This window comes from Dendropsophus ebraccatus, chromosome 3 (assembly GCF_027789765.1).
Source record: "Dendropsophus ebraccatus isolate aDenEbr1 chromosome 3, aDenEbr1.pat, whole genome shotgun sequence".
Lineage (NCBI taxonomy): Eukaryota > Metazoa > Chordata > Amphibia > Anura > Hylidae > Dendropsophus > Dendropsophus ebraccatus.
The window spans coordinates 93,290,614-93,412,509 of NC_091456.1; the positions used below are offsets into that span (position 1 = coordinate 93,290,614).

Sequence of the window (121,896 nt, forward strand, 5' to 3'; positions counted from 1 at the left end):
AAAGGTGAGTGGGGTTTATTTTTTTTATTTGGAACAGGCACTAGGGGTTAACTAGGCTGCCAGGGACATGACTGGGGGGGGGTTAACTAGGCTACCAGGGACATGACTGGGGGGTTAACTAGGCTACCAGGGACATAACTGGGGAGGTTAACTAGGCTACCAGGGACATGACTGGGGGGGTAACTAGGCTACCAGGGACATGACTGGGGGGGTTAACTAGGCTACCAGGAACATGACTGGGGGTTAAATAGGCTACCAGGAACATGACTGGGGGGGTTAACTAGGCTACCAGGGACATGACTGGGGGGGTTAACTAGGCCTACAAGAGGCATCACTGGGGGGATTACTAAACTACAAGGGGCATGACTTAGGGGGTTAACTAGACTACAAGGGGCATCACTGGGGGTTAACTACAATAGCAGGGGCCCCGGGTGCTGCAAACCCGCGCTGCTAACTGCTGCGCACAGTATGCGGCCTTCGAATGATTTTATTAATGCCCCACTGGCCCTCGACATGAAATAAAATTCCCCACCCCTGCTTTAAACTAACAGACTCCACAGTACACCAATCACGTTCCTGATGTGAAAACTGACTACTTTAACATTACCCAAAGTTAAGGTAGTCAGTTTTTAAATCAGTCACATAATCAGTCACAAGTTTTTTTATGTTAAACATATTTATTTTTTACTTTAAACATAAGATTTTTTTTCTCACATTTTTATGTACTATCTATAATTATGAATTAATATTTTGTGCTGATTGGGCGTTCAAGTCAAGAATTTTGCTGTGGATGTTGAAGGGAACCTGACACATTAAAATGTAGTTCAGTCTGAAGGTAGCATGAAATGAGCTCAGAAGATTGAAATACAGTTTTGTGGGAAAAGTTTTATTATGACTTTATCAATATACACTCACCGTTCACTTTATTAGGTACACCATGCTAGTAACGGGTTGGACCCCCTTTTGCCTTCAGAACTGCCTCAATTCTTCGTGGCATAGATACAACAAGGTGCTGGAAGCATTCCTAAGAGATTTTGGTCCATATTGACATGATGGCATCACACAGTTGCCGCAGATTTGTCGGCTGCACATCCATGATGCGAATCTCCCGTTCCACCACATCCCAAAGATGCTCTATTGGATTGAGATCTGGTGACTGTGGAGGCCATTTGAGTACAGTGAACTCATTGTCATGTTCAAGAAATCAGTCTGAGATGATTCTAGCTTTATGACATGGCGCATTATCCTGCTGAAAGTAGCCATCAGATGTTGGGTACATTGTGGTCATAAAGGGATGGACATGGTCAGCAACAATACTCAGGTAGGCTGTGGCGTTGCAACGATGCTCAATTGGTACCAAGGGGCCCAAAGAGTGCCAAGAAAATATTCCCCACACCATGACACCACCACCACCAGCCTGAACCGTTGATACAAGGCAGGATGGATGCATGCTTTCATGTTGTTGACACCAAATTCTGACCCTACCATCCAAATGTCGCAGCAGAAATCGAGACTCATCAGACCAGGCAACATTTTTCCAATCTTCTACTGTCCAATTTCGATGAGCTTGTGCAAATTGTAGCCTCAGTTTCCTGTTCTTAGCTGAAAGGAGTGGCACCCGGTGTGGTCTTCTGCTGCTGTAGCCCATCTGCCTCAACGTTGGACGTACTGTGCGTTCAGAGATGCTTTTATGCCTACCTTGGTTGTAACGGTTGGCTATTTGAGTCACTGTTGCCTTTCTATCAGCTCGAACCAGTCTGCCCATTCTCTTCTGACCTCTGGCATCAACAAGGCATTTCTGCCCACAGAACTGCCACTCACTGGATGTTTTTTCTTTTTCGGACCATTCTCTGTAAACCCTAGAGATGGTTGTGTGTGAAAATCCCAGTAGATCAGCAGTTTCTGCAATACTCAGACCAGCCCTTCTGGCACCAACAACCATGCCACATTCAAAGGCAGTCAAATCACCTTTCTTCCCCATACTGATGCTCGGTTTGAACTGCAGGAGATTGTCTTGACCATGTCTACATGCCTAAATGCACTGAGTTGCCGCCATGTGATTGGCTGATTAGAAATTAAGTGGTAACGTGCAGTTGGACAGGTGTACCTAATAAAGTGGCCGGTGAGTGTATATCTCTGGTTATTCATGTGGGTGGTCCTACACAGTGATTGACAGCTCTAACTGACATTGAATAAATGACCTTGTAACTTTTCTCACAAAAGTATATAATAATCTGCTCAGGTTTTACTACTCTATATGATATCTGCAGATTGGAGCGCATTTTCAATCCTAAAGGTTCCCTTTAAGGATTTTGGCCTTGATGTCAAGGGCAATTTTTATTTTTGCGATTCCATTTTTTTCTCCTTGCCTTCTAAAAGCCATAGCACTTTTATTTTTCCATTTGCAGGGCCATGTAAGTGCTTGATGTTTTCAGGAACAAGTGTACTTGTTCTACCATAAAATACATGATGGAATTCAAAAAATATTATTTATGCAGTGAAAATCAGGAAAATTTGCACTTTACAGTAAAACTGACAATTCTATACTCGTCAGTATATGCGTCAGTCTGAATACCACAATACTCATGTTTACATAGCTTTTCTAATGTTTTACTATTTTTCTAACAGTAAAACTTTTTTATTTTTTTTATATATATAATGTAATGACAATCAGCAATCTTTTCATTTACACTGTTCACTGTGCGAGAATAATATTGTTATATTTTAATAGATCTGGCAATTGCTCATGCTACGATATCACATATGTTTATTTATTCATTTATTTTTATAAAATGGGAAAGGGGGTTATTGGGGGAGAGGCGTTGGCATATTTTTATAAAGTTTTATTATTTTTTTTATTTTTTACACTTTTTGAGTCCCTCTAGGGGACTATTTCATGCAATCATTAGATTGCATATACTGTTCATTGTTTAGCCATAGCTTAGCATTAATCAGTATTATCAGCACTCTCACCAATAGCAATACAAATAGTGTCTTGGCACTACCCCTGAGAAACCGGACCGTCTGAACACTGCCTGAAGACTTATATGACAAAGATGCCCGTCCACATGTCTGTGTTTATATATCTCCATTAATGTGAAATAAACGTGGTATCTGCTTTTAAGAAGATATATATGGTGAGTGCCTGATCCCATCATCATCTTTTTAACCCCTTAGCGTCCCATGACGTACCTGGTACGTCATGGTGCCGCGGGGGGTGTTCAGAGCGGGGTCCCGCCGGGACCCCGCTCTGAACGGCACCGATCCCGGCTGCAATCTGCAGCCGGGCAGTGCCTCTATTAGCCGTCGCGGGTCCCCGTTGCCGCGTCGGCTAATTAAGCACTTCAATGCAGCTGTCAAACCTGACAGCTGCATTGAAGTGCTTTGTACTGCACGTCCCTGGTGTCTAGTGGCACAGATCTCCCCCCCCGCAATGCGATCGCGGGGGGGGAGATCTGTTCTTCTGGCCGGCCCGGGTCTCAGCGTCGGAATGCCGCTGATCCAAGCTCGGCAATAAATTGCTATGGCCTGCAGCAGGCCATAGCAATCTATCACCGATTACAATGATCTTCGCTGTGTATATACACAGCATTGATCTCTAAAAAATCCCCTCCCCTAATAAAAGTCCAAATCCCCCCCCATTTCCCATTTTATAAATATAAATTAATAAATAAACAAATAAATAAACATATTTGGTATCGCCGCGCACGTAATCGCCCAAACTATTAATTAATTACATGATGGATCACACCTCCATCATGGCATTTAAAGGGTTAATGACAGGCTTCATCGCAATCCCTGCTGCCCGTCATTGACAATGAAGGGCCGACTGTTGATACCAGCCGGTCCTCACTCGCTATGAAGCAAGCGCAGCTCCTGAGCTTGCTTCATAGTTAGATTGAAAATAATGGCATACAAGTACGGCATGGGTAGTTCAGGCACAGGTGCCCATGCCATAACCGTATGCCATGGGTCGTCTATTCTAAAGGTTAAAAGTAAGCATTCCCTTGGAGAAGTGCAGCACAGGAGAGGTCCTAAAGACTAGAGTGAGGGGATGTAATGAGTATGTGTCATATGTCATCAGTAGTAGGTAGGGGGATAGATAAAGATAAAAGTGCTACATATACTGTAAAACAAATGCTGAACCTCTGCTTTTAGTATCAATAAATATGCACATTTATGAGGTAAGGCGGATAATAATTGACATTGGGAACACCTAAAACAATTGTTACTGTGAGTTCCTTAAATGTGCCTTAGAGCAACTTTGACAAGTCGTAGGTCTGTGTGTGCAGGCTGGCATTTTTATGCCTGAAGTGGTACAATGCAGAATGATTAAAGAGCAGTGACAGTTTTAAAAGTGGCATTGTGAATTGAGGTAGACAGATGAAGACATGCAGGGAGGAGATAATGGAGTATGAATAGTGCTAGCAGCAGTAAACCATGACATCTCTATATGCTGCCAGTTTCAATGTGTACCTTTCTATATTGAAGGGAAGGTTGAGGATGTGATAATGATGGTGCACATAAAAGTTGCTTTCAAGTAGGCCCAAAGCCTACATTAGCCAATACAAAATAGTGTCTAATGGAAAAATAAACCTTATTATCTAAAATCTTTAATAAATTATCTGTGATTACCGTAGTTATTGGAGATTCTCTTAGACATAAAGCTCTTACTGTAGAGCAACAAGAGATATGGCTTGTGAGTAACAATTTTCAATATACACATTCTTGTGTGATTTTGAACTTTGCCTTCCCTGGCATACAGTTGGCATCCATTTACTGGATTGTTATTTTGTTCTACAGACAGATCCTATGTATGTGTACTATATAATTACAATTGTTTGGATCCATCTGTCATTGACTTTAAAGTCTATGAAGCTAAAGTGTCAGAATTAAAGAAAGGCCGGGGAGTCGATCACACTCCTGCAACGCTCTGTCCCTGGCTCTATCTTCATATTGCAGTGGGTCTTAGCGGTGCGACAAGCCATGTTCAATAACTTCAATGCCTGATGACATGTCAAAAGTTATTTAAAATGTCAGTGACTCTTTAACTATAAAAAATATATATGTCTTTTTATGTATTTGTTTGGTTATTTATATTTAAACATAAAACTTTTTGCAGTTCTGAAAAAACCTACACTTTTTCATCCTCTGAAAATCTCATGAAATGTAAAAGGACACACTAAACCTGCCATAAGCCAAGAAGAACTTAATGTAAACTGGTCTTAATCCTAGATTGTATTTTTAGCTTTATAGACAAGTGTGATCCTACCAACAAAATGGTTATCTAGTGCCCTCATGTGCTTATGTATAGAACAGCAACCCTTTTTTTAAATATTAAAGAGAATGTATTATCTCTATGTTTTATAATTAAAACCATATAGTTATAAATCTTCTTTTGTCTTGATTTTATGAATGATGCATTTTTAAATGTTATTTTCTGTACATAATCATGGGGCAACCATATTATCAGAGCTGTTGTTAACAGTATTTATAGGTCTGCTTTTTGTTAAACCATTTTATTGACATCAGTGATAACTGAACAACAGTACTAATCTAATAGCCAAGGCAATACTGAAATAACAAACCATGTAAGCACACACACAGAAAGTGAGGTGATTTTTAAAGTGTAAGAAAATAGCATACATCTTTCAACAAGCATTAAATGGTAGGGATACAATTAAAATATACGTTTATAAATATAATCTAAAGAGAACTCACATTTTCAAGGGTTGAGAACAAACCGACATGCGGTAATGCAATCTACAAGTCTACACAACTGTGAAAAGGGTCCAAGAACTCTCATCGCACTAAAGAGGCGGGGAGAAGAAAGTACTATGGAAAGGTTTAAATTTAATGCAAAACCCTTCTGCAACCCTCTCACAAGGAGGTCAGACAGGGTAAAGAAAACTGCCACATCGTCTTTAAATCCACAGGTCTACTAAAATCAATTAGTATAGAGAATAACAGAGATAATGTACATCAATGGATAAGAGCAATGAATCTTTGCTCCGTAAATTGACACCAAGTAAATCAAATCTGATCAAAATTGTTGGACCATCTATGTTTCTCTATGGACTATTTCCCCCAATCCATTCTGAGATGAAAGGGGTGGAAGATGTACCCATCAGAGTATGCATATTGCAACTCCTATGCTTTAACACTGGGGCATGCCCCCCAGATATGCAGCATGGAGTGCAGGGCAATAGTATCAAGGTATAATAATCTGTAATAACGTGTCATTCAATCTTAGAGGACAAAGAAAGGCCATGATAAAGGAAGAATACACTCCTCGACATTGAAATTGTAATGCCAAGAAGGACAAGCTTATTGCTAAATGAACAAAATGCATTTCATCTGCCACCAAAACAAAAAGAAGAATTTGAAAGCACAAATGTGTCAAAGAAACATTTAGACTCTCAGTCATGGACAGATTAACTTTGAAGTTGCTAAGATCACCAAACATTTCAAACTACTTTAGCACCAATGGCATAGTGCTAATGGGAGAAGAAATATATAGAAACAAGTCATCGCCATAAAGCGCAAGCTTGTGGTGATCCCGCCCAACAGACACACTCTGTACATTAAAATTTGTCCAAAGTGCAATCTCCAGGTGTTCTATAGTAAGGTTATGTTCACACAATGTAAGTTTTGTATAAATTGCAGCTATTGTTGCTGATTTGCAGCAACAGCTGTGATTTATACAAAACTTACCTTGTACTGCAGTTAATGGGATCCCGGTCAGAGCATATACACATAGTATATGTCAGTTTTATGCGGCCACACATTGAATACCGGCCACACATCCCTGACGGGTCACAGTGGAGAGTGCGGCTCCTGACGCACTCTTCATTTTGTTCAATGGTGAATTGGAATGCAGGCGCAAACAGATGTTTATCCTGGGTGGTGTCTGTGAACCTGGCCTAGCAATGTATAATAAGGGAAACAAGAAGCAACCCTGTTGAGTTTTATTATGAATAAGAAAAGATTTAGATAAAAGTCTGTTACAGATCTCTTTAAAGTGGCCACATGGAATACAGGGACCTGTAGTCTGGAGATGGCCCATTAAGTTCTAAAGGAGAGTGTTCTGGGGATGCTCTGTGAAGAGATCGCCAAAAAAAGGGGGGGGGGGGGGGGGAGCTGTAACCACCACCTATTGTGAACATTATTTTTATGGCAATATGGTATGGTAATAAGCCATTGTCTGCTAATAAACCAGGAGAATTAAGTGAAAATAGATATTGATACTAAGCTTAATGCTACAACGTGCGTTTCGGCAACACGCCTTTCTCAAGAAAAGCATGTTCCCCGAATGCGAGTCGGGGCACACCACACTGAGCTTTGTGTGAACCAGCACCTTAGGCAAGGTCATACCAATAGGGAATATAGTTGTTACTGCATATGACATATGTCTTATATTAGGGATGGTCCGAACCTGCCGAGGTTCGGGTTCGTATGAACCCGAACGCTCGGCAGAAGATTACCGCTGTCTGCCCGCTCCGTGGAGCGGGCAGATACAGCGGGAGGAATGCCTGGAAAACTGGGATACAGCCTATGGCTATGGCTGTATCCCAGTTTTCCAGGCGCTCCTCCCGCTGGATCCGCCCTCTCCACGGAGCGGGCAGACAGCGGGAATCATTACCGAGGGTTCGGGTTCATACGAACCCGAACCGAACTCGGTTCGGACCATCCCTATCTTATATATGTTATGTACACTCCCATTACTTATATAGTGGATTCGGATTACAACTATAAGCACTTTAACCACCTACTATCTGTATATTGACTTTTTTAAATGTCTTGACTTTTGGGTCATTATTAGTGCTTGTAATAAAGTTATGCCTTTATTGCCTATGTGTTTGCAAGCAGCAGTTCTGACTCACTTATTGTTCTTATTATATGGAATTTTTACTCATGACTAATAAAGATTGATTTTATTATATGTCGGATACAGCTTGTTTCTTTATAGGTAATTTCAAGCCTAATAAAAATTACTTTTCAAAGTATACTGCTACAAAAAAACTTGTTGTTGTTGTGAAATGTTGTTTTTGAATAACAATATAGGTTGATGCATAGTTGTTTAAATAAAATATGGTAAAAACAAAACCATACAAGAAAAAAAACTTTCTATCTCCAAAGTCAACCTATATCATGAATAAGAGATGTAAATGCACTAGATAGTTAGTAATGGCAGCATCCCACACCATTTTATGTGCTGTGGTGCATCACCTACGATCACTGCATCATTGATCGTAGGTGATCGTAGGTGATGCACCACAGCACATAAAATGGTGTGGGATGCTGCCATTACTAACTATCTAGTGCATTTACATCTCTTATTCATGATATAGGTTGACTCATAATAGGTTGACTCTTGCTCTTGCCGTTTGTATATTTAAAAAATATACAGTGGCATAAAATGCACCCACATACAAACAACAAATGTGTTCTCAAAAACTGAATTTTCAAAAATCTAAACCTACTGAATCAGTCTGAATAACAATAGTAGGCTAGTAGGTAGTGTTTCTCCTGTACAGAAGGTACAGCAGTTAGCTTTCTACCTTTCTACATGTTCAGCATCTCACATTTTTAGGCAGGGTAGTTTATTATTCCTAGAAATATTCCTAGAGAGGTTTAGGGTTTCATACCATTGTGCCACAGAGTTAAAGTTTCACTGTCGTTAAAATCTTTTTTGCAGAAATCAATAGTCCAGGCGATTTTAAGAAACTTTGTCATTGGGTTTATTAGCCAAATCTGCCATTATCTGCATGTAAAAAGCCTTTTCCAAGGTCCCCCCTCCTCTCCTTTCTGTCATCCACTCCTCAGAATCAGGAAATCTCGACTGTTTTTTCATCTCTTTCATCAGTCGGATCCTGTCTGGTCTATGAAGAGGGGAGAGGGGAGGGAGAAGGAGTGAGATTAGCGGCAGCTGAGAGCCGAGAACAAAGGATTGCTCAGAGAGGAAGCTATTCAGAGCCCTAATTAGTGGTCAGATAGCTCTATGGTGATGTCATAGGAGAGAGCCGAGATGTGAGTGTAAGGGTACTATTACACCAACAGATCTGACGAAAGATTATCTGCCAAAGATTTGAAGCCAAACCCAGGAACGGACTATAAACAGAGAACAGGTCATAAAGGAAAGACTGGATTTCTCCTCTTTTCAAATCCACTCCTGGGTTTGGCTTCAAATCTTTGGCAGATAATCTGTCGTCAGATCTGTTGGTGTAATAGTACCCTAAGGGCCCTATTCCACCGGACGATTATCGTTCAAATTATCGTTAAATCGTTCGAATCTAAACGATAATCGTTTGGTTGAAATGCAGTTGACAATTAAACGACCGAACGAGAAATCGTTGATCGCTTTATAAGACCTGGACCTATTTTTATCGTTGCTCGTTCGCTAAATGTTCGCAAATCGTTCGCATTGAATAAGACGTCGTTCGGTCGTTTGCAGTAGATACGAACGCAATAGCGAAGAAATAGCTAAGAAAAAACAATCGCAAATATGAACATAAGTAACGATTATCGTTCCATGGAAATGAGTGAACGTTTTCAGGTCTTTTGCAATAGTGCTCTTTTGAGATCGTTAATCGTTAACGATTATGCGAACGGTAATCGTCCGGTGGAACAGGGCCCTTAATTAACTCTTTGTTGTCCTGTTTTTGCTGCCTTTACTTTCTCTCTCCATAGGAAAACCATGAAGACAGGGGGGAGAGCTTCAAACTGCTTTTTCATGATAAAATTGCATTTTTCAGCTAATAAACCCAATTACAAAGTTTCTTAAAATCACAGGGACTATTGATTTCTGCAATAAAAATTTTAACGACAGTGACACTTTAAATAAAACAGGGAACCTGTCATCACCTAGCTGCTTGAGGTCATCAGGTTGGTCCCCAGTGACTACTGCCTGCTCCCCCAGCCCTGATTGATATATCTTTAGCTGTTTTGGTACAGAGAGAGACCTATCGATCAAAATGAGTGGGGTAGACAGAAACTACCGCCCAACCAGCTTATGGCTCATGCTGCAGCAATGTGATGCCAGCTTCCCTTTAGGCCATGTTTGCAGTTTTTGTCACTTTTTTTGCCAAAACCAGCAGTGGAATTCACAAAGAAAAACTATAATGCACCTTTTTTTATATTTATCCTCACTTCTAGTTTAAGAAGCATCCTACTTGGAGGGTGTCCTGAGGAAGCAAACCAACGCGAAACGTCGTTGAGGGGTATATGGTGGTAGATACACAGCAGCAGTAATGGGTGAGTGCTCAGGATTATATGAATTTATTGTGAGGTTAGTTAGCCGGTACTATTAGTCCCAGTGTGGACGACGGTGAGATTACTTACACTAGCCTTTATATAGGGAGTTTTGATGAACATGTTGCACTACCCTAGATGTTATAAAAATTAAAAAATCTACATATTTATCTGTGTGCTTATATATTGCCATCTGCTGGTCTTTTCTATTATTGCAAATCGTTTTTTGTATGTTGTAATTTTATAATAAAGTATGTGTTTTTAAAATTGTTAACTAGCCTCAATATGGTAAATAATGTTCTACAAAATAAGAAAACCGTCAAACAGTGACTCACAGGTGACGTCTTCTTTGATCTGAGGAGTCACTTTCCCTTTTCCTCTCCATCCGCCATGATGATTTCTTCCAGCTATTTTCATCTCTTCAGAACCTGCAAGACAAACAATTTAGGCTCTGCACATTTATAGCAACTTCCTTTCCTTTCTCCTTCCTGTAGGCTCCCAAAGTAACTGCGCTGTTTGGTGTTATGTGCAGTAAAGCGAGTAGGAATGTGGGATGCCCCCTGTATGTAGGATCCCCCGCTGTGGCCCCTGTATGTAGGATTCCCTGCTGTGCCCCCATGAGCTAATAATGCCGCCAGAGGTGCCCCCATATACTAATAATGTCCCCAGAGGTGCCCCCATGAGCTAATAATGCCCCCAGAGGTGCCCCATATACTAATAATGCCTCCAGAGGTGCCCCCATATACTAATAATGCCCCCAGAGGTGGCCCCCATGAACTAATACTGCCCCGTAGAGGTGCCCCCATATACTAATAATGCCCCCAGAGGTGCCCCCCATAAGCTAATAATGCCCCCAGAGGTGCCCCCATGAGCTAATAATGCCCCCAGAGGTGCCCCCATGAGCTAATAATGCCCCCAGAGGTGCCCCCATATACTAATAATGCCCCCAGTGGTGCCCCCATATACTAATAATGCCCTCAGAGGTGCCCCCCCTATGAACTAATAATGCCCCCAGAGGTGCCCCCATATACTAACAATGCCCCCAGAGGTGCCCGCATGAGCTAATAATGCCCCCAGAGGTGCCCCCATGAACTAATAATGCCCCCAGAGGTGCCCCCATATACTAATAATGCCCCTGAGGTGCTCCCCATAAGCTAGTAATGCCCCCAGAGGTGCCCCCATATACTAATAATGCCCCCAGAGGTGCCCCCCATGAACTAATAATGCCCCCAGAGGTGCCCCCATATACTAATAATGCCCCCAGAGGTGCCCCCATGAGCTAATAATGCCCCCAGAGGTGCCCCCATGAACTAATAATGCCCCCAGAGGTGCCCCCATATACTAATAATGCCCCCCATGAACTAATAATGCCCCCTGCTCTGCCCCTAAAAAAACAAACATCCTACTCACCTAATCCGCGCTGTGGCTGCAGGCAGCAGCTCTCCTCCTCCTCTTCTGGCTCCATCTTGTGAGCCGCGGGGACGGGACCTCCGGCAGGCGTGATGATGTCACATCATCACGCCTGCCGGAGAGGTCACGTCCCAGCCTCCCATAGCCTGCAGGTATGAAGTGTCGGCAGCCTATGGGAGGGAATGTAGGAGCAGGATGCTGACACTTCCTGCTCCTACATTACGCTCGCTTTAATGTTCCACCCGCTCACGGGCGGAACATCAAAGTGATCTGTGCATCCCGAGAAGCTGCGCGGCCGCAGCTTCTCGGGATGCTTAAAATGACAGTGCACACTTCCCACCGGCATCCCGCGGCACCCTTGGCGGGTTCTCCCGGCACACCAGTGTGCCGCGGCACCCCGGTTGGGAAATGCTGCTCCAGACCAAGGCCTCAAATTAAATTAAAAACTCAAACGCTATTTCAGACCTCAAAATTCATTAACCCATTCTCAAATGCCCCATGTAAATTAATGGTCTAGGAAGGATAAGAGACGTATGGAGAGGGCTCAGGGGCTAAGCCCACTCCATACACAGTGGCCGCAATCCTGCTGGTGTTAGTAATCTAACCATTTAAAAGCTGTGGACAATAACATCTGCAGCCAGAGATTTACTTACTGTCCGTAGATGCTGAAGTGTCTCTGCTAAAAGAGTCTGGTTCACCCAGCAGAACACCAATCTAACTGATCCATGCAATGCTAAAGCATTACACAGAGGGGCTTGTATGGATGATGCACATGGGGGCCTATACTATATGGGGGATGCTGCACAGCAGGAAGGCCTATACTATATAAGGTATGCTACACAGAGGGGCCTATTCTATATGGGGGATGCTAGACAGAGGGACCTACATATATGAGGGATGTTACACATAGAGACCTATTGTAAATGGCGTGCTGTACATAAGGAAAGCTATTTTATATGGGGGATGATACATAGAGTCTATAGTATGTAGGGAGGCTGCACATGGAGAAGGCTATACTATATGGGGATGTTGCATATGAGGGGTATACTATATAGGGGGAGCTGCACAGCAGGGGGCTTTACTGTATGGGAATGCTGCACATGGGGAGCTTATACAATATATAGGGATGCTTCACATGGGGGCCTAAACTATATAGGGGCTGCTGCACAGGGTGCTTATACTATATAGAGCAATGCTTTTTAATTCCAGTATTATATAGTATTTCAAAGGGGATATAATTATACTCAGTGCATCAGGTATTATCACAGGCAATGAGGACTGGAATTGAGAAGCACTGATATAGAGACTGCTGTATGGGGGGGCTGTACTATATGGGTGCTGCTGCACAGGGGGCCTATACAATATGGGGACTGCAGAGCAGGGGGGCTAAACTATATGGGGACTGCACTGAGGGGCCAACACTATATAGTGACCTTACTACTATATAGGGACACAGAGAATACTTAACTATTATGTGGAGGCACAGGGGGGCCTTAAAACTATATGGGGGCACAGGGGACATAACTATTATATGTGCTGGAGCAAAGAGCCTAAAATGTTCCTTTGGCAGATTCTGGAGAAAGGATTTATAACCAGGAAAGAGTAAAAGGAAAAGTAAACAACTCTGATCAGAAAAGATACCCCCCTGTGAGTTACTGGATGTACCTGCATTTTCTTATAGGGTCTGTAGTGGTAGTGAGGTCAGTGCCACAGTGACGCTGATCCTGGCTCTGCATTGAATTACTATGGGCACCAGTGCAGATAACATAGATCAAGGCAGTATGTATGTACTGCATTGGTCTATATTAACAATCAATGTAATGTATCTAAAAGTCCCTTAGTGGGAGTTCAAATTATCCAATCCCATAATAAAAGTTTAAATCACCCCACTTTTCCCATTTTATAAATAAGAATGAATAAAAAAAATAAACATATTTGGTATGGCCATGTGCGGAATCACCCTATCTATTAAATTATGGCATTGCTGATCTCATATGGTAAATGCTGTTTACCAAAAGTGCAAAAAAAATGCCAAAGGGCTTTTGGTCACATAAAACCCAGAAAAATTGTAATAAAGGGTGATCAAAAAGTTACATATATGCAAGCAAGCTATCGATAGAAAGAACAGATCATGACTCTCCTGTGCGAAATCCGCTGCGGATACCTTCCCATTCCCGGGAGACCCCGAAGCAAGCAAGGGCGGGGACCCAGTAAGGTATGTACCCAGGCTGCGGGGGGTTAAGGGTGATGACTGTGACATACTCGCAGCGGGATGACAAGGATCCCGCTACGAATATATATATATATATATATATATAGATATATATGAGAAAAGCTTGAGAAGAGCTCATACTGATTGAGCTGAAACGTCGCACTTTGTATATGGGTAAAAAAACCTTCACTTTTTGCATCTTCTATTGGAGTGCCACAGCATATATATATATATATATATATATATATATATATATATATATTAGTGGGGTTAATAGTGTAATAGTGTTAAAGGGGTTATCCAGTGCTACAAAAACATGGCCACTTTTCCCTTATTGTTGTCTCCAGTTTGGGTGGGGTTTTAAAACTCAGTTCCATTAAAGTAAATGGAGCTTAAAGGAGAAGTCCGGCGAAAATTATTTTTTTATATGTTATTACTTATGGAAAGTTATACAATTTTCTAATGTACATTAATTATGGGAAATGCTCATATACTGCTATTTCCCTTAATTTAGTGTATCAGGAAGTGTTAGAATTATCTCTAAAGCAGTGACGTCACGACCAACGGTGTAATTCCTATGGAGTGTCCAGCAGGGGGCGCTCTATATATAGAAGTCAATGAGTACCATTGACTTCTATATATAGTGCGCCCCTGCTGGACACTCCATAGGAATTACAGTGTATGTAATGTAATGTAATGCACTGTACTGTTGTGACTTTATGAATACATTTATGGAATACTTTGGGGAGCAAGTGTCCTTGCTCCCCAAAGTATCCCATAAATGTATTCAATGAATACATTTGCAGGGCACCGAGCAGGGAGGGAGAGAGGTGCCATCAACTTCCCCCCCCCCCCCTTGCTCGGTGCTGGGAACATATACAAAGCACTACTCCCCCATTATCTGCAGATAATGGGGGAGTAGTACGTTTTGCTATCCCTATCACCGCCCGCGCCGCCGCCGCTCACACAGGGGCTGCTATTCATGCCCCCCGCCGCTCCTAACTACCCGCCCGCTCGCTCGCCCGCCCCGTTCCTGGCCGCCGCTCTCTGCTCATGCCGGCCGCGTCAGCCCACCCCCATCCCGGCCGGGGACACCAGGAAGCGCCGTGCTCCCGGCCGGGATGGGGGTGGGCTGACGCGGCCGGCATGAGCAGAGAGCGGCGGCCAGGAACGGGGCGGGCGAGCGAGCGGGCGGGTAGTTAGGAGCGGCGTGGGCGGCGGGGAATCAGCGGCTCGATGAATAGCAGCCCCTGTGTGAGCGGCGGCGGCGCGGGCGGTGATAGGGATAGCACAGGTACTACTCCCCCATTATCTGCAGATAATGGGGGAGTAGTACTGTGTATATGTGCCCAGCACCGAGCAGGGAGGGGGGAGGTAGATGGCACCTCTCTCCCTCCCTGCTCGGTGCCCAGCAAATGTATTCATTGAATACATTTATGGGATACTTTATACCAAAAGTATTCCATAAATGTATTCATAAAGTCACAACAGTACAGTGCATTACATTACATACACTGTAATTCCTATGGAGTGTCCAGCAGGGGCGCACTATATATAGAAGTCAATGGTACTCATTGACTTCTATATATAGAGCGCCCCCTGCTGGACACTCCATAGGAATTACACCGTTGGTCGTGACGTCACTGCTTCAGAGATAATTCTAACACTTCCTGATACACTAAATTAAGGGAAATAGCAGTATATGAGCATTTCCCATAATTAATGTACATTAGAAAATTGTATAACTTTCCATAAGTAATAACATATAAAAAAATAATTTTCGCCGGACTTCTCCTTTAATTGCAAACCACACCTGAACTGGAGGCAACAGTAGCGGGAAAAGTGGCCATGTTTTTGTAGTGCTGGATAACCCCTTTAAGGACATTGTTAGGTGCAGAATGTTAGATGGGGAAAAGTCTGTTAGAAATAGCTAGTTAGGTTTTGTGTAAGGGAAAGTCTTAGTGTTAAGTTTAGATTTTAGGGCTAGCGTAGGATAAAAAAAAAATATATAAATATAGTTATATTTTACAGAAAAATGTCTGAGCGCCGCTACACGGCTGAGAAGGCTTACAACATGATGCTCTGCTCAGATACTGAAAGCGCCATCGAGGCAGAAGAATTTTTAATCTCATTTTCTGCCGCCAGCAGTAAGAGCAGGGGGAACATCACAGCAGTCAAGACCCTCTGTCTACATGTTGCGGTGACTAGATTCCCATGGAATCTTATGCTCCACAGATTCCAAATTTTAGTGCCAACTGTGGAATCCATCTAGATGTCACTGGCTTTGCTGAAATCAATTTTTAAATTATTCTTCAATGACTTGCTGCTAAATCTGATGACTGTACAGACTAATCTGTACATCGTACAAATGAATCAAAACAACTCTACCTCATACTATGCAAAACCTAACATCTGGCATCCCATAGATGAGTCTTAGATGCTAACATTTTAAGGGCTAATCCTAAGGTCTTACTGGTCCTTGCAGTGACCCTAACTATGACAGACTATTTAAAATCCGCCCACTTAAAAATTTCCTGAACCAAAAATTTGCAGACGCGTATACAACAGAGCAACACCTTTCGGTGGATGAATCCCTTGTCAAAGGATGTTTCAGCTTTCGCCAGTACGTACCTAGCAAGGGAGTCCGCTTTGGAATAAAGATCTATAAATTATGTGAAAGCGAGACTGGCTACACTCATAAATTTCGTATATATGAGGAATAAGACAGCCAGATTGTCCCCCCAGAATGTCCCCCCTCCATAAACATTGCAGGGAAAATAGTCTGGGAGCTTTTACATTCCCTTTTTGATAAGGCCTACCATCTATACATTGATAATTACTACAAAAGTGTACCATTTTTCAAATGTCTTGCTGAGAAAAAAAAAAACATGGCCTGTGGGGATAAAGCAGGGGTCTCTGCAGTGGAGGATTACTCTGTGTAAAATTCCATGATAAAAAAGACGTCCTGCTTCTTTCCTCCATTCACCCTGCCACCTGCGCCTAAGGCCCTGTACGTAGGACAACTTCCACTTCCACTGTCCTTAAACCCACCTGCATCTTGGATTACAATAAATATATGGGTGGTATGGACCCTATAGTGCTGTTAGAAAGTCACACATTTGGTACAAAAAGTCAACAGGTGGTCCTATATAATTCCTTTCTCCTGTTCAAAAAGGCTGGCAACCAAAGAAGTTATCTCGATTTTCAAGAAACAATAATAAAATCTTTTTTGTTTCCAGGTAAAGCCCAGGCTGGGGGGATTAGGAGGTCAGCATCAACTACTCATGCAAATTGCATAATCCCAGGCCAGAATTTTCTCTGTGAAGTGGCCCCTATTCCAAAAAAAAAGAGACCCCTGAAGATATGTTGTGTGTGTTATAAAAATAGGAGACGGAGGGAAACTAGTTACCAGTGTGAGACGGCCCAGATAAACCCAGACTTTGTGTGACTGAATGCTTTACGTTGTTCCACACATCCCTTCAATATAAATTTTTTTAAAAACTTTTTTTTCCTTTTTATGCCTTTATCACCTTTTATCATTTTAACAATATATAGAATCTCATTATTCATCAGGTACCCCCCCCAATAGCTAAAATCTTACTATACCCCTCAATGAATACTATGACGCAATACCTCACAAACATTCAAAATTTAATTCTCATTGTCATACATCTATATCTTGTGAAGTAAACCCCAATATATAACATCTTACTATACCCCTCAATGAATCACCTTACAAATCATAATCCTTCACTGTGTTTTTTTTATTTGATATTAACATAAAATATATAAAATCTTCAGTAACTATGACTAGGTCTTGCCAAATGAAGCAGACATATCTTTTATAGTACTGTCTGGTGACAATTTTATTTTGTATTTGGAGGGTACCTAATTCATGAGCTGTTCCTTAATAATACCCTGTGGACAGACAGAATCTTGGGGATTAGTGATCCTTTGTTGCTCATATACAGCAGCTACTTTTGGACACTGCTCCATAGTATGGGTTGCAAAGAAACGGTTATTTTGCGCACATTTAGGCCCCTACCTTGCCGGGCAGGGCCTATATGTTGTGCCAACGTAACTTGGCATATCTGTCCCTTATAAAAGGATTGATTCTGCTAAAGAGACTTGTACAATCAGACCTTTTAATAAACTGACATATAGCCCTAATGCTGCTCTTTCATCCTGTGAACTTGTTTGCAACATTGTTGCTTAACCCTCCATGGCTACAGACTGATACATTTGTTGCTCTGCAGTTCAGTCAGCACCACATAGTTATATGTACTGGCAGATATTATATAACAACTTTCTGGGAAATACAAATTTTCAAAAACATTTTTTGTCTCACACCAAAAGAGCATATGTATTGTGTTAGACAGCTGTGAAGAAAAAAATACCAAGACAAATTTTTTGGGGAAAAAAAAACAAAAAAGTCTATATGTATTGTTAACCCAATAGAGGAATACCTTTTAGCGGTCACTTCTTCTGGCAGCTTAAATCGTTTGCAGACATGAAGTGGGGCCTACAACGATTTCAGCCATTATTGACATCCGGAAAGGGTGCCCCTTTTCTTTCCGGCCCCACCAAGAGGCCACGCAACCAGTTATGGCCTAAGTGGGGATACGTTTGATAAAAGACAAACAGCATGGTAAAGGTTGGGGTGTCCCACAAATGAAGCATTCCTTAAAAAAAAAAAAATAATAAAAACAAATTTAGATTTTTTATTCTGGCTTTGCACAAATCCCAATGTCCTACAGTAAGGGCTCAAAGTGCTCACTGATGGCCTAAATGCATACTTTAAGGGGTGCAGTTTTCAATATCGGGTCACTTATGGGGGTGGGGTATTGTTTTGACAGTTTATTCCTTTGCAAAAATGGAATGGTACCCAAAATGATGTGCTGAAAGACAGATGGTGCTCCTTTCCTTCCCACCATCTATGGAAGAAAAATGCTTGTTTCTTGGTGACCTCCAAGTGGTTGAATTTAGGTTTCCAGTGTGCTCCTGTCACACACACACCCTCTTCTCCCCCCTCCCCCCCCCCCCCCCCCGCATAGTTATTGGCTATAAAAATACGCCGGGAGAGGTGGAAGGTGAAACAAATTTTTATTGCGTTTTTTGGCCGGATACTTGATCGAAAACAAGTACAGTGGTACTTTGGTTTAAGAGTAACTTGGTTTAAGAGCATTTTGGTTTAAGAGTTCACAGTTTTTCGAAATTATGACTTGGTTTAAGAGCATTGCTTTGGCTTAAGAGCTCCCTGTGCTGGGTGGGAGCGCGAATGGGGGAGGGGCATGACCTGCATAGCATGGTCTACAGCAGCGCTTCTCAAACTTTTTCTACTTGAGCCTCACCCAAAAGACTGACGCAATGCCTGGGCCTCACCAGACTGACCAAGAAGGTGCCTGGGCCTCACTATCTGTGGTGAAAGTCCATTTAAAAGCTGAAAAGAATGCTAGGGCCGTCTTTCTAAGCTATGTACACTAATAAATTAAGTACAAAATAAATTATTATTGTTGCTAAAATGGTGATTTTTGCAAACAGCAAAAGGACTGTGCAAATTATAGTTACTTTGTATAAACTGGCTCCCCAGCTAGGCCTCACCAACAACTAGGGGGCGCCTCACTGGTGAGGCCCGCCTCACAGTTTGAGAAGCACTGGTCTACAGCACTGTATTCTAACCCAGGAAGTCTCCCTCACCTTCCAAATCATGGCAGATCCACTTCAGGCTGGGGCTTACATCAGGGGATAGGACTTTGGAGGTAATCTCTCCATAGCTGTAACATATCTCACTCCGGACAGAGAGTGCTGCATGTATGAGCCCACATCTGCCCTGCTCATTCCTTCATGCTCCCTGCAGTCTCTGTCCGCCGTTGTGTTTCCCATCCTCTCCATTACAGTACAGTAACTTATAATATCACATATTCTGCTGTTTCTGAATGTTTTTTCATCTGTTTTACATGTTATGAAGAATAATAAATCATTATTTTGGGCGTGTGGAACCAATTGTCTGCATTTCTATAATTTCTTCTGGTAAAATTTGCTTTGGTTTAAGAGTGATTTGGATTACAAGCATGGTCCCAGAAAGAATTATGCTCATAATCCAAGACACCACTGTATTTTGAATAGTATAGTATTCGATTAAATAGCTACTTGATCAAGTACTACTCGCTCATCTCTAGCCACCACCTGCAGAATCTCTCCTTTATAGGGGTTGTCCTGCTACTTGCCTATCATGGCTACCAGTTTATTCCATTTGCACAAGAGCAGGAGAAATTGATTTGCAATCAGTGTTGCTTCATAACTGGACAGGTTGATTTCTCAGAAGTGTTGTTAGCACTGGATAGTGGCAAGGGAAGTAAGACAGATACACACAGACTGTGAGCTCTGGCTGTTCCTGCCCACTTTCCCTGCCTACTTGCATGGACGGCCCTAGGCGGCTGAGGACAACCCCGAAGGCGGTCCCTGCTCTGTAACAAGTGAAAACACAAAACAAGGACATACAAACAAACACAATAATTCGGGGTCAACAGTCCAGGTCGGCAATGGTGGGCAGCAAAGGTACAAAATCGTCAGGAAAAGGAAGGGTCAAAAGTTCAGCAGAAAGGTCAAGGCAGGCGGCAGATAGAGAAGTCAAAGAACGAGCAAAAAGGTCAGGAGAACTACAAGTCACAGCAAGAATATGCTTAACCTAGCAGGAACATTAATAGCCAGCGTCTTTCTGCTGGGCTTACCTACTATTTATGGAGGATCAGGAACTCAGCAGCTGACTGGATCAAAAAAGTAGTGGGACTGTGGTTGAAGCGCTATAATACATCTTATAGCGTATATTTATTCACAATTACATATACGTGTATACATTAAACACAAACAAATATGTACAAACTAGGTGATTATGATTATTTACAAGTGTTCGGGATGAGGGATGGGTCACCCCTGTTGTCCCCTGCCTATTGCTGGGGTGGGACCCCCTGGTTTAGGCGTCCCCAAACGTCAGGAGGGACTAACCCTATACTCGGGTTGTAGTTGTCTGTCCCATCACTGATGTCAATGGTTTTGGGTATATTTAGATCAATACATGACGTAAACAATGGCAGGTATGGAGATAGGTTGTCAATAATTATTATGAAATCCCTTCCGTTTTCCAACGCGTTTCACTTGTTCTGTAGCGACAAGTTCCTCAGGGAATAGGAAGTAGCAGAAGCCCACACACATGAACGAGCCTTCCTCAGCACGGACCACACTCTATCAGACGGCATCGCTCTCAGCACCAGTGAGACTACCGACCGGCTTCAGTGCACGCCCCGCAGCACATCAATCTGCACAGGGAAACATTGTGATACATTGATATCCTGGAATGGGCCTATCAAGCATCTAAGGAACCTATACCAGGCCACAAGGAAGGGACAATTGATCTCTATACTAGAGTAGACCGGACATCACTTTGGACCAATCAATACCCTAGGGGTCATCTCCCAGATTTGTTACCTGACGGACTTTGGAGTGTCTAGGGTCTTCCCCTCATATCTCTATTGGGGTACCCCCCCACACATACACATAATGATGTGACTGACATCATAATGTGAACATCAGCTTCCTTTGGATAAGACTATCATCCTAATCAAGGCATATCCCAAACATTTACCAACACCCTTCCTATTCCCTGAGGAACTTGTCGCTACAGAACAAGGGAAACGCGTTGGAAAACGGAAGAAGGGATTTCATAATAATTATTGACAACCTATCTCTATACCTGCCATTGTTTACATCATGTATTGATCTAAATATACCCAAGACCATTGACATCAGTGACGGGACAGACAACTACAAGCCGAGTATAGGGTTAGTCCCTACTGACGTTTGGGGACGCCTTAACCAGGGGACCCACCCCAACAATAGGCAGGGCGCAACAGGGGTGACCCATCCCTCATCCCGAACACTTGTAAATAATCATAATCACCTAGTTTGTACATATTTGTTTGTGTTTAATGTATACACGTATATGTAATTGTGAATAAATATACGCTATAAGATGTATTATAGCGCTTCAACCACAGTCCCACTACTTTTTTGATTCTGTGTAGAAGCTTAGGACTGTGGGAACTCAAGACCCATAAAATCCACAGGTTCCTCGACCCAACCATAGGATTTTCAGCAGCTGACTGGACCTGCCCCTGATACTCAACACAGCTCACCTGCACAGCAGCAGGTTAACCCTCAAGCTGCCAAGGCATAGCAAGCAAGACAGGTCGGGCTGAACAAACCTAAAATAAACCTGTGTTCAGACAGGGTTCTGGAACTGCACCAACTCAGAGCCTTCTTGGCCGCACAGCCCGAACTGAGGAGAGCCAGTGCACAGTTCTAACAATTGGGATTGACTTGGAGTTACATTGCGTCGCCTTTATTTATTTTGTGTAGTTCACAGCACACTGCAGACTGTAAAATAATATACTTAATAAATAAATGATTAAAAAAACTGCTTTTCACAAGTGTCCAGAGGTGATGAAATCCTACCAAATCATTTGCTCCATAGTCAGAAAGTGTTCTGTCCCCAAAAGTTTTCTGTATTCTAACTGAGGGTGCCTTTACACGTACCGTATCGCTGCGTATTTATGGCTGCATGTTTTGTGCGATTTTTACATGCGAGTTTTGATTTTCACATGAAAATCATGTGAAAATCAAAACTCACATGTAAAAATCACACCAAAAACGCAGCGATAAATACGCACAGTTAAATACGCAGCAATGCGGTACGTGTGAAGCTACCCTTAGCTGTATGTATGAACGCACTCTGCCCAAATACCTGTGCTGATCTAACTAGACATTGTCCCTTTTTCTGTCCTCATTGTCTGCACATGTGGATTGGGCATAGATGTTATTTATGGCATAGTCAGAATCAATCTTACAATAAGGTAATTTCGGCACTAATTTTTATAAATAAGCTGAAGAAAGCCTCAGATTTTTCCTCTTTTAAATCCATTCCTGGCTTTGGCTTTAAATCTTTGGCAGATAATCTGTCAGATAATCTTTCTGTGTAAATGGACCCTAATGCTAAGTTTACACGGAGCAATAAATGGCCTGATCGGACGATTAACGATTTTGAAGTAACGATTTTTTTTTTATAACGATCAGCGTTTAGATGGAACGATATATCATACAGAAAATTTGTTTTGCGATCGTTTTGCGATCGCTTAAGCCTATCTCACACATAGGTAAAATCAGTAAACGACTGTTTACACGGAACGATCGGCGAATTTGTTGCGAACGACGAACGACGATTTAAGAACATGTTAAAAGATCAAAATGAATGATTTATCGATCGTTTGCCGCGTTTACACGTACGATTATCATTCGAATTCAATCGTTATCGCGAAAATTCGCCCGATAATCGTTCCATGTAAACGTAGCATAAGACTCTTCTTGTAGCCTGTGATTGATGGATATTATGATTAAGGCAGACTGAGTTCAGCAGCAATTATCATTAGTATTATTAGTATAGAATCCTTCTGGGCATCATTACAAGTAATGAAGTAAGAAGGCCCAGTAGCATTGTGAAGAGATTAGTGCATGTCATAAGCAACAGTGTACTAGCTGGTCCTAATTTTTGTTCATCATTAATAAGCGACACAGTAAGGGCAATAAATGAAACATAATTTTGTGAGTGTGCAAGTGACCACATGTACTATGCAAATTGTGCTAATTCCACTTAATAAATAAAAAAAATTAGGTAAAGGCTTTATTGAAAATCTAGTGTACAAGTTATTTGTGCTTGTAGTTTAGTTTCAAGTTAAACATTTTCAGCTCATGGTATTCTCCTGCTGTAACATCCGCACACGGTAAGACTTCTGCACCATCCTCCAGCCGTATGTTAAGGTGACTGAGGTGCACCCAGCTATGATTCTGTGCTTTTTTAGATTTCTTGTTCTACGCTGAACACAGCTCTATTACCTCTGCTCTGGTAATTGGTTCTTCACCACACCCATCTCTTCCCCTGCTAAGTTCCATCTGGTCCTCAAACAGTAAACCTCAATTCTTCTTATGTTATTGACATGCTTTCTTACCCCTCTCACATCTTCTGCTCCTTCTGTGATTGCTGGGATGCCAAGGTCCTTTACCCTCAGTTTATGTTAGAGGGGGCAATACATGGTATTAAGAACGTGGTATGTAAACTTTTGATCAGGGTCATTTGGATGGGTTTTTTTTTCGTTATGTTTTAAAAAATAGTTTGACAATAAATGGCTTCACTCAACCACTAACTATGAATGGAAAAAAAGTTTTTGTGTTATCATTCATGTTCTCTAAAAAGAGGACAAGAAAGCAAAAATCCTACTGTAATTAAGTGTCAAAGGAATTGTTTGTGCAACACTCTGGCACAACTCAACACTCCTTCCTCCTCCCTCTTCTTCATGAATAATCAATGCTGCACGACCTCCTGCTTGCTCAGCTGTCAGCCAAAGTCTCTGATTGCAGATCAGTTCTCTATAGACAGTTTTTGTCTGAACGAAACACTCAGATATAGTTGAATCTCTGAACCCAAATGTTTTGGACCTGTGGTCTAGGGGTAACTCACCTGTCTAGAGACCTGACAGCAGTTCATTCTCTGGTTCAAATCCCCCGATGGAAATTTTTTTCTCATTATTGTATCATTTTTAAGGCTAAATTTACACTCAGTATTTTTGCTCAGTATTTTGCAACCAAAACCAGGAGTGGATTAAAAAAAAATAAAGAAAAAGGCTATGTTCACACACTATTGAAAGTTTGTGGGTGGTTGCCATTTAATGCCAAATAACATCCATTATTTCAAAACAACGACGGTTGTTTTAAAATACTGGCAATTATTTGCCATTAAATGATGGGCATCCACTCAATTTCGACGGGGACTTGAACCAAAGAATGACCTCCTGGCAGGTCTAAAGACAGGTGAGTTACCCCTAGACCACAGCTCTTAGACATTTGGGCTTAGAGATTCAAATATATCTGAGTGTTTCTTTCAGACATAAACTGCCTACAGAGGACTGATCTGCAATCAGACACTAGCTGACAGCTGAGCGAGCAGGAGGCCAGGCAGCATTGATTATTCATGAAGAGGAGGGAGAAGGGAGGAGGAAGTAGTGTTGAGGTGTGCCAAAGTGTGGCACAAACAACTCCTCTTTGACACTTCATTACAGTAGGACAAATGCACTGCACGGACAAATTACCAAAAGCCACCATGCTCACTAAGAGACTGCCAGCTACAGAAAACCGTCAGCACCTTAGGTAGAGACCAGGAGCTGACAGATTGCCTTTAAATGCCATATTTTCCTCAAATTGTGCCAGGGAAAGATTAGCTAATGTACACACCACAGGCGTACCCATCGTGGTACCGCTCTATTGCGTGTACCAGACATCATTAAAGACATTATTTTCCAGTATAAATAATAGAGCACTGCCACCTAAGTCCACTAAGTTCTCACTATTGTCTCTTTTAACCCCTTTAACCGGCATATTTTCGTTTTTGCACTTTCGTTTTTTCCTCCTCGTGTTTAAAACACCAAATCGCTTGCATTTTTTTAACCTACAGACCCACATGAGCCCTTATTTATTGCACCACTAATTGTACTTTGCAATGGCAAACTTAATTTTTCCATACAATATGCTGTGAAACCAGAAAAAAATTATTTGTGCATGTTTACGCCATTCGTTCTATAGTAAAACTGACATGTTATATATGTTCCTCAAGTCAGTACGATTACAACGATATGAAATTTATATAACTTTTATTTTATCTGACTGCTTTTAAAAAATTAAAACCTTTAAAAAGAAAAACTAAATTTGTTTAAAATTGCTCTATTCCCATGTTTATAATGCATTTATCCTTTGGTCTATGGGGCTGATTAAGGTGTAATTTTTTGCGCCATACTCTGTTCTTTCTATCGGTACCTTGACTGCATATATGTGACTTTTTGATCACTTTTTATTACATTTTTTCTGGATTTGAAGTGACAAAAAATGCGTAATTTTGCACATTGATGGGTTTTTGCGCCGTTTACCGTGCGAGATCAGAAATTTGATCATTTTATAGTTCGGGCGATTACGCACTCGGCCATACCAAATATGTTTTGTTTTTTTTTTATTAACTGGGAAAAGGGGGGAAATTTTTTTATTAGTAAAAACACTTTTTTTTTTACTTTATACTTTAACTTTTAGTCCCCCTGGGGGACTTTTAGTATTACTGTTATGGATGCACCTCAAGAGTGTTGTCATATTGACTGTCTCCTCAAAATTACAAGTTATAAGGTTATAGTGCGCACTGAGAATCAAACACCCTGACACATTTATGGTTAAGGTGGATCCCCTTTATTCAAAGATGGCAGCCAGTTTATATACCCTGGGGGCATGTGTTCTTCTACTAAGGCTTGTGTCAGTACTTCATTGGCTGAGGTACAAATGGAGTTAGTTACTTAGCACTAATGTTTACTAGCGTAAGCTGTAAGGAATGTAAATATCTCTACTTGTTTAGAAGGTCAGCGCCATATTGTAATGGCTGCACTAAATATACAAAATATCACATGCTTAACAGTCCCCCTTTTGGAGCCATTATGAAACTCAGATGACCTTTATTGCTAGGTCAAAAGATCACTGCAGTTTACTTACTAGAGCAATGATTGATTAGATCATTGATGTATTACTCTGGTCTGCAGCAGACCAGATAGATGGATTGCCGAGCCGGGATCAGCGTCAGTGCTCAGTAGAAGTTATCTCCCCTCCACGATTGCATTGTGGGGGGCAGATCCCCCCACTAGACACCAGGGAAAGGGTGATTTAATACATTTAAATGCTGCTGCCAGTTTTTTTACATTTAAATGTATAATTAGCGGGTGCGGTGATCAAACCGTGCCCGCTAATAGCCACAGTGGCGGGCTACAGATAGCACCCAGGATCGCGGCGGTTCAGGTCACCGCACGACTCCTCTCTGAACCCCCCCCCCCCCCTCCGGCATCAGCACGTACAGTTACATTCTGATGCGGGAAGAATTTAACATAGATTTTATAACATAGATTTTATAACCTGCTGATCCCATTAAATATTCTTATACAATATTTGATTAACCGCTCTTGTCTCCAGTTTGGGTGCAGGTTTTGCAACTCAGTAACATTGAAATCAAAGGAGCTTAATTGCAAACCAAACCTGTACTGGAGACAAGATTGGGGCGGTCTCTGGGAGAAAGTGACCATGCTTTTCTAATGCTGGATAACCCCTTTAATTTGGCACAATTCATTACACCCTTCTTAGGCTGGTATCACACACACCATTTTTTTTATGTCACAGCAGTTGTTGTTTTTTGTAGCCAAAATTGGATTCAGCAGGAGAAGAATTATAAATTCTTCCTTTAGGCTATGTTCACATGCTGTCTTATTTAGTAAAATATTGTCTGTTATTTGATATTCAAAATAACGGCCATTATTTTAAGCTTTCACTGATTTTCATTTAAATCTATGGAAATAACGACTGTTAGTTCATACACTCAATACAATAACGGCCATTGTTCACAGCTGCCATGAAATTAAGGTTCAGGAGATTTATTGCTGGCTGTTATTTAATAAACAGCGGCTGTTATTTTAGGTTTTTCGCACATACATTTTTTTGACTGTCCTTTCAACAGAATTCAATAAATCCTTAAAAGTAGCCACTTCTAAAAGGGTGTTGAAAGTGGCCATCATTCAACCTAAACTTGAATAATGTACCTAGGCCCATCTTTGCAATGATAGCCATCAATAGTATGTTAAATAACGGCCGGTATTTAATATTTTGAGTAGAAAATCGTGGTGTAAACATAGCCTTATATATAGCCTCTATTTTTGGCTCAAGATCTTGGCTGATTTTTCACGATATGGAAAAGATAGATACTTGTCTATAATGTTTAGTTTTAGGGCACAAGTTAAATACTGTAAAATGGCTGAAAAAAAATCTTTATAGGTTTAAAGGATTTAACCAATGCTATTTGCTCCAGACTAAATTGTCCAAAAGTTATGTAAAGTGCTGCGGAATCAGTTGCCACTACATAAATAAAAAAATATTATTATTAATATTATTATTATTACTACTACTATTACTGCAATGGGTACACTCTACAAGCTTTTAAATAGGCCCGCCCTTATAAGTAGTTTGCCTTCTATAGATGCCTGCAGCCTAGAGATTTTAACGCCTAGGATGTGCTAGAAGACCTGTGAAGGTGCTTGTCCTAGAGTTTCCTGTCACCCTTGAGAAAGCTGTGGATCCCCATGCGCTTTGACCAGCCAGAAACAGGTGCTGCAAATTCGCTGGTTATGCAAAACTCTGCAGTTAAATTAGGGCTGTGTTCATACATGTTGGAGTTTCATTGCAGTACTGCAGCGTATTCACAAAAATGATGCAGTAACACAATTAAATGATGCTAGACGGCACGGAGGATCAGAGCCGATACTGCTAATCCCACCTGCACAAAAAAGGAGGCATAAACAGTATATCTCATGTAAGATAAAATCGGATAAGGTGCTTATTGTGGGGCTCAACTTCAAATATAAAAGATGCTTGATCATAATATGTATGTGGAGATGAAAAGAAAAAAAAAATTAAATTAGATTTGAAAAGTTTATTACCTTATTCAAATATCAGTGTTACAGGTAGAGAATACAGAATGCTGTGTGGTGTTACAGGTAGAGAATACAGTATGCTGTGTGGTGTTACAGGTAGAGAATACAATGTGCTGTGTGGTGTTACGGAAAGAGAATACAACATGCTGTGTGGTGTTACAGGTAGAGAATACAGCGTGCTGTGTGGTGTTACAGGTAGAGAATACAATGTGCTGTGTGGTGTTACGGAAAGAGAATACAACATGCTGTGTGGTGTTACAGGTAGAGAATACAGTGTGCTGTGTGGTGTTACAGGTAGAGAATACAGCGTGCTGTGTGGTGTTACAGGTAGAGAATACAGTGTGCTGTGTGGTGTTACAGGTAGAGAATACAGTGTGCTGTGTGGTGTTACAGGTAGAGAATACAGTGTGCTGTGTGGTGTTACAGGTAGAGAATACAGTGTGCTGTGTGGTGTTACAGGTAAAGAATACAGCATGCTGTGTGGTGTTACAGGTAGAGAATACAGTGTGCTGTGTGGTGTTACAGGTAGTAACAGTGCGCTGTCTGGTGTTACAGGTAGAGAATACAGTGTGCTGTGTGGTGTTACAGGTAGAGAATACAGCGTGCTGTGTGGTGTTACAGGTAGTAACAGTGTGCTGTGTGGTGTTACAGGTAGAGAATACAGCGTGCTGTGTGGTGTTACAGGTAGTAACAGTGTGCTGTGTGGTGTTACAGGTAGAGAATACAGTGTGCTGTGTGGTGTTACAGGTAGAGAATACAGCGTGCTGTGTGGTGTTACAGGTAGTAACAGTGCGCTGTGTGGTGTTACAAGTAGAGAATACAGCGTGCTGTGTGGTGTTACATGTAGTAACAGCGTGCTGTGTGGTCTTACAGGTAGAGAATACAGCGTGCTGTGTGGTGTTACAGGTAGAGAATACAGCGTGCTGTGTGGTGTTACAGGTAGAGAATACAGTGCACTGTGTGGTGTTACAGGTAGAGAATACAGCGTGCTGTGTGGTGTTACAGGTAGAGAATACAACGGGCTGTGTGGTGTTAGTTAGAGAATACAGCGTGCTGTGTGGTGTTACAGGTAGATAATACAGTGTGCTGTGTGGTGTTACGGGTAGAGAATACAGCGTGCTGTGTGGTGTTACAGGTAGAGAATACAGCGTGCTGTGTGGTGTTACAGGTAGAGAATACAGCGTGCTGTGTGGTGTTACAGGTAGAGAATACAGTGCACTGTGTGGTGTTACAGGTAGAGAATACAGCGTGCTGTGTGGTGTTACATGTAGAGAATACAACGTGCTGTGTGGTGTTACAGGTAGTAACAGTGCGCTGTCTGGTGTTACAAGTAGAGAATACAGCGAGCCGTGTGGTGTTACAGGTAGATAATACAGTGTGCTGTGTGGTGTTACAGGTAGAGAATACAGTGCACTGTGTGGTGTTACAGGTAGAGAATACAGCGTGCTGTGTGGTGTTACAGGTAGAGAATACAACGTGCTGTGTGGTGTTACAGGTAGAGAATACAGTGCACTGTGTGGTGTTACAGGTAGAGAATACAGCGTGCTGTGTGGTGTTACATGTAGAGAATACAACGTGCTGTGTGGTGTTACAGGTAGTAACAGTGCGCTGTCTGGTGTTACAAGTAGAGAATACAGCGTGCCGTGTGGTGTTACAGGTAGATAATACAGTGTGCTGTGTGGTGTTACAGGTAGAGAATACAGTGCACTGTGTGGTGTTACAGGTAGAGAATACAGCGTGCTGTGTGGTGTTACAGGTAGAGAATACAACGGGCTGTGTGGTGTTAGTTAGAGAATACAGCGTGCTGTGTGGTGTTACGGGTAGAGAATACAGCGTGCTGTGTGGTGTTACAGGTAGAGAATACAGCGTGCTGTGTGGTGTTACAGGTAGAGAATACAGCGTGCTGTGTGGTGTTACAGGTAGAGAATACAGTGCACTGTGTGGTGTTACAGGTAGAGAATACAGCGTGCTGTGTGGTGTTACATGTAGAGAATACAACGTGCTGTGTGGTGTTACAGGTAGTAACAGTGCGCTGTCTGGTGTTACAAGTAGAGAATACAGCGAGCCGTGTGGTGTTACAGGTAGATAATACAGTGTGCTGTGTGGTGTTACAGGTAGAGAATACAGTGCACTGTGTGGTGTTACAGGTAGAGAATACAGCGTGCTGTGTGGTGTTACAGGTAGAGAATACAACGTGCTGTGTGGTGTTACAGGTAGAGAATACAGCGTGCTGTGTGGTGTTACAGGTAGTAACCGTGTGCTGTGTGGTGTTACAGGTAGAGAATACAGTGTGCTGTGTGGTGTTACAGGTAGAGAATACAGCGTGCTTTGTGGTGTTACAGGTAGTAACAGTGCGCTGTGTGGTGTTACAAGTAGAGAATACAGCGTGCTGTGTGGTGTTGCAGGTAGTAACAGCGTGCTGTGTGGTGTTACAGGTAGAGAATACAGTGTGCTGTACTGTGTTACAGGTAGAGGATACAGCATACTGTGTGGTGTTACAGGTAGAGAATGCAGTGCACTGTGTGGTGTTACAGGTAGAGAATACAGCCTGCTGTGTGGTGTTACAGGTAGAGAATACAACGTGCTGTGTGGTGTTACAGTTAGAGAATACAGCATGCTGTGTGGTGTTACAGGTAGAGAATACCGTGTGCTGTGTGGTGTTACAGGTAGAGAATACAGCGTGCTGTGTGGTGTTACAGGTAGTAATAGTGTGCTGTGTGGTGTTACAGGTAGAGAATACAGCGTGCTGTGTGGTGTTACAGGTAGTAACAGCGTGCTGTGTGGTGTTACAGGTAGAGAATACAGTGTGCTGTGTGGTGTTACAGGTAGAGATTACAGCATGCTGTGTGGTGTTACAGGTAGAGAATACAGTGCACTGTGTGGTGTTACAGGTAGTGAATACAGCTTGCTGTGTGGTGTTACAAGTAGAGTATACAACGTGCTGTGTGGTGTTACAGTTAGAGAATACAGCGTGCTGTGTGGTGTTACGGGTAGAGAATACAGCGTGCTGTGTGGTGTTACAGGTAGAGAATACAGTGTGCTGTGTGGTGTTACAGGTAGAGAATACAGTGTGTTGTGTGGTGTTACAGGTAGAGAATACAATGTGCTGTGTGGTGTTACAGGTGGAAAATACAGCATGCTGTGTGGTGTTACAGGTAGAGAATACAGCATGCTGTGTGGTGTTACAGGTAGAGAATACAGCGTGCTGTGAGGGGTTACAGGTAGAGAGTACAGTGTGCTGTGTTGTGTTACAGGTAGAGAATACAATGTGCTGTGTGGTGTTACAGGTAGAGAATACAATGTGCTGTGTGGTGTTACAGGTGGAGAATACAGCATGCTGTGTGGTGTTACAGGTAGAGAATACAGTACACTGTGTGGTGTTACAGGTAGAGAATACAGCGTGCTGTGTGGTGTTACAGGTAGAGAATACAATGTGCTGTGTGGTGTTACAGGTGGAAAATACAGCATGCTGTGTGGTGTTACAGGTAGAGAATACAGCATGCTGTGTGGTGTTACAGGTAGAGAATACAGCGTGCTGTGTGGTGTTACAGGTAGAGAATACAGTGTGCTGTGTGGTGTTACAGGTAGAGAATATAACGTGCTGTGTGGTGTTACAGGTAGTAACTGTGTGCTGTGTGGGTGGGAACACAATGAAATGATAAAGTACTGCAAATAATTTAGTAACACAATGAAACTGCAATGTGTGAACAAAGCCTAGATGTTCTGCAACAGCTTTGGGCGGGGAATAGGCAGGGAGCATTGCATTCTGGAACCTGTAGTACTGTGTACAACTGCTCAACCAGGAAGTACAGAAACACAATACAGAATGAAAAACCCCAAATCAAATGGATTTTTTTGTAGTTTCAAAACTGGGATAGATAGGTAAGTAAAGCTATATGCTTCTGACGAAGTTTCATTTTTCCCCCTCTACCTAGATTTACCCTTTAAAGTTGAATTGTGCATATGACTCCCTTCAGTACACCTCAAAATGAATATTTACCACACACCAGCATAGTCAAAAACCTAATACCACTTGACCGTGTGTACAGCAGCAGCTGAGCTGAGAGTGGAGGGAAGCAGGGCCGACAAAACTTGTTCAATGCTGCCCTAGCCAAAGAAGGTAAATAACCCCCCAGCCTCACTCCAAAAAATATATAAATATATATCCATAAAAAATACATATACAGTGATACCTTGGTTTAAGAGTAACTTGGATTAAGAGTGTTTTGCAAGAAGAGTTCACAGTTTTTAAAAATTGTAAATTGGTTTAAGAGCATTGCTTTGGTTTAAGAGCTCCCTGTACTTGGGAGGAGGGGCATGGCCTGCATAGCGGGGTCTACAGCTCTGTATTCTGACCCAGGAAGTCTCCCTCAGCTTCCAAATCATAGCAGATCCACTTCAAGCTGGGGCTTACCTTAGGGGACAGAACTGTGGAGGCTAATCTCTACATAGCTGTAACCCCTCTCTCCCCAGAGAATGCTGCTATACTGTGCCCACATATGTCCTGCTCATTCCTTCATACTCCCTGCAGTCTCTGTCAGCCCTTGTGTTTCCTCTCCATTACTGCTATACTGTGCCTGCACTTATACTTTGCTATAAACACTGCTGCTATAATGTGCCTGTACTTACACTCAGCTATACACACTGTTGCTATAATATGCCTGGACACTCAGCTGTACACACTGCTGCTATAATCTGCCTGCACTCACACTCAGCCATTCACACTGCTGTATAGAGAAGTTTGTCACTGTCCTCCTACACAGCTCTATGATTTCTCTAGTCTGTTGTACTACACTACTGCATTATGGGGATCTGCAGTTCCATCTTGTATCTACAAACTGCTGCTGTGTTATCAGGTTTATACAGTTACTATACAATATACTCCACATTCTGATTGCTATACTGTACAGTAACTTATAATATCACATATTCAGCTGTTTCTAAATGTTTGTTTAATTTGTTTTACATGTTATTCAATATAAAAAAAAATCATTATTTTTTGGGGGTTGGGGGCGTGGGACCAATTGTCTGCATTTTAGTGATTTCTTATGGGAAGTTTAGCTTTGGTTTAAGAGTGATTTGGATTACAAGCACAGTCCCAGGACGAATTATGCTCATAATCCAAGGCACCACTGTTTACACATTTTTCAACAAATTTAATACGGGTGCAGCGTGCCAGGGTGTGGAAGAGAGTGAGGGGATGAGGAGAGGATGATGGTGGTTGTAGTTTTAGGCTTGTAGGTGGTTATGTCTGTCCTGTGTGTAGCCCTGAGCTCCTGAGTGAGGGTGTACACTGAGAGCTGCAGAGGGAGAGTGTGCTGTACCTGCAAGGTGGCTGGGTCTTGTGGTGCACCGCAGCATTAAGCACAGACTTGCCTTGGTCTCAGGTGGGCGCGAGGGCTTCCACAGGTACAGGTTACTCTCTGGCGCTTCCCTGTATTCTCCCTCTCTTTTGTAGGGGGGCTGCACCTGTGTGTAAGGACCCTATTACACCAACAGATTATAATATAGATAATATGGCCCTTGATGATGGTGTGGTGCAAGTAGACAAGGAGGGAGACAGGATAACAATAACTCCTTTACTGATAACCTTGCAGGCTCTTGTACAGTCCAGTTGCTTACATATAGCTTTGAATGGGTTACTGTGCTTTGTGGAGAGACTGGTGGTGTGTGGAGTTGTGATCTGTCTCAGACCTTGGTCAGTCACTACGTGTGGGACGCTGGTGGGCACTGTCATCACGTGGACCTCTTCCCCAATAGTGTTTGAGTCTTTTCCCTCCCTGTCAGCTAGGGAGCTTTCTGCTTAGTATCTAGGCCAAATTATTCCAAGTATCTATTAGAATTATTCTAGGTCCTTGTTGAACCTCCCCTTTGAATCCCAGAAAGATGTGGTACAGAGGCCTAAGTTATCGCTGCTACCCAGTATACACAAATCCTTTTGTTTAGGGTTCCTGTCCTTAGGATTACCACTGCCTAGATGTGCTGGCCCTTTCCTGAGGGTGCACCTGACAAACTTTCCCTCAAGTCTCTCTTTAATGGTACTTTTACACGGGACGATTGATCGTTCGTTTTTGCACGATAACGGTCGAATTAGAACGATAATCGTACGTGTAAACAAAGCGAACGATCAAACGACCAGCAAAAAATCATTCATTTTGATCTTTCAACATGTTCTTAAATCATCGTTGATCGTTCGCAAAAAATTCGCAAATCGTTCCGTGTAAACATTCTTTCAGCGATTTCACCTATGTGTGAGATAGGCTTAAACGATCGCAAAACGATCGCATAGCGAATTTTCCGTACGATGTATCGTTCCGTCTAAACGCTGATCGTTATAAAAAAAACATTGTTCATTCAAAATCGTTAATCGTGCGATCGGGCGAATTATCGCACCGTGTAAAAGTACCATTAGTCTCACCTCCAGCTGTTCTCTTGCTGTTCTGCTTATAATAACCTTTCTCCATGTTCCCCTCTTCCAGGAGCTTTCCTCTCTTTACTCTGTGTGTTCTTCTCTCCTCAACAGTTACTCAACTTATCTCAGCTATACATTGCACCTGCAAACCTTTTATAGGAAGCCTATTAGCATACTCGGCCCACTTTCTAGTAAGTTCTAGGGGCTTCCTACACTATCTAGAGCAGTTCCCACTAAGGACAGTAGGTGTCGCTGTTTCCTAACAGTTTGTGTGGTGTGTTGTGTAAAGCATGTAACCCATTCTCTGCCTGCCAGTTACACTGGTACAGAGAAATAGATAAGATAGTTTACATTGAATGAAACATGTTACCTTATGGAACATACAAAATACCACTTGTGAACGGGTGCCATCCTAAGCCCAGCCGCAGGAATTCCGCTCTGGTATACTACATGGTACAATGTTTTTTTCCTGTAACTTAAAGGACAATTGCCATGAAAAACTTTTTCCCAGTAATTGAAGCACATTACAAAGTTATATAACTCTGTAATATGCTTCAATCACCTATCTGCCTCCCTTCCCTGTCTTTTCCCCCTCCACCCCCCACCAGGAAGTGTCCTGACTCACACAGACCTGATTACTGTCGTCACCGTCACCAAGCTCTTCTCTCAGCTCCTTCTCCGTTTACACTAGCCTCCCCCCTCCCCTGCCTTGTCAGGTGACTCAGCTTGCTCAGCTCACATTGGCTGAACAACTGCAAGCCATCACTTGTCACATCTCACTTGCTTATCTTCCCTCAGACTGACTCCGGCACTTAGGCAGCTCCCCCCTCCCCTCATCCCCTCTCTCCTGCTGCCGTGGACTCAGTGAAGGAGTCATGTCACTAGAGAAGATAAGCTGAGCAAGCAGAGTCACCTGACAAGGAGGGGAGGGGGAGGCTGCTGTAACAGGACCTAGAGCAGCCCTCCTGCTGATGACTCATCCTCACAAGAAGGAGCTGCCTGGTGACGGTGACGACAGTAATCAGGTCTGTGTGAGTCAGGACACTTCCTGGTGGGGGGTGGAGGGGGGAAAAGACAGGGAAGGGAGGCAGATAGGTGATTGAAGCATATTACAGAGTTATATAACTTTGTAATGTGCTTCAATTACTGGGAAAAAGTTTTTCATGACACTTGTCCTTTAACTAGTGCAAACAAGAGGTATTTTTTTCAACAATTGACAATAGAAACTTTTCAAGGCTGCCAATAATTTGGTTACAAGGCAATCACATTACTATACATTACAAGGTAGTTTTTCTTGCCTTAATGGATGTAAACTGGTCAATTGCATCATTAAAGTCTATTTGTTTTGCTGTTTCATATTCAATGGATATAGTACAAACAATGGCCTGGATCACCGGTTGCGGGGGTGGATAAGTGCTGCAAATGTATTGTTGATGTGTGCTTGAGAAAGGCTACACTCTATTGAGGAGCTGAAACGTGTTTCTATTTACAATACATACTTTTAGGTATACTTTCTGGCATGGAAGTGGAGTTCCTATAATCGGGATGTTGTCTGAAAGGTAGCTGGTTTTCAAGTCATCTGCGCTGCCTGTTCAAAGGGAGATGTTCATCCGCTGGCATGATCCAGGCCAGTGTTTGTACTATATGTGTTGCACCTAGCCCTAGATTTAGGGGTAATGCACATGTCCACAGAAACACATCCGTGCACTGATGGTGTACTGCTGAGTGGATCTCGAAGCTCCCAGCATCATGATTAATTATGATGTTGGGAGCTCCAATACTGTTTGAAAGTTCACACTAGTGTACTGACACAGCCGTGCAGCTGTGTCAGTACACTAGCACAAATTTTCCTACAGTAATGGAGCCTCCAACGTCATAACTAAAGAAGAACTCCAGGTAGATGTTAAAAAATGGACCTTCTGCTGAAGAAAATAGCATTTGTTCCGTGCACCCTTTCTTTCGCCCTCTCTATATTTCTCTCTCTTAATCATTAGATGTTTCTCCTCTCCGCTTTCCTAATCTTTCCTTTCCTTTCCTACAATATCTTCTCAGTAGTCTGTAGTACACAATAGCAGCAGCAGCACCAGCAGCGTTTTGATAATCACGAGCTGTGTGCACTGCAGCCAGTAACAACTTCCTTCCTCTCTCTGTGCAGAGTGCGTGGTGCGGTCATGTGACCGCTCCTCTTAAAGCAATACCGACGTCACACAGGGGGTGGGCTAGTGCAAGATCCCTGCTGATTGGATGTGTTCCAGGCATCATGAGAAATCGCTTTTTCCACCCGGAACACTTCCTGCTTTCTAGAATGGCGGCTACCATTTTAGAAAGCAAGAAAAAAAAATCGGAGCGGATTTCTAAAAATCCAAATCCAATCGGACTCGGATTTTTGGAAAAATCCGAACCGGATCCCATACCGGCCAAACCGGTTCGCTCATCCCTATTGAGTGTGCAGTTGGCCAGCATACCTCTCAACACTGTTTTTGGGGCTCTAAAATACTACACCAGAAAGAGCCCTGTGTTTAGTTTGTGTTGTTGCAGAATTGACATCTAGCAGCATGGCAGCTGCTTGGAAATGAAAACTTTCCACTTTTGCAAAGAATTCATATAGATCCAAATTTTTTCAGTATGTTAGTGAAAGATCCTTTGCCATTCTCTGCCGCTTGTTACAACTGGAGTCATAGATCTGCTGTGCTACATGACATAAACCGCAACAGGGAGCCGAGGCTAAGGGCCTCACCAGTGCCCGCCGCGGCAGGAGGGACTTGCTGCAGCAGGTGACCCCCAGGTCACTATCCTTGGCTTGGCTTGCTAACGGTAGCAGGAGAGGTGCAGCTGGAGACACGTAGGCAGGCAGGGACACAGCAGGACTTATGGCTGGAACCACAGGCAGCAGGAACCATGGGCAGGAATCGCAGGCAGGAATGACGGGCAACGTTTCCAAAAAAAAGTCTGCATCTTCGGATTTGCAGATGCTGCATGTACACCTGCCTGGTTAAGACTATAGTGGAGATTTATCAAAGGGTGTAAAATATACACTGCTGTAAACTGCCCACAGCAACCAATCACAGCTCAGCTTACAGCTCTAGTCAAATGGAAGCTGAGCTGTTATTGGCTGTTGTGAACAGTTTACACTACCCTTTATTTTACACCCTTTGATAAATCTGGGCCTATGTGTTGCACATTGAACAAAGCACACAAATTCATTGTATTGCTAAATTCTGGCCTGCACTCCATTTTATTTTCCTGCCATGTTGGCCGCATTATCATAGCCTTGCCCTCTAGCATCATTTAGATTAATGGCATCTGTAGAACTTTTTTCCAAAATTTTCGAAGCCAGACAATGGGGGAAATTTATCAAAGGGTGTAAAATTTAGACTGGGGCAAACTGCCCACAGCAACCAATCACAGCTAAGCTTCCAGCTCTGGTGAAAGGAAAGAGGAGCTGTGATTGGTTGCTGTGGGCAGTTTGCACCAGTCTAATTTTTACACCCTTTGATAAATCTCCCTCACTGTCTTTTCTTTTGTATGAATGAAATCAGTAAAGGCCCTATTGCACAAAGCAATTATTGTCCATATTTGGCTGTTTTTTGGCCATTACGTCTAATAATCACTTTGTGTAATATAAAACAACGATGTAGGTTGATTCTTGTGTTAAAAGGCTAACGACTAGGATAGCAACGATCTGCTGTCGTTGCTCCGTGCAACAGAAGTGGTGGCAGCAGACCGCCGCTATCTCTTATGGGCTTCCCTGACAATCTAAAGATCATCCCGGCAGCCCCTCTCCCTTCCTGTGGCCCCCCTGCACTTACCCGCTCGCTCTTGGTGTGTGGCAGCGCTGGCAGTGAGCAGGGAATGAGGAGCATGCGAGCGCTGACCTGACGGGTCGGCAATCACTTGCTCCTGCTGATCACCTTACTTTTCCATCCACAGCTGACACATAGCGTATGATGTCAAGCATTTGATCTTGATGGGATATATCAGATGTGCATTCAAGTAGCAAAGAAAAATACTTTGCTTCTTTTATCTTGTGGCTATGTTCACACATCGTAAGGTTCATATTAATCATGGCCGTTGTCGCCGATTTGAAACAACGCCAAGATTTATACAAACATGACATTGTGCTCCCCACGTAGTATACACTCCCTCTGGGATCTTTAGCAGCGCAGAGAGAAACTAACATGTCAGTTTTCTGCGGCTGCTGTTCATTGAATAACGGACGCAGAAAACCCTGTCAGTGCACACAGTGAAGAGTGTGGCTCCAGCAGCACGCTCCATTGTGAGCAGCAGGGAATTCGGATGTGGGCGCGCAGGGATGCACCCGCATCTGAATTCAGCGGCGCTAAAGATCATCAGGCCGTTATGGATCATCCAACCGTAATGTGTGAACATAGCCTCTAAATTATTTCTGAGTGAACTTTACTTCCCGCCGTAACATCCTTTTTTTTAACGTACACAAAAACTAAGCTGACCTTATTTTGTGTATGTTACAAAAAAAACAGATGTGTTTTGAATCCTTATTTTTTTATAATGGAAGTCAATGGAAAAACAGATCAAAACAGATGCACACACATGCATCAATTTTTCATCCGTTTTTGCAACCCAGTATGAACCTAGTCTTAACAAACCTTCAGCTGTGCAACAAGAGTAGGTGAAAGCGCAAACAGCAACCTTCAGCCCATAGTGTGACACCTGACAGAGATACCTTGCAATAGTTGGAATACAGAGGTAGTGGCACGCCTGTTCTGGGACACTACAACACCACGTAGTCTTATATGATGGTTTGTGTTTGTTTGTTTAATGTACTTTGTCTGAGGATTGAAACGTACTGTGGTGGTATACTAACAAACTGGATAAACTAATGGTGCGTTTACACACAGAGATTCATCTGACAGATTTTTGAAGCCAACGCCAGGAATGGATTTGAAAAGAGGAGAAATCTCAGTCTTTCCTTTATGACCAGTTCTCTGTTTATAGTCTGTTCCTGGCTTTGAATTCAAAGATCAGTCAGATAAATTTTTCTGTCTAAACACACCATTACTCAATATTGAGTAATGGTCTTTGCTGACGATTGTTATGTTCTGTAATTAACTTTATTTAATGCAATAAAACCTTATGACCAAAGAGCAAATCTAAAACTTGTTTGAGTGCAGTTGATGATAACTTCTATTGGATCCACATTTTTCAACTTGTACCACTATAGAGGGAGTGCGCAACCATAATCACTCTGCTGACTCAGTAGTAAGTAGAATGCTGAGCCTCGTGTTCAGCTGCTCTTCATTTGCCCCTTTGCTCTGACAGAAACAATACCAGTATGCAGCGGGGTACAAAGAAAACACAAACTGTGCAACAGCTCACTGAGCAGCTGAGATCAGCGTCGCTCAAAGCCTAAGGCTTTATCCACATGTTCAGTAATGTACGGATCCGTATTTCCGTATCCAATTTAGTGCACATTGATGTCTATTGGGCTATTCACACTATCAGTAGATTACAAAGATGCAAACCAATGCTGAAAAAAAGGACATGTCCTAGTCCAGATATTTTTTTACGGATGCTCTCATAGTAATCCATGGGATTGCAAACTGTTTGGCATCCGTATTTCCGTGAAAAAATACGGAAGACTCAAAGGTCATAAGGTTGTGTTTCTAAGCAACCACAGCCAGGAAGAAGGGACTGCAGAAGCACATGTACTTGCAAACAGAAAGAGAATTAACTAATTAATTGCCAGTAAAGCAAATTAGAAATGGCTGACAAGCAATTATGTGACTTATTTTAGGGGTTGGGCATACTGGTGCTAGTTTTTTTACCCTACTCAACTTTATTAACCAGTATTGTGCAGTCAGTAAAAAAAAAACAAAAAACGGATTTACGGTAATATGGATTCAATACGGATGCAATACGGATGCCCAATCCGTAATTTTTAGGGACTAGAAAAAATTACTGAACGTGTGAATAAGGCCTAAGTAGCAAAAAAGTATTTTCTAATGCAAATTGCACCTCTTCTTCTAGACCACTAGATGGTGCTCTAGGCCATCGTGTACACCTGCCTATGCTTTATCAGGGAAGCACAGGTAAGGGAAGAGGACAGTTTGTTAGTGTGTGGGTTGTCTGAGAGATGGGAGTTTCCCGAATATTACAAGAGATGTCAGTATGTTCGTTGTGCCTAGAAATATTATTGCCCTGCCCTGTAAGGCAGTCTGTAATACATTTCAATAGGAAAAACAATATTTGTATATGATTTTGTTGTGGTGCACAAAAGCGTGGTGAGCAGGACTTTTCTATACCACAAAACATTGTATGCAAATGTATAGGAGACAAAACATAGCCAAAAGTGCCATACTTTTGACTATATTTGCTCAATTCAAGTCTAAAGGGACACTGTGGGGAAAAATTCTAAACATATTGTATTGGATAAGTGTGAACCAACCCTAATAGTAATTGAGAACCATTTATTTTAGGAGACCTAATGACCATAGCAAGTGTATGCTTGACACATCTAAGGGTGCATTTACACAGAAAGATTTATCTGACAGATTTTGGAAGCCAAAGCCAGGAATGGATTTGAAAAGAGGAGAAATCACAGTCTTTCTTTTATGACCTGATCCCTGTTTATAGTCTGTTCCTGGTTTTGGCTTCAAAGATCTGTCAGATAAATCTGTCTGTGTAAATGCACCATAACAAATTTTTATCAGGTTACTGGAGCATCAATTCAGTGATTGAGCTAGAAAAGCACTCGAATAGGAAGAAAGAAGCACAGAACACACTGGAGCCCCTATGAGAGTCAGCAGACCATGGTTACTTTCGGGCTTAGAACAGATCATAAGGCTATATGAATTCACCTCCATAATTGTTTCTTTTTTCTTCTGTGGTGTCTTCTTCCTGACCTGGGGCATCAGTGCTTTAATAAATGGTAATTTGGTTAATGCAGTTTTAACTATACTCCCTGCTTCACAAAAGTCCTTGCCTTACTGCTAGAAGTACTAAGAGCTGCCTGGAGCAGAGAGAAACACAGGAATAGGGACAGGTGAATATGCTGGGCACAGTGGCGTAGCTATAGGGGTTGCAGCGGCCGCCATGGCGACCGAGCCAGTAGCTAGAGTGGCCCCTCTCGCCACTCTACAGTTCTCCCGAATCAGCTGTGATAATGGCAGCTGGTTCTGAAGACCTGCAATGAGCAGACCTGTAAACTTCTCTCCTCTTTAGAGAAAGAGATTGTACAGTGTCCCCACTAATTATAGGGGACAGTGGTACAAAACATGAGGGGACACAGTGGCACAATACATCAGGAGGATTCAGTGGCACAGTACACGAGGGGGACAGTGACAGTTCATTGGGACACAGTAGAACATTAGGGTGTGTCACCTTAGAGTAACTGGATATAGCTTTTTTTTGGCCTCTGTCTGTAACTGGTTGGGCACTTTGGAGATGTGTCTGCTTTTGATGAGCCTTCTGCACATTTTGGCAAGTAAGGGCTAAGGCTTAGAAAAAAAATTATCTGATGAGGAGCACAAACTCTTTTTAAATATATAAAATATATAGTCTGACTTGGGTAAAAAGATCGCATAAACCTTCACCTAGCCTTGCCTGAATTTGATATGTGGCCATTTGAAGTAGTCAGGGACTAATTTGATGCATTCACATAAGTTGGACTGATCACTACTGCTTTAGGTGATTATTATTATTTTATGCCATGATTATTTTCAGGTTTAAGGAATAAAAAAGTCAGAAACGTCTTATAAATGAAATGTTTACTTTGATGTATACTGCCATCAAACAACCTCCATGGTCATATCAGAAGGAAAAGGACAAGGCAGTCATAAATAAGAGCCACAGAAAATACATTATCAACATTATTTATATAACTTTACATATTCTTTATGTGATTTCAACAATTTCTACAAGTAGTCTTTTTTTCTCCACTGGGCCTGACATGAGATGGAATTTACACCAATACTATTTTTCTGCCACAGATTGTTTTTGGCAATAAAGACATAACCGTTTGTCTACATCCCCAGATATTTTATAGGTGGACTATATTATAATTTCTCTATTTCTTTATTCTTAACTTTTACCAGCTCTCAGCAAGTGAGGAACTGTGCCCTCCTACACAGACCTTTGACCGGCAAGGTTCTTTAAAAGGCAACATACCACAATTCTACAATAATGGTCAATCGGATGTGTTACCCACAAGGGACCTTGGACAACCACTATTCGTCCTGCATATTATTATGGCTGAATAGGAGGTAAAGTGGTGAAGGACCTCTTTTAAAAAGCTGTAGTATCTAAAGTTCCTGAATTGACAGAAACAATATTCTCCCTGGACGCCATCTTCACTGCAAACCAAAGTCTAAACTTTGGCCATTAGGTTGCAGACCACCGACCAGACGTCTTCTCCAAACGTAGACTGTATGTCGCTGTTTGGGCAATAAGCAGAAAGTCTCTTCTGTTCTTCAATAAGGTCAGCTACGAGTTTTCCTCTTCACTCAGTCACAGCCTCTTCTGCACTTGTGCTCTGCAACTCTGGCTCCCATAAGAAGAACTCATGAAGCAAAGTATTAACAGTCTCTGGACACTCAAGCATGACCATATGACTGCCTTCTTCTATGATTTTTAGAAAACTGACTAGAAGGATCTGGAGGTATAAATAAAAAAGTTATTGTAACAACAAAAACACTTTTTTAGTCAAATGTGTTATTCATCACTGACATTGTATATATAATTTTATCTACTGTACAATACATTTCAGTAAATTGAATTAGGCTGATAAAGTTTTATTTTGAGCTTTAGGGTTTGTTCACATTAAGTAAAAAATCCCATTGGCACACTGAGGCAGGTAGAATTCTGCGACGGAGCCCCAGCTGCAGAATCCTGCATGCCTCTGTGTGTCAATGGGATGTTGCGCACGCCTCGACTCTCTGCTCAAAAAATTAACATGTCAATTCTTTGAGTGGAGAGCCGCAGAGGTGCGTGCGGCATCCCATTGACACACTGAGGCAGGCAGGATTCTGCGGCAGGGGCTCCGTAGTATACACTCCGGCTGGGATCCCTAGCCGCACCGCAAGAAACTGACAGTTCACACAATGGAGTGAGTGGCTCCAGCCGTACACTCCATTGTGAGTAGCGGGGAATTTAGTGGCACTGCAGTACCGGCCAGGATGATCTTCTCAGACACCGGCCGGGTCACAGAACAGTCGGTGTCTTACAAAGTGTGAACATGGCTCAAAGGTGTAATTCAGCAAAAAAAAAAAAATCTATGAAATTAACTGGTGCCAGAAAGTGCCAGAGATTTGTACTGGAGACAATAATAATAATAATAATAATAATACTGTAATATTTATTTATTTAGCCTCAACAGATTCCGCAGCACAGAGATAAGTATTGGAAGACTTGAGATTTTCTAATAGAAGTAAAATGCAAATCTCTGGCATTTTCTGGCACCAGTTGATTTGAAAGAATATTATTTATTTATTTATTTATTTAGTTATTTGCTGAACTACCTCTTTTAATAACATGTTAACTTTAACTTAATTGCATTGATAACATATATAAACATTTTTAACACATATGCAAAATAAACCTACAATCACACTGCATGGGTTTCAATGATGTAGGAGAGGGAGTCCTCTTCCTATGTCTACTCCTTATATGCTGCAGTTGCAGTTGAATGGCCAGGTTCATAGTTATGTCTAATCTCCTCCCATTACAGCTTGGCTGTCAATCATCACAGGGCTCAAGAGGTGATAATGCAGGCACAGCTTTTGAGCCAGTGGGATCACTGACAGGGCACTATTATAACACAAACAATTGCTGGATGGGTTATTAGAGCTCTTCTCTAGGAATCAGCTGTCAGCTGCACAATGATTTATAAGCAGGTGAAAAGAATTGACAAACAAGCCTGCTCGCTCTTTTATTGGCTGATCACTGGCCCTGAGGGTCCATTTACACAGAAAGATTATCTGACAGATTTTGGCTTCAAATCTTTGGCAGATAATCTGTCAGATAATCTTTCCGTGTAAATGGACCCTGATATGGTGCACTTATGCTATGTTTACACGGAACAATTATGGTGCGAATTTGCATGATAACGATCGAATTCGAACGATAATCGTACGTGTAAATGCAGCGAACAATCAAACGACGAGCGAGAAATCGTTCATTTTAATCTTTGAACATGTTCTTAAATCGTCGTCCATAGTTCGCAAAAAATTCGCAGATTGTTCCGTGTAAACAGTCGTTCACCGATTTTACCTATGTGCGAGATAGGCTTAAGCGATTGCAAAACTATCGCAAAAGGAATTTTCCGTACGATATACCGTTCCGTCTAAACGCTGATCGTTATAAAAAAAAATTGTTACTTCGAAATCGTTAATCGTATGATTGGGCGAATTAACATTCCGTGTAAACGTAACATTACATGGAACCATTATCGTTTGAATTTTCACAATAATGATAGCATTTCAGCGATAATTAGCTCGTGTGAACTCAGCAAACGATCAAGCGATGAGTGAGAAATCGTTCATTTTGATCTTTCAACATGTTGTCAAATCGCCATTGGACGTTCGTTAAAAATTGGCAGATTGCTTCGTGTAAACAATCTTTCACAGATTCACAGAATAAAACAATGTGTAGTGGGGCAGCACACTGATTGGCACTAGAAGCCCCCAGGCCGCGGGCTGCGGGGGGTTAAGGGGGCTGACCTTTCCATACTCGCAGCAAGATGACAGCTCCGCTGCAAGTATGGATTCCCACTGAAGTGACAGTTTAGGTATCCGCAGTGGAATATCGCTGTCAACTCGCAGCGTGAAATCAGCTGTGGATACGGTATGTGTGAACCCAAATACACTGTGAGCATGCAGGACCATAGGGCATAACTGTACCTTTCAGGCGATACGTGTGAACACAGCCTGAAAGGTAAAGTACTCCAAGTTATATCCACTAGATATCCCTATATTTGCGAGAAATGAACTGAAGCAGAACTATGCTCTTCAAGCCCATTTTGTCCCACTAATAAATGTTATTATTTCTGTTACATCACATAAATATCTTTAAATGGAAGAATTTCAAAAACATTTCTCTGTCTACAGCTGTTACATACTTGTTATGGCACCGCCAGTATTCTTCAATCTGTGTTATTTTGTTCATACATGCTCACTTAGGGTGGGTTCATACTGAGGAATTCTCGTGGATAATGTCCGCAGAATTCCACTGTCTGTCCGTGTGCATGGCCGCGCGCCTTTCCGCCGGCTCCATGGGCCAGCATATTCCGCTATCCGCCGAAAGAAGTGACATGTCACTTCTTTCGGCGGATATGCAGGAAATGCATATAAATTGCTTTTTTCCCAGCACTTACTGCTGCATCAAGTCTTCACTTCCTGGATAACATGGTGATGTCACGACCCGACTCCCAGAGCTGTGCGGGCTGTGGCTGCTTGAGAGGATGATGGCAGGGGGACACTGAGGGACACATCACGCTGAGTATCCCCCTGCCATCATCCTCTCCAGCAGCCACAGCCCGCGCAGCTCTGGGAGTTGGGTCGTGACATTACCATCTTATCCAGGAAGTGAAGACTTGATGCAGTAGTAAGTGCAGGGAAAAAGCTATTCATAAGCATTTCTCATAATAAGTGTATATTGGTAATTTGTTTCAGTACAGAAGATGAAAGGAGGGCACTCACCATAAAACGTGACTTTTATTGTAGCTTCATTAAAATCAATCCATTGTATTCAGGCGACTAAGACGCCAGCACCATTCGGTGAACCTACCTGACAGCCGTTTCGCGTGCGTCAGCAAGCTTTTCCAGACCGGTCTGGAGAAGCGTGCTAACGCACCCGAAGCACTAGAAGCATTTAGTAGGATATTCTTGGAGAAAACCTAAAGAACAGCAAGGGGTGTCATAACAGCGGCGATATCTAAACACAGGAACCTTTCGTTTTTTGACTAAATCAAACAGCAAATGAGAATTTATATTTTAAATGATGAATAAAAATAATTTGGTCAACACTTGTCATTTAGAAACTTTTAGCCATTTCCAATTCATCCATTATTGATAGATGGATAAAATCATACTTGACAGGTCCTTAAAGTGAAATATTTATTGGTTTCAGTATACTGTACTTTCATATTGGCAGAATAATTGAAATATAAGGGATACTAAAAAAAAACGCTCTAACGGTCTTTTGATATAAGATCTGATCTGACAGCTATGTAAACTTAGAGGTGAGTAAACTTAGACCAGACTAGACACACAAGGTTCTGCTGTAGCTACATATGGGCAAGAAAGAAATAACGTCATATAATACAAACATACAGGTATAGAAAGTTTGAATATATTCACCTCTGCCATCCTTTGGTCTTCATCGAGTGGAACAAACTTATCATGCATGCCGTGCACCAGCAAGACAGGGACAGTTAATTCTGCATGGTAAACTTCATCTCCCTCTGGCCAGTACTGGCCACTCATCATGGCTCGTAGTACAAAGGATGAAACATTGAAGGCATTACCCTCTCGTAAGAGCTGTTTCTCTTTGGCACCTTGTCGAGCAAAGCCAGCCCTATTATGACAGAGAGAGAGAACTGGTTACATAAAAGAATTCACATACAGTTACCCAATCATGTCATTATTTATTTATTATATGTTGTACATTTCTTTATTTATAATCATTTTCACATTATTTTCCAAAAATGACATTTTCTAAAAACAATATAATGATAACCCTCACTTACTGTATATGGCTGGGTTCACACTACGTATATTTCAGTCAGTATTGTGGTCCTCATATTGCACCAAAACCAGGAGTGGATTAAAAAACACAGAAAGCAGTGGCGGAACTACCGCCATAGCAACCGTAGCGGTTGCTATTGGGCCCGCCGCATCAAGGGGCCCGGGCCCGGCCAGCTAGTTGTTTGTGTCCTCTCTCGTGCAGACAGTTTCTTCCTGGTTAGGCTACCCAGGGAGAAACTGTCTGCACTCTGCATCTGAACTCCGTGCCCGTGCGCTCCCCCTCCCCTTCTCTCCCTCCCTGTCACTGTGAGGAGAGGACTGCCTATCAATCACTCTTGTGACCGCAAGCATTGTTTTGCTTGCGGTCACAAGAGTCTGGCTCCGTCTTCTCCCGGCTGCTGTGCGGCTGCCGGGGGTGTCGCGTCTTATCCCCGGCAGCCGCGCATCCCAGAGCTCCCTGCGCGCCTTGGGCCCTGACTTCCGGTTCCGGCGCGCAGGGAGCTTAGGGATGCGCGCGCTGCCGGGGATAAGACGCGACACCCCCGGCAGCCGCGCAGCAGCCGAGGACAGACCGAACGAGTGAGGATCAACGTGGGAGCGCGTTGTCAGGTGAGTTAAAGGGGTTGTCCAGCGAAAAAATGTTTTCTTTCAAATCAGCTGGTATCAGAAAGTTAAATAGATTTGTAATTTACTTCTATTTAAAAATCTCAAGTCTTCCCATACTTATAAGCTACTATATATCCTGCAGGAAGTGTTGTTTGTTTACATTCAGAAACAGTGCTCTCTACTGACATCTCTGGCGGAGTCAGGAACTGTCCTGAGCAGGAGAGGTTTTCTATGGGGACTTGCTGCTGCGCTGGACAGTTCCTGACTCCGCCAGAGATGTCAGTAGAGAGCACTGTTTCTGAATGTAAACAAACAACACTTCCTGCAGGATATATAGTAGCTTATAAGTATGGAAAGACTTGAGATTTTTAAATAGAAGTAAATTACAAATCTATTTAACTTTCTGAAACCAGTTGATTTGAAAGAAAAAAAAATTTCACTGGACAACCCCTTTAAGTTTTGTTTTTGTTTTTTATCAGCCTGCACGTGGGGTGGGGGGGAAAGAGGGGGCTATCTATGAGGGTGGGGGGAAAGAGGGGGGCATCTATGAGGGTGGGGGGAAAGAGGGGGGTATCTATGAGGGTGGGGGGGAAGAGGGGCCATCTATGAGGGTGGGGGGAAAGAGGGGCCATCTATGAGGGTGGGGGGGAAAGAGGAGGCCATCTATAGGGGGGGGGGAATGAGGGGGGCATCTATGAGGGTGGGGGGAAAGAGGGGGGCATCTATGAGGGTGGGGGGGAAAGAGGGGCCATCTATGAGGGTGGGGGGGAAGAGGGGCCATCTATGAGGGTGGGGGGGAAAGAGGGGGCCATCTATGAGGGTGGGGGGAAAGAGGGGGGCATCTATGAGGGTGGGGGGGGAAGAGGGGCCATCTATGAGGGTGGGGGGAAAGAGGGGCCATCTATGAGGGTGGGGGGGAAAGAGGGGAGCATCTATGAGGGTGGGGGGGAAGAGGGGAGCATCTATGAGGGTGGGGGGAAGAGGGGGGCATCTATGAGGGTGGGGGGAAAGAGGGGAGCATCTATGAGGGTGGGGGGAAGAGGGGGCATCTATAAGGGTGGGGGGAAAGAGGGGAGCATCTATGAGGGTGGGGGGAAAGAGGGGGCCATCTATGAGGGTGCCTTTTCCATATGAGACATATTACTTCATTGTAATATGGATTAAGACCACCATGTGAAACGCTGGTCCCTAGAAACACCACTGCAGCTTTGGTGATGCCTTTCCACCACCTTGCCTTTTTCCCAAAAAATATGTGTGTAAAACTAAATCTAAAACTAAAATATCCCTACCAATTGCTGAAAACTGAAATCATATCCCCCCCCTGGAGTCCCAAGCAGGGTCAGGTATGGGAGGGAGGAGTAAGAAGGTGCTACGGCTGCAGGTCAGAAGCTCAGGAAAGCCTGTATATGTTCTATATAATAAATTGTTCTACATAATAAAAGCATTTTTTTACTTTATGAACGCTTATTACATTTAGCTTACTTGAGAAAGCTCCACGCAAGGCATGGAGAAAGACAGTGCAACACACAAGTAGGCATGTTGAAGATGGAGCAGAGACTAGGTTCAAGAGCTGTGGGACCACCACCATTAATCATGACAACCTTGTGGACCAAATCAGGAAACTCATGGGCCAAAAAAGTGCAAAATGAGACTCTGCAGATGGACAAAAAAAAACAATTGGAAACATAAATGTTAAAGCATTACAGGTATTGCTACATCAAAGTGGCTGAACGCTATAAAACACATATTAATCACTTACCATCAGTGGCATAAGATAAATGTATGATAGATACACTGTCATAAAATAACAGTGTAGTAATACAATGCAATGGTAGCAAGCTGATGCATAACCTGTTCAACAGACCCGTGCAATAACATGTGTATACTGGCAGTAAATCTAATGACTGTTTTACATCTTTCATGTTTGTTTTCTTTTTTTTCATGATACATACTCATCGGCCTCTTATCTATGATTCATTCTCATTACTCTATGTGAGTAAAACAACAAACCATAGTACAGCATTACAAATGTGAATCATGAGATTATTCCATTCTAACTGTAAAATACAAAGTAGTTTTTAATGGCCAGTAGTAGCACTAATGCTATCTGTATGGCTGTCCATTGTGAAGTGATATTTTCTGGTATTTTACACATTAATTAATCTGGTATTAATACACATTATGCTTTTTGCACAGAAATAGAGTCTGCCATTAGCTAATCCAAAATGCAGATTACATAGCTTTCCTTAGGTGTTTAGCACAGTCCTTCCACCCTGCCAACTCTCATCCCCCAGCACTCTTGCCAGTTCTATGCCCAAAGCTGTTGCAGGACATCTCATTTATCTTATTTCATCCACTACATTTTATTGCAGACTATTGCACATCAGTGAGGTTGCAGCACCTAGAACAATAAATCCCCGCCTGAACTGGACTACCACCTAGACATCTGTTTTCACCAATTGAAATCACTTTGTCGATCTCTGCCCACGCCCTGGGGGCGATGCAGCTCCATTGATTATAATGGAGCCGCATCACGGGGGGGGGGAAGCCTCCAGTGCTTCATCCCCAGCCAGTGCTTGTTTATAGACAGGCGCTGTGCACGGGAATCAGGCGGCAGTTTTTTAAAAAAAAAGGCCGTAGCACCAACATCTCTATGACGGCGCCAATCCACTCATGTAAAAAAGAGATGTACTGATGGAACATTCCCTTTAAGTTACAGAGACAAACTGCCTACAAATTGTCCTTAGCCTAGTTATCAGAGTTGTGCTTGATCCAGTAGTGACGACCGGACCCATAAATCAGGGTGCCCAAGACCCCCCCCCCCCCCCTCATCTTTTTAAACGTGGCAATTCTTCCAGAGACAGTACCACTCTTGTCTCCAGTTCAGGTGTGATTTGCAATTAAGCTCCATTTACTTCAATAGAACTGAGTTACAAAACCCCAACCAAACTAGAAACAAGAGTGGTGTTGTTTCTGGAAGAAAGTGGCCCTGTTTTTGAAACTTTTTAAAGTTGACTGCTTATGCCTGACATGCTAAAATTCAGCTCCAGTGCTCACCAGTATATAAAGGTTTATGCAGAAGCACTGACAGGGACAGAGGTGTCACACAGGTTAAAGGTCAGCCAAGTAAAGTCATAAAACAAAAAGCTGCATTGTGTATTAACCCTTTTCTCTTAATTTGATATTTGCCTATGCTGTTCATCAACAAGGGTTAAAAGATATCATTTTTAACTATTGAATATATTGATTGGTTTGACCAATGATAGCTATGGCAAGGGCAAAATTAGTATTACAGCTCCTGGACCTTCAGCTCCAGGCCTGCACAGGCACATAAGCACAAGCATTCACTTTGGGGCCTGTGAACCTTTAGCTATGTCCCTGAGCAGGCAGCAGGGTCACTGGGAGTAATGCAGAAAGTGTCACTGCTGATCTTTTTTACTGCACCTTTTATGCCACTTCTTAGCAGTTATATAACTAAAGACAGAATATGCAGAAATGGTAAAAATGTTTCTTCCTGACCTGTGGCTGCATGATTTTCCATGAAAAGGCTTAGAAAACTGATGTCAAAATAAATGATCTGCCTAAACTGCATTAAATCCATTAGGTTTTATACTTAAATAATCTGCTATATATGTGTTACAAACTACATGAAAATAAAAAATCTTTGTATATGCAGTATATTTCACAAATCAGAAAAAGTTAGTATGCTAACTTACCCATATGAATGCCCCACCAAGATATTTCTTTTCTTGCCATATCGCTTAAACATACATCTCATGTCCTCAGCAAGGGCATAAAAGGTATAAGCTGCCCCTATCTGTGGTGCTGTACTTGAGCCATGTCCCACCAAATCTGGTGCTACAACTTCGTACCCAAGTTTTGAGAAAAAATCCAGTTGTTCTTTCCAAATGTCAAGAGAACCTCCAACACCATGAATGAAGAATAGGACCACATCCGAATTTGTTCCTTTGCAGCTAGTAACACGTCTCTGGCAGTCAACCTGTAAAACTTTCTTTGGCTTACGTTTTCTGCGCTTCCCGGTTGGTAAATCGCTTTCCTTTGCTCCAGCACTTTCATTACCAGTGCTGGTATAATCTGAAAGCTCCACTTCCAATGTACCAGCTGGTTCCGTATTCCCATTGCGACAGTGCAAGATCTCAGAACGAAGGGTGGCACCAAGATTTTCTATCACAAGCTGCCCATTACGATAGACAGTTATTCGACGCTTGCAATGAATTAGTCCCCGGCCTGAATCCTTTACATCCTCAAATTCTTCCTCCTCCACACCTCCAGATCGAGAAGGCAAAATGTGTCGCACTCTTAAAATACGGCCCGGCTTCACCTCCAAAAAATCAAAGCCATCACTGGTTTCTGAAATATCTGCAGGACCCACAGAATTTGGGGTTTTGCCTGTTAGGCAGTACATTATCCGTTCTGCAATACTGGTCAACATGGTGTCTCCTGCAATGAAAAAAAAATAATAATCAGGTATTAGCAGTGAATTCCCATAACTATTACTATACAGTATATTGAATTGCAAGGCAGAAAATAATAGATTCCCTGATACGAATTATTAGGCATGGTGGCTCAGTAGTTAGTGCTGTTGACTTACAACGCTAGCATCCTGTTGTTGCCTTGCTGTGTGGTACATACAGTGTACCACAAAAAGAGTGGGGGGGGGGCACCCTAACTGAAACCAATGTAGCCAAAAATTCAAAATATGTTGACTATTGAGTATAATCTAAAGTCTTTTACCAATATTCCAAATGAAAAGACAAAGGGACATTAAAAGGTCTAATGTACAGCCAGCTACAGATTTCTGTTCCCAGTCGTTTTTTAAATGGGCGATCAGAAGAGTAAAACAGTTGTTCAGAACAGATCCAATATTTAATACTTCTGAACAATTATTAGTTTAGCCTATTTCAAGAACAAACAGCACTGTTCATAGACATTTTGAACTGATTTTGTGCCTTGTCAACACATTAGATTTTGCAAATCTGGACATTACATACCTGTCTAGGCATCTTTATTGAGAATGAAACCGCATACAGTGTTATTTTCACAGTAATCTTCAATGACACTGTTTGTTACTAGGTGAAACTTAAGGTGTCATTTTTAACCACCCCCACAATACACAATGTTCTGTCTGTACTCATTTGCAATTTAAATCCATCTAGAATCAGACTACTGTTCTGGCACATACAATCATTTTATTTCCAGTGTCTCATAATCCAAGAAATATCTCCTGGAACATGTGTTCTATTTATCAGCTACATGTAACTCATGGAAACACTTCAACATTTCTGGACTAACTAATCACCTCTGTGACATTCCCCTTGTCATTTAGGATCTGTTCACACGGAGTAAAACTGGCGAATTCTGCCAGCCTCATACACTCATACTGGTAGTCTATTCTATGGGAGGCTCGCGTGCCTCCTCTCTCCGCGCTGAAAAACTGACATGACCATTCTTCAGTGCAGAGAGAGGAGGCAGGCGAGTCTCCCATAGACTACCAGTAGGCTAAGGACGCTGGTGGGATTCCCACTGCGGAATTCCGCCAGTTTTACTCCGTGTGAATGGAGCCTTAAGCTATCAAGAAAATAATGAATGTGTTTGCTTTATGATGTTGTTTAAAGGTGAAAATATTAAGAAATTCACCTGGCAAACTCCATTAGCGTCATACAAAACAAGGTATGGCAGATGAATACATTTCCATGGCCAAGTAATGCTCATGATGTCAGGAGGATGACTGTTATAGATTTCTTACTGTCTCTAGATGCCCCAAGTCAGTGACTTTAGAGGAAATGAAACTGAACCAGAAAACTTAGAGGACATTTACTAATGAGTCTGTGTTCAACTATTCTAATGAGGATTGGTGTATATTTTGGTCCAATATTTTAGGACTGGTTTATTAAAATCTTGTACTGCCTTAGTGAATCTATCTAAGTAAAAAGTCGTAAAAAAAACTCCTGCACCTGTTTGTGCGACTTTTAAAAAAGTTGCAAATGATAGATTGGACGCTGATCCCAGATTATCCCAACTTAAGTTGCATTTAAAAAATATTCACGTGTTGAATACTGGTTCATAAATAGAACTTAGACCAAAAATGGGTGAAAAATCCAATTATTTACCTAAAAATAGGCGCAAAGTCCTTGATAAATTCCCCCCTTAGTGTTTTAAAGGGGTTATCCAGCGCTACAGAAACATGGCCACTCTCCCCCTACTGTTGTCTCCAGATTGGGTGGGGTTTTGAAACTCAGTTCCATTGAAGTAAATGGAGCCTAATTGCAAACCGCACCTGACCTGGAGACAAAAGTAGGGGGAAAAGTAGCCATGTTTTTGTAGTGCTGGATAACCCCTTTAAAGCCTCATTGTTGGAGAGCACCAGATTTTCTCATCACATAGCCTACTGTGTGAACCACACTCCATTTATGACCTTCGTACTAGTACAAAAAAGATTTTAAGCAGATAATGTAGATAATATATTTATATTATCTACAGTATAGTGATAATGTAGATATATATTTATATTTAATTTGAAAATGTCTACAGTGTCATCCTGAAACAGTTCCATGTTATATCGAGCATTACACATTACATTCAGATTAGTTAGCGTATAAACTCAGATTGGTAAGCATATATTCTCAGGTTAGTAAGCATATATGCTTAGATTGGTAAGCATATATATAGAGGGGTTGCAGACATCAAGATGCAATGTTAGTGTCAAGGTTTAAGCCATGTGATGGTAGAGGGAGCTACCCCTTTAGCTATATTATGCCACCCGAGGGGTGGCAACTAGTCAGCTGGGCAGGGAGCCACTCGTGACTAGTCACGGCTCTCTGCCGGTCAGAGCTTAGTGCGGGGATGATAGACAGATAGAGAGACCCTTAATAGGTCCAGTAATAAAACATCTTTTTCGCCTGCTACAGCTGCGACTGCTATGCTCCACGAGCTGCATAGTAGATCTACACTGTGCTGCCGGGAGCCCTATCAGCACAATCTTGCTGACTGGTTCCCTTTAAGGATCCCTTGCTGGGTTTAGCTAAAAGAAGCCTGCACCCACAATGATAGTATATTATTAGTGTTTTCCTGTATAGGAAGTGCAAACCACCTTCTAATATTTGATCATTTATTTGCACTGGAAAAAGTCTCTGTTGGGCCTCTGTCACAGACATTATCCTTTTCAGCATTTTTATTGAGTGCCTTTTATGTTTGTTTTTTGGCAGTATTTTTTGTTTTGTTACATTTGTAACCTTTAAGTTCTATAGAATTGATTCCGCTAGAATTCATTTAACAGGCACTTAGCAGAATGGAGCCCTTTATGTAATTCCTGCCAAGTAAATTGAAAAGCAACACATGTGGATGGATGCTGACAGAGAAAAGGTGTTGCCATAGTGACAGGATGCAGTAGCTATGGTTACAGTTTCCATGATGTAAGGACCACTTGGCCTGAACTGTTCTATTTCGTGACCTACTTTATGTTGGTACCAGAAACATTTTAACTCGTGACTGATAGTTTAAAGTACATGCTGTTATTAGTTATTGTTCTCTTTACTACCACAGTATACCAAGATGGTGCATAGACCTCATAAGCTCCACAGAGGTGCACCTGGACTAAACTCACATTTAGCGTACATGTATCTCAACAGGTCGTTGTGACCATTTAGTACTATACCACGCAGTGCTCCCATAATAATGCTGGCAAAATACACGTCCATGCAGCCCTTGCCTTAAGTGTAAAATAAACGTTATACATTCCTGTCCACGCTTCCTGTGTTCTCCTTGCTTCTGCCATCTGCCCGATCCCCGCAGCCACCACTGGAACTTCTGAGCTGGTCTCTGAAGTGACATGCTGCTCAGCCAATCACTAGCCAACTCGGGAAACACAACGGCCAGTGATTGGCTGAGCTGCCTATTACTTCAGAGACCAGCTCAGATCTACAGTTGGCAGAAGCAAGAAGACCACCGGGGAGCATGGACATGTATATATAAAGTTTATTACTTTTTTACTCATTTATCAGCTGTCAGTGATTTTCCAACATGTTGAAAGACAAGGATTGTCCGATGATCATTTGTCCTTATTACACAAAGCGATAATCTGCTAAATTAGCCGGATTGGGCAGATTATCGCTCCCTGTAATAGGCCTTTACAGCAAGCAAATAAGTCTGTATGTCAACATAGGAAGCAACAGGTAAAAAGCAAATAGTAATCTCACAAATGGAACAACTGAATAGACCATTTACTGGTTTAAGTCAAGTAGAAAAATGTGTACAAAAGTTTAGCCAATAAAACATATTTATAGTTAAACAATTAGCACTATTCCTACCAGGACTGGTTCCTGGTAACATACCTGCTAAGTCATTGGCTGAGACTGCAGGTGAGCACAATTTAAATGGGAACTATCAGCAGCTTAGACAAATCTAACCTGCTGATAGTTTCCTACTGTGCAGGAGACGCCGAGGATGAAGGCATGTCTCTTAACTTCATCCTCAGGGCCGTTTTGGTGCAGTTCGTCATTTGCTCCACAGTCCGGTAAGAACATTAGAAGCAGTGCCCGCACCCCCATAACAACAATTTATCCTGCCCCCAGCTCCATTGATTGATTATTATTAGAAAGTGGAGGGCCAGCCGGGGGCACACTGGTGTTATGGGGATGGGGCAGTGCTCCTAATGGTGCCCCAGTGCTCCTAATAGGTGGTTATCATCAGGTTAGATTCATCTAAACTGCTGATAGTTCCTCGTTAACCATGCTCAAGTCCAATAGTTCGGCATTTGATTAAAACTTGGATGCAGGCCTAGGGAGTCTGAGAAAACATGCAAATAGCCATTGGCTGTATCCATGTTTTCCAGGACTCCCTAGGGTTGCATCCAACTTCTTCAGCCACCAGTATTCAATTGCCTAATGATCAGAATCGAGCATGCTGGAGTTGCACTCATCTCTAGTTGAGACGGGTCACTTATGTCAGAACAGCAGTGTCAGGCAGGTTATTTTCTGTCATTACATTCCCTTTAAGTCACGTGAAAGCTAAACTTAAAAATCCATCTCAAAATATTTGCCAGCCAAACAGATGCATTTTTGTAGGAGGACAGGTAACCAAAGCAATGTTTAATTTTGTGCCTGACTTTTTGCAAGCAGTAAAACAATTCATGTACAGAAAACGTTTGCCAGTGAATAGGCTGTTCTGGATGTGATGATTCACCAGCAGAGAAATCTGTGCTCTCAGACATAGCTCTGACCTACTTACTGAAAAAGGAGGTTATGCAATAAAACTGAGGGAACTGCATAGTTAACAAACATCACTTAATATCTCTTTACAACCTCAGTTCCAAATAGGTTGGTACGCAATAAATGGTGGATGGCCACCATTTAAAGGCTAATATTTGCCTATTTTTTAAAAAAAAACCTCAGTTGTTTTGAAATAAATGACGTTATTTGCCATTAAATTATGGCCATCCACTCACTTTCAACAGTGTGGGAACAGAGCCTTTTTGTGCTTTCAATCCACTCCTGGTTTTAGATGAAAAATAGTGACCACAATACTGAGCAAAAATAGTGTGTGGGAACATAGCCTAAGGGTGGGTTTACACGTAACGGATTCACACAAATTTAATGCTGCGAGTTTGCAGTGAAATCCGCAGTGTATCCTTTCACTGTCATTTTTAATACGATTACATGCTCGCAGCAGAAATGTTATCCCGCTGCGAGTATGTAAGTGGCAGCCCTTTTAGACCCTCCCCCCACTGCTCCGCCGCAGCCACTGATTGGCTGAGCAGGATGGCCAGACGCCAGGAGCCCCTGCAGCAGGCCAGAGCGCAGACCCGGTAATGTATGCACGGGGGGGGGGGGGGGTTAAGGGAGCAGCCTTTTACATACTGATGACAATTCCGTTGCGAGTATGCAATTGTATTGAAAGTGACAGTAAAGGCATCCGTTACGTGTCAACCCACGCTAAAAGTGATCAAACTAAATTAAGTCTATGCCTTCTATCTACTGTTCAGACACAAGGTGAGTTCACAGGCCATCCATAGAAAGTAGTGGGTATTTTGGAAACTTAGAAACAATATGCAATAATTTTTACAATATCAAACAAATCATTACTAAGCATAGGGCTTAAGGGGTACCCATCATTATTGGGCCATTACAAAAAATTCCTAAAAATAGTGCAGAATTTCCAAATAGACTTGTTTTCCTACAATACCACTGATCAACAATGTTGTATCTATACTACATGATTCTTGTGAGAGTACAAATACAATAACTTTCACAGCTTTGCACTGATCTGGTATAAACCCCACTACAAGGTATGTCAGCTGCATTTTTCTTTACCCGTATTTTTAGGTCCATGGTGTTTTTTTAGGCATTTTAGTACACTATGAGCCTCTATAAAGAATGCATGGTAAATATTGTCTGAATAAAAAAATGGCACCGTAAAAACATTTGTTAAAATAACCTGCTTTATTGAAGGCCTGTATGACGGAGGTATTTGCTGTACAAAGCAGAAGGCACCCTGTGTTTGTTGTATCTGTCCTTGCAGCCTCTCATGGCCTGCACAGCAGCATTACAGTGCGATTTTCACAGTCTTTCCTTGCCAGCCAACTATTAGTATACAGGCCTGCAGAACATCCTGCCCACATTTATCATTGCAGGTAGACAAATGACTGCACTTGCCCTTTTTCTCTGCAGAAGTTGTTTTGCAAGGGGATATTAATGCCTTTCATTACGCTGCGTGTCCTTGCCAGACATGTTTACTTACAAGAGAACGGTATATATATGTCCCTGGTGTACTTGCTTGAAGCCTGCAGATTTTTCCTCACTAATGTACTGTAGAAATCCACTTCAGTGGCTTGCATATTAAATGACTGCAGTTCATTTACTCTATATATGATGTTTCTTGTCATCCAAAATATAGCTAAGAATCCTTAGTGGAGGCTTTAAGAGTCTACTTATGTTTTATTTTAAGTAGAAAGAATCAGTATTCTATACACAATGTTTTGGACTTTATTAATAGTTGCAATTTGCCATTAACAACAATCTTATAACCAGCATATCCAAGTTTCTAAAATGCTGTGTACATCTCCCAGTGTTACCTCTTCCCAGATAAGTAGGTCAGTGCTGAATGTGTATATGAATCATCATTGCCATTGAAGCCCACTCACTGTCTGCAGTAATAGCAGTCAACACTATATATTAGTTAAATTACCCCCTGGGCAACCAAATAACCATGCACAATATGCTGCAAAAATGCAACCACAGGCAACTGTGAGATAGTCTGCAGGGGCAACTTTATTACCCAGAAAATGCAACCAATAAAATGCAATATGAGCTCTGGTGCTGCACAAACCGCAACATTTGGCTCTTTAATGTAGCATGTGCATGTGTGTAGTTATTCCTAGGTAATGCAGTGCACAGTCTTTATTCTGCATCATTATATACATCTATAAACAGCTGATTCCTAGGGTTATTATGCAGATTGTGTAAAACACAGCATGCACATAGTAAAATTAACTCGCCACTCATATTAGGCTTGCACTTTATCTGCTACAACCAATGACAATACTGTAATGATAATAATGTAGTAGTGCCAACATAACAGCAATAACAACAACAACAACAAGAGAGATTCTTCCAGCAGAATGTAATACTAGACATGTTCAGGTAGCCTATTTGTTATAGCTAACAGTATTCTGCATCCAGCAAAGTGATGGGGTAGGATGGCCAGGATGCAGCCAAATAACAAGCTGCAGATCCTTTCACCCCAGCAGAGTTTGGTAGGCATTGATAGAGGCTAATAAAGCATAGCTATGGGATTGCTTACCTCATTTATTGTCACGATTTTTGGTGCTGCTGAATTGGATTTGTTTGCAGACAAGGATCAGGGAGAAAGATGGATAAAGAGAGAAAATCCTGCAGTGGCAATCTGCTGCTGAGGCTAATTCTCTTATCCTGCACCCAGTGCCTACAGCCAGGTTGTGGCCTGCTCAGCTGGAGACTTGCTGGTTGTTTCCCATCTAAGCTTTCCTACACCCTCTAAGATGTAACCCTTCTTCTGCCCCCCTACATGCTGTTGCCATACAGAATCTCCCTGTCTCCCTCCTTAGAGGTGTGTGCAGAGCCCAGCACAGAGGAGGAAGCTCCTATCAGAAGCCATTGCAGACTGCATGCATCAACCAATGGCATGAGGATAGGAGTGTAACCTAGTAACAGCGCTGCGTCCTGTCATTGCAATGGGAAGTGACAGGTAACCCTTTGTCTGCTGCTGCTGCCTGGAGAACTAGCTCTAATGAATGTAGTATTTCCTAGTACAGTGTGTCCTGGACAGTATTCTTTCATTACATAACAGCATGATGATAACAGCAGATTGTAATGTCTGATCATTAAGGAGTAGGAGAGGCTCATCTCTACAAAGCTGATAGAAACAGCAATATCACATTGCTTTACATGGGGAGAACCTATGGCTGCTTCTGCTGACCACACTCAAACAACCTCTATCTACACACAATGCAATCAGTAAACTGTCATACCCATAATCCATTCATTTATATGCATCATCATTTACATTGAATATATATATATATATATATATATATATATATATATATATATATATAGTGGGGTAAAGAAGTATTTGATTTTGCAAGTTTTTGAACCCACAAAGAATGGAGAGGTCTGTAGTTTTTATTGTAGGTACACTTCAACTGTGAGGGACAAAATCTAGAAAAAAAAAAAAATCACATAACCACATTGTTTGATTTGATAATGCTTTTATTTGTATAGCGCACCCAGATTCCGCAGCACTTTACATAGTTTTGCCAATTATTGCTTTTAAATAGTTCATTTACCTATTTCATGCAATAACATGTAAATGAATTATTTAAAAATCATACAATGTAAATTTTCTGGATTTTTTTTTATAGATTCTGTCTCTCGCAGTTGAAGTGTACCTCTGATAAAAAATTACAGATCTCTCCATTCTTTGTAGGTGGCAAAACTTGCAAAATCTTCAGTGCATCAAATACTTTCCCCACTGTATAAATAAACCCCTGACAGGTCTCTCTGCCTGTCAATCATCCCTGCACTGCGCAGTGACAAGTAGAGAGACATGACTAGTCATGGGCCCAGGTGACTAGTTGCCGCCCCTCTCCTAGCCTAGTGCTCTGGAATAAAACTACTTTTTTCCTGATGTAAAGCTACCGCTGGAGATGTGGCTAGTAGCTTCGGGGAGCTACACAGTAGATCTATACTGCGCAGCTGGGAACCATATCACCACAATGTGCTGATTGGTTTCCTTCAATGGTGCACTCCAGTGAATTTTTTTTAAAAATCAACAGTTGCCGGAAAGTTATTGTCAGAACGGGGCTTAGAGACAAAAGAAAATGTGAAGCCTTGTCTCTTCAACCAGCCAACTGTCCCTGCCTCTTGGAGTTATCGGCTCTGCCGGCCCCAAGCAGAAGACTTAAAGGGGTTATCCAGCGCTACAAAAACATGGCCACTTTCCCCCTACTGTTGTCTCCAGTTTGGGTGGGGTTTTAAAACTTGTTTCCATTGAAGTAAATGGAGCTAAATTGCAAACCACACCTGAGCTGGAGACAACAGTAGGTGGCCATGTTTTTGTAGTGCTGGATAACCCCTTTAATACTACTCTGGATATTGTGCAACATAAGGACAGAGACAAGTCAATACGAACACAAAAAAGTAGGGTCCACTAGCCGTGTTGGTTACTTACAGTCGTTGCGGTACAGAATCAGAACACAGGAGAATAGTCAGGGAGCCAAGCCAGGAATCAGTAAACCAGGGAAGTCAATACGGATTATAGAACGCTGGCTAGGCACACATGAATGAGGCTCTATAGCAGGCAAGGAGGTATGATCGGGGCAAAAGTCTTACGGAGGCAGGAGTCCCGGCCCCAGGACGTGATTGGGGCAGAGACTCCAGCCCCCAGCCACACCACAGAGCTGGATGATGGTGTTGTCCGCCAGTCAGAATAACAGTAATGTGCTACACCTGAGCTGTGTGGCCAGGGGGCGGTGAGGCTCCAGCCATGGCAAGAGAAACTATGGATGCCGCCGGCGCGCTCTTAGAAACCAGACAGGCCGGTTACCAGGGGCGCCGTCGGCGCATCAGGAGGCCACTGCGCGCTATGGAAGTTCCGGGAGTCGAGTGTGATAGCCAGCTCCTGACAGATATACAGATTTGTAAATAACTTCTCTTTAAAAATCTCAAGTCTTCAATTCCTTTTCAGCTTGTAATTGCCTTACAGAAAGTGGTGTATTTCTTCGAATCTGGAATACTGCTGCTACCTCTGTCCTTGTCAGGAACTGTGCAAAGCAGGAGAGGTTTTCTATGGGGAGTTGCTATTGCTCTGTATAGTTCCTGTCACACATAGAGGTGGCAGCAAAGAGCACTGTATCAGACTCGAAAAAATATACCCCACAACAGGACACAAAGCAGCTGATAAGTACTGGAAGAGATTTTGAATAGAAGTAATTTACTAATGTGTATAACTTTCTGGCACCAGTTGATTTGAAAAAAATATCTTTTGCCAAAGTACCCCTTTAAAAACGAGGACCTGAGTCTCCTGTTAGAATGGAGGGGGCAGGTCATACATGCGCACTGGTGCATTCATTCTCCATGGGAGCTGCCAGCAATTTACTGTCTCCACAGCTCTTACAGAGATTGAATGGACCAGCGCTGTGCATGTATGACCTGCCCCTCTATTCTAATAAGAGACTCAGGTCCCTGTTCTTAAAACTGCAAAGGGTCCAACCACTGGGGATGAAGGATAACTCTGTCACTTGGGAAACCCCATTTAAAGAAAAACACCACCCCACCCAAAATATTACATAATGATTGACATCTCAGCAATGGCCCACTCCATCATAACATTCTGCTCAGATAAAAAAGCAGCTCTTCATGGGTATATCTAGTCATACATAGTTGTCAGTTACATCTCATTACTCCCCTTTAAACATGCACACTCACATGTACCATGGTTGATTTGTCATCTTGGGGGTTGTGCAATTGCTTTACTAAAGGCATTTTACCACAGACAAAGTCAATCGTTTGGCTTCGTATGAACCTTATTGAAGCCTGTTTCGCTCATCTCTAGTTATAAGTTTCAAAATCTAAATCAACAGTAGAAGTGAAATAAAGCAAGTTTTCAATTAACATTCATTATTTTTTTTAAGTTATCATGTACAAAGCTGTACTTACCAGAAATCCAGGTCCAGTCCCCTGAAAGCAGCTTTTTAGCTTAGTAAGGGGGCTGGGGCTGCAGCGGGGCGTGCGAGCGATCGGTGCTGCAGGGGGGCGATTGGGGGGGGGTGCGATTGGTTTGCTCCGGGGGGGGGGGGCGATCAGGCGGCCGGGGCTGCGGGCGGCTGGCTGGAGCATATACTTCACCTGGTCCCCGCTCCGGCTTGCTGAAGACATTGGGAACCGCCGGAGCCGGGATCAGGTGATGTATCAGCTCCGGCGGGGTTAATGGGGTGGGCTGCAGACAAACTCGCAGCAGGGATGTACATCCCTGCTGTGTGTTTGTCTGCCATTAAAAAGTATAGGGCCGGGATCTGCAGCGAGGGGACTCGCTGCAGACCCAACAAGTGGGTTTGTAGCCTAATGGATAGTTTCCTTTAATCTAGTAATTCATAATGTCTGATAAGATTCTACTTCTTTCTAGCACAGAACTGCAACTGCAATAAAAGGTGGAATTTTAAAAGACATGAAGACTGAGCAGAAAGTACCCATTAGCAGGTTCCTCTGGTTACATAACAGCCATAGGCTTTCACTTCTAAAGCCTCTCTATGCTTAGAAAGAGCTTTATATACTATAATATGACCATCTGATTATGTAATCCCAATCAGGACTTGATGCCGCAATATAGCATATATATATATATATATATATATACCAGGAAGGGGAATTACTTTGAAACAGTCTGAACAGGTTGATTTCATGAAATATTATCAACAGTATAAAATACAGTATTATGCCAATATTCAGAAATGATAAGAGACTCACCTATCCCAACTCAAGCAGTGCTAGTATGGTCAGTACACCTACTGCTCTATGCTCCTGTGGAAGTAAAATGTCAGGGAAACATCTTCTCTCTGCTCTTTATTAGCATGAGTGATGCCCATAGTTGAAGTGATTACTCACTATGTTCTGATCTGATAATGTATAAGGAACACTGTGCTGAAATGACACACTTTTATTACAACATGTGAAGAAAAGTTATCATTATTTATGACTGGGTCCTGCAAATATTTAAATGGATGCTACAGACTACAGTAAATGAATAGGAGTATGGTATGTTCCCTGTAAGAAAAAAACTTTTTGTTTCCTCACCTCATCTACATATAGTATAACACTAACAACGCAGTGTATCAGAATGAATGATCAGGCCTTAGCCTGCATAAAAGGCCTCCCATGTTGGATACATATTTTATGTACTATAAGGGACATTTATGAAGTCCGGCGTTTTTTTATGCGGGGGTCCCTGCTGAACTGGAGCTCTGATGATAAATCCTGTGCGCATGGAGCCCGTCCTTGCAAACAAAGTGAAACTTACCCCAACTCAGAGCTGGCATAGGTTTCACTGACATTTTTCCAAGGAAAAAATTATTAATGTAGTGCACGGTTAATGTAGTGCATGTAGTGCATGTAGTGCATGTGCTGCCGCGCCCCCCGGTTACACCCCCTCCTGTCCCTCTGGCAAAAGTGGCACAGAAAGCCCACTTGCAAATAAATTATTTGCAAAACTTATTCCTAAGTGGGCCCGGTACTCCGGGCAAAATCAATTTTAAGATATGTTACTGCCCAACAAAAGTTTTAAAAATGACTAATAGACACTTATTATGGGAAATGCACCTATAGTGCATTTTCCCTGCACTTACTACAGCATTTCCTGTTCATATCTCTGTAAAATTGGTGACGTCACGTCTCATCTGCTCCAGAGTCGGCGGCTCCTCTTTCTCCAGTCCGTCCTGCAGGAACACCCCCTCCATCCTCCCCCAGCTTCCTGTACCTCTCTCTACTTGTCCCTATGCCAGCTCCCTTTGCCAGCTACCTTTGACAGTTCTCCCCTGAGCAGGGATCACCCCTCCATCTTCTCCCAGCTCCCTGCACATGTCTCTGTGCTGGCGGCCTCCAGCACCGCTAGTCCGGCAGCCGCCGGCTCCCACTTCTCCCTACAAACCCTTACAGTTCTCCCCTCACCAGTTGGCCTTCCCCAGCTCCCTGCCCCAATCCCCAGGCAGCCAGCACCAGCCCAGTACCAGCAAAAGCACTCCCACCTAGTCCGGCAGCCGCCAGCTCCCACTGCTACCCGCTACCTCTGCCTGCTGTAGGGATCACCCCCGCCGGCCTGGAGCACATGCGGGCCCCCTTCTCCAGCAGGCAGAAGTAGTGGGTAGCAGTTGGAGCCGGCAACTGCGGGCTAGGTGTGAGTGCGGTTGCTGGCACTGGGGAGGGGGGCAGGGAGCTGTGGGAGGCCGACGGGGGTAATCCCCGGTAAGGGGAGAATTGTAAGGGGTTGTGGGGAGAAGTGGGAGCCAGCAGCTGCCGGACTAGCGGTGCTGGAGGCCGTCAGCACAGAGACATGTGCAGGGAGCTGGGGGAAGATGGAGGGGTGATCCCTGCTCAGGGGAGAACTGTCAAAGTTAGCTGGCAAAGGGAGCTGGCATAGGGACAAGTAGAGAGAGGTACAGGAAGCTGGAGGAGGATGGAGGGGGTGTTCCTGCAGGACGGACTGGAGAAAGAGGAGCCGCCGGCGCTGGAGAAGATGAGACGTGACGTCACCAATTTTTTAGAGATATGAACAGGAAATGCTGTAGTAAGTGCAGGGAAAAAGCACTATAGGTGTATTTCCCATAATAAGTGTCTATTAGTCATTTTTATAACTTTTGTTGGGCAGTAACATATCTTAAAATTGATTTTGCCCGGAGTACCCCTTTAATAAATGTCCCCCTATGTCTCTGCCTTTGATAACATTTATTAGAATAGAAAAACATTCTATCTTTTAAACATCTTAGCAGTGTTTACTGGATGGGGTAATAAAAAAAATAATTCCTGCTACCTGTTCATCTATTACTCTCTTTACACTTTAATTTCCTATTCCTTGCACTGCATTAACACCAAATTATTTCTAGTACATAGGTGCATTATGTATTGATGGTTAAGGCTCCACACTGTTCTCTTCCCCCTGTATTCTCTGCTGAAGAGGGAGTCTTTACCAACTTTATATTGTACTTTCTTACTGTTAATCCTAGTTGTCATTCACTGCCATTTTTATATTCAGACAGTCCCCCCTACTTTAACTCTTAGTACTGCAACGGAGCAGTTTGACCAGCTGAAAATGGACTACAGGTCATAAGCTATTAACATACAATTTAGGACCAGTAAGCGGTGAGTGATTATGTGGGAAATTTCTGAAAACCTTTAGTTACATTCATTTCTGATAGTTAAAGTGTACCTGTCATTTTAACTTTCAAAATCGAAACAGTAGATGTGATATAAAGCATGTCCCGGATACAAGAAAGCATAGCTTTGTTTTAAAGCATGAGAACTAAAAAAAATAATGTAAATGCTTTATATCACATCCCCTGTCGATTTACATTTTAAAAGTTATAATGACAGTGCCAATAAATATTTCTTTCTGACAAAATGTGTACAGTATAACAAATACAAAAAATATGTGTAATGTTCTGTATGATTCCAGCACAGAAAAGGGCCAAACGTAGGAACCTACAAGAAATGCCCCACTGTCTCAAGGCAAACATGGACCTCTCCCCAACATAGTGTTACTTGCTGAGGTGATGGAAATAATTCAAGAAGAAAGCCAACACAAAGACACCCAAATACTAAAAGATAGAAAAATAAATATCAGTAGAAATAAAAAGAAAGCAAGGGATGAAGAAATGAATAGGCAGCAAATAGAGGAAGGGGGACACATTATATAAAAAAAGAAGAGGTAAAAGAAAAAAACAAAGGAGATGGAACAATAAAGCCCACAAGCCAATTTATGTGGGGATTAGGTGAAGACGTCAAGAGAATTTTGGAAAGAGGCCCAAAACTGCCTGGACAGCAAAAGCTTGTCAATTCTTTTGTTATCTTTGTCCTAAGCTTCACCATTTGGAGAAAGCTTATGTGTAGGAAAGAAATGCCTATCTTACTCTTTCTCCCAGGACCCCAAAAATATAACAGTCAGAATCCTCATCCGTCGCAGATAATTATTCAAAAGGGGCTCATATCAATCCAGCGGAAATAAGGGTCCATTTACACAGAAAGATTATCTGACAGATTATCTGCAAAAGATTTGAAGCCAAAGCCAGGAATGGATTTGAAAAGAGGAGAAATCTCAGGCTTTCCTTTATGACCTGATCTGTTTATAGTCTGTTCCTGGCTTCCGCTTCAAATCTTTGGCGGATAATCTGTGTAAATGGAACCTAAGGCTATGTTCACACTACTTATTTGACCGGCCGTTCCGTGACTCCGGCCGGATCACGGAACGGCCGGTCTCAGCCTGGATCATCACGGCCGGTACTTAAGTACCGGCCGGATGATCTTTCCTCCGTGGAGCTCTGATGCGGGCGCATCAGCGCGCACCCACATCAGAGCTTCCCATAGCACAGAGTCAAGCGAGCGGCCGGAGCCGCTCGCTTCACTGTGTGAACTGACAGGTCCTTCTGCGGGCGGAATTCATTGAATTTCGTCCGCAAATAATGGACCTGTCAGTTGTTTGCGGCACCATATGGGAACCGCCCGTAGCACACACGATGTGTGCACGCTCTGGCCGGGATCCCATAGCAAATAATGCTATGTTCCACCCCGCAAATCTACGGCTGTAGTTCTGCGGCGAGAACTACGGCCGTAGATTTACGTAGTGTGAACATAGCCTAATGGAGCGTTTGCACAGGCAGATTTATCTGACAGATTCTGGAAGCCAAAGCCAGGAATGGATTTGAAACGAGGAGAAATATCAGGCTTTCCTTTATGACCCGTTCGCTGTTAATATTCTGTTCCTGGCTTTGGCTTAAAAAATCAGATAAACCTGTCTGTGTAAACACACCATTAGCCTTTAACAGAAGAAAGGAGCATAGAGATAGAAAGTTCTATCCAAGAAAGACTTTAGACATGGTGCAAAGCTTGGAGGACAGTGAGTGTAGGAAGAGAGAATCCTACAAGGCTGTGGCTGAATTAAGTTTCATCTGCAGAACTACAATACAGGAAATGTTCCCTGGACAAACCCTGTGAAGGAAACTGGATTGGAGAATAACATACATTTCTTATACACTTTATGACTGAGCACTGAGCACTCCAGCAAAAAAAAAAACTTTCAAATCAACTGGTGCCAGAGATTTGTAATTTATTTCTATTCAAAAAAATCTTGTCTTCCAGTACTTATCAGCTACTACATGTCCTGCAGGGAGCAGTGTATTCTATCCAGGCTGGAGAGCAGTAAAGGTTTTCTATGGAGATTTGCTACTGCTTTGGACAGTTCTTCTCACAGACAGAGGTGGCAGCAGAGAGCACTGTGTTAGACTGGAAAAAATACACAACTTCCTGCAGGGCATTCAGCAGTTGATAAGTACTGGAAGACGGGGGCGTGGCTTAGCTATGGCGGCGTGAAGAAGCACTCCTGAGGAGCTCCGTCCATAGCAGTGCAGACCGACACCTCTCCTGACCCCATACCTCTCCCTGGGATGCCTGGATCCCGCAAACGTCCTCCCCTCAAGCCGCCCGGTAAGCACCAGCGCTCCCAGACCCTCCGGAGCAGCTTGCTCCGCTTCCGCAGCCCCTCCAGTCCCGGGACGCAGCACAGCCTGAACCCTGTCATGGCGCCGACGCTGCAGAGACAAGGCGCGCGCCTCTCCTCCTCACCTCAACGGGACGACTCCACGGGTGAGCGCTGCATACTGGGATCCCCGCAACGGGTCCCCGCCACTTCTCCGCCGCCCTCCTGGGCCGGAAGCGCAGAGGCCACGGTCTCGGCGGCGGCACAGTTGGGAGCCATGGATGTGAGGAGTCGGCCCCCCGGTGCGGCCGCCATTTTGGGCACAACATGCCACGCGCCCTCACCCCCTCCTTCTCACTCAGGGGGCCCGGTCATCTCGGCCCACTATTTGCCAGCGGTAAGGGACGTCCAGAATGATCCCCAAGGGGCAGTATCCACACATTCCTTGCAGGGGGAGCTGCATGGCCTGAGGGAATTACTACAGGCATTGCCCACTAAGGAGGACATCCTCACCATAGTGCACCACATTGAAGCTGCACAGCAGCAAGCAATAGACTCTGTGAGGGGAGAGGTTGAACTGCTTGCTTCTAGAACATCTGTTACAGAAACGGCCACTACAGCTCTGGAATCCAGAGTGGCAATGCTAGAACAGGAAGCTGCTGTGAACCGCCGCCATTTGCAAACGGTTGCTCTGCGCCTTGATGACCAAGAGAACAGAGGCAGGAGAAACAATATTCGCATAAAAGGTCTGCCCGAACTGTCTACTGCTGATAATCTTGCTGTGAGAGTGACTGCTCTTTTCAATTTGCTTACAAATAGGCCGGAGGAGGCCACCTTTAAGATAGACAGAGTGCATAGAGTGGCCAGATTGTTCCAGAATGCGAATGCCCCCCCTAGGGATGTCCTGTGTCGTCTCCATTACTATACAGATAAAGAACGGATCCTCCAAGCTGTGAGGGACTCTGCACGGATTGACTTTGAGGGAACAGAGGTACACTTATACCCTGATGTCTCAGCGCGGACCCTGTACATGCGGAGGCTGCTCCAACCGCTACTTGCAAACATTAAGGAAGTGGGCGCCTCATACAGATGGGGTCACCCTTTTCATCTCATTATCAGAAAAGACTCCTCCACGTTCCTGCTCCGTCACCCGGATGATCTGTCCGAGCTCTTCACCTTCCTGAACATCCCACCGATCGCGATCCCTGATTGGTTGTCGCTGGGACACCAGGAATCATCTTCAGCAATGTCCCAGAGGAGGAGACCTCCCCGCAGAGCCCCACTTGCGGAACCTACGCCGAGTGAACCTGACCCGCCACGAGCGGACCTGTCTCTACCCTTCCCGATGGAGGCCTAAGGGAGCCCATTAGGATGTCTACTGCCGCCGGGGCGCTGAAGGGTTCCGGAGTTCCAGATTTCTGAGACTATGCAAACCCTGTTAAGCACTCATGTCCTTGCGGAATCCAATAATGCAACCTCTCCTGCACTGTTCCTCCGTTAACAGTTATGGCTAGCCCTGCCTTAATGACCAGGGACTGGAGACTCTGGGCTAAGTGCGGGCAGGGTCCTGTTCTCTGTTTTCTTTGTTACCTCTGAGGTACCGAGTGCGTTTTGCTTTTTATGCATGCTATGGGGGTCGTTGATGCCCCCCTCTTCACCTTTCCCCCCACCCACATCCCCATCCCCCCCCCACCTCCCCATCCCTCTACCCCCCCCCCACCTCCCTATCCCTCTACCCCCCCTCCTTAAACTCCTACACCCCACCGGGTCCTCCCTCACCCCCCCCTTCCCCTCCTCCCTCCCATTATGGGGTCTGACCATAGCCATCACTGTTGATTTAGGTCTGTGCTGCCGTGGGGAGCTTCTCTCCTCCATGGTTTTCTACTTTCTCCTTGTTTTTTGAGGTGGGCCGTTCTGACCCACGTGCACCTCGGTGCTAAGTTCTTCATTTGTGTTCACTGTCCCGTTCAGTGTTGTTGGTGTTCGTCCATTTGTTGTCTGTCTGTCTATCTCTTCCGCTTCTTACTTTTCCCCCTTCCCCCACCTTCGCTTCTACCTCCCTCCCCCCTACCCCCCCCTCGCTTCTTCCCTTTCCTGGGGCGAGTGTGCAGGAGGACGTGAACTGGCCATGGCGTCTGCTTCACAATCTGAATTTCTGGTGGGGACCTTGAATGTGAAAGGTCTTAATGACCCAGGTAAAAGGTCCATCTTACTTAGCTTCCTGAAGGCACAGCGTGTACAGGTCGCCTTACTTCAGGAGACTCATATTAAGGCTAACTCTTTATTCAATCTCTCTAACAGGTGGTTCCCGTATGCCTACCATAGTCACACTGATGATTCCAAAGCACGGGGCGTGAGCATTTTGATATCCCGCTCCCTTCCCTGGGAGTTCCTTGATTCTCGCTGTGATGGGGAAGGCAGGCTTCTGATGGTGAAAGGTAAAATTGCCTCGTCCATCTACACCTTAGTGTCAATATACCTACCTAACACCGGTCAGGATTCAGTGCTGAAACGCTTTTTGGAGCTGGTGGAGGACTTCTCAGAAGGGGTGACTGTCATGGGGGGCGACTTTAACGTAGCTTTAGATCCAAAGACAGACACTTCCACGGGTCACTCTCACCTGCCTGCGGCGGTGGTTAAGAGGGTTAACGCATCTTTACGTGCCCATCAGTACATAGACACGTGGAGAACACTACATCCTCGTGACAAAGACTTCACCTTTTACTCTCCGGTCAGGGACATGTACTCCCGACTAGACTACTGCTTTCTCCATCATAGGGACCTGCATCTCCTTACAGGAGCGAGAATAGGGTCTATCACCTTTTCTGACCATGCGATGGCCACGGTGGAGCTTTCTCTCCCCCAACCCGTCCCTCGTCAATGGAATTGGAAACTGAATTCCTCGCTCCTTTCTGACGTAGCGGCCCGGGAGGATCTTAAGAAGTCCCTAACCGACTATTTCACGACAAATGCTTCAGACGACATCTCCCCAGGGATCCTGTGGGAGGCTCATAAATGCGTAGCCAGGGGCATTTTGATTAAACACGGTTCTAGACTCAAAAAGGACCATGCCGTTAAGACCTTGCAGCTCTTGGGAAGGGTGGAGGAGCTGGAAACTTTGCATAAACGCACTCCTACGGAAGACACCAGGGTGACTTTATTGCAAACCCGCGACCTTCTGAGAGCACACCTTACTAAGAATGCCCGGTCTAAACTGGCTAAATGCAGGCGCCACTTTTACGAACACGGTAATAAATGCGGGCGCTCACTAGCTAGGGCGCTCCGGACACAACATCAACAGTCCTATATCCCGTTCGTCCAAACGGGCCCGACTACACGAGCTAACACACCAGGGGCAATAGCGGCGGCTTTTAAACAGTTTTATGCCACCTTGTACTCTGTGGACACAGACAATCCGGCGACGATGGACACGACGTTCCGTGACAAAATCCGTCGATATATTACACAATCGGGAATGCCCGCGCTGTCGGCGGAGGATGTTGAGGCCCTGGAGGCGCCAATTTCAGCTGGGGAGTTAGCACTGGCGATCAAATCCACACAAACTGGCAAATCCCCGGGTCCGGATGGGTTTGGTCTGACATATTATAAGACGTTCCAGGAAGAGCTATCCCCACACTTCCTGGCCGCTTATAATTCCATCTCACGGGGGGCCTCCCTGCCGAGTGACTCCACACGCGCTCATGTGGTGGTCATACCCAAGCCAGGGAAGGATAGTACCCTTTGCTCTAACTATAGACCAATATCGTTACTTAATGTAGATCTTAAACTATTTGCCAAGATACTTGCCTCACGATTGGTGGCCCTCCTGGACCGCATCGTTCACCCAGACCAAGCGGGCTTTATGCCTGGTAGAGAGGCGCGCGACAACACCATGAAGGCCATTAACCTGATTCATAAAGCCAACCTGTCTAGCTCGCCGCTAATGCTGCTCTCAACAGACGCAGAAAAGGCTTTCGATAGGGTTAACTGGTCCTTCATGGTGGAAACATTGAAGTTTATTGGTCTGGGCCCCTCCTTCCTGGCTTGGGTCATGTCCTTATATGCCTCACCAAGCGCACAAGTCAAAGCGAACGGCATCCTCTCGGAAGGCTTTCCGATTCGGAACGGCACTCGCCAGGGGTGCCCTCTGTCTCCCCTGATTTTTATTCTAACCTTGGAGCCATTTTTGTGTCATGTCAGGGCAAACCCAAACGTCAATGGGATGACGATACGGAGGACGCAGTATAAAATAGCGGCCTATGCCGATGATCTGTTGTTCTTCATTACCGACCCCCTCATTGCATTGCCAAATTTAATGAGAGAGTTCGCCACCTATGCCAGACTTTCTAATTTTAAAATAAACTTCACCAAATCGGAGGCATTGAACATCTCCTTGCCTATGGGGATGGTCAATCGCCTCCGTTCTTCTTTCAGTTTTTCTTGGTCTGCTGAGGCTATCAAATACCTAGGTATTTATGTGGCCGCCGACCTCAGTACCCTGTATCAACGTAACTATCTGCCGTTGCTGAATGCCGTCAAGGCTGACTGCACTCGCTGGGTGAAAGGACTCCACACGTGGTTTGGGCGTTGCGCCATTTATAAAATGAATATTCTACCCAGACTCTTGTTCTTGCTCCAGTGCCTCCCCATCCGCATCCCGACAGCCTTTTTCCGTTCCATATCCTCCATCCAATCTAAATTTATTTGGGGTGGCAAACCAGCGCGCATCCGGAAATCATTACTCACATGCCCAAAGGAACGTGGAGGGATTGGACTGCCTGACATTAAAAAGTACTACCTGGCCACTCAGCTATCACATGTTGTAGACTGGTGTAGGAACAGCAGCAGGAAACCGTGGGTGGCGATAGAACAATCGTACACGGGCTTGCCACTGAATAGTGTAGCGTGGCTACCGGTGGAACGCCTTAATGATCTTAAATATCATCCCACCATTGGCCCTGCGTTGGCGACATGCTCAGATAGGACGCTTAGACAAGCTTTCCTGCCACCCATTTCCAGTATGACCCCCATTTTGGGGAATCCCGACTTCACCCCCTGCAAGGTATTCCGAGACTGGATAGTGGCTGGGAATCATAGAGCCCAGTTTTATATACAGAATGGAGACTGGCTCTCTGCGGAAACCCTACTAGCGCTGACGGAACCGTGTGCCTTGGGACATTGGAGGGTAATGCAACTGAGACATTTTCTGTTATCTCTGCCCCAGGCAACCCAATTTACCCGTGCACTCACGGATTTTGAGGAGCTCTGCAACTCCCAGGAACCGCTCAGACATACCCTTTCTATTGTATACCAGTTACTACAGGCCAGTCCGGAGGAGACCCCACCACCCTATCTCCTTAAATGGGAAGCCGATCTGGGAATTAATCTTACTGGGGCCCAGAGATCGGGAATTTTCTATCTGACGCACAAGTCCTCCATCAGCTCCAAATTTCAGGAAGCTAACTACAAAATCCTCTCGCGGTGGTACAGAGTACCGTCCAAACTACACTCCCTTATCCCCCAGGTTGACCCTAACTGCTGGAGATGTGGGGAGGCTGAGGGGACATTCCTACATGTGTTCTGGGAATGCCCACGCTTGCTTGACTTTTGGTCAGTTGTAATTGAAACCATCAAGAAGGTGACCGGCCTGTCCATGCGTTTGGGTCCGGCCCTGTTCTTACTCCACCACAGCGAGATCCCTCTAAAGGCATACAAACATTCTTTGCTGAGTTACTTAGTAATGGCGGCCAGAGCATGTATTCCTCTCTGTTGGAAACAACGCTCCCCTCCCTCCCCTTCGCTCTGGGTCGCCAAAGTAAATGACGTAATGTGGATGGAAGATCTCACTGCAGAACTTCATTCCAAAAATAAAAACTTCCACTCCACTTGGGCTCCTTGGGCTACCTTCCAGGAGACGGATGCCTATAGAGATCTCCTGCGTACTGCTGATGCCTCCCGGACGGGACCTTTACCTGAGGTAAGATGAAACTGAGTGTTCATACACCTGCTGACACACGCTGGCCCCCATCCCTTCCTTTCCCCCCCCTCCCCCCCCTCCCTCCCCTCCTCTTCTGTCCTGTGTCCTTATATGTTTATGCGTTCCTTTCGCACATCTGATGTTACAGTGTAGTCCTATGTTTGTTTTGTGTTTTTGTGATGGTTTATGTTTGATAAAGTGAAAAGGTCGAGCTGGACAGGCGGGGTGTCCTCCCGCAGTTGGTTGGAGATCTTTTCCTGATTTTCTGTACGTTTAAGTGTGTCTCATGGCCGGATTGTGGCTACATGCTAACTCCTGATGACATTTATTTGATGTTGGTGTTTTTCTCCTCCGGCATGTGTGGCTGGATACTGTCATGCCTTGTTCCTTGCTTGGTTGAAAATAAAGAATTTAAAAAAAAAAAAAAAAAAAAAAAAAGTACTGGAAGACTGGAGATTTTTTAATAGATTTAAATTACAAATCTCTGGCACTGTACAACACTAGTTGATTTAAAAGAAAAAAGAAAATTCGCTGGAGTACCCCTCCAGTTTGCCCTAAGAGTAGGCTGTTCAATATCTATGGAAAAGTTGTTGAGAACAGGTTTTGCATGGGTCAGGTTGTCAAACATGTGAACATGGTACAAAGTAAATTATTTATTGTTGCAGATGAAAGGTAAAATGAATACATGAATAGAAGTAGTCAGGTATAGTCATGTGTAGAAAAAACAATAACAGCTTTCAGGCCAAGTTGTTCCCATGTGCTTCCTTTCCCTTTCAGCAGGATATAATGTTCAGCCTGTTCAGCTGGTCATACTGCTTGCCATGTGCTGCTGAATATGTGTTCCTTGTGCTCATACACTCCCTGTTTATAGAAAGCAGAGCCGAGTTGGGTGATGTAACATGTCTCCGGAGGCTCTTAAGAAATTGATAATCATAATAATGTGTCTGGATTTACATTATACAACTGCACTGTAATATGCTTGACTCCACTTGTTAGGATTTTGTTTTGAAAGAACCCTATTTATAGACTTATAGGTAGCTGATCGACTTGGAGACATACATGTGCGGGTCCAACTTCCTAAGCTCTATCATCTCTGCCAACTAAAGATGTGAAGATGCAACAAAGGAAGTCTGTAATGGTAGCCTCTGTGTGCATGAAGATACAAGGGACACATATTAGGACCAGGACAGAACTGTGAACCCTCTGGGTGGCAATGCATTTAACGGGAACCCGTCACCCCCCGTGCCGGGGTGAAGGCCACCCGACCCCAAGCTAGAGCCCCGGATACTTACCCCATCTCGCCAAGTCCCGCTCCTAGAGCCGGTCCCGGGACGGAGATATCCTTGTCGGAAGCCCGGCGCGCGTACTGCATAGAGTCCGATGCCCATAGAGAATGACAGCTCCATTTATTCTCTATGGGCGTCAGACTCTATGCAGCGCGCATCGGGCTTCTGACAAGGACATCTCTGTCCTGGCGCAGGCTCCAGGAGCAGAACTTGGCGAGATGGGTTAAGTATTCTGGGGTCTAGCAGTGTCCCTTTAAAAGGAATCATCCAGGATTATAAAGACAGGGCGCTTTTTTCCCTAGAAACAGCATTACTCATGTTCTCACTTTGTGTGGTATTACACATCAGTTTTATTAAAGGAAGTAGAGTTGTAATACCACACACAGCCTGAGGATAAGTGTGGAAAGCAAGGACACAAGCTGCTCTGTTCAGTTAGACACAGATGCACCAAAACTTCAAAATGTGTTATAGACTCGTTGAGAGAACCTCTGCAGGACTTTGGATTGTCATCTTAGGGCCCTTGCACACTATGGAAATCGTTCAGATAAGCTCCGGCATATTCCGTGCATGCTCCCGCTTGAAGATCTGGCTGTCCCATGGGCTCTATTCCATCGTCTGGCGGATTCCACCGTCTATCCAAAGAATTGACATGTCAATTCTTTTTTGGCGGAATCTGCCCGAATAGAATGAAGCCTATAGGACGGGCAGATCTTCAAGCGGGAGCGTGATAGGGCGAGCATGGAATCTGCCAGAGCTTATCCGCACAATTTCCATAGTGTGCAAAGGCCCATAGTGAGCAAGTACAGGAAAGTGCAAACCTGAATTGGAGGAACCAAAAGATCCTAAAAGAAACTGTGCAGGTTGCAAGACTGCAGAAGCCATTTGGGAAAAGGCAGGAGTAAGGGTATGTTTTCACTGAGATATAGGCAAAGAATTGAAGAGGAAAGTTTTATGCTTGAAATTCCTCGCATATTTAGCTCTGGTGGAATGGACGCAGAATTCAAGCCCTAATGACTTCTATACGATTTCTCCAGCGGAATCCGCCCAAAGAATTGACATGTCAATTCTTTGGGCCAGAAAGTGGATCTGTGGTGGAAAATTGTGCTAAAAAATTCTGGAGGAATTGAAGAGGAATCTGCTCTTAATTTCCGCTTGAAACTCCTCCTGTAAAATATGAACAGAGCATATGGCAACGTCCCATTCTGTTCAATGGGATTTACACTACAGAATTTCCAAGTAGAATTTTCTGCCGCAGATCTGCTTTCTGCCCAAAGAATAAACCCGTTCATTCTTTGGGCGGATGGCGGAATTTGCTGCCTGACCATAGAATGGAGTCTATGGCACAGGCGGTAGACTGGCATTCAGTGTACCGTCAGAGCTATATGTTTACTTTATTAGAATAAACATGAATACAGTCATGGCCAAAAGTTTTGAGAATGACACAAATATTATATTTTCACATGATCTGCCGCCCTCTGGTTTTTATGTGTGTTTGTCAGATGTCTTTATCACATACAGAAATATAATTGCAATCATATTATGAGTAACATTTTTCTGCCGACAATCTTCTATGTTTCTACGTTTCTAACAAAAGCTTATATTGACAGTTAGAATGCGTTAATGCAGCAAGTCAATATTTGCAGTGTTGACCCTTCTTCTTCAGGACCTCTGCAGTTCTCCCTGGCATGCTCTAAATCAACTTCTAGACCAAATCCTGACTGATAGCAGTCCATTCTTGCACAATCAATGCTTGCATTTTGTCAGAATTTGTTGGTTTTTGTTTGTCCATTTGTCTCTTGATGATTGACCACAAGTTCTCAATGGGATTAAGATCTGGGGAGTTTCCAGGCCATGGACCCAAAATCTATATGTTTTGTTCCATGAGCCATTTAGTTATCACCTTTGCTTTATGGCAAGGTGCTCCATCATGCTGGAAAAAGCATTGCTGATCGCCAAACTGCTCTTGGACGGTAAGTAATAAGGAGGCTAATCCTTTTGCTGATTTACAACAAATCCACAGAACATCCATAGTTGTTAGTAGAGGGTCAACCTCAGATTTCCATTGTGAAAATAAACCTATGAAAGTGATGTATGAACATACATGACATTAGGTACACTGACTTTAAGTTTAGCATATCAATAGACCGGCGACGATCCTTTACCGGGCATCGGTCCGGGTTGAAGCACTGGAGGTGGGCCAGCCTGCCCCCAGTGGGAGGAAACCCTGCCCCTCTGTGACTCGGCTACACTAGAATTGTCTAATTGTCACACCCTTTCTCAGCTATTCAGTTCAAGAAGGCTTTGCACATGCACAATACTAAATTGAGGCCATATTCACACAATGTAAAAATATTTTCATTGTGTGTGCACAGCCTAAAGCTGTGTTGGATTAGGGCTCGTTCCCACTGAGCAAAAGCAGCTGAATTTCTGCGCTGAATCAGCGCTGAAATTTCAGCCGTTAAAATAGGTGCAGAGCTAATTTCCATTGTGTTGAATGGAAATTCTGCTCTGCAGTTCACACAGTGGAATTTCCGCACTGAACTAATCCGCTTTCCGCCAGAAGAATGAACATGTTCATTCTTCCGCTAGCGGAAGCCTATACAAATCAATGAGGCTCTGATTTTCTGTTTCAGCGCGGAATACGCGCGTATTCAGCGCGGAATACAAGCGTAATACAAGCGGAAATTACTCGCTGAATCAGCGCGGAAATGGGGAAAAGGGGGGGAGGGGAGGATTCTAGTATATGTTCTGGTATAGTCTAGTTTACTCACCAAATACTCGCTGAATTTCAGCGCTGAATGCATGCGGATTCAGCGCGGATTCCTCGAGTATTCCGCGCTGAATTTGTCAGGAGCTGATTACGAGCTGAACACTTTCCTAGCAGAATACGCAGGGATTCTGCTTACATTCTGCTTATATTCTGCTCGGAATTCAGCGTCAGTTGATTTCAGGCGGAAATATTTCCTTGCGTAATCCGCTCCTTTTGCTCTGTGTGAACGTAGCCTTAGAGAATCCTGAGACTGCACAAAACAGAGAGATGGTGGAAGGCTGATAGACCATCACAATGTATAGCTAGGATTATGATTGTACTTTCCATTACATTGACAGTGAAGGCAGTATATTGCACGTCTCATCCTCATACCGTGTTCCCCCCAAAATAAGACAGTGTCTTATATTAATTTTTGTTTTTACATAAATGCTCTATATCTTATTTTCAGGGGGATGTCTTATTTTTCCATGAAGAATTCACAAATTGCATGATCATCCTCCCCTACACATCACATAATGTATATTCAGATAGTAGTGTCAGGATTTTCCACTTCCACACATCTGAATAGAGTACTACCAGGGCCGGGACGTGGTATTTTGGCGCCCTGGGCGTTGATGACGTCTAAACCACAGGAGATATTGCAGATCAGATAGTGGCCGCCCATTGCTGAGACATGTCTGGTATACCATGATGTGCTACATGACCACCTTCCACTTTCCCTTGATCCTAGAATATGGCGGCCATATTCTGGACCTAGTTTTGAGTCTGATTGTGTGCCATTTGAATACCAGTGGCCTATGGCTGTATCCATGCTTTCCCATCCACCGTCTTCAGCCACTGGGAGTGAAATGGTGCAGGTTCTCTCACACACAGTGTCCCTCCTCACACTCTTCTGGGTGAACGGGCAGAAATCCCCTCAGACACAACTGATAATGGTGTAGAGGAAGTCGGCATAGCAGCAGCGGGGGAGCCAGCGCCATATGGATGTCTATGGGATACTGGGGCACATTCAGGCGTACAGCACGCAGGAGGGGCAGATTTCTTCTAGGTGGGCCCATCCCTCCATACAGCGTATGTCAGCGCTATAGAGGAGCAGCCTGTGCTCCACATCCCATTACTTCTCCAGGACGATAGATAGAAACCCGGAGCACAGACACGTACAGAGCAGCCAATGCTGATACAGGAGACGTATTCCTGTCACAGCAATACACACGGAGTACACAACAGCGCCATCTTGTACTTAGCGGGAATAACACGCTGTGACTACAGAGCACCACACGTAGTCATGGAGACACACACTAAGTACAACTCCCACAAATCATTGCGCTGTGCGTGTGGACGATACGGCGCCTGCGCAGAAGCTGAAGGTGCCCGACAGCATGGCGGCGTGGGGATCCCTCGGCAGGTGAGAGAAGGACATGTAGTGAATGAGTGGCAGGATGAGAGCCGACACCTCGGTGACCTGGTAGATTGGTCTTCTAGTCGGCGCCCGGTTACAGTGTATGTAGAGAACTGCTGGCTGATAGTAATGTGTGTAGTGTCATGGTGACCGCCGGCCCGTTGAGTCTAAGCAGCGATCGTGTTTATAGGAAGGTGGTGAGTTCGGTTGGACCGTGCCCTATAGTCAGGGTATGTATATGTATAGGCCGTGCCCTATAGTCATGGTATGTATATGTATAGGCCGTGCCCTATAGTCATGGTATGTATATGTATAGGCCGTGCCCTATAGTCATGGTATGTATATGTATAGGCCGTGCCCTATAGTCATGGTATGTATATGTATAGGCCGTGCCCTATAGTCATGGTATGTGTATGTATAGGCCGTGCCCTGTAGTCAGGGTATGTGTATGTATAGGCCGTGCCCTGTAGTCAGGGTATGTGTATGTATAGGCCGTGCCCTGTAGTCAGGGTATGTGTATGTATAGGCCGTGCCCTGTAGTCAGGGTATGTGTATGTATAGGCCGTGCCCTATAGTCAGGGTATGTGTATGTATAGGCCGTGCCCTATAGTCATGGTATGTATATGTATAGGCCGTGCCCTATAGTCAGGGTATGTGTATGTATAGGCCGTGCCCTATAGTCATGGTATGTGTATGTATAGGCCGTGCCCTATAGTCATGGTATGTATATGTATAGGCCGTGCCCTATAGTCATGGTATGTATATGTATAGGCCGTGCCCTATAGTCATGGTATGTATATGTATAGGCCGTGCCCTATAGTCATGGTATGTATATGTATAGGCCGTGCCCTATAGTCATGGTATGTATATGTATAGGCCGTGTCCTATAGTCATGGTATGTATATGTATAGGCCGTGCCCTATAGTCATGGTATGTATATGTATAGGCCGTGCCCTATAGTCATGGTATGTATATGTATAGGCCGTGCCCTATAGTCATGGTATGTATATGTATAGGCCGTGCCCTATAGTCATGGTATGTATATGTATAGGCCGTGCCCTATAGTCATGGTATGTATATGTATAGGCCGTGCCCTATAGTCAGGGTATGTGTATGTATAGGCCGTGCCCTATAGTCAGGGTATGTGTATGTATAGGCCGTGCCCTATAGTCAGGGTATGTGTATGTATAGGCCGTGCCCTATAGTCAGGGTATGTGTATGTATAGGCCGTGCCCTATAGTCAGGGTATGTGTATGTATAGGCCGTGCCCTATAGTCAGGGTATGTATATGTATAGGCCGTGCCCTATAGTCATGGTATGTGTATGTATATGTATAGGCCGTGCCCTATAGTCAGGGTATGTGTATGTATAGGCCGTGCCCTATAGTCAGGGTATGTATATGTATAGGCCTTGCCCGATAGTCAGGGTATATGTATAGGCCGTGCCCTATAGTTAGGGGCTGCTTAGGGGTCTGTGAGAGCAGAGTGCACAGAGGCAGCATATGGTGGTACAGGGCTGCCTAGGGGTCTGTGAGAGCAGAGATGGAACTGCACAGAGCACAGAGGCAGCAGTATAGTCCCCACATAAGGGACACCTGTATTATAAAAAGTACATGGTAGACAGGGGCTCTGTGACAGGTTTTTACATTGGGCTCCTGGAGCTTCAGGTTCATCGGGAATTTCCTTCAGGATTTCCTGACCATACTCACACAACCCAGCACAGCCCTATGACATTCCGTTCTCCTAGATCCCCAGTGCATTGGTGAGGTCACTGGTCTAGGCCAGGTCATGTGAGAATGTGCATTGGGTGGTGGTGGTGCTCGTGTGGCTGGAGGTGCAATGCTGCCTCCACTTACAAGAGAGACTGGCAGGGAGCCCTGCCAGAGGGTGCTGCAAGCTGTAGCAAGCGTGAAGGCAGTTGCATGGTCTGCCTTTATGGTAGCTACATCATTGGTGCCACAGACTCCCCCTCGTGTTGTGTCAACCCTTAATCTGTTGCAGAACTACATCTCCCATTATGAGATGTTGTCCTGCATATTACAACATACCACGCTGGGAGATGTAGTTCTACAGCTTACCCTGTACACAATGCTGAGAGATGTAGTTCTACTGTGGCACTGCCTCCCCCTTTGTGTACTGTGTCATCCTCTAATCTGTTGCAGAACTACAACTTCCATTATGAGCTGCCAATAGGGAATGGTGGGTGGCGCTCCAATCCTGATCAAGAAAGTGCCTGGAATTTCAGCACTCCCATAGACTACTATGGGGGCATGTGTGCCGGAATTCCAGGCAAAAATAGGACAGAATCTAAAAATTACCGAACAGAAACCCTTCAGGAAAAATCCTGTCCTTCGTTAATGTAATCCTGTGGGTCCGGAAAATCATCTGGACTTTCATAGGGTAGGTTCACACTGAGTAAAACAGGCGGAACTTTCTGCCGCGGAATCCCGATTGTCTCAGCGTGCCATAGCCCGTCTATGGGAGAGAGCGCACTCCTCCGCAGCCGCCGCTCTCTGCTCAAAGAAGTGACATGTCACTTCTTTGAGCGGAGAGAGCGCCAGCAGCGGAGGAGCGTGCGCCCTCTCATTCTCTCACATCGGAACACTGAGCACGGTGGGATTCTCCGCCGCGGAATTCCGCTGTATTTGCTCAGTGTGAACGTACCCTAATAGGAACTCCGGACAGATATTCTGCCTTACTCATTTTATTGTGCTTATTGTTCTGTATTCACTGTGAAAATAAAAGATTTTTATTTTTAGGGCCCAATACTAATATATGGTAAAATTTACCTGTGGGGTCATAATGCGAGCCATACACCTTGATAAACTTCTTGAGGGTGTAGTTTCCAAAACACAAACCTGCAGTGGTATCTAAAATATCCTAAGAAAAAGAAGGCCCCAAAATCTTCGAGGCCTGTGGTTGAGTCAGGTAGCACTGTAGGACCACATATTGGGGCAATAAATATTGAGTTGTACTACCTTGTACACACTTGCAGTGTTACAGAAAAAGAATGGATATAAATTAAATAACTGCAAAAAGAAAAAATGAATTTTAAAAATCCATTCTGCCTCCCTTCAGATCCACTGAACCGATTCCTTCAAAAATCTGATTTTAAAATCTGAAATTGTTGCTAAACTTGCAACCTTACAATGTGCAAAGCCTAAAAGGATGTTACCAAATGATGGCAGCATAAAGACGACATACTGTAAAAGTAAATTATTTACTAATTTATGTGGCATGATTCTTACAAGTAGAGATGTTCATATTTAGAAAAATGCTAATTTTTCAACATGTCAACCATTAACATACAGTTTGTTAAAAAAAAAAAAAAAAAAAATTCTCTGAACCACTTGCACAATGGGGCTTGTTCTTTAAAAGGGTATTCCATCTCATCTAATTTAGTTTAAGGGAACCAATGGCTATAAAATCATCCCTTCAGCTATATATGCATTGTTATATGGTCCTGAGTGCTGGTTCCAGGCATATAAGTAAACAATATGAGTGTTACTTAAATGGCCCAAAAACTCACTTTGTAATTTCTACCTAATGTAGGCATGGTGGTGGTCCTCAGCTGCTAACTGGTGGTGAACGTGTTTGGCAGTCACACCTCCCTGACGCTCACAGGAAGGCCGCCTGCTGCAATGTCACAGCCCCACTAGTGGCTTGCCTGCTCAGCTAGTCAGTGACTGCAGTGGTATCCCACCGGCAATAGTACTTCAGCGTTAGGTTACAACTGAAGGCTAGCTACCAATATTTATCACTAAAATGAACTACAATGGGGGACATTGGTGTATGTTTTGTTTCAATTATCTTGTGACTGATTTATTAAAATGTAGCACTGCCATAGTAGTAGTCCTCTCCATTATGTGCATGAGCCCAGTAGTCCTGGATATTCATAAGAAGCAGAAAACTCTGCCCACCAGCTGCTGATAGGCAGTTATCTATCCATGCTGTGTATAGGCAGTCACCTGTCAATCAGCAGCTGGTGGACCAGGGGAGGGTTGTGGCAAGAATCCTACTCTTCTGCATATTAGGAGAACGGCTGAACAAAATGATGTCATACACCGATCTGTTTAGCATGTTTATGCTGTCCTCTGTAAGGCATCATAAACCTAGTGACAGATTCCCTTTAACTTGATGAGACCCACAAGATTGGAATATCCCTTTTCTGGCAAAAACTGCCTGAATCCTGAAGGAGATAATACCGATAAATGACTACATCAGCAAAAACAGTGGTTGCATAGTTGTATACTTATTATGTTCTTATGGTAACAGCTACTTCTCTAATAACCTCTTCTCTGTTAAAGGTTTATGATGCTGAAGCCTCCAGTAACCAGTCTCTTTGCACAGCATAGGACATTTACAAGTGTGTTCCGGACTGTCGGTCAGACAGAGATCCCTTTCTCTGGCTGTGGGATCCTTTCCCGGACTTTACCTTCAAACTGGAGCTTGCTGCCTATCCGTACAAAGAAGAGGGGCATGGAGTATCAGCCTAAATTCCTGAAGCGCCAGAGAACACATGGATGGTTAAAGCGCATCAGCACAAGAGGTGGCATTGAAGTCATCCTTCGTAGGATGTTAAAAGGAAGGAAATCATTGACTGTCTAAACTGGGACACTACCCATTCCTATTATCAACCTGTCACAATAGCTACTTTTCCTTCCATTTTGTTGTACCCTTGTGAATATATTTCCTCAGACTGGTACCAGTTTTAGGCTGAAATGGAAGCAATGTACAGGTCGCTTCAAAATAAAGCTGTTATCTAAGTACACCATGTGGGTCACTTTTTATTTATACATATCTCCGCAGGATAGGGGACAAGTAAGAGATTGGGTGGGGGGTGGGATGTCCAACCTCTGTACCACCTGGCGATCTCCAGATTGCGCCCTGCAGCTTCTCTGTTTTGAATACAGCCACGGTTCGGCACGTGGCCTGTGGCTCCGTTTATTCTCTATGGAGCCACTGGAGAGAGCCAAGTACAGCACTCGGCTCTATAGAGAATAAATGGAGCCAAGGATCATGCGCCGACCTGCGGTGCCATTCGTCGGGTTGCCAATAGAGAGATCTCCAGTGGGCACGGAGGTCGGATTCCCCACGATCTCATACTTGTCCTCTATTCTGTGGATAGCCTAAAAATACTTATACACTATGTTCACACTACGTATAACTATGGCCGTAGTTCTCGCCGCAGAACTACGGCCGTAGTTTTGAGGAGTTGTACATAGCCTAATTTGTAATGGGATCCCGGCCGTAGCGTACACACATCGTATGCGCTCCGGTCGGGATCCCATGCGGCTCCGGAAAAAACTCACATGTCAGTTTTCTGCGGCCGGAATTCTGTGAATTCCAGCCGCAGAAAGACCTGTCAGTTCACACAGTGAAGCAAGCAGCTCCAGCCGCTTGCTTCACTGTGGACTATGGGAAGCTCTGATGTGGGCACACGCTAATGTGCCCGCATCAGAGCTCTGCAGCCAGATGGATCATCCGGCCGGTACTTAAGTACCGGCGCGATGATCCGGGCACAGATCGGCCGTTCCGGTACCCGGTCGGGGTCACTGAACTGCCGGTCTGTTACAAAGTGTGAACATAGCCTTAAATTGGAAAACCCCTTTACAGATCCATATTCTAGGCCGCTGCCTTTTCATGGGCCTAAAGGCAAGTGCAAGGATCTTGAAAACTTAGCTGTCAATATGACAGCCAGGCCCCCACTGCATTTATCAGGGATGATGAAACCCTGTCCCTGATAGGTTAACTCTTTACATGCCGCAGTCATGCCTCAACATGTAAAGAGTTCAGATCCATACCTACCTATTGACATCCAGATTACATTGTCTCTGATGCTAATGGTTCTCCATAACAGCCTGGGGGGGGGGGGGGGGAGTACATACAAAGTGAATAAAATGAATGAAACCTGTCCCCTCCAATAAAAGTAAATAAACTGTACTTTTTGCACTTCCCTTTTTTTTTCTATATAAAACATTGAAATGGTGAACGCATAAAATAAAAAAAAGCTAGAATTGCTGTGTTTTGTTAATTATCCCCTCAACAAGATGGTAAGAAATAAATAAGACAAAAAAATTACATATTCCAAAATGGTAATGATAAAAAGTACCATAAGTACCGAAATAATAAATCCTTTAAACTGTGCACCATTTAGAAAGGCAATGGGTAGCTCCCAAACCACCATTTTTAACAGTTACATAAAGCTGTGTGGATTCATGGGCTTTTTTACTACTTAGCCACACTGATTTCATAATAGGTTTACTATTTCTACAAAATGGCTGCATTAAGACTAAGTGTACATGTCTGATGACATCTTTTGGGATTGTTGGCATTCCGGCATGCATCCCCCAGCTATTTTCCATTATGACTCTACATAACAAGGTGCTGTTAGGTCCTATTGTTTTTTTTTTATATCTGAAATTACTACAATTGACAGTAATGCTTCAAGGGTTAATAATGTTGGGTTATTTGTAGCTGGCAAATATCCATGTCTCTGATTTCAGCTCTGCAGCACGGTCTCCAGTTCAATCTCAAGTAAGTGCCCTGCTATGTATCAGTAATGGATAGAGAGATTCCACTGCTGATTCATTAGTTTATAAACCTTCTGTTGTAATAGCGAGCTGGCGTCTTTTATTATTGATTCTGCTCTATCCTCTTGGGTTTGAGGTTAAGCTTTTAAGAAATATACTGCAGTAGGGAAAGACCCATCATAAACTACTGGTGTTCTTGACACATATTGGAGGAGGAAAACGTCAGCCAGACAGACCAAAAGGAAAACTGTAAAGAAGTTCTGCAAGAGCAAAGACCAATTTGATAAACACGCACAGGCGTGCAGATTACGGAAGCCTAAATATGGGATTACTGATGTGAATTTACAGCATCTTAGGATCTATCAGCAAAAGCTGTGGTTGGGCTAGAATACCTGGCTGTATTATGAGCACAAAAGGTACTTGTGAAACTAGACTAAAGCAGACGCCCCCACTTGTTATACCTTATAAGCAATATTACCTTTTGTTTAGAGAGACAGTATACTTCAAACACTTTGTGTTTGAAGGAATTGGTCACTTTATGATAAAATTGTTCAACATACAGTATCAGGCCAGGTTCACACAAGGTATGACAGTGGCTGTTCTGTGACACGGCTGTGTCACTGAACAGCCGCTTTTAGTGAAGTTTACCTCTTGGCCGGATGAACTTCTTTTTTTGTTAATTGGAATGTGGGCGCCTTCGGGTGTGCCTGCATTCCAGCTCTCCATAGCACACAGTGTAAAGTGCGTCTGGAGCCGCACTTTACATTGTCTGCACTGTCAGTTTTCTCTGCAACCGCATGAAATCCCGGCCACAGTGTATACACTGCAGCCGGGATTCCATAGTAAGTATATTGATCAGCCTAAGGCTGGGTTCACACTATGTATATTTGAGGCTGTATTTGGTCCTCATGTCAGGTCCTCATAGCAACCAAAACCAGGAGTGGATTGAAAACACAGAAAGGCTCTGTTCACACAATGTTGTAATTGAGTGGATGGCCGCCATATAACGGTAAATAACTTCCATTATTTCCAAACAACAGCCGTTGTTTTAAAATAACAACACATATTTGCCATTAAATGACGGCCATCCACTCAATTACAACATTATGTGAACATAGCCTTTCTGTGTTTTCAATCCACTCCTTGTTTTGGTTGCTATACAGCCTCAAAAATAGAGCCTCAAATATACGTAGTGTGAACCCAGCCTAAGGGTAACTTCAGACATACTAGAATCGCAGCGGATTTCACACTGCGAGTTTGCAGCGAAATCCGCTGCAATTCCTGGCACTGTTCTTTTGAATAGGTTTACATACTCGCAGCAAAATTTTCATACTTCACCGGTCCGCACTCCGGCCTGGTTCTGTGACTCCCGGCTGCCTGACAATCTGCTCAGCCAATCAGTGGCTGCAGCAGGACAACGCACTGATTGGCAAATCTTTGGGTGCTAATTCTCCTTATCTTCCTTATGGAAATGAGGAATTTTGATCCATTGTACTGGTACAACAGGGAGCAATGCAAATGTGCCTGGTGACCAAAAATTGTGCCAGCAAAATCTGTGCTGAATATTCAAAGTGACTGTTGTCCTCTTCTGAGCTCTTCTGTTGCGAGAATTTAAACCCTTTCACACTTAACCCAGCGCTGCTGGCCCAATATGTTACCTGCTCATACTCCCGATTACTTCTCTGGCTCCCTGGCCAGCCACCGCTGAAAAATCTGCTGTGAAAATTTAAAGACATAGAAAATGACAGTAGCCAGTATCGCAGCAGATTTCGCTGCAGAGCTCGCAGTGCGAGATCCTATGCAATACGGCACGGCACCCCCAAGGAGAAGTCCCATGAAAATAAAAAAAAACACAGGCAGGGTGGTGCAGGAACATAATAAAGAAAGTATACTTACCCACCCCCATAGCACTGCTCTCGGACAGCCGCCTGATGAACTTTTCAGCTGGCTTCCTAGACCATTGCGGTCCGGCTACTGCAACGCCAAGGCCCTCTCAGCCAGTCAGTGACTGCAGTGGTATCCCACCGGCAATAGTACTTTAGCGTTAAGTTACAACTGAAGGCTAGCTACCAATATTTATCACTAAAATAAACCACAATGGGGGACATTTACTAAGGAGTCTAATTGACAGGCAGACCCATTAGTGGCCTCTTGCCTGTCAGTCATCCCTGTAGAGTGCACTGACAGGCAGAGAGCCATGACTAGTCACGGGTGGCTCCCCGCCCAGGTGACTACTTGCCCCTCCTGGCCTCATATGGCGTAGTAGAACACCTTTCACAAAGCTACATGTCACTTCTTTAAGTGGAGAGCGTCTGCAGCGGAGGAGTGCACGCTCTCCCATACACAGGCTATGGCACACTGAGCCAGGCAGGATTCCACAGTGTGAACATACCCGTTGAACCCCCCCCCCCCCCCCCTTAATTAAAATACAGTGCTCATAAATGTTTGGCAGGCAGACCCATATAGAATGAATGGAGTGGTAGCCGCAGTGGCTGTAAGATTTCTAAACTACATATTCTTTCCAGTATGACACAGTGCCCTATGCTGCCACCTCTGTCCGTGACTAGAACTGTCCAAAGAAGTAGCAAGTCCTCATAGAAAACATTTTCTGCTTTGGACAGTTCCTGACATGGACAGAGGTAGCAGCAGAGAGCACTGTGTCAGACTGAAAGGTAAACACCATTTCCTGCAGGACATACAGCAGCTTATAAGTATATAACTTTCTGACACCAGCTGATAATAAAGAAAACATTTTTTTCTCTGGAGTACCCATTGAAGCAACATAAAGTCCAGGTGCTGGCCACAACTTTCAGAAAATCTAGTGCTAATTTGTCTTACAGCGGCATATTATTGGCTTTATTGTGCATGCAATTGCTGCTTTAGGTAAAGTACTGACAGGGGGTGGAGCTCTGTGCGAGGGCTTCTGGAGAATAGAAGCATGAGTGAGGAAAGTAAGTATGTTCTTTTCTAATATTCCCCTAAGGCTTAGCAAATAGTAAAGTAAAGTAAATAGAAAAAAATCCAGGCAGAATAAACCTTTAAAGGAGAAGTCCGGCCAAAATTTATTTTTTATATGTTATTACTTATGGAAAGTTATACAATTTTCTAATGTACATTAATTATGGGAAATGCTCATATACTGCTATTTCCCTTAATTTAGTGTATCAGGAATTGTTAGAATTCTCTCAAAAGCAGTGACGTCACGACGAAGGGTGTAATTCCTATGGAGTGTCCAGCAGGGGGCGCTCTATATATAGAAGTCAATGAGTACCATTGACTTCTATATATAGTGCGCCCCTGCTGGACACTCCATTGGAATTACAATGGATGTGTGTATGTAATGTAATGTACTGTACTTTGCGATTGAATACATTTATGGAATACTTTGGGGAGCAAGTGTCCTTGCTCCCTAAAGTATCCCATAAATGTAATCAATAAATACATTTGCTGGGCACCGAGCAGGGAGGGAGAGAGGTGCCATCTACCTTCCCCCTCCTTGCTCGGTGCTGGGAACATATACAAAGTACTACTCCCCCATTATATGCAGATAATGGGGGAGTAGTACCTGTGCTATCTTATCGCCGCCCGCTCCGCCGCCGCTCACAGTAGTGCCCCCTCTTCCTACGCTCCCCCTCCTCCTTGAAACACTATGGCCCCGCTGACTCCCCGCCGCCCCTTACAGTATCCGGCCGGCCACCGCTCTCTGCTCCTGTATCCCGGTCGCGTCAGCCCTCAACCCCCCCCCCCCCCCCCGGGCTGACGCGGCCGGCCTGCAGGAGCAGAGAGCGGTGGCCGGCCGGATAGTGTGAGGAGCGGCACGGGCGGCGGGGAGTCAACGGGGCCATAGTGTTTCTAGGAGGAGGGGGCGGCACTTGTGTGAGCGGCGGAGCGGGCGGCACTTGTGTGAGCGGCGGCGCGGGCGGCGATAGATAGCACAGGTACTACTCCCCCATTATCTGCAGATAATGGGGGAGTGGTACTTTGTATATGTTCCCGGCACCGAGCAAGGAGGGGAGAGGTAGATGGCACCTCTCTCCCTCCCTGCTCGGTGTCCTGCAAATGTATTTATTGATTACACTTATGGGATACTTTGGGGAGCAAGGACACTTGCTCCCCAAAGTATTCCATAAATGTATTCAATCGCAAAGTACAGTACATTACATTACATACACACATCCATTGTTATTCCAATGGAGTGTCCAGCAGGGGCGCACTATATATAGAAGTCATTGGTACTCATTGACTTCTATATATAGAGCGCCCCCTGCTGGACACTCCATAGGAATTACACCATTGGTCGTGACGTCACTGCTTCTGAGAGAATTCTAACACTTCCTGATACACTAAATTAAGGGAAATAGCAGTATATGAGCATTTCCCATAATAATGTACATTAGAAAATTGTATAACTTTCCATAAGTAATAACATATAAAAAATAAATTTTGGCCGGACTTCTCGTTCGGCCGGACTTCTCGTTCTCGTTTTCAAACTCTTAATCAACAGTAGATGTGATACAAAGTATGTTTGCAATTTACATTCTTTTTTTTTTTAGTTATCATGAAAAGTGTCACTTCCTGTGTTTACACTTTTTTTTTTTCTTTCAAAAAGTCTAAACACAGGAAGTCCAGCGTTTCCCAGGCCATCTGAGCGCTCACAGAGAGAAGGTAGTCATGTGATTGATGGACACATTGAGCCAAAAAGATTAATGATTGTAAATTGCAAACTTGCTTTATAACACAGCTACTTTTAATTTAGATTTTGAAAGTTATAACAACAGCGACACTTTAACTTTAGAAATAGTGATCCAATCTTAGAATTTATCAAACATGTGTCCAGTGTACTTCGGAAAAAGGTGCCAATTTTTGCGCAAACCAATTTGCACAATTTCCAGTTTGCACAATAATTTGTGACTTCTCCCTGATATATATCCTGTTTGCCTAATGGACAGGTGTTTCTATTAAAGCAAAGCAGCGCAGCTGATATCTGTACAGTTCCCCGCTAACATATCAGAGATACTGCCCTGCGGGGGACAGACTCCTGATACAGGCCTTCCACATCCGTGTTCCATGCGGAACGTGTGAATGCGGCCTTAGCAGAACACATGCCCCCAGGATATATAAACTAGCGTGAAATCTGCTGCGGATCAGTTACATGTAGGGATGGTCCAAACCTGGTTCGGACGGGGTTCGTACGAACCCGAACCCTCTGCAATGATTCCCGCTGTCTCCCCGCTCCGTGCAGCGGGCGGATCCAGCGGGAGGAACGCCTGGAAAACTGGGATACAGCCATAGCCATAGGCTGTATCCCAGTTTTCCAGGCGGTCCTCCCACTGTATCCGCCCGCTGCACGTAGCGGGCACACAGCGGGAATCCGATGCCGAGCGTTCGGGTTCAGCCGAACCTGAACCTCGGCGGGTTTGGATCATCCCTAGTTACATGTGAAGGTACCCTAACCATGAGTGTGTCAGGGTGTTTGATTCTCAGTGCGCACTTTAACCCTTTAAGGACAGAGCCCAAAATGGCCTTAAGGACTGGAACAATTTTCAATCTAGCTTTTATTTTTTTCCTCCTCATCTTCTAACTCTCTTATTTTTCCAGCTACAGGGCTGTGTAAGGGCTTGTTGTTTTTTTAGGAACAGGTGTACTTGGTAAAGGTGCCTTTTGATCTACTATTAGAGATGAGTGAATACAGCAATATGCAGTTTATATAGCTTGTCTAATGTTTTACTATTTTTATTAACACTAAAACTTTTTTTTTGCAAATAGGTGTGATTACAATGGCCCTTATTTGACTCTTATTTTTTTTACGTACAGGGCTGTATGGGGCGTCATTTTCTGCACCATAAGCTATAGTTTTTGTTAATACCTTATTTGTGTAAATGAGACATTATTGATCAATTTTTATTTATTTTATTTGAAATAAAATGTAATAAAAATAATCAACCCTGGCGTTTGTTAACCAATTTATTTTTACGCCGTTCAGTGTGGGAACAATATTGGTTTATTTTATTAGTTTAGGCGATTACGCACGTTACGGTATATTATGTTTATTTTTATGTGTTTTATTTATAAAATGGAAAGGGGTGATTTAATCTTTTATTGGGGGATGGGCTATTTCATGTTTTAAAAAACTTTTTTTAATTTTTTTTTTTTTTACACTTATGTCCACTAAGGGGACTTTAACGTTTTTACATTACATTACATAAACTGATCATTGCTATACCATAGCATAGTGCGATGTACTGTAATATGCTGAGGGTGTGTTGCTGGGTGGTGTAGTGCAACCTTCGGGCTCACCTTCAGTAATCTTCCTGTCACGGTGGGGTCCGAGGGTGCCGGGGCCCTTCTCCTCTCAGCATACACACGAGGGAATATTTTTAATAAAAGTCTTCACACCGCGGTTAAAGTATAACGAAACTTTACTTGAAGGATAACTATGTACAATCCAGGGGCATCTGATGATGAATATCTGCTGGCTTGATCAGAGTCCTTAGCTTCGGGGGGAGGGGTTACCTTGGTTACTATAACTTAGGGTACTATTAGACGGGCCGATAGGGGCCCGATAATAAATTTAAACAAGCGCTGATCGTCTAGATTTACAGGGCCTATTACACGGCCTGATAATCATTTAACAAGGGCTGCAGGGACATTGTTACCGATGTCCTTGCAGCCCTTGCTAAACTGGTATACAGTACATTACCTATGCCGGGTTCAGGGCTCCTTCTGCTCCTCTTCTCCCCGGGTCCTGCGTGCTGCAGCTTCAGAGCGGTCTGTCTTAGCTGACAGGCCACTCAGCCAATCACTGGCCGCGGCGGTCCCATCCTGTGATTGGCTGAGCGGCCGTCAGCTAAGACAGGCCGCTGTGAAGCTGCAGCGCACGGGACCCGGGGAGAAGAGGAGCAGGAGAAGCCCTGGATCATGGATAGGTAATGTATTCTTTTGCAAATCTTTAGCCGCCAGCTGCGCACTACTATTACATGTAGCTGTACGCGGTCGGTGGCCGAAAATTATAGGTCTGAACCTATATCAACGATCAGCCGATGAAAACGATCATCGGCTGATCGTTGTGTTTATTACACGGCACAATAATGGCCCAGATAGGGCCGATTATTGTTCCGTGTAATAGTACCCTTAGACTTGGTGGATGGATAGATAGGATTTCAAGTAGACAGACCTGTTCCAGGGACTTTGCGGTTTCCAGCCTTTTATGAGGTATGTGTGAATAGGTACTTGAAGTTACTGAAGAGACTTGAAGCTGTCAACGCTCGCTGGCAAGCAGGAGGAAGACGCATGAACACACTGACTTGAGAGCCTGGAAGATGTGGACAGTGAATGGGAGACCCTCTATCAATTCACCAATCCGACAGCAGGCACTAATAAATACAGAGGATGTCCTGCTGAGACTTTGAGGACAAGTATTAATCCTCTTGGCTGCTTTGGAAACAGGTTAGGGGGGTTTGGTATCAAGCCTGACAGGATTACTGAGGTGATGCAGGGAGGTTAGATGTGACTATGGCAATGCCAGACTACCAACTGTCAAGACCGCACAGACCTATGGGCAGAAGGTGGGCGGAGCCAGCTTTCCCCTGGCCAATCACTAGAGTCTGATAGGTTGCAGGGGAGGAGCACTGATCAAGCTCAACACTTGTTTTATTGGAGATTAACCCCTAGACGACCCTGGACGTAACGTTACGTCATGGAAGTCTGTCCCCAGACGACCCATGACGTAACGTTACGTCATGGGCATTCCGCGCTGCAGGGGGTTAATAATAACATATAAAGTAAAGATCGCTGCTGATCCTTTCAGCAGCGACCTTTTACTCACCTGCAGCCGCGGAATCGCGTCCCCCACGCCATCACGATCGCTGTGATTGGCTGGCCAAATAAGGGCAGCCAATCACAGCGATACCGGTGCATTGTGGGCCGGTATGACGTTAGAAAACCGTGATTGGTGCTGTCAGAGACAGCACCAATCACGGTTATGCCGGACGCCGTGTACCACGTGACCCCCGCCCCCCGATCACCCGGATTGGCCGTTTGCCAGTAACTGGCCAATCACGGGTGAGGCGGGCGTTTCTAAATATTGATCCCTCCCTGCTCGCCCTCCTTTTCGTCAGGATCGGCGAGCAGAGAGGGTGTTTGTGAGTCCCGTTGCTGCCCCGTTGTGCCCTGCCATCGCCCCCCCCGTGCCATCGCCCCCCTGTGCCATCGCTCCCCTGTGCCATCCGCCCCCCTGTGAGATCCGCCCCTGTGCCATCCGCCCCCTGTGAGATCCGCCCACCTGTTATATCGGCCCCCCTGTCCCATTCCCCCCTGTGCCATCTTCCCCCCCTCTTCCCATCAGCTACTGCCCCCCTTCCTCCCCTGTCTTCCCCCTCTTCTCCCCCCTGTCTTCCTCCTCTTCTCCCCCCCTGTCTTCCTCCTCTTCTCCCCCCCTGTCATCCTCTCCTTCTCCCCTGTGCCCTCCCACTGTTTTTGTGCTCCCCCCCCCCCATCTGTGCCAGCCTCGTTGGTGGCATAGTGCAGGGTGATCAGCCAGCAGTGCCCATTGTGTGCTGCCTGGCTGATCTCCTGAAATTTGTGACTGTGCAGCAGCAGCAGCAGCAGCAGTAGTTCTACTGCTGCTGCAGCTCCTGTCTCTCTTGTTCTGATCAGTGACTCATCACTGATCAGCAACAAGTGGGCACAAGTTTTTTTTTTTTGTAAAAAATAAAAATTTTTTGCTTGTTTTCCCCTGCGCCGCTCCGTGCTGCCCGTGCTGTCGCATCCGTCGGTGGCATAGTGTGTGCAGGGAGATCCTGCTAGCAGCATCCTCTGTGCTGCTAGCGGTCCCCCTGCCTCTCTTTGCCCCCCTCAGACCGTTCCTCCGCACCGCCCCCTCATCTGCCCACCTCACTTTCCCACCCCTGTGCCAGCCTCCCCCTGCCTCTTTTTGACCCCTCAGACCGTTCCTTCACCTGCCCACCCCTGTGCCATCCTCTCTGCCCCTCTTTGCCCCCTCAGACAGTTCACCCCCACCTCACCTGCCCACCCCTGTGCCATCCTCCACCCTTGCCTCTTTGTTCCTCCAACCCCCACCCACCGCCCCGCTTCTCTTGTTCTGATCAGTGACTAATCACTTAGTCACCTTTGACTAATCACCTTTTTTTCTCTAACAAATACTTTTTTCCCCCTTTTTTTTGCGTCCGTGCTGCCCAGTCCCTCTGCCTCTCTTTGCCCCCTCAGACCTCACCTGCCCACCTCACCGACCCACCCCTGTACCAGCCTCTCCCCCCTGAGTCCCTTTGCCCACTCAGACCGTTCCTCTGCCACCCTCCCCCTCACCTGGCCACCTCACCTGCCCACCCCTGTGCCAGCTTCTCCCCCCTGACTCTCTTTGCCCACTCAGACAGTTCCTCCGCCACCCACCCCCTCACCTGCCCACCCCTCTGCCATCCCCCCTGTCTCTCTTGTTCTGATCAGTGACTATTCACTGATCAGTGACTATTCACTGATCAGCAACAAGTGGGCACAGGTTTTTTTTTCCCTTGAAAAGTGTAAGTGTAAAAAACACACACACTACACATAAATAAATTTAACTGATTTACATAACCCCCATATCTAAATCTTACAAAAATGTCCCATCGTCTGTATTCGGCTGAAGAGGCATATGCTCTTATTGCCTCTGACACCGATACAGCCAGTGAGGGAGAAGAGGAAGATCCTACTTTCCTCGTTTCGACCTCCTCCTCTTCATCATGTAGCGATGATGAACCCCCAAGGCGCCGAAGGCGTCCAAGGCGAACGCCTCGGGCAGCCTCCCCCGATCTCCACCCCAGTGACCCCATCTCCACCCCAGCCCCCCATACAAGTGAGCCCATCTGGACCCCAGTCCCCCCCAATTTTGAGCCACAGATTCCCGATTTTGTGGGACAATCGGGAATCCAATTTGACCCCTCAGGCTTCACTGAAATAGACTTTTTTAAGCTCTTTTTCAGTGAAGAACTGATAAGTCTGATGGTCGTGCAAACTAATTTGTACGCCCAGCAGTTTCTGGCTCAGCACCCCGTCTCCTCTTTTTTTTCGGGATCCCACAGCTGGACCCCAGTTGATGCAGCAGAAATGACCACGTTTTGGGGTCTTCTGCTGCACATGGGGCTAGTTAAAAAACCCCGAATTAGGCAGTATTGGAGTGTGGATATTTTATATAACACTCCAATACACCGGATGGCCATGACAAGGCATCGCTTTGAGGCCATCCTCAAATTCCTGCATTACAACGATAATGCAAGGTGCCCCCCCCCGAGATGATCCCTCTTACGACCGCCTATACAAAATTAGGCCGGTCATTGATCATCTTGCGGCCAAATTTTCGGAGGTATATATCCCAGGGAAATATATCTCCATTGACGAATCCCTTGTCAGCTTCAAGGGGAGAGTCCAATTTCGCCAGTACCTGCCAAGTAAGAGGGCAAGGTACGGCATCAAACTCTACAAACTCTGTGAGAGTACCTCAGGGTACACTCACAGATTTAGAGTTTATGAAGGGAGGGACACCCACATCCAACCTCCAGAATGTCCCCCCACTCTGGGAGTTAGTGGGAAGCTTGTGTGGGAACTGATGTTCCCACTACTGGATAAAGGTTACCACCTCTACGTGGATAACTTTTATACCAGTCTCCCTCTTTTCAAATCCCTCAGTACCCGAGCTACTGTAGCTTGCGGCACTGTGAGGAAAAATCAGAGAGGCCTCCCGAGATCTCCTGTGGCAGAAGTACTGCGACGGGGTGTCTTCAAGGCCCATTGTAGCGACAACCTGGTATTAGTCAAATATAAGGACAAACGCGATGTCCTTATTTTGACTACTATCCATCGTCCTGGCACGACCCCTGTCCCTGTCCGCGGTACCACCGCAGTAGCACTCAAACCCGATTGTATTTTGGACTACAATTGGTATATGGGAGGAGTTGATCTTTCAGATCAAGTCCTCAAGCCATATAGTGCTCTGCGGAAAACAAACATCTGGTACAAAAAGTTAGCCGTGCACATGGTCCAAACGGCAATGTACAACGCGTTTGTACTTTACCGTTGTGCCGGCCACCCTGGGAAATACCTCCAGTTTCAGGAGGCAGTTGTCAAGGCCCTGATTTTTTGTGGAGGAGAAGGAGGAGGGCCTAGTACTTCTGCAGCTGCAACTGGAGGTTCCCGTATCGTGCCAGGGCAGCACTTTCCTGGCGAAGTCCCTCACACTGGCAAGAAGGGCAAAAGCCAGAAAAGGTGTCGCGTGTGCTACAAAAGGGGGTTTAGAAAGGACACGTGTTTTCAGTGTGATACATGTCCTGATAAACCTGGCCTCTGTATAAATGAATGCTTCAAGACGTACCATACGTCCATGGAGTATTAATTCCCAACCTGCAAAATGTCCAAATTTGTCCTTTCCACTTCTGGTCACTGGTCACTAGAGATGAGCGGACCGTTGGACTTTTGGTCGCTCTCTCGTAATGCCTGTGATCCCGGCTGCATAGTTGCGCTCCTGCGAATATGCGGGCAGGATATTCCAGGGAATTCAACATGGATTTCCTGGAATATACTGGCCACATATTCCCGGGAGCGCAAATATGCAGCCAGGAACACAGGCATTACGAGAGAGCGCCGATGCCATCGGACCAAAAGTTCGAACAGTTCGCTCATCTCTACTGGCCACATGTAGGGTTTATTTTTATTTTATTTTATTTTTATATAGGGTACATAGGGTCCATTTACACGGAAAGATTATCTGCCAAAGATTTGAAGCCAACGCCAGGAATGGATTTGAAAGAGGAGAAATCTCAGGCTTTCCTTTATGACCTGATCTCTGATCCAGCTTTGGAAACAGACTATAAACAGAGATCAGGTCGTAAAGGAAAGTCTGAGGTTTCTCCACTTTCAAATCCATTCCTGGCTTTGGCTTCAAATCTTTGGCACATAATCTGTCAGATAATCTTTCTGTGTAAATAGACCCATACACGGCATAATTAGTGGAGGGCAGACTTTCCATGTCGGCATCACATGCCGATGTGGAAAGTCATACTGGCCTGACAGTTGAGCTTCTATGTTTCAACTGTCAGCCAATGCCGTGCCTATCTCCTAATTTAGACCTCAAATACACATGGGCTCCCAAGGCCCATTGTATTTGCAGGCTTATAATTAGAGCCAGATTTAGATTTTTTTTTTCTAGAAGGGACATACACGGCATAACTAGGGCTAATCACACTGAGCAAAATCGGGGGAATTCCAAAGCAGAGCTCCACTTGTCTCAGTCTCAAACAGTGTTAGTATGGGAGGGCTCGCGCGTCTCCGCTCAAAGAATTTACATGTCAGTTCTTTGAGCGGAGGCGTGCAAGCCCTCCCATAGACACACTGGTTTACACTGGGGCAGGTGGAATTCCAACGTTTTTGCTCGGTGTGAACGCACCCTTAGGGCCAGTTCACAATGAGTAAACACGGTGTAAATCCCACCGTGCTCAGTGTGCTGCTGTAAGTGAATGAGAGGACGCACGCTAGTTGAAGCGGAGAGGACAGGGAGCGGACCAGCGAGCACCCTCTCAATCACTTACAGCAGCACACTGAGCACGGCGGAGAGGTCCGCCACGGAATAACGCCGTGTTTACTCAGTGTGAACTGGCCCTTTAGTGGAGGGCAGACTTTCCATGACGGCATCAAATGCCGACGTGGAGAGTCATACTGGCCTTACAGTTGACCAGTGTGAAAATTGGCATTTCTAATTTTCAACTACTGCAGCACATTCAGTCCAGGAAAATACATTTTTGAAATGCTTTTGCACCCTACACCTCCTAAATACATTTCTTGGGTGGTGTAGTTTCTGTAATGGCGTCCTTTTGCTTGGGCATTTTTCTATTTATTTTCCTGAGAATGTCTGCAACTGTCAGCCAACTCCGTGCATGTCTAATTTATTTTCTCTTTTAACCCTACCTATGTGCCGGTCACCAGTGAGGTCCGTGTAGCATGAGGGCTCAAAAGGGCATTCCGGCCTCAAAAGGGCACTCTGTCCTTTTGGAGGCTTGTCCTGTGCCCACATAGCAATTCATTTCCACACCTATATGCAAAGTGGATACCCCCCACAAGTGGGGTCCATATGCTCACTACACCCCTTGTTAAATTCCTTGAGGGGTGTAGTTTCCATAATGGGGTCACTTGTGGGGCATATCTACTGTCTTGGTAACCTGGGGGCTTTGTTAATTTAACATGGCTTCAATGATCCTTTCCGGCCTCAAGAGGGCACTCTGTCCTTTTGGAGGCTTGTCCTGTGTCCACTTAGTAATGTATGTCCACTTGTGGGGTATTTCCCCCTTCGGCGGAAATTGCTCTGCTCATTCCCCATCCACCCCACTTTTAACCCCTTGAGAAAATGAAAGATTCCAGGCTAGACCAACCTTTTAGTCTAAAAAAATTTAATTTTTTATACTAAAATGTTGGTCTAGCTTAGAATCTTTCATTTTCACAAGGGGTTAGAAGAAAAAAATACCCCCTAAACATGTAGAGAATTTGCCCCCGAGTATGGAAATACCTCACATGTGGACTTAAAGTGCCAAGCGGGCGCAAGGAAAGCCTCCAAAGGGAAGGAGCACCGTTTTGGAAGCTGGATTTGGCGAAAATAGAGGACGGACACCATGTTGACTTTACAAAGCGCCTGTGCTGCCAAAACAGTGAAAATACCCACAAGTGACCCCATTATGGAAAGTACACCCCTCAAGGAATCTAAAAAGGGGTGTAGTGAGCATATGGACCCCACTGGTGGAAGGCACATAGGTGGAACAATGTGCTGTGAAAATGAAAAAATTCATTTTTTAATTTTTACAACCCATTGTCCCATATTGTGCCTGCCACCAGTGGGGTCCATATACTAACTATACCCCTTGTTACATTCCTTGAGGGGTGTAGTTTCCATAATGGTGTCACTTGTGGGGGGTTTCTACTGTTTTGGCAGCACTGGGCCTTTGTAAAGGCAACATGGCCTCCGTCCTCCAATCTGGCCAAATCCAGCTTCCAAAATCCAAACGGCGCTCCTTCCCTTTGGAGGCTTTCCTAGCGCCCACTTGGCATTTCACGTCCACATGTGGGGTATTTCCGTACTCGGGGGAAATTGCTCTACATGTCTAGCAGGTTTTTTTCTTTTTTAACCCCTTGTGAAAATGAAAAATGTGAGGCTAGACTAACATTTTAGTTAAAAATATAAAATTTTTCATTTTCACGGCACATTGTTCCACATTTGTACCGGTCACCAATGGGGTCCATAAGCTCACTATACCCCTTGTTACGTTCCTTGAGGGGTGTAGTTTCCATAATGGTGTCACTTGTGGGGGGTTTCTACTGTTTTGGCAGCACTGGGCCTTTGTAAAGGCAACATGGCCTCCGTCCTCCAATCTGGCCAAATCCAGCTTCCAAAATCCAAACGGCGCTCCTTCCCTTTGGAGGCTTTCCTAGCGCCCACTTGGCATTTCACGTCCACATGTGGGGTATTTCCGTACTCGGGGGAAATTGCTCTACATGTCTAGCAGGTTTTTTTCTTTTTTAACCCCTTGTGAAAATGAAAAATGTGAGGCTAGACTAACATTTTAGTTAAAAAATATAAAATTTTTCATTTTCACGGCACATTGTTCCACATTTGTACCGGTCACCAATGGGGTCCATAAGCTCACTATACCCCTTGTTACGTTCCTTGAGGGGTGTAGTTTCCATAATGGTGTCACTTGTGGGGGGTTTCTACTGTTTTGGCAGCACTGGGCCTTTGTAAAGGCAACATGGCCTCCGTCCTCCAATCTGGCCAAATCCAGCTTCCAAAATCCAAACGGCGCTCCTTCCCTTTGGAGGCTTTCCTAGCGCCCACTTGGCATTTCACGTCCACATGTGGGGTATTTCCGTACTCGGGGGGAATTGCTCTACATGTCTAGCAGGTTTTTTTCTTTTTCAACCACTTGTGAAAATGAAAAATTTGAGGCTAGACTAACTTTTTGGTCAAAAAAAAGTAATTTTTCATTTTCTTAGCAGATTGTGCCTGCCACCAATAGGGTCTATATGCTCACTACACCCCTTGTTACGTTCCTTGAGGGGTGTAGTTTCCATAATGGGGTCACTTCTGGGGGTTTCTACTGTTTTGGCAGCACTGGGCCTTTGTAAAGGCAACATGGCCTCCGTCCTCCAATCTGGCCAAATCCAGCTTCCAAAATCCAAACGGCGCTCCTTCCCTTTGGAGGCTTTCCTAGCGCCCACTTGGCATTTCACGTCCACATGTGGGGTATTTCCGTACTTCGGGGGGAATTGCTCTACATGTCTAGCAGGTTTTTTTCTTTTTTAACCCCTTGTGAAAATGAAAAATGTGAGGCTAGACTAACATTTTAGTTAAAAATATAAAATTTTTCATTTTCACGGCACATTGTTCCACATTTGTACCGGTCACCAGTGGGGTCCATAAGCTCACTATACCCCTTGTTACGTTCCTTGAGGGGTGTAGTTTCCATAATGGTGTCACTTGTGGGGGGTTTCTACTGTTTTGGCAGCACTGGGCCTTTGTAAAGGCAACATGGCCTCCGTCCTCCAATCTGCCCAAATCCAGCTTCCAAAATCCAAACAGCGCTCCTTCCCTTTGGAGGCTTTCCTAGCGCCCACTTGGCATTTCACGTCCACATGTGGGGTATTTCCGTACTCGGGGGGAATTGCTCTACATGTCTAGCAGGTTTTTTTCTTTTTCAACCACTTGTGAAAATGAAAAATTTGAGGCTAGACTAACTTTTTGGTCAAAAAAAAGTAATTTTTCATTTTCTTAGCAGATTGTGCCTGCCACCAATAGGGTCTATATGCTCACTACACCCCTTGTTACGTTCCTTGAGGGGTGTAGTTTCCATAATGGTGTCACTTGTGGGGGGTTTCTACTGTTTTGGCAGCACTGGGCCTTTGTAAAGGCAACATGGCCTCCGTCCTCCAATCTGGCCAAATCCAGCTTCCAAAATCCAAACGGCGCTCCTTCCCTTTGGAGGCTTTCCTAGCGCCCACTTGGCATTTCACGTCCACATGTGGGGTATTTCCGTACTCGGGGGGAATTGCTCTACATGTCTAGCATTTTTTTTTCTTTTTTAACCCCTTGTGAAAATGAAAAATGTGAGGCTAGACTAACATTTTAGTTAAAAATATAAAATTTTTCATTTTCACGGCACATTGTTCCACATTTGTACCGGTCACCAGTGGGGTCCATAAGCTCACTATACCCCTTGTTACGTTCCTTGAGGGGTGTAGTTTCCATAATGGTGTCACTTGTGGGGGGTTTCTACTGTTTTGGCAGCACTGGGCCTTTGTAAAGGCAACATGGCCTCCGTCCTCCAATCTGGCCAAATCCAGCTTCCAAAATCCAAACGGCGCTCCTTCCCTTTGGAGGCTTTCCTAGCGCCCACTTGGCATTTCACGTCCACATGTGGGGTATTTCCGTACTCGGGGGGAATTGCTCTACATGTCTAGCAGGTTTTTTTCTTTTTCAACCACTTGTGAAAATGAAAAATTTGAGGCTAGACTAACTTTTTGGTCAAAAAAAAGTAATTTTTCATTTTCTTAGCAGATTGTGCCTGCCACCAATAGGGTCTATATGCTCACTACACCCCTTGTTACGTTCCTTGAGGGGTGTAGTTTACATAATGGTGTCACTTGTGGGGGGTTTCTACTGTTTTGGCAGCACTGGGCCTTTGTAAAGGCAACATGGCCTCCGTCCTCCAATCTGGCCAAATCCAGCTTCCAAAATCCAAACGGCGCTCCTTCCCTTTGGAGGCTCTCCTAGCGCCCACTTGGCAGTTTATGTCCACATATGGGGTATTTCTCTAAACTGCAGAAACAGGGCAATACATTTTGTGGTGCATTTCTCTGGTAATAGGTTTTCTAATATGAGAGAAATTGGATTACAATATAATTTGTGCACAGAAAATTGAAATTTTCGATTTTCTTACACATTTAGCTTTTATTTCTGTAACTCAACTAAAGAGTTAAAAAACTTTTTGGGAGTGATTTTGAACAGTTTAGGGGGTGCAGTTTCTGAAATGGGGTGATTTGTGGGGGGGTTATTACATACAATCCCCTTAAATTCACTTCAAACCTCAACTGGTCCCTAACAAAAGCTGATTTTGAAATTTTCTCGAAAATTTGGAAAATTGTTGCTAAACTTTTAAGCTTTCCAGTGTTTTAAAAAATTTAAAGCAAGTTTAAAAAATGCTGCCAACATAAAGTAGACATATTGCTAATGTTATTTAGTGTCTAATTTATGTGGTATAACTATTTTCCTTACAGGCAGAATATTTCAAAGTTAGAAAAATGAAAATTTTCAAAATTTTTCACATTATTTTGTGATTTTTCATAAGAATTCGCTATAAATATCCACTCAAATTTACCAGTAATTTAAAGTAGAATATGTCACGAGAAAACAGTCTTAGAATCATTAGGATATGTAAAAGCATCTAGACATTATTAATGGATAAAGTGAAACAGGTCAAAATCACAAAATTTGGCCTGGTCCACTGGGTCATTTTGGGCCGGGTCCTCAAGGGGTTAATACATAACTACATAATAAATAAATATATGGCAGAAAACAATGCTCATTTAAAATACCACCACAAGAAAGGCTAGGAAAAAGAAACAAATACATAGGCCCCAATACAGACAGTCTAGGGTTGCCAATGGCAACAATGTACCTCCAGACGCCTGACAGTAAATACCGTTCTGGGACATTACAATAGCATTGATCAGTGTAATCTGCCACCTGCCTGTGGCAGACTATATACACTGATCGCCCATCTGACTGCCGGGTGGACGGTTGGAGACCTTTGGCAGTCAGAACGTTCAAAACCCCCGCAGTCACACTGGGGTCCCAAACGTTCAGTGACTGGTGTCCATCCCAGAAAATAGGTCAGGATTTTTTAGATCCTATCCTATTTTCATCTGGAAACCAATCACGGAAAGTGTCCGGAATTCCGGATTGTCTGCGTATTGTCTGTCCTGATGCTTTCCTGATGCCTTTTGAGGCCTCCTGATCAGGATTTCCTGACACAGACATGTGAATGGGGCCTTGCACAGGCTTTGAGTTGTCTTATTTGTAAGGCCCCCTTTACACTTCAGGAAAATCTGTCTGGTTTTTTTTTTTATCAGGAATTCCTGTCAGGATTTTCTGACCCATAGGATTGCATTGGACACTGACAGCCTTCAGGATAATAGGTCAGGAAATTATAGAACCTGTCCTATTTTCATCAGGATTTCCTGAACGGGTGCCCCCATAGAAGTCTATGGGAACTCAGGAAACCCTGATGTTTTCCTGATGCGCTTCAGGAAACAGGGCTGTGGAGTCGGAGTCGGAGTTGGAGCTAGTTTTGGCTGGAAAAAAAAAAGTACCGACTCCAGCTTTAAAAAAATCTTTAAAAAAAAATGTAGAATTGAATTTTGATATAAATTTTTTATACTATGAGCAACATTCTAATAGGATACTGGCCTCATTACATAAGGGGGGTCATGGAAAAGTTGTTGGCCACTATTTGGCAGTTTGTTTCTGAGCCAAAGAGTCCATTGTGTGGGGGAGATCTGTACTGTTCTTTTCCTGGATGCTGGATGACTGTATATGAGCAGCAGTGTAATATGAAGATATCATGTGTAATATAGAGGAGGAGGAGAAGACATAAGTAGTGTAGCAGTAACCTCTTTCCTCAGTGTGGTGTTTTCTCTGGGAGAAGATTGTGTTTCCCTTCAGTGTTCTATGGCTGCAGCTGTGTGTGTGCGCGTGCTATGGCTGCAGTAGGTTGTGTGTGTGCTATGACTACAGCAGGCTGTGTGTGTGTGTGCGCTATGGCTGCAGCAAGCTGTGTGTGTGTGCGCGCTATGGCTGCAGCAGGCTGTGTGTGCGTGCTATTGCGTGCCCCCACAGTGACCTTCTATATCACTGTGTGACCTCTATATCACTATGTGTGACCCCTCTCTATATCACTATGTGTGACCCCTCTAAATATTACTATGTGTGACCCCCTCTATGTCACTATGGCTGACCTCTATATTACAGGTATCTGGCATTGTTAGCAGTGTTTCTTTAAGAATATTGACTTAGAAACATAGAAGATTGTCAGCAGGAAAAGACCACCTGCTCCATCTAGTCTAGTTGTGAGTAGTTCAGGACATGGAGGCTGGAGACTGGCTGCATCCACTGCACATACAGGACAATCTGCTTTATATATTTCCTTATTCCCTCAGAAGTCGCCCCAGGATCATGTAGGACATTAGGGAGAAGCTGCTGAGCCAGTGTGATAAATAACTCCCCTGGTATATGACTGGCCATTTATGAAGGAGCAAGTCAGAGTTGACCTGATAAAATTCAGGAGTCTGATTCGGTCCTGATAAAATTCAGGAGTCTGAGTCGGAGCTGCGGCTTACCGTCTCCACAGCCCTCTCAGGAAATCCCGAAGACACTACTGATGGTTTCCTGAACATAAAAGCTGATCACTGTCAGGAAATCCTGATTGTTTCCTGAAGCCAGACCTCCTGATCAGGATTTCCTGACAGGAAAAACTGACACTGACGTGTGAATGAGGCCTAAGTCTCCAGTGCGACTTTGTGTGAATTTGCACAAATTTATTATGTCATGTGCAACTTTTTTTTGCGTTAGAGCTCTGCACATGGAATAACATTTATAGCACAATTTACTAAGCTTGTTAGATACTAGTAATGCAGCAATTATGCACCTATTTAGCATATTACATTGATCCTTTTCCTAGTTAGCAAGTGTGATAAGGAGAAGTCCGGTGAATTTTTTTAATTAAAGTATTGCCCCCCAATACGCTTGATACAATTTTTATGGGAAATGCTTTTAGGGTACAAACACACACTGTATACGCAGCAGATCTGATGGTGCAGATTTGATGCTGTGTTCAGTTATTTAGATCTAATCTGCTGCGTATCGCAGCAGTAAATACGCTACGTATACGGTGTGTGTGTTTATACCCTTAGGGTACAAACACACACACCGTATGTGCTGCGTATTTACTGCTGCGATACGCAGCAGATTAGATCTAAACTGAACACAGCATCAAATCTGCACCATCAAATCTGCTGCGTTCCTGCTGTGTGTGTTTGTACCCTTAGGGTTCAAACCCACCTGCCGGATCTGCAGCTAATCTGGCAGCGCACTGATTGGCCGGGCGGATTGTGCCGGGAGCCGCCGAAGCAAGCAGGAGTCGGGATCAGGTAATGTATAGCCTGCCCGCCCCCTTGCAGCCCCGATAGACCCCAGCCGCACCATTGCCACCAGCCCCCGGCCGCACCCGGGGGGCGATCGGGGCTGCAGGGGGCGGGCAGGATATACATTACCTGATCCCGGCTCCTGCTTCCTTCGGCGGCTCCCGGCACGTTCCGCCTAGCCAATCAGTGCGCTGCCCCACCGCAGCGCACTGATTGGCCGGGCGGGCCGTGAAGACACCGGGAGCCCCGAAGCAAGCAGGAACGGGGACCTGGTAATGTATAATGTCTGGCGGACAGGGGGTTAATGGGGCGGGCTGCAGACAAAATCGCAGCAGAGATGTACATCCCAGCTGCGATTTTGTCTTCCATTGAAAGAATAGGGGCCGGATCCGCAGCGAGTCTCGCTGCAAATACGCAGCAAGGGGACTCGCTGCGGATCCGGCAAGTGGGTTTGTACCCTTAGGGTACAAACACACACACCGTGTATGCAGCACATACGCAGCAAATACGCAGCAGATTTGATGGTGCAGATTTGATGCTGTGTTCAGTTATTTAGATCTGATCTGCCGTGTATTTGTTGCGTATACGGTGTGTGTGTTTGTACCCTTAAAGTGCTTTTTTTCCCTGCACTTACTACTGAATCAAGGCTTCCCTTTCTCGATAAAATGGTGATGTCACGTCCCAACTCATAGAGCTGTGTGGTCTGTGGCTGCTGGAGAGGATGACGGCAGGTGGATGCTCTGTTTGCCTGGTCGCCATCCTGGTCTCCCTGCCGCAGCCCTCCCACGGCATGCCCACTCTTCACCCTGCCCGCCAGGACCTGCTGCTGTCTTTCTTCCCCCGCCCTGGACTCCACTCCTCACATTCGGGCAGCAGAGACATCACCCCGCCGGGACTCCACTTATCACATCCCAGGGAGTGGAGCCCCGGCAGGGAGATATCCCTGCAGCCGCCGCCCCTGCAAGGGGGTTGTGAGGAGTGGAGTCTCGGGCGGGGGAGAGAGAGACAGCAGTGTCTGTGGCTGGGGAAAAACAGCGATGGGCATCGGTTAGGCCCCCTTCACACGTCCGTGTCAGTTTTTACTGTCAGGAAATCCTAATCAGGAGCGGGTGCTGCTGGGTGAGGGTGCTGCTAAACTGAGGACCTGGGGGGGTGGGGCGTGTGTATGTGTGTGGGGGGTGCAGCAGGAGGTGCACACCGGCGTGGCACCAGGAAGCAGGAGGGTGCAGGCCGGTGAGTTGTGGGGGGTGCGCAGGTAATCTGGAATCCCGGGCACTTTCCTGATGTACATCAGGAAAGTGCCCGTGATTTTGGCACCCCCATAGACTTCTATGGGGGCGTCCGGGACGGAATTCCGGACTAAAATAGGACATGTCCTATTTCTTCCAGATCTATTTTCCGGAACGGACACCCTTCCGGAGAAATCTGGAAGGGTGTCCGTGACCATTTAAAGTCTATAGGTCCAGAAATACATCCGGATTTCCTGATAGGAAATCCGGATGGTTTTTCCAGACGTGTAAAGGGGGCCTTAGTTTGAATTTGCTGCTGTTCAGGGTAGGGAGTGGGCACGCCGGGGGAGTCCTGGCAGGGAGATGTCCCTGGGGTGGGGAGCTGGCATGCCGAGGGAGGTGTCGCCGAGCTGGCGGAGTCCCAGCAGGGAGATGTCCCTGGGCTGGGGAGCGGGCACGCCAGGGGAGGTGTCCCTGAGCAGGGGGGGGAGCTACGGCAAGCAGACAAGGAGGGGAACAGAGCTGACACTGAGCATCCCTCTGCAATCATCCTCTCCAGCAGCCACAGCCCGCACAGCTCTGGGAGTCGGGCTGTGACATCACCATTTTATCCAGGAAGTGAAGCCTTGATGCAGTAGTAAGTGCAGGAAAAAACAATACTTTGATAAAAAAATTTACTCTTTTACTTTGACACTATGCACTCAATATTTTGGTTCAGTTTTGTGAGGCACATCTAATCAATTTGTTTAGCAGATCTTTGACAGGTGAGAAACTGCTTAAACCATAAACAGCAGAGAGCATTGTGTCAGACTGGAAAGATTACTTCCTGCAGAACATACAGCAGATGACAAGTATTGAAAGACTGGAGATTTATTTTATATATATATATATATATATATATATATATATATATATATATAAGTAAATTACAGATCTCTGGCACTTTCTGACATTTGGTTTCTGACAATTGGTTTGAAAGAAAAAAAAGTTTTTGCTGAACTACCCCTTTAAGTACCAATTTGTAATGTGTACCTGTCATTTAGAAAAACTTTTCACTGCTTCCCCCCTCCATCCAAAATGAGAGAAGTGTGCAGTGGCAAACTTCCCTGCTTCCAATTATCTCTGTCCAGCTTAGCTATAATGGAGATAGGGGATGGAGGTTGCTAGGAGCTGGTAGTGAGATGCGCTCATTTAAACAACAACTATCACCTCATTCAAGGCCCCCACACACACACACACACACACAGATGAACAATGCGCTGGCCCAGGAATCTGGAATGTGTCCTGGTAGCCCCCCAGCAGCTAGTCTTCCTTAATAGGTAGGAACACCCCAACAAAGCAGGTCCCCATATGTAATTTCCCTCACTAGCTAGAACCCTCTTAGGCTATGTCCAACACCAGGAGTGGATTGTAAACATAGAGGGGGAGATTTATCAAACATGGTGTAAAGTGAAACTGGCTCAGTTGCCCCTAGCAACCAATCAGATTCCACCTTTCATTCCTCACAGATTCTTTGGAAAATGAAAGTTGGAATATGATTGGTTGCTAGGGGCAACTGCACCAGTTTTACTTTACACCATGTTTGATAAATCTCCCCCAAAAAGGCACTGTTCACACACTGTTGTAACTGAATTAAATAACGGCCACCCATTTAATTTCAACTGTAAATATAGCCTTTCTGCGTTTTTAATCCTCTCCTGATTTTGGTTGTGAAACACTGTGTGCAATTTTTTTCTGGTGTAAGTTCTACGAATTTCCTCCCTTGTGGATGCAAAACGGCGTTAAAATACTGCATGTCATGCCGCAAAAAAAGCAAAACCCCCATGTGTGACCACACACTAATTAAAAGTTATAACAACAATCTGCGCAATCAGTAGCGTCATACAACAGCTGGAACTTCAATTCCCATCATTCCTTGCGAGGGTCTGTAAACCAATGGCAACTTCTGCTAGCGGAACACATGCCTTTTCCTGTGCATTCAAACCTGATAGTGCCGGTTACGTCACTGACGGACTGTCAAAATAACCAATTAAACGGCTGAAAATGTGACAGAAGGGAGAAAGAGCCAATAGGCGTGGTGTCCTGGAGGAAAGGTTTACCTTGGCGTCCAGTGAGAGGCGTGGCTTGTTGGCGACGTTCCCGCGGTGGTTTGTGTGAGCGGGCGAGGCTGGAGCTGAGGGGAGCTGGCTTATGATGGTGTGTATACGGCTACGCCTGTGCTGCGGGGGTGTGTAGGGCTCAGGGCCGGCACGGAGATCAGCTGGGCGCTGTGAGGGCAGCAGTCGCGGTGTGTGTGAGCGACACAGGGGCCGTGTTGTGGGGTGGGGGGTACATGAAGCCTGTGTGCTGCTATGCACGGTGAGCGGCCTGCATGCTGGGGGCTGGCTGACTAGGTGATGCCCGGGACCTGCAGTGCTAGAGCTGGGCCTTCTGTCACTGTCCGCTACCAGCAGCTTCTAGGCAGCCATGTCTGGTATCTCCTTGTAGAGAAGCTGCCTGTGTATGGCCAACAAACCTCCCGAGAGCCTGGTGTATCGGAACTGGCTGATCTATAGGCTGGCAGGATCACTCTTCAGTAGCTGGAGAAAGCTGGGTGAGGAACCCTGTCCCTGTACCGTGCTGGATACCACAGAGGTGCCAGGCTGTGTACCTGCCCTATAGGGGGCATTACTTGTTACCTACATAGTGCCAGCCTATCTATAGCCTTGTACTGGGAATATACTGGGAGCCCTGTCTGGACTGGTTCTTCTGCTTGTCCTGGCAAAGTTCTGCTCCAGACGCCAGATAGCCGCACACGTCTTGCATCCAGCCCTGATGTTATTACGCCAGGTGTTGTCAGAAGCATGGCAGACTGGTCACATTAGGGATATGGCCGCAGGCTTGTGTATGGCACCCTTACAAAACTGCTCCTCTCTGCACTGTACGCCACGACTAGCCAGGTGTTGCCCATTCGGTAAGTGTTACAGACAAAAATGCGGTATTATGTGCCAACAGTTCAGATTAATGGCCGCCTTACAGTATAGAAATTTCTTGAGCTCGCCAGTGCTTCGCTTCAGGACCCAGACTCTATAGTATTTAGCACTGCCGCCTATGGCACTCAAGTGGCAAACACAATCCCCTTGATGCTGTATTATAATGAATTTTTCAAATCCTGATAAAACTTGTGTAAACTATGGTGCCTGTTGTGTAGTGTTGTACATAAGGGACTGCCATCAGGTTCTGAGCATGCGTGGGCGTTTTATAATCCATAAGGCATAGTTAGGCTAGGTGCATGTCTGTGGCAAAGGTTCAGGGGCCTCCGCTGCATGTTCTGTTCAGCAACTGAAAATAGAGCTGGTCGGTTTTCTGCACAAGGGCCCCCAATAGAGCCTGTTTACTTTAAAGTGACTGTACCACCAGTCCCAGGCTTTAGCACTGGAGGCGGGCCCACCCACCCTTAGGCCCCGTTCCCACTGAGCAAAACTAGCGGAATTCCGCGGCGGAATTGTCCGTTGCGGAATGCTGTTAGCCTCCCGCTCATAATGGGAGTCTATGGGAGGCGCGTGCTCCTGCTCTGTCCGCGCTGAAGAATGAACATGTTCATTCTTCAGCGTGGACAGGGCAGGAGCGCTCGCCTCCCATAGACTCCCATTGTGAACGTGAGGCTAACTGCATTCCGCGGCGGAATTCCGCTAGTTTTGCTCAGTGGGAACGGGGCCTGAGTGGGAGGAATCCCAAGCCCCTCCATGAGAGGGTTCCATTGATTCTAATGGAGTCACGTCATGGAGGGGCTGGGGTTTCTTCCCACTGGGGGTGGGTCGGCCCACCTCCAGTGCTTCAGCCTGGGTCTGGTGGTACAGTCACTTAAAAGCACTTGTATCTTCGGATAGTTGCTTTTAATCCAAGATATGTCTTGCGGTCCGTTCGGCAGGTTATTGTCCTAAAAAACAACTTTTAAACTTGCAGACCCGTGCCCTACTGGAGTATCTGTGCCCTAACACTGCACCACCCCTCTGTCCCTCCTCCCCACCCTCTTCAACTTTAGGAATGCCACTGGAACATTTTCTCCTGTCTGAACACTGCACAGGTGCCTTAACGATCCAGCCCATGTTCAGTATTCACACAGCTGAGGAATAGGAGACAATCTGCCTGGAGCATTTCTAATGATGAGGAGGGCGGGGAGGAGGGACAGAGAGATTGTGCCAGCCTAATGCATACACAATCTAAGCCCCAGCCGTTGGGCACGGGGCTGCCAGGTTAAAAGTTGTTTTTTAGGACAATAACTGCATCACCTGCCGAACGGACCGCAGGACAGATCTTGGAATAAAAGCAGCTATCTGGTACAAGCGATTTGGGGTCAGATTGTGGGTACAGAGTTGGTTTAATGGGATCTGTCTACTATCCTGATGGTGTTCATCATTTCACAGGATTTTAACAGGACAAAATAAGTGTTTTTTCATCCTGTTTTTAAAGGGGTATTTCAAAAAAATTTAATTTGTCTCCTATCCACAGGATGGGGACAAGTAAGTGATCACGGGGGGTATGACCTCCGAACCCCCAGGCGATCTCTGTATCGGCCCCTAGCTTCTGTTACCTGATCCCCGCTCTGGCTTGCTTCGGGCTCCCGTCGTCTTCACATCCCGCTCAGCCAATCAGGTGTATTAGTTTGGAAGGATATATATTTAACTTGTCCTTTTTCTTCCTCCTAGGCGGACTTTTTAAAAGGCCTACCAGTGTACAATGAAAGTAACTTTAGTAGATTTCATGCAGACTCTGTGTGTAAAGCCTCAGTAAGTACTTTACAATGTCCACAAAATCCTATTTGCCTTACTACTTTCTTCTGTGGTTTTGTCATTCTATCCTTGTGTGACGGGTAGGCACAATACTGACCTCTGTATAGTTTGTATTCTTTGCTGTTCCTGGATTAAAATGCTGCTTTGCTCATATGTAACAGTGTAATTAAACAAGGGGAAAATAGCATATCTAAACTAAATCCACTAAACCATTTATATAGTTATACACATAAGGTAATGGTTGGCCGACCATCATTCTTAATGGCCAAAAAAAGCTTCTCTTCATTTGTATAATTTTTTTTGTGGATTTTTACAGCAGATTTCAACATGTGTAACATTCTGAAATAAAGAATGACAATCATAATGACAGATTAGGGCACCTGTCAGCCATGGCTCTACATATACAGCACAGGTGTAAAACTGTGGCCCTCCACCTGTTACAGATCTACAATTCACGTCAAGCTTTGGCTTTAGCTGTCCAGGGATGAAGGGAATTGTAGTTTTGCAACAGCTGGAGGTCTGTGAGTTTAACAACCCTGATATACAGTAAAACCTCTGAATGCACAGGCCAAAGGTATACAAAAAATATGGACATTATAATAGACATGAGACGAGACATATCAGAAGTTTCGATTGGTTGCGGGGTCTGAGCGTTCAGACTGACCGATTAGCCGGGAGAAATACTGTTTTATTTTAACTCTTATTTTATTAAAGATTTTCGATAAAGACAGGGAAACAAATAGCACATGGTAACAAATAAAGACAGTGCAAAACCATGCAAAAGTTACAAATATCAACATAAAATCAGCGAATACAAGTCCGCCGAGAAATACTGTTTTAGCAAGTTCACCCCCAGCTTTGTTTCACATGACTTGCAGTGCAAGTCTATGAGGTTGCCTAGGTCTCATAGACACAAAGTGAGGAGAGGAGAGTGCTTCAGCTTGGTCATCTCTCTGCTCGTTCTGATTACTTAAGGTCTGAACAGCTTTAAAGGGGGTCCTTACATCTATGCCCACCCCACCCCCTGACATTTAATGCCCTAGCAGGCAGATAGGAAGTTGAACAGTCCAGCAACTGCATATTCTCCAACAGAAACTACAGTTCCCAGTTGCTCTCTGCATGCTGCTGACATGACACTGACTGATATTGCTTCTCTCTTCTGGGGAGGTTTCTTTATATGTAAGTTATTTTGAATTTAAGTTGACTAATCTTTCACCTATTTCCATATTTCCACCATAAGCAGGCACACTTCAGCTGGGTGTCTGTTTTATGATGGGTCTGCAATATTACCATAAACATTGTAGTATTGCAACACACCATCAAGGGGCCATCCAGGATCTGAAAAAAGTCCCCGGTGCAACTGGTACTTTAGGGTCTGTGTTACTGTGTTAAAACAGAAGTGTGGAGGTGTTACTGAAAAAAAGCCTAAAAATGGGTCAGTATTCTTTAATATTCTATAGCAAAAGATACAACTGTTACTGTCCACACTACACATTTATGGTAATGCAGGTGAGTTGTGCGGCAAAGCAATGTGTCTATCACTGACTGATGACTAGGTGGTGCATAGACCTGTACGTCCAGCTATAGAAAAATCCACAATGAAGAAACAGCAAAAAGTCCAGCATTTACCAGTCAGATGAATAAAGTTTGCAGTTTATTCAGGACACATGCCTGAGCCCATGTGTCCTGAATAAACTGCTCACTTTATTCATCTGACTAGTGAGTGCTGGAATCTGCTGTTCATTGTGGATATTATAATATCGCCTTTTCATTAAAACTGGAAAACTATTGGCCCAGATTTATCAAAAGTGTCTCTTTCCATAGTAGCTGATTACAGCGCTGCTTTTATTTTATCAGTGCATTGGCATTTTCTAGAGAACTATTACTGTTACTTTTGTCATTTTCTGTCCTGTTTAATGTAATTTTTGAGGAATTGTCTTGCAGAATAGACGGCCTTCAGTTTACCTGCCCACGAGAGAGTATCCTTCTGACCAAAGTAAGGGTTCACTATTTATTCCTTGTTACAGTTGATTCTATTCATGTGATGATCCTAACTTTTTTCTTTTTACATCCTTTAGTCATAGTAACAGAGAAAACAAATATACTTTTGCGTTATCTACACCAGCAATGGGACAAGAAGGTAAGATGTACCTCACTATACAAGACACTTGTAGATCATTTGCAGACATTTATTAGAAAATATCTCTTTACGTGGCTAGTTCCCGTGGCACTGACTCCACTTGAAAGGGAAATATCCTATCTGTCTATCTACACACACCCTGTTTCTCCAAAAATAAGCTCTAGCCCTTTTGCTGGGTTTTACTCTAAAAACAAAAACCTTCTCTTTGTTCGCTGATGATGCCCTGTAAATTCCTGTCGGATCCAGTAACGCACTTTAGTCCCCTGATGGCTTTTATTGAATGGTATGGTTCGTTTTCAGGCTGATGCCCTGTAAATTCCTGTCGGATCTAGTAACGCACTTTAGTCCCCTGATGGCTTTTATTGAATGGTATGGTTCGTTTTCAGGCTATCGCATAAACTCCTCAAAAAGCGAAGTGATAGAATTAGGAAAGAAGGTGCATCCGCGGGTATGGGACAGGCTCCAGGTCAGACGCAATATAACGAAACCCCATCTGACTTACTTGGGGATCAAAATCGTCAGAGAGCCCAGTTCCTTATATACTCTAAATTACCCACCCCTTATTGAAAAAATTATAGGGAAACTACAGAGATGGATCCACCTGCCTCTCTCCTTTTTAGGAAGATGTCACTTAATAAAATGCTGAGTTTCTCTAAACTCCTTTACCCTATGCAGACCATACCGATGCTCATAAAGCACTCTTCACACCAAGCGTCTAAATTCCAAATTTACTAAACTTATATGGAGAGGTAAAAGAGCGTGCATTGCGCTGCAGAAACTCATGCTCCATCTAGCTGAGGGGGGTACCAATTTCCTGTACATAAGAGGTTATAATCTAACCTGCCTTTTTCGCGATGTACTTGACTGGGTACATAGCACGGACCAATTTTCAAATAGACGCTTGGAGGCAGAGTTGGCAGCTCCATGGAATCTAGTAGCGTGTCTATACTCGAAAATTGCGACTCTCTCTCCCTGTCTCAAAAATTCCATAGTCATTAGGAATACAGTTGTGGCATAAAAGAAGGAGCTGAGAACTTTTTGGCGTGCCCTTCCTGATCACAAAATGGATGCCTTTTACGGGATCATCCCAACTTTACACGAGGGAGAGAGGACCCGCAGAATGCTATATGGAAACTGAAGGGTATTGCCACAGTCAAACAACTAATAAACACAACTGAAAAGTGTTGAATGACAACTTCAGAATTTCAGGCTATTTATAACATCCCATCTTCCCATTTTTTACAAATAATTAAACTTACCTCGTTCTGCAAGAGTAGATTACGTAATGTGAGCAAAGAGGCGGGAACGACTGAATTTGATTACATTTTGGGGACCGGGCCTGCCTAATCGCACCATTATGCCAAATTCTGGGCAACAGCCTGGTTAAAACAGAGGTAGGCATATGAACCACCCAAAAACTCAGCCTGACACAGCATGGCAATGAGAGCACAGGGAACCATTAAAACAGAGGTAGCATATGATGAACCACCCAAAAACTTTACCTGACACAGCATGGCTGTGAATACAGAGAACCATTAAAAACAGAGGAAGCATATGAATTACCCCAAAATTTAGCCTGACACAGCATGGGGGTGAGGACAGAGTGACCAAGGTAGAAGCGGTAGCCAGTGATCCTCCCAAAAATTAGGCCAGACACAGAATGGCAGTGAGCACACAGAGAACATTTAAAAGTGAGCGAGGAAGCAAGTGAGCCTCCCAAAAAATTGGAGTGAGGCCAGGGGCTGGGATTTATAGTGGACACGAACCTAGGGGCTGACAGCTGGCCAGCTGTCAGTCACCATCAAGGGTACACCTGATGCCGATCGACCGGTGGTGGTGAGGCCCTGGCCGCGGCTACACAAAAAAAAAAAAACACAGCTTGCTGGTTGCCAGGGACGTGATCTGTGGCCCCCAGCAACCAGTCCCGCTCCTCCGCAAACGTAGTGGCAGTCAGTACACAGAGAACCATTAAAAGTGAGTGAGGTAGCAAGTGAGCCTCCCAAAAATTAGGCCAGACACAGCATGGCGGTGAGGACACAGAGAACCATTAAAAACAGAGGTAGCATATGAACCACCCAAAAACTTAGCCTGACACCCCAGACCAAGATGGGCAAAACAATCATCTAATAAAAATAGCCGGATTATGGCTAGATTTAGCCTCACCCCCTCATACAGTTGTGCGTGAAAGGCATATCTTTGGAGGTAGGGACGAAGACACTAGGGGCAGGGCAGCCCAGCACCTCCAAGTCAGAAAGTAAGAAAGACAGAAATCTGGAAATATAATAGTGGTCCCACTAGTGTTTGGGGGGCTCTGAGGTACAATCTAGTGGTGGCTGCACCAATACACTCTGTGACACCCCCTTTACACTCTGCAAGCACTAGTGAACTTAAATATGGCTTGAGTAAGAAATACAGAAATCTGAAAATATAGTAGTGGTCCCAATAAAATAGTACTGAGCACTTCTTCGGGGTCTGTATGCAACACCTAATGTCCCCTTTCTGCCAGCAGCCGATCACCACAGTGTGCTGGTTAAATCGTGGTAGCAGCACTGCAAATCCCAGCCAGCAGTCTGTAGTAATACAATTTAAAAAAATATTTCTCTAATTCTCTCCCTGACCAGCAGCAGCTCTGTCCCTAATCTCTTCCAGCATACGTCTGAAGCGAGCACTACCGGCTGCGCGTTTTATATGCCAGGGTCATCTGCTCTAGCCAACCAATCGCTGCTATCAACATGTATGGTACATCCTGTGATCACGTGGGACCCAAAGAGTCTTCTGCATGTTTATTGGCTGAGAAATAGTGCCCAAACTTACAGGAAACGGATGATGAGATTTTCTCGAGTATCGCAAGATGCTCGTCTGAGTAACCAGTACCATCGAGTACCCTAATACTCGAACGAGTACCAATCTCGGACGAGCATGTTTGCTCATCACTATTAATGAACGCTGGCGAGAAACTTCCGGATTATTCACAATGCTATTTTTGGCTTCAATCTCCCAATAACCCCGACTTTTCCGGATCGGATCACTAACTGTCCCAAATGTAACGAGGAGGCCACGGACTCCTGGCATGGTATGTGGCTATGCCCTCAGTCGCAAAGTTACTGGGATCGTGCAATTGCTTATATAAATCAGCACTGGAGGATCAAACTACAAAAAATACCTCAAGTACAGTGGTGTCTTGGATTACGAGCAGAATTCATTCCGGGACCGTGCTTGTAATCCAAATCCACTCTTAAATCAAAGCAAATTTTCCCATAAGAAATCACTGATATGCAGACAATTGGTTTCACACCCCAAAAATAATTTTTTTGTTAACATGTAAAACAAAGATTCAGTAACAGCAGAATATGTGATACTATAAGTTACTGTACAGTAATGGAGAGGGTGGGAAACACAAGGGCTGACAGAGACTGCAGGGACCATGAAGGAATGAGCAGGGCAGATGTGGACACATACATGCAGCACTCTGTCCGGGGAGAGGGGTGTTACAGCTATAAAGAGATTACCTACGCAGTCCTGTCCCCTAATGCAAGCCCCAGCCTGAAGTGGATCTGCTATGATTTGGAAGATGAGGGAGACTTCCTGGGTCAGAGTACAGTGCTGTAGACCCCGCTATACAGAATATGCCCCTCCCCCACTCGTGCTCCCTCCCAGTACAGAGAGCTCTTAAACCAAAACAATGCTCTTAAACCTAAGTCACAATTTGGAAAAACTGTGAGCTCTTAAACCAAGTTACTCTTAAACCAAGGTACCACTGTACTTATTTTTCAGTATATAGACCCCACTGAAGGAGTGGATGGGCCAGAGCAACTCATTCCTTTAATGATACACATTATTCTACTAACTGCTAAGTGTCTTCTCCTAAACCATTGGTTATCGCTAAATATACCAACCATCCAGGAATTGCTAAATCTCATTTAGACCTTACTCTGCATTGACCGGATAGAAACCGAAAAACATAGGGAGAAAGGGGCTGCTGCCTTCTTTAAGAAGTGGCAAACTTTCTTGACCTCTCATTATTCTAGAGAGAAGATCCATACAATTGTACGGCCACTTAGCTACACTACATAGTATTTAAAAGCAGATCTAGCTGATTTATTAGTGCCTCTGAAACTCCCACCTCAGCGGCGAGGAGACAGTGCCGATCCTCCAGTGTCTGACTTGTCAGGAGGAGCTTACCCTATAGATGTCATTGTATGAAAGAGTCACATATAAGTTAGAGACGTCCCTGCATGTCGAGAAGAGTGGTGCCTGGGTTCACATGCCTTATGCGCTCTCCGTTGTTTTATGTTCCCATCTTACTGAGTTTATTGAACAGATGTTCCTCCCTTCATGTTGGAAAGGGATACACATTTTGTAATAGTTGCTATTGTTTCTCACTTTTACATCAATATGTATCTTTTGCTATTTATTTTATTGCAGTGGGTTTACTGCTGGTTATGGTATGTAATGTTTATAAAATTGAAAAGTGACTAATGACCCTTCTCCATGGAATAGAAGAAAGGAATTCAACATAATGTGTGATTGTTGTACATGGGAAAAAAAATAACACTTTCCTCGAAAATAAGCTTTTTTTTACTTTTGAAGACAAAAATATTAGACCCTGTCCAGGAGCCACTGTGGTCCATTGCGACCTAGCTCTGACATAGCTCTGCACATTTGCTCTGCTCTAAGTTTCAATACCAGGCGCCTAGGAACCTGGGTTAAAAGTAGTGTCATGTAGTTTGCATCCGCCAAAAGTGTCCTGGTTTAGTCCTGAAAGTTAATATTAGAGGTGTTGGAACTGGCTTTTGTTTAGGTGATCCCATCAGCCCCTTGTATTTACTGCCAATGTTACATCTCCTATTTTATGTCTGTCTACAGAATGCCGCAAAGAAAAGAGACCAAGACCAGTTAGAAATAGGTGAGACGTCTGCACCCCCACGAAAGATTGCCAGGACCGACAGCCAAGAAATGAATGAAGACACATAAGCACCACTGAGAAACTTCTTTACCAACCTTGCACCCCACATCTTCATATTTCCTCCCTCACTGCACAGGATTACCCTGCTATGTGGGTAGAGGTATCACAGCCTTCCTCATGGATACAACCTGTTTCTCTTCTGATAGGAGCCAAATTTGTATTTATTTCTTGAAGATTTTATTTATGCTGTGCTGAAACTCATCTGGAAATTGATGGATCTGAAAGATTTCAGTCCCTGTCTGCCCTTTCCTTTTTAACCCCTTTTTCTGCTGCTCCCTACACTGTGTATATGGTTTTAAATTTATTTGCCCAGGTTATGCCAGACTCTGCTGTAGACTCTGTGCTGCTGGAAGTTCTCTGGTCCAGTACCGCAAAGATTATCATGGCTGCCAGAATGGCTGGAGTGGATGTTTGGAGCGTAGGAATATTTTCTCAACAAACTGCTTCAGCCACAGTGCAATTTTTGTTCCATTGATATACAATTTTTTTTTTTTTTTTTTTGCATGCATATTTTTTTTTTTTTTTTTACTTTTGTGCATCCCAAGCCCTTTAGGAGGATATTCACACCCTGGAAATCACAACCTTATTTGTGCAGTATTGTTCTGTTATGGACGTCTTGTAATTGCACCAATCAATGAAACTCTGCGGCAGTGACTGCTGTGCCATAATAAATATGAATTGTTCGTTCTAGAGGTACCTGCATGACTAACATACTGTTTGTGAGGCATTGGACTTGTGTAGCTGTTTTACCTTCCAGCACAAAAAACCATTGTGGTTTTACCCTGGTATCTGTAGCCAGTGAAAAGTCCAATGTCATCTAGACTGTTAAGCAATCCTGACACTTACACGAATGGCCACCATTAAAAATACCTGGAATTTGCCACTGCGTTTTCCTCATCCCAGCAGGAACTGTGAATTAAACCCGTGATGGTCATCTTCATCCCAGCCTATCTGTTGTGGGTTCTTCTTTTGTGTACATTTTGATGCCATTCAGTTTCAGTTTGGAAAGAGCAGCTGAAGGGTGTTCTGTGTTGGTACCGTGACAGCCATTCACAATGATTTGCGAGTTCTGACGCCCTTAACTTAATTGCCTATAAAGCTCAACTAGTGCTTCCTGATTAGAAATGTTGCCTAGAAAATTCTGTTGCACAGTAGATAGCCCAGTAATGTCCTGTGGTAAGGAATAATCCTGTGGCCTTCCAATAAAGTCTCTGAAGCAGAGATTGCTTGTATTTTTAGCGTGAAATGACTTTTTGGTAAGTTTCAAATCTGGCTTAGATGCTACATTCATTTAAATTACTCTAGCTATAAATGTCACTTGTGGGGACTTCAACACATGAAGAAAACCGAAAGCTTGTAAAGTAGCATAATGCTGGATTCACATGTTATTTTGGGCAATATTTTTAGCTAAATCCAGGAGTAATACAGAAAAACTACAACGAATTTACACCTTTTTCTGTGTTGGCTAAGAATACTCACCAAATTAGTGTGTACACCCACTCTTAGGCCACATTCACATGCTGTAAGACAGTGGCCATTCTGTGACACGGCCGCTATCTGTGAAGTTCACCCCGGTTGGTACTGCAGTAGCGGCCAGATGTACATCACTACTTTGGAAGTGGAATGCGAACACATTCTGGTGTG

At 44.3% G+C, this 121,896-nt stretch overlaps 3 protein-coding genes across 6 annotated transcripts; 2 read left to right on the plus strand and 1 right to left on the minus strand.

The window, feature by feature from the left end:
* Positions 1–42,647: 42,647 nt before the first annotated feature.
* On the minus strand, positions 42,648–110,528 carry ABHD8 (abhydrolase domain containing 8). Of its 4 annotated transcripts, none has more exons than XM_069962220.1 (5): positions 110,474–110,528; positions 51,936–52,680; positions 49,702–49,872; positions 47,227–47,443; positions 42,648–43,523 (listed from the first exon to the last, which is right to left on the minus strand). In XM_069962220.1, exons 2-5 carry the CDS (start codon positions 52,670–52,672, stop codon positions 43,371–43,373), a joined length of 1,278 nt encoding a protein of 425 aa, XP_069818321.1. In that variant the 5' UTR covers positions 52,673–52,680; positions 110,474–110,528; the 3' UTR covers positions 42,648–43,370. The 4 variants fall into 4 exon arrangements, with proteins under 4 accessions (XP_069818321.1, XP_069818319.1, XP_069818320.1 ...); XM_069962218.1 differs by lacking the exon at positions 110,474–110,528 and adding an exon at positions 60,037–60,384; XM_069962219.1 differs by lacking the exon at positions 110,474–110,528 and adding an exon at positions 53,232–53,266.
* MRPL34 (mitochondrial ribosomal protein L34) lies at positions 80,188–85,152 on the plus strand. Its single transcript, XM_069964397.1, has 2 exons — positions 80,188–80,390; positions 84,691–85,152. Exons 1-2 carry the CDS (start codon positions 80,365–80,367, stop codon positions 84,989–84,991), a joined length of 327 nt encoding a protein of 108 aa, XP_069820498.1. The 5' UTR covers positions 80,188–80,364; the 3' UTR covers positions 84,992–85,152.
* DDA1 (DET1 and DDB1 associated 1) lies at positions 110,467–121,484 on the plus strand. The gene is made up of 5 exons (XM_069962223.1): positions 110,467–110,570; positions 113,063–113,143; positions 115,091–115,142; positions 115,225–115,286; positions 120,153–121,484. Exons 1-5 carry the CDS (start codon positions 110,565–110,567, stop codon positions 120,258–120,260), a joined length of 309 nt encoding a protein of 102 aa, XP_069818324.1. The 5' UTR covers positions 110,467–110,564; the 3' UTR covers positions 120,261–121,484.
* Positions 121,485–121,896: the final 412 nt, after the last annotated feature.

What these genes read in the sequence shown, in the direction of transcription:
- ABHD8 (XM_069962220.1), bottom strand. Translation starts at nt 52,672, where the DNA reads ATGTTGACCAGTATTGCAGAACGGATAATGTACTGCCTAACAGGCAAA. An exon ending in TTGGTGGGGCATTCATATGG is followed by an intron (nt 49,873 to 51,935) that starts GTAAGTTAGCAT and finishes GTCCATCTGCAG; the next exon opens with AGTCTCATTTTGCACTTTTT. An exon ending in AAGACCAAAGGATGGCAGAG is followed by an intron (nt 43,524 to 47,226) that starts GTGAATATATTC and finishes TTATACCTCCAG; the next exon opens with ATCCTTCTAGTCAGTTTTCT.
- MRPL34 (XM_069964397.1), top strand. Translation starts at nt 80,365, where the DNA reads ATGGCGGCGTGGGGATCCCTCGGCAG. An exon ending in GCGTGGGGATCCCTCGGCAG is followed by an intron (nt 80,391 to 84,690) that starts GTGAGAGAAGGA and finishes TCTCTGTTAAAG; the next exon opens with GTTTATGATGCTGAAGCCTC.
- DDA1 (XM_069962223.1), top strand. An exon ending in ACTCTGTGTGTAAAGCCTCA is followed by an intron (nt 113,144 to 115,090) that starts GTAAGTACTTTA and finishes ATTGTCTTGCAG; the next exon opens with AATAGACGGCCTTCAGTTTA. An exon ending in AGAGTATCCTTCTGACCAAA is followed by an intron (nt 115,143 to 115,224) that starts GTAAGGGTTCAC and finishes TACATCCTTTAG; the next exon opens with TCATAGTAACAGAGAAAACA.